Source organism: Papilio machaon, chromosome 1 (assembly GCF_912999745.1).
Source record: "Papilio machaon chromosome 1, ilPapMach1.1, whole genome shotgun sequence".
Taxonomy (NCBI): domain Eukaryota; kingdom Metazoa; phylum Arthropoda; class Insecta; order Lepidoptera; family Papilionidae; genus Papilio; species Papilio machaon.
In genome coordinates, this window is record NC_059986.1 from 7,001,509 (window position 1) to 7,118,011 (window position 116,503).

A 116,503-nucleotide genomic window follows, 5' to 3' on the forward strand; every position below is an offset into this window, starting at 1 on the left:
ATTAATATTATTAAATATAATTTAATAATATAATATGTGGAATGTGTTTTTCATATAAATTATGCAATTTCTTATTGCAATACTTAATGATTATACAATTAGTTGTAGGTTCACTCATCTAAAGCAACGTAAGCTTCAAGTTTCACTCATATTTCTCTTAGTAATGATAACTATTCGATTCTAGATGAAGTAGTAAGCTTGGAACAATGATAAAATAATGTATTCAAAAGGGTGAACTTAATTTTAGAGTTTTCTAGTATCCCATTTGGTTAGTCGCGGATTTCCATGCACAGTGTCTTTACTTCGTATTATCAATTAAAATTAAAACATAACCTAACTTATAGAATAATATTCGGAGCGTAACTATATTTTAACTAACAATATACAAATTGAACAACCACGAGTACCGTACCATGAGGTACCTTAATAGAAATATCACAATACGAATGTACTTTATTTGTTATTTTGTTCATTGTTCCGAACTTCTAAATAGATACTGTATGGAATCTTCGTGCAGAGCAATCAAGAGCATAATTATACCGCCCGTGAGTATGCCGAGTACCGCAAACAATAAGTTTAAAGTTTTTCCATGATTATTTTCGTTAATTTCAGGAACTAAGTCGGCAAGGGCTATATAGAAGAACGTTCCCGCTGTAGCCGCATATATCCATTGCGATGCTGATTCGTGGTCTTCTGCTAGCCAGATCCCGGCAGCCATTCCCATAAAACTCAACACCGAAGATAAAAGATTATAATAAAGAGCGCGTCTAATACTCATGCCCGAACGCAACAGAACTGCGAAATCTCCTAATTCGTGAGGCAGTTCATGACAAAACACGGCAAGGGCCGTTGCGAAACCTGTCACTGGATCTCCACTAAAGGCGGCGCCTATCGCGAGACCGTCAGTCAAGTTGTGCAGGCCATCGCCGACGATCACCATGAGGGCTGTAGACGTCATGGGCCTCTCTACCGGCGGTGGAGGTGACCCAGGCATCATAGCCCCGAGCTCGATCGGTTCCGTCTGTTTGCCAGAATCCACCTTAACTTCTTCGACAGTCTTTCCTTGCGGGGCATCATGCGAATGCGCGTGCCCACCGTTAAGAGTTTGCATGATAGCTTCAACCGAATAGAAAAACAGTATTGTCAAAAAGGTGACGCTGCATTTGAGTATGACTTCTGTTTCTTCTTGAGGTTCGGAGGCCGGCCCATGGGACTTTAGAGCATGAGGCAGCAAATGTAGCAAAGCATCACCGCATAAAGTTCCCACGGCTACCGCGATTAGAAAATGTAACACGTGACTGAATATAGCTGACTTTAATAAAGGTACTATTGCGACTCCAAAAAGACCGGTTGCGCTGATCACTAAGATGCTTAAACTTGCGTAAATCCAGGCTGAAACAGACAGAAATAGAACGATTAATACAATGAAAGTCAAAACTGCGCTAATATTGGTATTATATTATAAATAAGTTCATCTGCTGCTCAGTAAAGTAATTAAATACTTAAATTTAAATATTCTCGAACTCCAACCTCCTCACGTATTTAAATATTTGACAACTTCAAACTTTAGTATATATAAAAATGCCACAAGTGTCGTTATGATGAAGGTGAAAAAGTAAGAAACAAAAGTTTCAGTTCTTGTTTTTTTCATATTAGATGGAGGCGTAGCCATCGACGACAACCAAAGTACTGCTGGCTAAGTTCAAAACAAAGTAACTTACTCAAATATCTTTCTTGTTTGGGCGGCGGCGCTTCAGTCTTGTAACAGGAGCGTTGGTCGAGCTGGTATACCAGGGCGGGACACATTTCGAGGAAAGTCTTCGGATTGATAGTAATGACTCCGGGCTCGTTCTCCATCCCGTACACTTCGAGTATTTCTTTCGGCGATAGGCATGATTTCTTTAAAATCGGTTCCGCTGAAAGTAATTTACATTATAACTTGACGATGGTGATTGTTATCCTATCACAAGGACAGATTATAACGATGCATAAATTTTTCTTGTTTTTAAGCTTTGGTTGTAATTACAGTTGGTTTCCACTGCAGAAACATCTATATAAAAACATTTTGTTATTTTTTTTAATATTAAAAGAATGAGAGAAAAACAATAATGTTTTTGTAGAGTTGTTTTGGCAGCTAACAATTCACGGTTAGCTGCAATTTAGATAAAGCTTAGATTACGAAAAATTCTTAGAAATGTTAAGAAACAAAATTCCTTTTTTTATTTAAGTAGAAAGTTTATTTATATTTTCATGGCCAGAAATCGTTTTTCTTTTAATTCCGTGACATCCAGTTGAGGCCGGCCGATTGGAGTTACAAGTACGAAGTGGACTGCTCATTCGGTGTGAGGTCGGGCCTCTAGGGTCGATGAATGTTTAATGGAGCGTCCGTCTCACCCACGGGACAATAATAGGATAATCGGTTTACAACAACACAGACCATCCGTCTGGAGTTTTGCTTGCATTACTACGGTATATTATAACTGATCGTAGTTAACTTACGCGCGTTTTTACACTTATAAGCAAAGTTTTGTCCACTTTTTACGGCCTCGTCTATTAGAGATAGCATCGGTTGTGCAAGTGGTTAAGCAATAGACTTGTAATCTACAGGTCCTGGTTAGATCCCCGTCATGTAACACTGTATTTTGATCTTTCGCATTTTATAATAAGGAAAATTTCATAATGCAACCTACACATATCTGTAAAGAAATTCACAGATTTCACGATGTGTGTTTGTAGTCAATCAAGTCAATGTAGCCAGGGTAGTTGACTACAGTTTAGACACCCCTAACACGGAACAGGCTCCAGTCCCTCGGTGGAATCGTGTATGAGCCGACTACAATTGTTTTGAAAGTTACCTAAGTTATAAAAATAAAGTTTTAGTGTATGATGAATTACCTTCGTACGCTGTCAAATCTAAACACTTTTACATGACTAATTCGAACTAAACTCAAAACAACATTTTATTACTTTTAAGTCTATTGAGGTTAAAGAATCTATGTGAAATTAATATCCGCCCTTCTTATGTAATATTTAGAGATTTCCCGTTCGGCAAGAAGATAGCATAAAGTTCTCTTAATGTTAACATTATTCAAGATCTGATATCAGAAATGATAACCAAAAAATCAACATAAAGTTAACATAAAGTTAACATAAAGCTCTCTTATGAGCCATCTAGCGCCATCTTTTAGAGATCATTAAAAAGATATCAGAAAGATAACATTTTCTAGAGATCATAAAGTTAACGTTTTTGTGTTAAAATTAAGAGGCTAGTGTAAAATTAAAATTGACATGGAAAATAGGTTTAATTATTGTTTATTTGATAACACAATGAATAGTAACGATATTACATACCAATATAAATAATCTTATTATTAAAATTACAAATACTTTTACGGCTCAAGTAATGATATAGGAGTTTTAAATGTTGGTGGTAGTTGCTGATCCTTTTGGTTCACGTACGTGGCAGGTGGCATTGGTATATTATTTATTCCGCTATCTGAAAATAAAGTGTTTTATTAATAAGGAACAAAATAATCTATATATATAAAAGAAAGTCGTGTTAGTTACACTATTTATAACTCAAGAACGGCTGAATCGATTTGACTGAAAATTGGTGGGCAGGTAGCTTAGAACCAGGAAACGGACATAGGATAATTTTTATCCCGTTTTCTATTTTTTATTACGCGCGGACGGAGTCGCGGGTAAAAGCTAGTTATATATAATTGAACAACTTTATTTGTTACATACCTTCATTATCAGAAGAACTTGACGATGATATTATCTTCTTTCTACTTTTAGTTTCTATAAAATAAATAAAATTAATATTAGAATTATTATATAAAAAATTTTAGGTAAAGGTAAAACAAATACTATTCATTTTTCTTTTCAATTTTCATGCAATTTTAAATTTTACAATTTAATTCAAACTAATGATCCTTACTTTTTTGTATAGGCGTCGATTCATCTTCTGTATCACAAGAGCGTAAATGTTTATTGCAGTTTCTTTTTCCTTTATCTACCATTTCTAATTTTTTATTTGTTTTAATAGCAGCAAAACCTTCATCATCATTTGTAGACAGATTTAGGGCATCTAATTCGAATTCACGCGCTTCGTCATATGCCTGTTATAAAAAAATAATGATAGTTTAATTAATTATTATCTCACTATTGATATAAGGGTGAGATACTGCAAATATTTGCATATCCATATTTGAAAGTTAAAGTACAGAAATACATGAAGAGATTATAACCACAATTATTCCTGATCAACGAACTACATATTTTACTGTATAGTATAAATAATTTTACCAAATGGACCGCAGAGTTGAACATAATTATAAGTGATCCAATTATCTTTAGGGTTATCAGCTCGAATAATTAGTAAGGTAGGATTTTTTGTTTTCGGCCACTTGAAAGTTCGAGATTCTGAATCTACCCATGATGCAGGTACGATTGCAGACGTTTTATCCCAAAAAACTACGAAATACATCTTGTGTTGAATCCTAAAAAAAATATCAAATCAGAAATTGAAAATATTCATTAAATTTTAGGGCATTCTAAATTTTATCAGACACTTTTACAAAGACGATGCTGATAAGTTTTTTTTTTTATTATGTATGAATTAAATGAACAAAATTGTATACAAATGTTTAAAGTTAGAAATATTTTAAAAAGTAAAATATTTAAACTGCATTTAATTAAAATAGCGACGAGCATCGTCTTACAACAATTTTAAATAATTTAATTAGTTATAAAATATGAAAAAATGTGTTTATAACCTATATTCATACTTACAAGTTTATTTGTTCGGCAATTAAATTCTTGATAACTAACTGAATAATAAGAATCACAAATACTATTAATTATATTTTCAACCAGTATGTTAAGTCAAAAATATTACGTTTATGTTGTAATAATTGAATAAAAACACTTAGCAATGCCGAACGAATTACGATGCAATTCACGCTTGTCAACAATCACTCTTTAATGGATGAGTGAGAGGTCCGTATAAAACAAAATGGCCGCTGTTGGTTTTTAAAAGTTTTATTAACAATAAGCCCAGAAAGCAAATTTGTGCTATTCATTGTAACGCGATGTAGCATTTTTCGTTTCCGCGTAATTTTATTCTTACGATATCTCCTAAACTATTAGACAGAATGATATAGTTTCAACGGCAAATATAATCTACATTAAATTCTCTTGATAATGAACATATTTATTTACATAAGGGTTAATACTGAACTTGAATAATAGCGTCGGAAATAGGGCATGAATTTAATTAATGTTTCGTAAAGAAAAAAATGGTTATTGTGAGAAAACTATAAAAGATAGATATATGCTATCGCGGACTTTTATTTAGCACATTTAAAGAGCTACAATTCGCCATACATTATTTTGATGTAGGTCTTATAGTTTAGCCTACGTAAGCGCTGAAAGCAAAAATGTCCCTAATTTTCGCAACAAATTTTGAAGCTTATTCAAAATCTACTAGTCTTCTAGTTATTTAAAAAAAAAAACAAAAAAATGGGACCCACCTGCAAGCACTTCCTTTCGATTAAAATAATTTTTATCAAAATCGGACCACCAGGGGCGGAGATTCGCGGTAACACACATAAAAAAAAATATTCAGTCGAATTGATAACCTCCTTCTTTTTGAAGTCGGCTAAAAAAATATGTCCTCGAAAAGTCATCATTTAGTTATCATTGAGATTGCTTTAAAATGACATCGACAAAAAGTTATCGAAAAGACAACATTTTGCTGAGCTCTAAAAGTCAACATGTTTCAGACAACATTATGTCATCTTTCTGACTTTTATGCCGAACGGGTTAGAACGTGTCACATCAATTATTTAACCATGAACAATTCTTGGTATTTACCATAACACGTGTCATGACGAGAAAGCAGTTAAAATGACACGAATGCCGCTTTCTATTAAGTTCTGAGACACCTTGCACCACATTTACTTTCTATCCGATATAATTACTTTCCATGTCTAACGCATAGGGATTTGAAATTTAAACCTTGTTAATAAATAGTTGTTCGTAATTTATACTTCTAATTCCATATAAGCTAATGAAATTAACACTTATACACAAACATTTCTTATTATTAAATGATTCATTCTAATACTTTTAATAATTGAAAGATGAAAAATGGTTCTCTCATAAAAGTGACAAAAAAGTAACTTTCATTATATAAATGCGAATGTTTCGATGTATGGATGCATGGAAGTTAGAAGGTACCTTATCTCTAGAACGGTAGCATAGATCTGGATGAAATTTGTTATAGATGTAGACGGTCTGGAAGAACACAGGCTATGATTCCCATGGGATACGTTTGTTTCATATATTTACTTGATAAATCCGCAACGGTACAACACATCTTATTGAAATTTGGCAACGATATAGAAGAATATAGTCTCGACTAACACATTTTACGTTTTTTTTATTATGCGCAGACGAAGATGGAGGCAAAATCTGTTGGACAATATTAGAGAAATTGCGTGTTCTATTGACATTTATGGAAAAAGACGGAAAAGTAGAGAGATTGCACTGGTAGTTAGTACTTGGTATTGAAATGGTACGTAACAGAATTTTCCTAGCTTTCAATAAAAGACGTTATTTTTTTGTTGTTTTACCGGTTAGACACGGTCTAGTCATGTAACGCCAATAATCTTTATCTAGAGTATCGCGGTTAAATAAACAGCAAAAACTGACGATTATGGACGTTAAAGACGACGACATTTTTAGTGAATACTAGCTGTCGCCCACGACTCCGCCCGCGCAAATCAAAAAAAACTTAATAGCGGTATGAATTTTTTCGCGCCTTTTAAACCTTCCCTAGACCTCCACGAACATTTCAAGACTAAGATAAGATAAATCCGTTCAGCCGTTCTCGAGTTTTAATGAGACTAACGAACAGCAATTCATTTTTTTATATATATATAGATAGAATAGCGCGTGCAAGTGTAAAGAAAAATTGAAATATCGACCGCTATTTGGTAAAAAAAAAAAATTGACTTTTTAAGTAAATTTTCCTTTCCACTGCTGAAAGATGTGTACCTTATTTGAGTTTTATTAATGAGAATGACAGGTATGACAACATCGTTTTGCACATATGTCTATCGGTAGTAGGAATCCACGAAGAACACCACCACAAATACTTAGAATATTGTTTTACTTAAACATTTTCATTTTGATTGTACCCCGTGTAAAAAAAAAACGTGTGGAAAACTAATTTGCCAAGTCCTTTGTCAATGGAAACGACAAATACAGGTATTTGTATACTGTGAAGAGATAATGTGGAACGTTTTTGCTCGACTACCCGGAAGCCAGCTGTCAAAATACTTCTATTGTGTACATTGCTGGAGTTATTTGTACTTACTTAATGATGTTGTACACACCATTATAAATAACGTATGGTTAACATATTCAATGTTTAGTGTTATTTATATTAGGTATACAACAGGCAAAAACTCATTTAGTAATACTTTATAATATTACATTATTATTTAACATTAATAAGATGTGTTGTAACACTAGATGACGAATGAAAACGCAGGATTAAGTGTTTCAAAATAATATTTAACATTGTATTGACATAGGCAGGTGCCCATTTATCAACAGATTCCCATTCTTTCGATTGTATAATAATAAAAATTATTTGAGATCTCTCTTGCTCATCGATGTGGAGATAAAAGTTATATAAGTTATTATGTAAGCTCTATTATTATTAGTCACTATTGTGTTTTATATTAGGTGTTTGTATTTGACTAAAGGTGTCGCTGCCCATGCGCCATCGGACATAATTTTTTAATGAACATTCTATGCATTCAGTTCGTTCATTTTTACAGTAACAAGGCGATAACGAGCTTTAAATCCACACGAAATTATTATGTATCGTTACCCTCAAAATATCACTATCATAAATTATAAAAATACAAAACGTGCTTTCCTACCACTGGTGAAAAATACGGAAACGTGTAACAGAAAAACCGTGCTATTTATTTTGGAAAAACGACGTCAAAAACGTCATGTGTCGGATTATTATGTTTGTCTAGCTGTCGCTATTATTCAGTTCTTATTATGATATTGACGATTAACTTGTTTATTATCACTAGCGAAACAAAAAGCTGTACTCATTCAAGGTGAATAACGCCTTATTTGTTGGTGTTATATACCTAACGAATAATAAATATACCGCATCTGTCAGTTTTAGTCAAGATAGCGTGCTTTACTCCTATTTATAACCTCAAAGATACAATGGATGTGTAATATAAGTTTCCATCGAAACACTTGTATAAAACATATTCAGAGATAGCACTAAATAAAGATAGAAATCTACCCCAAAGGCCTACTTCAGTAAGCGTTTTGTGTGCAATTTAAAAAGAGAAAACAAAATAAAGCAACGTTCAATCAATCTTTACTTATGAGGCATACAATTATAGAGAACTAACTGTCGCCCAACTCCGTCTGCGACACGAAAAAAAATCTTAATAAGTAGCCTATGTGTTCTTCCAGACTATGTTCTACATCTGCGCCAAATTTCATCCAGATCCGTTGAACAGATCTAAATATTCGCGTTTATAACGTTAGTAAGGTTGATGAAACTAATTGCTGTGTATCGAATCACCATAGTTCCTCCTCTATGGTTAGTGTAACTAAATAACATAAAGGCTAGCGGATATGCAGTGCGGTGATCATTTACAAGGACAGTCAGTGTCCAATCACGTGTCTGTTTATATTTGTTGCCAATTCTAAAATGTTTTGTTTTAAATTTCCGCATTTCACTTAAGCAGTTGCACGTTTATTGAAGGACGAAGCTTCTATTGCTTGGAAAACTTAACAAGAAATAGGTACGTATGTTTTAATTACTTTATTTATTTATTTTAATGTTTTGGGTACGATTGCTTAGTTGTTAGAAGGTCCGTGTTAACGTGGGTTACAAGTTTCAAGCGCCAAAAACATATGTTCAAATACATTATGGTTCTGTTTTCTTTTCAAGAGAATATCATGTTTTTGTGCAGTTGTAACTTGAGCAATGGAAACTAACTGCTACTCTTACTCGACATTCACATTGTTAATTTGCAACACTTTAGTGTAATAACGTATGTAGACAGACTTACAGAAAATTAAATACCGATGAAAAGGCAAGACGTATGGAGCTTAGGTCTTCGTATAAGCTTTCATAGTATAATATGAGGTGACTAACCAATTGCAGGTGATCGTTTGTGCCGATGCTGTGTATCGTGCAGCTGCCGAAATGTGCCATTCACGCGGTGGATGGCCAGGTCATGCGGCGACGTGAACACCCGCCCGCCGAGACCAAGACTGTCCAGCAAATGCTCGAAACCCTGGAAGAGAATATATTGCTAATGTTATAAGTTAGGCGCAATGGTTAAGATGTTATCGACGCCATTCCGACAAACTAAGCTAACAAAGTATGGTCTACGGAAAATCATAAAACGCATTAAATCATAAAAATGTGATAAAATTATTAACTAGTAAGTTTAAATTTCTGAAAGCGTCTATAAAATTAGCGCTGTAAATAAGAGCTCCTAGTTTATTTGTGCAAGCTATTGACTTTCGTTTAAAATAATAATAATTACTTATTATAATAATTTTATAGGAAGTAACTTAATTTTTTTAAATCAAAACTAGTAATAAATTGTTACATAATAAGTACGAATAGTAATTGCGTTTTCATTAATAGCTTATCACTAATTCTCTAGTGATATTTTTGGCGACAGATAAATAACGATTTTGTAATAGAGATTACAAATAAGTACTTTATCATTTAAATGTTTCTGTTGCAAATTATTATGTGCGTTTGTTGGATTATTATTATCAAAAACATTTCTTTTCGTTTCAGCTTGACCACGGAGATTATTTCAAAGTACATACATCTCTGTGTTTGGTGTCTAAATTAATTTTTAACATTTATCAATGTTTTAGTGTTGGTAAGCACATGTAGCAGTATAACTGCTTGGTAGGAAATTACAGAAAATTAGCTGTCGCCCGCAACTCCGTCCACGCGCAGTTAAAATAGCTTAACAGATATTAGCCGATTCTCAGATCTACTAGCCGTTTCAAAGGAGTGTGATAACATTGTGTCACGAGAATTTTATATATAAGATGTTATCTGAAAAAAATTAGGCGCAACAATATTGCACGCATCACGAGATCTCGATAAACATTCGATTACTGTCGTAAATCATATATTAGCAAACATAGTACAAGGAATCGTACCAGAAATTTGAGTAAATTAACAAAAATCTCCTAGAAATTTGAGTAAAAGAACATACATAGTCTGGAACATACTACTAATTAAATTTTTTTTAATTCTGCACGGACTGAGTTGCGGGCGAGAGTAACCTAATAAATTTTCATCGCCATAACCTTAGGTATCCCTAAATTACTTATTACTGTGAATGACAGATCTACTTTAAATACCGGAAGCGATAAATGTATTTGTAATGATAAGGATTACCTACTCAAATATTATAAAATGCAAAAGAAGCTAAAGAAGGAATAATACTTATCATTTTTTTATACTCATATTGCGTAGTTAATATAAATTACATTTACGAAGGAAAGAGAGGTCGAAAAACATGTTTATTTTGTATTTTAAGGAACATACTTCAGAACATCTAAAGTCAATTTAAATTCAGTCCAGCGGTAGCAATTTCTAAGAGTAGGTATAATACAATTCCAATTTATTGATAATTTTCCTCAGTAACATTATCACGTCAATCATTTCTTGATAAGTCATTCATGAATCAGAACATTTCTCTTTCCTCAACAATTTGTGTACACATAAGACGTAACCGTGACAATGTTTACAAACTCCTTCAACACTTTGTTGTATTGTAGCCCTGAATTACTTTGTACGACCATGTTTAGAATTACCAACTGTGATCAATACCGAGTCTTACATTACATTTTTAGTTATGGTATTGCAATAAAAGAAATTATTTAAAAATATTTGATAGTAATGACCTTAAAAAATCTGGATAACTGTCCCCGCAACGTTTTATGTTTCGTTGATACATTAAGTTGAGGTATTCGTGTCGTCTCGTACGAGCGAGCGGCTGTAAAGTTTGGATGACAGCGTAACATGAAATTCCCAGGCGGTAATGAACAAGAATAGAATAGTCGCTGATATTAACGAAAATGACTTTCGTCTCGTTATAGCGGCGCGGCTTCTGGCAACGGCAACGGCGTTTCAAAAATATTTGTAATGTGTATTTTTAAGTTTTCATGAGTGTGGGTGGAAGTGATACGTCCGATTCTATATTTTATATAATGTTGTAATTTAACTGTAAGACTTTTTAAATCCTTTACATTACCAGATGTCCCTGTAAGCGGCTTGTTAGGGCCTTTCCGTTCTGGTCTGGAATTCAAATCTCAGCGCAAAACAATTGTATTTACAAATCTTCTGTTCTTTATTCTAGTGCATGTAGAGTATGCAGTTTTGGGGAAGATTCAGATCTTAAAAATAAAAGGCTGAAATATATAGTACTAATTGTATAATTTAACTGATGAGTGAGAAGACGCACATTATTTTACGATTCAAAAGAAATAAAAATTCCTATGCTTTCAGAATCCGACCCAAAGTTTATATAACCGCTAGGCACTTTATTTTTACATCTAGACTACGATATCTTAACGCGTAAACAGTAGCTAAAACTAACAAGTGGGCATTACGAGACCTAATCCATGACTGCAAACAGTTCAGAACAATGCCCATTATCTAGGCTTGATTTTAGAGTTTTTTTCTTTCAAGCTAATAGAAATTTTAAAAATAAATAAAAACGTAAACCTGAACGCACCTGTTACGTATATAAACAGTACCATGATGTTCGCAAGAAATACATGTATCGGCGACAAGAACAATTAAAAAATTGCCAATCAAAATATGATTACGAAAACCTATTAATAATCTAAGTTTTATGTTTACGCATAAATTTTAGTATACTTACAAAAATAATTAGTAATAATTAATTATGAATACCATCTTAAAGTTGTTTTTTTTATTATTCTTAATACCGTAATTAATTAATAAGTTATACGGACAAAGGGATAATCAATTTAACATTATAGTTAGTAGTCAAAACAACATAAAAACAGTTATTATAACTTAATATAACTATAACTATAACTTATAGCATTAAGAGTGACAAAAAAACTAGAAAATATTCAACAAAATAAAAATGTGGATAAGAGGAAATAGACGCTTAGAAATATATTACTCTTTTGCATTAGATAATAAGAATAATATGAGTAGTAAAATATTTTAAAATTAACAAATTTTGTGTCGCGTCTTCTATTATATTTGTCCAAAAAAAAGAGTTAAGCGAGTTCGCGACTCGCCTAATGATAATTAATTATTGATATTCATCATTAGCCAATAAATATAACATTAATTATAGATAACAGATGAAAATTAATTAAGTATATAATTAAGTTAAAGTAACGCCCCGAAACAAATATTTTATTTCATGTTATAGTGACTTGACACATCTGTCAATAAAAATGTAGTCCTAATAATCGACTCATGTAAAAACTATTCTAATTTAGCTACGACAATAGTAATTATATTACGGAGAGTAAACTTAAATATAGGTAAACATTAGTAATCATCGATTGTTTCGATTCATTTGAAATCTATCGCACTTCTGCCTCGCGACACGATTTAGTCGTATTTTATAGAATTTTTAAGACAAAATAATTACACGTTGTTGTCATGTGTCAAAATAACTTAAATATATAGTAGAAAAACATTTGTAGCATTTTCAGTCAACTATATACCAAAGAATGCAAATTGTTCGCTTGAAGATTCCTTAATGACATCTGAATTATTTAAGTCCGATAAACCGCTTCTTCTTTGATGTTATGGAAGTTCGAGGGCGGCTTTTATTTGAGATGATATTCACTTCGTTCACTTTAAATACCTATTCATTTAAAATAATCTGACGCAATGAACTATTAACGTATAGCTTCGCTCAAAAAATTGGTCTTAAAAAAGTGAAAATGCAATAAACACTAATAATTTTCAAAAAATAGACAAAGTAACAGATAGTGTAGGCTAGTTCTCTAAACAAACTTCATAGCAAACGCTGGTCGTTCTTATAAAGTCGCTATGTCCGCTGTCGAGAATTAAATTTGCGACTTCCTTTTCCGCAATCTGCGCTTAGACGACCGTATACAATTTTAAATATAACTCTACCGATATACATGTCGAATTGCTTTGTATTGTTTTAAAATATTTGACACGGCTGCCAGTTAGTAATGCGGCATTCTGCGCGGTGTCCTAACACGCTATCGTGAATGCATTTTTAAAAACAAATCAAGGATTGAATGAAACGGACAATGGTCAATCGCTCGACGTATGAAAATGTAATCAAATTAACACACATCGATTTATTAATTTCTATAACTTAGCTCTAAATTTTATATCGGCAGCTTTAACCAAATAGAGATAAGAAAATATATTTTTTGATGCCGATAAGTGTTCGATTAAAATACACTTTGCTTAGAGACGATTAAGTTCGATGAACTTCTGTTCAGCAAAACGGAAATGGTGTTATAGAAAAATAGTTTTACTTTTTCGTCGGACATTATGCCTGAAATGGCGCGAAAAACAGAAAACTACTTAATTTCATCTATTTAAATTTTATTCTTAAATTTTTTTGTTAACTAAGAATAATTTGTACTTAGTTGATATTTTTCTCTAGGAATATAAATAAAATATAATTGAAACTTACCTCGAATGTGATGACACCTTTATATCCATATTTATCGAAGATCTTATCAATGAAATATTGTTCGGCGGGCAGCGTATTGTTGACATCTGGTAGAGGCGTGATGGCCTGCAAATCCGGTGCCGCGAGGGCCAGCGAGGACAGCATCACGATGGAGCTCGCCGTCAGCATGGTGCCAACTGGCGACAGGTAACCGACGACTGGCAGTGGCGAGCGAGCTAGAATCTAGCTAGAACAGGAGTGCGCACCACCCACTATCGGCTGAGTGTCGAGATATCACGCCGCGTTGTTTACGCGCACCGTGTTTGTTTGTTTGTTCCCCTTCACAACATTATCACCATTAGATCGCGAATCACTGCGCCCGCGCCGACGTCCTCATCGATCGAAGTTCGGCGTGCGTCTGAGACTTTCACCGGCTGCCGGCTGATGTATCCGAGGCCGACTCGAACACCGTTATTGATAAAAAGGTGGCATTTACGCGCTGACTGGCTGTCTGGCGACTGGAAAATTAAATCTATTATGCGAAAGTGTCTATTTTTTCCAAGGACTGATCTGAGGGCGTTACGTTCTCTATTATTGAGATTTCCTCGTTAAAAAAGATTCTCCTATTTAAATTTCGATGACATTGCTTTGCGTTGTTTGAAGTGTCATTTGTGATCATTGAGATCGTTCACAGGGTTAGGTAGGGTAAACAGATAAGTGTACAGTTACGTTATTGATTCATGATAATAAATATATTATTAGTAAACGTAATGAGTCAATAACGCGGGCTTCCAACATCTACCGTATAAAATCCTGAAATACAAAGTTACAGAAAAATAGAAATAATTGAGCATATACATTTTTCTTTTACACAGATGTAACAAATTTTATTCAGCTAACTTTGCTGTGAGATGGATGATTTGAGGTATTGTGAATAACATAGTTGTTGATAACAGGAACAGCTTTGATATGGTATCAACCAGATCGTGAGTGAACAGCGAGTCATTTAAAATAGTACGACATCCCGTTTAAAGAAAAACTATATATTAATTGATGGTGTAGTGTTTTGACAATAAGATAATCAATTCGTGGGATAAGCGATGCGCGTACAATGCGCTGTGCTATTCGTTTTTTGTTTCGTGCCAAAGTACTTGTCACTCGTCAGTCCCGGCACGTACAGCACACATGCAATTATAATTCTCGCAGACATACCGATGGTACACTTTGTCGCCTTATTGTATGAGCAAATTAATAACTAGTTGATTTTTAGAATCGAAGTTTTTTACTGCCACTTACGCACGCAAAGTGGATATCTTATACTAAGTTTATATGAGATTCCCAAACTTTTTCTCATAGCCCTTTCCAAAATTTTGTTAGATTTTGGAGAAATCCCTGCTTCTACATTTTCTTCAATTGTCAATTCCCAACTGTACTTCCTACAATCGTACAATCCCGTGCTGGGTCTCGGTCCTGGACTTGAAGACCCAACGAAGACCATTGGACCACTTTGAGAATCACTGGTCTACACTATGTTGAACACCTATCGATTCCGATTGCTGCAGTATCACAGTTAAGGTTTTAATATTCTTTTTATGGTAGAGGCCTTAGTTTCCTAATTGATTTCTTTACTCTACTACCAACTATTATTGATAGAGTTCAGGGTTTATTCGTGTAGCATTCTAACAATACAAAGAAAACTTACCAATGTTTTCTATTGAGATTATAAACTAGTCAATGAAAAGAAATTCCAATGAAACATGATACGTGACGTATCGCATACAAAGACAGAAACGTAAACACAGAAACTTTCTTTTTCGTTATATTTTGTCTTCAAATTTATTTAAAACTAGCTTTTACCCGCGACTCCGTCCGCGCGGAATAAAAAAAATGCACACAAGATAAAAAAAACAGTTCCTATGTCCGTCTCCTAGTTCTAAGCTACCTCCTCATCAATTTTCATCTCAATCAGTTCGACCGATCTTGAGTTATAAATAGTGTAACTAACACGACTTTCTTTTATGTATATAGATTTGAATGGTATTGAGAAATGAATGGTATTGAGAAACGGACATACAAACGTTCCCGCGAAAAACGTAAACTAGTCATCTGTCAATAGACAAGATCAATACTGATAAAATGTAAAAATTGTCTATTAAATGTTAGGTTTGGACTTTTGTGATCTTCATTCATTAGATTCAGATTCGTAAATCTTTGTAATTTTATGTAATTCTAATAAATAGTTGTAATTTACTGCTGTATGCTATGGCCTCGTGGCGTGTAAGTGTACTAGTACAAATAAGTGTTCGATTGTAATTACGTTTCAAACGAGTGTAAAAGTGTAAATCGCAATTTAATTGCCAATTATTTACGTGCTTGACAACTGAGCGAAAAACCGTGATATAATCTGTATTTGTATTAAAAATATAACAATTTGACGAAATATAAGTTACGGATAACACTCCGATGTACATAGCAAATATAATCAATTTGACTCAATTTTCATGTAAATTTGAATTTCTGACGTCACATTTTACATTAAAAAATTATGTTTGTTGAGCAAATGCCTGAATTTGATTTGCAAAACGGCAGTTTTTGGTTCGATATTGAAGATAAAGGTCTTTGTCATCTTTTCAAAATGTTATACGTTATCTAAGTATACCTTAAAATAATACCTTTCTACTTGAATCATAATAACAGACGTAGCTTGTTGGTTCAAACGTAAAACTGAGAAATAATAATCCAAATTTAAAACATTATTCAAGGTACATAATTTTTTTTAAATACTAAAATAGGTTAAAGTAACTACAATAGATGGCTTAAATTTAATCTTTGTCAGTAAATTTTGCAATATAAATGCAACAAGGACGCAAAACATCTGAAATAAATAAAAAAAACAATAATGAAATCACAAAATAAAACATTTTAAGGAATCACTACCAGTTACCTCAATAAAGGATGAGAGAGGGAGGGACAATCATCTCATCATCTCTTTACCCTTCTCCTTATTGAGGATATTTGAATTAACTCCCTTTTTAAATAAGCTACATTACTATCATATGAGTTGACTATAAAACTGTACTACACTTTCTTTACATATTAGGTGGCAAATGAACAAACGCCCAATTGGTTTCGCAGTAACAGCGAAGCGACCGCTGCCCGTAGACGTCCGGAATTGCAGATGCGTTGCCTACCTTTAATCGGCCGAGGAAAAGGACGCACAGGAGGAGAATTTTCCCAAATACTCCGTCATTAACTACCCATAAAAAAATCTGTTAGGTTAATATTAAAGATTAGATTACAGTTTTATTTGCGCGCTTGGAATAAGTGGGTACAACCTTATATAAATCAAACTCGATAAATATTTGCAAAAAATACAACGCATTATAATCTCCGAGTAAGGGTTTTTCCATTTGCAATAAATAGGTCCTTATTATTTTTAATAATAAGAAAATGATTTAATTTATTTCTTCAAACAATTTTAACAGAGTGAGCGACGGGCCGCGTCCGCGAAATAATACCAATCCCACTCACCCTGATGAAGAGCCCCCGAAGGGCTCGAAACTAGTCGGTGACAACACCGGACATATATACGTGAGTGTTTTAGCCGTTTCTATATAAGTTAGTAATAATGTCTCACGAAAGTTTGAATAATTTAATAACAATTTTAACTAATTAATTATCGATTTAATATTCTTTCTTCACAAAACATATTCTCTTATAGTAAAATCCTTTGCTAGTTAACTTCAATGTGAGTTACATAACTTCCCATGTCTATATCATATTTTGTAATAATTTTCAAACATAACATTTTCTCCCACAATATTTTTTTTCACATCGCCGGCATGCAATCGGTTAATCTGCAATTAAGTATAACAAATATGAAAAATTGAGCTGACAATCGACTTTTGTACTTCATGCGCCTCTCGATACACAATCTAAAAAGCCTATGGTTAGATTTACAATAAACAATTATATGAGCTACGAATGCGGATGAATTTTTACTGTTTACAGTGTTGTGTGTATGTTTTTTAACACTTGTATAAACATATCGACGCTGGAAAGCGTAAACGCTGTAACCCCGAAAGTATGAACTTTACAGGAGAGCCAAAAAATGATAACTCGTGAGCTGATACGCCTACAAGCATGCGGTATTTAGCAATGTTGTGTAGTTTGTGCTAACCTATAATAAAATCATTATCGTTTAATAATGGTTGAAATTATTAACGTGTGAAAAACATATTCGCGATTTCAAGGGTTACAGCGTTTATGCTTTCCAGCGTCGATATTTTCATCCCGCTCACTCGTTTTGAAAAATAGAGATAACAATTTGTGTTGATATAAATTTTGGTAGTGGAATTTTACGGGTAAACTATGGCTCCCTAAATTTATATCCGGTATACTTTGATAGGCTTATCAATACTACGTTTCAGATGTAGTTAAAAAATAAGTTCGAATGGATCAAGTGCAGATAGCGATTATTCTATCTATCTCTTGTAACAAATGCTATAATATTTTACTTTAATTTATAGCATTTTAAAATTATCAACAGTAAATCTCTAATCAACTTTATTTTATAGATATTAAGGTATACATATCTAACCATGGCCCTGACTTACATAATTTCGTGCAATGTCAATGCTTTGTATGTAATGCTTTGTGTATAAATTATTTGATTATAAGGTAGTTCCGTAACATCCCAAAGTTGATTTTTACATGTACTAATGAAAATTATCATTTGCTTGCCACGTGAATGGCAATAAAAAACAACATTGGCAGAAGAACTCGCACATCTTTTGTGACCCACCTCAACTGACATATCTGTCTTCGCATTCAATCTTCAAACATCATAGAAAGAATGAGTCGTACCTATCATCTCAATGATGAACGACGCCTTGTTCTCTCTAACTTGGTCAAATTGAACAAATACTTCAGTCAGTGAGTTTCTGAAAAAAGAATCAGGTAGTAAGCATACTCAAAGTTTAAAAACTTAGTGTTAAATTTAATAAAATAAATCTACTAAATTCGACATTTATAAAAGACAGAAGGAGTTGTATTCTTTATGGTTTTCTACCGTTTCAGTTCTTCATTTTTCCTTTGGGAGGGTATAAAACAGTTTTATGGTTTTTAAGAACTTACCTAAAACCCCTAATGAGATAATATTTCATTAACACGTTTTTATATCAATCAGCTTAAAAAGTAATACGCAACAAGGTCATTTATACATTTTCATTTTTAAATATTAACGGCTATTATTTAATGTGCTGTTTGTTTGATAGAATTTCAGAAATATGGGGAAAGAACTAGAACTGTTGACTCAAAACATTTAAATGAAATAATTTTACAATGTAACATACTGTATGGGATGGGAGTGGCCATATTGCTACAAAATTGTCATTGTTTGTTATGTGAATGTTAAGAGAAAATATCCACTCCGGCTTCTTTCAGTTAACAGTGAGCCTAGTACGTATATTTGTGAATCGCCATCATATCATTACCGACAAAATTTGTATTAATATTTGTGTCGCGCCCCTATCAGGCGTAGAGTACACCAAAAATATCGATACGAAGGCGCTTGTCGCAAATATTCGTACTATGCCCACGGTTTACTTACTTTTCTACAAGTATGATTTGTAGTGTTTTTACTGTTAACTAGCTGCCTTCAGTAATAGGATTGTCTCATTAGAACCTTTAGAAAAGTCCTTAGAAAATCCGTAATATTGTCTGTTGAAACATGTACAGAAAAACATTTTATGTTATTTTTAATTAGAGAGGTTGGAAAAGCCGACTGTAGGTGTATATTTTTTTTTACAGATCCTCCAAAGTCTGCATTGGAATATGACTATAGTCCAATTCGATGGAAATTATTATTTATTTCCTATAATTTGTATTTCCTATTTCCATTGAATTCGACTATATTATATAGTTGTACTATTCGCCGGACAGACAGACACGGCGGTGTGTCTTATAATGTAGTGATAATGATAGAGCCACATATAATTGGTAAGTTAGTACCGCAGTCGTACAGCAAATTGTTTGCTCTACAATCAGTTTACTCGATCAGTTGCGCGAGACGGTACATTATTGACTGATTACAACTGAACACAAATATTCCCAGCCCTCATCGTCCACTGATAACTAGTGTCAATATAAAGCCACGTAAATATGTTTTTACGTTCGCCAATACATATTGATCGTTGTTTTTTTAATGTATAAAAACGGATTTTACAACTGAAAACAATCATGAAGTATATGGGGTTATATTTGATCCTGGAACCATAGGTTTCTGAGACCGAAATCCCCGTATAAAAAATATTTATTATTATTACCGTTTTTTCAAATATAATAACAGAAATGACTATATTTTGTACAGAGATTTGGTCTCAGAAACCAACGGTAAAGTTCTCTACTATTGTGTAAGCACAATTTATTGTACTAAAAACTTAAAGTACTTTCATCGAGTAATAACATTCTTTTTTTATATTAAGACATCTTTTCGATTGACCGAAGACTAAACTTTTTAGTTCTTTACATAGAGCGTTGATGTCGGTGATTATTTTTATATTTTATACTAGTTTGTTTAAATTTAAATTACAATATAATAGATAATTTGTGGCAAGACTATTTATAGTTATTTATTTTTATAATTACCAATAATTGTTTTTTTAATTCCAAACTTCCTTCATTTTTTTCTGTATATTTATTTTTTATTAAAAACCTAAATTATTTATGAAATAAAGCACGTTTAAGACTTCCGTTACAATGGATGAACTGTTTGTTCATGATTTCCTTAGAAAATAGAATATAAAAAAATGTATCGTGCCTGGCACGTAATACTTTAAATACGTGACGATTGTACCAGCTTCGATCCGGATACGCTTCAGCGATTCAAATATACTTGAAATTATATTTCAATTATATAACAACCTAGAGATAAGTTCTGTTTCGAATTAGCAGTTCCAACAAGTGAATTTATAAAGCTAAAATATTTAAGAAGCAATTTTTCCTGACGGAATATGATTGGTGCTTCTTTTACTCGATCTTTAAAATTGCCACCATGCTTTTAGGTTACGGAAAATAGAGGTTAAAATAGAGTTATTAAAAATATTGTAATAAAGAGTTATTGAATCTATATTCAATTTAGCGTCTGAACTAAGTCAAATGGTGGACAAATCCTGCTTCTAACAGCAAGAAGTGTGTAGCGTATTGGTCTGGAGGTAACCTTTTGAAAAAAAAATGTAAATTTAAATTCCGATAAAATTGCTAATGTTCAGCTGTTACACGGTTTTGCTATAATAAAAGTAATAGGTGCACTGACATACGATCTTCTTTCTTAATTTATTCGTCTATTAATATATTCGCAATAATTTAGAGAAAAAGACTTCTGAGTTGAGGATTTTAAGTAACTTTATTTCAAACTATGCGAATGTCAGGGTGAAAAAAGTATTAAGGTTGAGAAAAACGCCATCTAGTTAAATCTTTGTAAAATTTATCAGTGTCATCGCTCCGCTACCAATATAACCAAAAAATTTCAGCCGGAGGGAGATCGGGTTTACGGAATCATACGCGTAAGACAAAACGCAGACAAAAAAATAAAATAATTTAAACCAAAATCTTGTATAATTGTTAAGGTATTTAACAAATGGATAATTATTTAAATAAAAGAAATTGAATCATTAGGAATGTTCAAATACGAAATTTATTACAATTACAATAATCTAAGTCAATAATAAACTTAACCTAAGCATGAATAGGAATCAAAATCGAACACTAACATTATGCAACGCAGATCAAATGTATCACGCTTATAAAACACAGCGCAAATAATTAACAAAAATATCAGATCATTTCTCACTCGTTCACGATCATAATTCCTTAGAATCTTCTGGAAGGCAGAGGAACACCTTGGAACAAGTAAGATTGAAAGAATTACAAGCTGATTGCATCCACGTCAATTTATCTTTCCAAACAATAAATACGTAAAAGAAAGGTACTCCAATAGCGATGAACGCGACTCCAATGCCGACTTCCATTGGGTTATTAAAACAGGAGAAGACGACAAGGAATGTGCAGACTACGAGAAAGATCATCGGAAAGACGAGGCTGACTCGAATAGGCCGATCTAACTCCGGCCGCGTGTACCGCATCCAAAGCAGACCGGCGACTGAGCAAAGTATAAAGATGGCCTCCACCGCCGTCACGTAGATCATCAGCGATTCCACGTTGTTGTACATTAGTAGCACCAGAGTTACCAAACACTGGAACAAAATAATATAAACAATCAATTACATCATCATCTACTTGATATTATATTATATTCTATGTGGGGTTGGCTCAATAGGTTTTTGTCTTCAGATATATCATTTCAATTATTTCATTTATCATTCTTCTAAATGTTTGATTTAAAATTATATGAGATACAGAACAGATACATTTAGATCGTTTTACTACATATTGGGTCTATAAGAAGTTTACGTCATTGAAATAATTTTAAATTCGCGTACATCTATATTCGTCGCATTATCGCCTTTTTTGTTCATCTAGATTCTAGAATCTAGCTAGGACAATGAGTCGACTTAGCGATGACTTAGCTATGTCACATCTTTGCTATTTCGATATTAAAAACTTCCACAAAACAAGTGATGTTTTCAAGCTTATTATTTTAATTAAATAGCAAATAAAGTTTACCATTTATTCAAACTACTGTAACATTCACATCAAAAATCTTACTACTTTTTTTTCTGAACAAACAAAGAAAAACATAACGTTATCTTACCATAAATATTAACGACGGCACTGGGGTCAGCCTCCTAACATCTATCAGAGATATAACTAGTGGTAGATGACCGTTCCGAGCACCGACGAAGAACAATCGCGAGGACGCGTAGATAGCGCCGTTCAGTGAACCGAACGTACACAGGGCAACGAAAAGTGGCATTATCCAGGATACGACGCCGAGGATCTTCTCGCTAAAGGTGACTGCGACGGCTTCGGAGGCGTGTATTTCTGCGTTTGTGAGCACCGCGAAGTACGCCACGTTTGTGAGCGCATACACCACGGTAACTACTGGCATCGATATACAGATAGCTCGTGGTAAATTTCTGTAATATAAACATTAGTTAAGAAGTATACTGTGAGGAGAATTGTAAGAAAAAAAAAACATTCAGAGAAGGAACAATATAAAACAAAATGTAATTCAAGACTTAGGTAAATAAGTCGCATCAAAAGTTCACTTACTTATATGGTTCCTTAAGTTCTTCAGTAACGAAATTTAGATAATTCCAGCCAGAATACGAGAAAAGGCCAGTGTAAAACGCGATAGCTATGTCCCCTGGTGCCGTTTTCGTGCCTTGCATCATATTCTCAAGGTTCTCCGTGTGGCCAGAAAATAGATACCAGAGACTGGCGAAAAATGTGACGAGCAATGCGAGGATTTTGGCAGCTGTGAAGGTATCTTGTACCCTGGTTACCCATTTCACGTTGTAACAATTTATTGCTGTGAGAAAACCTGAAAAATTGTAACGGGGATGTTAAAAATGAGAAAATTAAGACATTACCTTGTAAAATACGATAAAGGTTTAAAACTGTGGTTTGAATAAAACGCAAAAAATATTTCCCAATCAAAATAAATCTCCCCTCAATAGGATGCATGAAGTTACAAAAAAGTTATTATATTTCTCCCAATATTTTTTATTGACAAAGAATAGACTGCTAATATCTGAGTTTGTTTAGACTCATTTATAAACAAAACAAGTATCGTTTTAATATTTAAAATGCATTAAGATTCTTAACTTTTTTGTGTATTCAATGCCTTATACAATGTTTTTCTAATAAGAAACTGAAGTAAAGGAATGTACTGTGTTTATGATAAAAATAAAACCGTTTAACTAAACAAGTCATGTTGGTAAGTCCCGTGTTTGAAGCACACATCAAATTCAATTCGAGACGGCACAAAAAGACTATAAATAATTTTTGGAATTTAATCTCCGGCTGCATCGTAGTCAGTTTGTTATTTTTAAACTTGTACGATGAAGAGATTACTAATAAAAGATATTTTTAGTACTCGTAATTTACGAGCGATTTACTGTCATCATAGAGCTTTTTAGCATCTAGTAGATTAACGCTAGATGTGATGTTTTATCTTCAATTCTAGTCAATTCATGGCAAATACATACAATCAACAGCTATTTTATTCAGAATCATATTGCTGTGTGTACTGTGACATAAAATTTTAGTATTTTTCTTTCTTTATTTCTAGTGGACTTAAGATGTGCAAAAAATTATTGTAGGGAGTGGCCCTCATTTTAACATCTGCCTTCTTGACGGACATATTTTACTTCACCCTATATAAACTCAAGGTCATCGAGTCTTAAGCATTTTAGTCTATAGAGGACACAAAGGCCTAAAGCCCTAGCGAATTGCGCATGACTCAATAACAAACGCTCTATTCAAACGCTAACAAAGCCAAGAATTGTTAAGATTCAATTTTAAACTGAAGTATCAGTGGGTTTCCGGTCCGACATCTATTGAGACTTATTGGGTGGTATTCTAATATTCTAAACGTGTATGCTTAATGATGCAAGAATTTATTTACAGAGTAGATAATTTAATTTGAAAAGCTTATTTTTAAATAGAGTAAGTGCTTCAGCACCTCACAACTTACATCAAGACAGAACGCATGAAATAATTTTTAATCTGTCTTTTAGGTTTGAGAGGTTTAATTTGAACAACCGAGCCCGACTATACATGCATATACAGGTATGCTGACTCTATCACTATTTTTTGTAATTCTTCTTATTTACGCAATTTATTTTTTATGACAAGATTTCATAGAAGATTTGAACGAAGTGGTCGTTTAATCTGAACGGACAAATCAGCGGCAGGCAATGTGGCCCGATCTTAAGTGCCCTTACGCCGTAGAATCGAATAATTCCTCTTAAGAGTGTAACAGTTAACAGCTCTCAACACGGTGCGGGAGGAAGCCCTCATTATCCTGTCAGCGGCAATCGACCGCGATGCCTCGTGTCGCGGTAAGGCGACACAGTCCAGATTGGACTGTGTAGCGCCTTGAATGGCTCAAATATACACGCACAAGTGACGCTGGAAGCAAATAAACAGCAATATTGTATCTGTCTATCTGTAATATTGTATTCATCCATTATCCAAAGATCCAGCAGCAAAGTTTCAAAATTGCACATAGAAGCCATGTCTTTAGTTTACTGAAACTGTTTACGGAATAGCAGAAAGATGTACCAATATTTAAACTAAAGAATTTCTTACGATAACGATGAAGAATATATATTTTCACTTAATAAGAACCAGTATGTCTGGCAAAGGTTTACATGAGGCTTTATGACTATGATAAGGCTAAGTAAAATATAAAAAAAAACTTTGTTCATATTGAACTTATATTACAGATAAGACTTCCATTTCTCGCTAATGAAAATCTTGAGGAGACAGTTCAGGTATCTCAGCTATTTTCCCACCCAAATATTTTACTACGATATTTATTTTATAGATTGTTATCGCGAATTCTTTTGATTTTGATTTGATTAAACTAATTTATATATGATAAAAGAACCTTGTTATTTATCTGAACGAGCTCGACATCAGGCCTTTTTATCGAAAGTTAGTATGCACTAGTTTATTAAGCGCTCATTCGAACAGGCGCATTTTAAAGCCACGTTAAAACTCGCCGTTGGGGCGGCGGCCCTCTTGCGATGAACGCCAAATATTAAAATCCTTTTGTTCCAACTGTTTGAGAATATATTTGTTCTATTTGAGCGCTTTTTTAACGCACACGTATGAATGGGGGCTAAAAGCTTTTTTAAAGGTGGACTAAAACACATGCGCCAATAATTGAAATCACTTCATAATGTCTCAGAAGACAATTAATAACCTTAAGAAATTGCTTGATGTACCCTTTTTCATTTCGGATGCTGTGCGTGATTAATAACTTTCTTAATTTAGCAACATTGAGTGTAGGTACTTTGCAACAAGACGAACTTTTTGAACCAGTCGGTTGTATGATTGCATAAAACATAAATCAAAGATCGTTTTTTGATTGCCGAAATACTTAAGAAACTGTTCTGGGAAGTCGTGCTGTAGGAAATAAATAACCGAAACTCGATTCCTGGAAAAGAAACCGGTCTCCCGCGTGGGGTAACGCATTTCAATGCGGCTTGTCCAGAAAAGCAATGCACCGAACTTTTAATTTACCAAAGTAAAAAATAAATAATTACGCTCCTTATATGAGCAGGGCCAAAGAAAATTAAGTAAGTAGAATAATAAGTTGTACAATTTGTTTATTTTAAAAATCGAAAATATTTAAACAAATAAGTTCATTATAGGAAATGTTTATAAATGTCTTTCTGTGAATTTCAAATTTCTCTAACTCTTTAAATGCTAAAGAGTGGGTTACCAATTTTGTTGCAATACGAGTGTCATAACAATGGAGACTCTTCGTTAAAAATACAAGTGTAGAGTAAATAATAAATATGTTACATTTTGATATGAGCGTGCGGCGAAATATAATACACGTCAAACTATCTCCTTGTGCAAATAACGTGGGCCTGAACACCTGTCTAATTCCGAAGGTGAACATTATTGCGGTTGGCACAATGTCCACATTTATCGTTTAAACAAAAATAAAATAATGTAGAAATGTCAGTTTATAACGTGTCAAGCCAGCGTGATATCTCTCACTACGAGTATCAAAGTTCACTTTTTTAAGTCACACTTTTAAGGTACAGCCACTCAATTCAATACGTTGTTATGTACTTAGTTAATAAAGACCCGTCTCACCTTGACTTACTTACCACTAGCTTAAGTTACTAAGGTGTATTTAGTTTGTTATTTATTACTTTCACTCTCTTTAGTAAATAAAAAGACAAGCTTGTAAAAATTACTTTGTAAAATTACTTCGGTGAAAGGTTTAAAAAGGTACTCACAAGTGACAACGGCTGCTATTAAACTGACAGCGTCTGTGGGTGGTTGGCAGGCAGGCCACAGCGGCTGCAGGATGTTCTGCGCGAAGGTCAATGCCGTGATCGCGTTGCCGGTGGGCACCAGGATGAACAGCGCTACCCAAAGATACAGAAATGCGGGTAGTGGTCCGAACGCTTCCCCTATGTACGCGTAATCTCCACCAGACTTCGGAATCATTGTACCTGAAAGTTATTAAGCAAATGTTTTAGATAATCTCTATCCTTTTTTGATTTGAAGTAGGCAACGCATCTGCAACTTTTGAAGTTATTGCAGATGGGCAGCGGTTACTACCATTAAACAGATAAACTTTTAAGGAAGAGAAAGGATTTATCGCATGTGTGTATAGAGTATAACATCCTTTGGTGAACTACACAGTTAAAGAAATCCGTGATACGGCACTAAATTGTTGCAGACGAAAAACGGAGTCGTACATAATAAATTGCAGCATTTTGCAAATCAAATTCGGTCATTTGCATGTCAATTTGAAGGGTAAACGCCCAAATTTTATTTTTAACATAAAATAAATTTAAATTTAACATAATTATTAAAATGCTGAAATTGCTTTGTAGCAACATTCAAAATAATAGAGTCCTTTCACTTTCAAGTGAGAACTCGGCTAAAAGCTCATACCTATCGACAAAATTAATATGTCCTATTTATATTGAGTATGGCTTAAGCTAGTCATAAATAGATAGGCAAAATATTAATAACGCCGTCTCATCAAAACATTAACCTGTCGTTCGGTTTTACTTACTGATAAGACTTTATTGCTACGTCTAGATTATTTACAGTAGTATTATTTTTCTAACAAAACATTAACATACATTTTAACACAACTTACATACGTTAATTTTAATTTTAATATTATTAAATCTAGACTTTAAGTTCCAAAAAGTTTGAAGTTAAATTCTCATCTTTATATTTCCACAATAATTGCAAAATAACCGCATTATTTTCGAATAGTATAAATTAAAAAATGAGTGAAATAAATAAATAAAACTAGGCTAAAAAAATAAAAGGTGTAAAAACTCTACATTATGTAAAACGTCGCATGTAATAATTCTATCAATGGATACCTAACCGCTACATGAACCTCACTGTTTTAAATAAACAATTTAAATATACATCAAGGTTCTACATCATTGACGCATATTTAAACTCTACGCTATCACGATGAAAATGTTAAGAATTAACAAGTGACGTTATTTCAGTAATCATATTATACTTCATACTTCTTATCTCTATATATATAAAGGAAAGTCGTGTTAGTTACACTATTTATGATTCAAGATCGGTCGAACTGATTTAGCTGAAAATTGATGGGGAGCTAGCTTAGAACTAGGAGACGGACATAGGAACTTTTTTATCTTGTGTGCATTTTTTTTATTCCGCGCGGACGAAGTCGCAGGTAAAAGCTAGTTACTAATAAAAATGCGAAAGTTTTAATGGATGAATGGATGTTTGTTAGAAGGTACTAGAACTGGTGCATGGATATGGATTTTGGTATAGATTTTACACATTGTCTGGATGAACACACAAGCTTCTAAGTTTTTTTTATTACGCGTGGACGGAATGTGTGGTAAAAGCTAGTTCAAATATAAAATCTTAGCAATTTCATGTTCTTATACCAGTTTTAGTGTTTCCGTACAGAAAATCTATGGTTAAACATTTCATAGCATGTATGTGATAAACAAGTGGGTGTCTGGTAGATAAGGATAATTTTTTTTTAATAACGAATATGCCAGTTCTTAACCACGATCCCACCTGATGTTAAGGCAGGATGTGAATCACATAAAAAAAAACATAACGTTTTTCCAGTAGTAATTCCATAAAAGGAAAGAGGTTAAATAATAGTCAAAGGTTAAAGGGTTATAACTCACTAGCTGTCGCACGCGACTCCGTCCGCGCGAAATTAAAAAAAAAACAACTTTATTAGTAGCCTATGTGTTCTTATAGACTATGCTCTATATCTGTGCCAAATTTCAACAAGATCCGTTGAGCCGTTACAGAGATACCTTCAAATGAAAATCCGTCCAAAAATTCGCATTTATAATATTAGTAAGATTGTCATCATCATCATCAGCTCACTATACGTCCCCACCGAGGGGCTCGGAGCCTACCCCAAGTTAGGGGTGACTAGGCCATAGTCAACCACGCTGGCCCAGTGCGGGTTGGTTGACTTCACACATATCATTGAATTTCTTCTCAGATATGTGCAGGTTGCATCACGATGTTTTCCTTCACCGTAAGAACGTCGGATAAGTAAGATTGTGCGATAATGCAATCGGCGGTGGAAGATGCATTAGGTGTGGTATTTTAAGTAAAAAAACATTTGTCTACGTTCTTTTTAACATAATGACCGGAAATTAGCAATAGTGATAATATTAAATAGTAATTAAATGTTTTTCATTATTATCTAAATCAATTATCGTGTAGTAAACAATAACAAACATTATAATAAGAAAATAATAAGTTATGATATAAGCTTATCACTTATGAAGTTACAGGATGATTTAAAAACGTTTCTTAATATTTTTAATTAAAGAACTTTTTCAGCTTCTATTCCTTGTACCATTACGAATTATGAGCGCATAACTCGAAGCGAGAAAAGAAAGTTATCAATGTTGCATAGCGGTTGCTAACGTAACATATTTTTTATTTACAAATCATAGATTGGGCATTATTGTTCATGGAAAATTAGGTCTCAATATTATTAAAAAACTCAATATTATTATAAAAAATTAAATTCTTACTGCTTTTAAATTTATGTAAACGATATGAAAATGTAAAATATTGCAGTATTTCATCATCCCATCTAAAATTTAGATACCGAATCGAATTTTGGCGGCAAAAACCGAAGTGGTTAATTAACATCGTTAATTATAAGTAAGAATGGCGTTAATTGTTGCACTTACCTAGTTCAGCGTAGCACAGAGCTCCAATCATTGATAGGAATCCTGACAGTACCCAGATGATGAGAGCCATGCCCTTTGAGCCCGCGTTCTTTAGAGCCAAGCTGGGAGATACGAAGATACCAGAGCCTACTATCACTCCTACTATAATAGCTACCCCATTCAATAAACTCAACTCCTTCTTCAAACGAACCCGTTCACTCGATCCCTTCTCATCGTTTACATCATCCCCAACATCGATCTCCTTCGGTTGCAAACCTTCGCTCGCTGATACTTTTGCCATTTTTATTACTTGATTATTATTATAAATTAAATTAATAAATTAGTGTATACTTAAAATTGAATAATAATTTAAATTTTTAGCTCGAAAATACAATATCAGTCATATTAAAATTCAACAGCCGAAATTCTGAGCCTCCGCTATGCGGACATTGCATCATATCGCTCAGTATGCCACTGAAAACACCACGTGCGAGGTGGAACAACATAAAATAACCATAGGATACTGATAATAATGTCTAATAATGGTTAACCGCCACACATTTGCCGATAACACGCAACTTAAATAAACGCACTATGAATATGGTCACATAACTTTATCAGGTTAAATTATTCAAACATATGTTTCGATTAAATTACTAGTGTTCGATTAAAATTATAAAAAAATCCGATTAGAATGCAGTACTATACAAAAAATATTATAAGGAAAGTGGTGAATACGATCGGAACTTGGTTGATACACAGCACGTTGTGGACACGTTCAACGTGACGCGACCCCACTTTACAATTCACTATACTTCACCAAGTTAACCACGACTGTCTACCGCCATCACATGCTTGCATCTCTGAAACGTCGTCAATGTGAACATCACGCCATTAGATACTAGACTTTATCCCAATGGAACAAAGTATACTATACATTCGACATTGACCATGTGAATTCACTGCCAAGTTTGAATAACCGGTTTATAGATATCCGTCTCGTTCTTTTAAAGCACGTGTGTATTTGGCATACTTTTCCTCCGAAACTAATTATATGCAGTCAACATACACGCGGTGATAATACTCAGTTAAGCTACTGATAACCGCTAGATCATTGATAGTCTGACCAGATGAAGTTTCTTGACACAGGATATGAGTAATTCATTTATAACAATGGCCGCTCTCTTTGGGTCAATGACAGTATTTGTAAAGTTTGAAGCAATACAATATTGTTTTATTTCTGGATAAAAAAGGTATGACCATGAGTAAATAAATACAGGATCAGTTTAATCGCCAATCATAGCCAATACAGTAATAAAAACGTCAATTTAAATAAAGAAAATCTAAAAACGTAAGTGTAGGTTTTTCATCAGAAAACACGGTTACAGCATCCTCTTACATCATTTAACAGGACATTTAACAAAACAGGAAAATTAAGAACGAAACGTGTGTCCTTTAGTTCATTATTAGTTTTCATTCAAATTAGAAACTTATCAGTAAAACTCAAGTAAGATTTGAGGAACAACTCTCGTTAATTTGATTTTTTTAACACCGTTTCAATATTTAAGGTAGAACGCAACCAATAATATGTTATTCTAAGTACCACAAATTTAGAGTTAGGGCATTTTTATAGTACTTTCTACTTATGATGAGTCTCCATTGTCGCAACACATGTATTACAACAATATCCCGCTTTCTTCTATAGAAAAAAAGAGATAAAAATTATGTTTGCATACGAGTACCACAACATTTGACAATCATGGTTACATCAACATTTAATTTAATGTATTGTGAACATGATATAGCTTGCGCGCCATCTATCGCCGGTGTTCCGGAGGCCTGATTTTAATCTTCTTTCCCATTCCGCGCCTTTGGAAAGGATTTGATGGAGGAGGGGACGCGTAAGAATGGAAAATATTTTCTTTCTATGCTTTAATCTTAATCGAAGGGGGAGGAGACCTCCTTCGTCGATTAAAGGTGAAGATGTCTATTAGCAGTGGTCACTTCACCATTTCGTCGAATTTAGGTGCCCACTTCCTCGTTTGTCACTTTATAATATAACAAAAAAAACGTGATGTCATTTCTTTTCGTATCAACGATTCCATAAAAGAATTATCGTAAATATAAAAAATACCTCAAATAAACATTCTTAGTATGAAAAAATATTTATTAATATCATAGATAACATGGAAATCTCAGGCCTGTATCAACATTTTAAATTTCAACAAGATTAAATAACAAAGTAATTTATTGAACTTTTTCACTTCTTGTTTCATATTTAAATATTCTTGCTGTTCCATCATCTGATGTGGATAATAAAATATTTTGCTTTTCATTGTAACATATATCAAATATTTCCAGCCAGTGGCCTGTTAGCATTAGACTTCTTTCTCCAGATCTTCCGTCATATATTCTGATTGATCCATCGAGGCAGCCGGTGACGAGTTGGTCATTTATCCAAAATATTTTTGTCACCCCAGCGGCAACACCGTCTTCTTTCTTTGAACAATAATGACGTATCATTTGTCTCCCAGCATCCCAAATTGTTACTGAACCATTTAATGTTCCTAGAATTAAAGAAAAATTTATAATTATAGTAAATACATGATAGTTACTTTTTTTCATTCACTTCATGATGAAATCTATTTTAGTAGTAGGCATCATTTATCAAGATTTTTTTTAAATTAAAAGTTACTTTACCTAATGCCAAATATCCCAATTGTGGGTTTGAAAATGCCACAGCTTCCAAATCATTATCAGTTTCCAATTGGGCAACAACTTTTCCATTCACTGATGTTGTTAATACAGCTTTTCCTGTAAAGTAAAACTTTTTTTTCATATCTCATTTTTTTTTAGTATTTACACATGTTTATACAGTCAAAATCTGTTATAACGACATCGAAGGGACTACTCATATTGAGTCGTAAAAACCGATAGTTGTAACAACCGGTGACAGGTATTAATAGGAAAGATATGTAATAACATTCAGCCAGGACCTTTGATTTTGGTCAATTTAACCGGTATGTTGTCCTAAACGATGTCGCTATAAACGGTTTTGACTGTATACATAAACAACATTTGCATTGTAACAGTTAGTTTTTGCTAAAAGTGTTGTCCACCGTGATATTTTTTGTGTGCAAAATATTACTTGTGGCAACAACTTCCATCTTAGAACTAATAGAAGTTCCATTAATGCACTATACAAATGTCAATAGTAGAAAAACTTTTTTTTACTGAAAGAAAATAAATAATTACCATCTGTAGATATAGAGGCCATAACATTATTTTCAGGGTGCGTATCTACATCTGTAACCCTTATCTGGTGAACATTTTGCGGTACTTGATGCAGAACAGAATTTGTCTTTAGATCCCAAACTTTTACTGTACCATCTTCATATCCAGATACTAAACGAACACCATCTGAGAAAAGCTGAAAAACATTTTCACATTATGAGCATAATTTTTTTATTTTTACAAATTTAAATTCTATTTAATAACATATTCTATAAGCCATTCCAACTGGAGTCTGAATCAAAGATAAAAAGTTATGAGATTACTAGTTAACTACAAGTTTTTGTATTGTAAATTAATTGTGTATTAATATCTTGCCCATAATTATTCTTTCAATATTCCTTCTACAACCATAAACATATATCATAGAGGTGGGTAAGCCTTTAATATTAATCTATATTGTTGTGCCTATAAATAACATTTTTAGTGTTCTATCTATAGTTATTTAAATATGAAAACAAAAAATTACCTTGCCACACTCCGTTTTTACATTATGACCAGGTAATATTTTTGTATCTCCCGAAGGTATTTTAAACACAAAAATATCACCAGAGGCGGCACCACAGATGAGAACTCTTGCACCAAAGTGCCATAGACCCCAAATCAAATCCCCAGCCTCATATTCAAATGCCACCGGCCACTCTTGTGTACTCTCAAAGTTACATTTCCAAACTTTAATCACTCCACTCATGTCAACCGAGGCTAAAAATGCCCCGTCAAAACTGAACCCAACAAATATGACGGAATCTTTATGACCCGTACACTCGGTTATAATTTGACCTGTTTCCGTCGACCATACATACGCTTTATCGTCTTCGCCTCCAGTTACAGCAAATTTACCATCAGGATGTAGATTACAGCAGAACACTGATCCTTGGTGTTTATTAAATACTACAATTGATTGATCCTCGGGAACTTCCATATCCGCATCTTCTTCCTCTTGGTCTGAAAGTTCTTCCATGTTCTCTAGGTTTCCTTCAAACTCTTCCATTTCCTCCAGATACATTACGTCTTCGCCTTCCATTCCATTGATCTCATCTCCGTTGATCGACGATGGTGGAGTATCTTCCTCACGCGATTTCATTTTTGCAACAAAAAGAAAATGTGGACTAACTCTAACCTGAATGTTCTTAGCCAAGCCCAGTAAATCTACTACTTTAACTAGTTGTATCTTTGACTTTCAAGTTAACATAAGTTACTTTTATAATATTTTCCAATTTAATCAGAAATACAACACAATGTGATGAAATAATATGAAATTAAATTACTAAGTGTAAAAATGTCAATAATAATCAAAATAACATTTGAAATTAGCAAAAATTCAGTGTTGTAAGTATTTAAGAACTATTTTTTAAATAAATACCTATATATACGATCGGTCGAGTTAAATTCATGTTTTCCATTGCTTTTTAGATATTTTAACACCGGATTTAGATTTACTTTATGTATACTACTTTTACAAAATAGTAGCTTGTGCAGGGCATACTCTTTGTTAAAAAAAGGATTGTTATACACAGAGTAGTCCAGGTTTCTTGTGCAAGCGAGAGAAAATATAGTAATTCCTACGAGAGTGAGTGATACAGCGATAAAATTTTTCAGGTTCCAGCTCTCAACAGACATTTGACACAATTAACTGTCAAACTGTCGAATTAGGTTAGAATTAACTATAATATTTTTAATGATTTAATTATAATTGAATTGCGAAAAAAAGTATTTCTGAAATTATATAGTTAGACGAGTAGTAATAAAGCAAATAATTAAATTCCAAATATGGCCTCCATCAAAAATGGTACAGATAATTTCTGTTCTAAATTCTTTTGAACTTTATGAAAACATACTATACCTTTTTTTTTTCATTTGCAGCACTATTAAAAGCTCCTAGCACCTTTTTAATTGTTCGAAGATTTCGTGGTAAGATAAATATACAAAAACCGCGCAAACCCCATTTTGAAAGACAACTCTTGATTGACCTAACAAAGCCTTATTTTGGACCACCTAAATACACATTACCCGATGTTGTTCTTTGTGATAAGGCTACCACTGAGCATAAGAAAGAAATCGACAATCCTTTTGAACGTATTCTGGCAAAAGAGTGCCTTGACTGGTTTAACACTTCAAAAATGGTTGTTTTTTTGCATTTAAATTCAATAAGCATGGAAGATAAAACGCCAATTTTTGCTGCTCTCAGAAAAAATAAAATGCATTTGAGAACATATGGTAAGAAAATTGTAAAAATGGCAACAACTGGGACCCGCTATGAAGCTGTCAATTGTTTATTTAATTCTCATCAAAATATTATATTTGGTCAACCGGAAAGTGCTGACAAAATGTTTAAAATTTTGAAGAAAGCACCACAGCTTGTTGTAATGGGTAGGTACAAAAAAGTCTTACATGCTTTCTATTTACAAACTTTTTAATATTTAAGAATCCTTTTTACATTCTTTGAGAATATAGAAATGTTTCTGAACTCAATCTTTAAACAATGCTGTTGTTGATGAATATGTGAACCTTCAGTAAAATATTCTAACTATAATCAACTTCTTAGACTTTACCTGGAATCAACCTTGAAAAATGAAATCCGAATGAAGATGAAATTTTAATGGATTCTTCAAGTACTTGATATATATCATCTAGAGGTATAAAAGGAAAACATTTACTAAACTAAAATTGTTTGCTTTTCAGCGGGCATAATTGAAGATCGTTTGATGTCGAAAAATGAACTGGTTGAATTTAGTAAACTGCCCAATATTGATATGGCAAGAAGTCAACTATGTGGTGTTTTACAAAGTGCAGCATCTTGTCTTGTGGGTCAGCTCAATCAGAGCCAACAAACCTTGGTGTCTCATCTTGAAAAACATGTAGAAATTAAAAATAGTGAAACATAATGTTTTTATAAAAAATAATTAAAAATTCTTAGTAGCTTACAATTCTTTAACCTAATAAACTTTACTTAATTATTTTCTGCTATTCTAAGATCAACATGTTCTTTTGCCTTTAAATAATTTTATAAATGACATTGTATTTTAAAGATGGAAATTATATCTATATATATAAAAGAAAGTTGTGTTAGTTACACCATTTATAACTCAAGAACGGCTGAATCGATTTGACTGAAAATTGGTGGGCAGGTAGCTTAGAACCAGGAATAGGACATAGGATAATTTTTACCCCGTTTTCTATTTTTTTTTTATTCCGCGCGGACGGAGTCGCGGGTAAAAGCTAGTAGAAAATAAAAGACGGATATGCTTAAAATTATTATAATTTGCATGTAACACAATCTTTGGTATATATGATTTAAACTTATGACCAGTCTATAAGAGATCAAAACATTATGGCTACCTTAAAACAATATTATATTTGTTTTAAACTTGAGCAATGTAAAAAAAATGCAAAAATGTATCATCTCAAACAATGTCTGTGAAAAACTTTACGAAACCGGCGCCTGAGTTAGCACGTCGGTTAGACGAGTAGACTACTTCGCCATGTGTCAAATAAGATTTTTGACATGATACTTTTGATTTCTGTTGGATAGAAAAATTAAGGTGCTGTCACACGAGTAGTGGCGGACGCTAGAGCTGTCAGTGCCACTGCTGCTTCAACTTCATCTCGATCGTGACGCAAACTGTTCACCAACGTCTGAGACTTTGAATCAATCTTCCGTCGTCTACCCTCACCCCACCATGAATAGTTAGTCTCACTAGGTTGAAACCGCGCAGCGCTTTCTAACCATTTGCTTAATAGAAGGGGACTCGTAATGTTCTTAGAGTTTTCTATTTTTCCACTCATGTGATCGATTTCATTAGAGTTATTATTAAAGCTTTCGCATTTCTCAGTGGACAGCGATGAATCGGTGTCTGGATGATTATAATCTTCATTAGATTCCGGGCTACTTTCGAGTCGAGCATCGATGTCCAGGTTATCATCAGGATGCGCTTCGGGTTCGCTCCAAATGCTGTCGTCTGAGCAGATACTGAATTGTTCGACATTGCCTTGGGCGCGATCATTGTAGGTACGAATCAGATGGCCCCATGTTTGTTGGTTACGATCTGCGTTCACGTTCTTTAATTTTCTTCTCCAATTGGCAAACCAGTTGCAAATCTGAAATCAAAACAAGAGTTAGGTAGAAACTATTCATTTCTTTCCTTTAAAATATTTTTTTATGACCGTCGTTCGTTGTTTACAGAACTTTCATGAAAACTAAGTCTAACGAGCTAACGACGTTGTGGCGTTTAAGCCTATCGCCCACAAGAGGCGGGCAAATATTTTAACGTAAGTTATAATTGCCCGTCCAAAAACATGTTAACTACTTTTCCTATGATAATGAAAGAGATAACCGCATGTTTTTGTACATGACTTGGTTGTGGAAACTCATAATTATGTAATAAAATACTGTTCCAATAAAATATTAAACATCATACCTTTTCATCGGTTAAATCTCGCCCGAAAATAAAATGTTCCTTTTAAATAAATCAACGTAATATAACTTAGTAAAATTATTCGTTTTCTTATTTTACATGTAATTTGGTTTGTATTATTTGCAGTGTAAGCTATGCCATAATGTTCAAGTGCGCGCTAACTTATTATTTGCAAATCAAGATCGCATCTTCGGTTGTGTCTAACCAAGCAGTGACAAAAATAGTGCCTATTTATGTACAAACGGTAATTCTTGGCATTAATCCAATTAGGTTGCATGTAGGCACAAACATGCCTACTTGAAAACATGTATCGTTAAAAACTTAAAGTGTCTTGCTGAATATATAAATCTATAATACCTGTATGTAAGTGAGTCCTGTTTCTCTCGAGAGATATTTTTTCTCTTCTCGGTTTGGGTAAGGATTGTCTCTCCGACGAACGAGCCAATCTTTCAAATATCGTTTTATTTCTGGTGTGAAAAGTCTCTTCTGTGGCCGCTGACCTGCTACTAAGCTTCTCCTATAAACATGAAACTAAAATGTACTTTTCGCTGAAAAAAAAAATTAAAGCAACAAGTGTTCGTATTGTTTGTGACGATAACGACTGAAAGGTCAGTTAAATGTACTTACATACTTAATTCGAGTGTGACGCACAAAGAAAATAATACATCAGTACTAGAATATGAAAGTAATGAGTCATCGACTAACCGAGTATATCTCCTGTTTCGCACCGGCCTCAAGGACTTTCCGCTGTCTTCTTTGGAAGGCGATCCATCCATGTTTGCCTCTTTCGCTTCCTGATCTCTTTGGATAAGTGTCATCGGATTACAATTTTCCCGTCTTCTTCTTCACAAAATAAAATAAAGGTTTCGAAAAAAACAATAATTAGTTGTCAGCTGAGTGCGATGCGAGCACGTGCGATGGGCCCGTAGCTTGCGACACGACTCGTAGCCCAAGATGTTGTCGCCGTGGGGGATGCTTACTGATCTATTAAAAAATAAAGACATCAAGACACAAATAGAATCTGTTTAAGGCATGCGTTTAATCGAATCGAACGTGAAATGTAATCGATTGTTGATCTAATATCTATGTACCGATGTAATAAAACACGATGGTCACATTCCACAGAACATTTTTGGGTGTTATTAGTCAATGCATGTTTTACCGCGTTTTAATTGAATATATTTGTAACTTTTTTTACAGAGCACATAATGGACTTTAATCAAATACCTTTGTTTCGAGCAATTGTATTCAGTAATCATCATTAAAAACAAAAAACATGCTAACTGTTACGTGTACTATCGAGGTCAATGTTCTGGCTTGTTCACGTTTAATATTTTCACTCGATAGCTACATTAGGAGCAAGTTCACAACGAGAAAACGTATTAAAGGTATTAATATAAGACTTTGTTATTAATTATTATTATTCAGATGTACGTACCTGTTTGCGGGAAAGCTTGCGGGTTGTGTGAAAATGGCGTCGGATAAACGGGCGAGAGCGACGGCAGCGCCGCGGCGCGGGCGCTACATTTTGCTGCAAATTCATGTTATTTCAGGATGTCTCCCGCGATGTCTTCAAACATCGTTCAAACAAAAACAGTGTACATGTTTTTTATTTAACTAGTACAAACGATACACAATTGTGGCCAATTGATACAAAATAATACAAAATAATGATTACTTATTTACATAGATATTTATTTAATACCGTGCTTCTTTTAGATCAAACGTGTAAACAGTTCGATGTTTGTAATTTGATACCGTTGTAGGAACTGATTTGTGACTAGTTTTTAAAGAATTAAAAGAGAAGGGAGAGTACCCAGTTATTTTTATCAACAGCGTTATAATAGCAACAGAGTTAAAACTATATTTTTATTTTCTAGCTGTGACTGAGTGTTGTTAAACACAAAATACTCAATTAATCATTCAATTAATAATTGCATTCTGGACTATAACTGCACGATGAAATTAAAAATGCGCTTCGTAGAGGTATATCTTACTATTAATACTATAATTATAAATGCGAATGTTAAGACCTTCAAACAAACATCCATCCAACCATACGATAGATATTTGTTTGGAGGTATCGCCGGAACGGCTCGACGGGTCTTGATGAAATTTAGCATAGATGTAGAACATAGTCTGGTAGAACTCATAAGTTTTTTTTAATCCGTGGATTTACGGAACCGGTATTTCTGTTTTAATTTTTTTATAGAGGACCCCTGCTAAGTTTACCTGCTCCAGTTGCCTTTTTCGACATTATCTATAATTAGTTACAGAAAAAAAGTTTTTTTTTATTTGAATTTTGATTATTTGAAAAAGGTTATATGATTTTAAATTTATCAGCCGATAATTTAGTTATGTAGTTGTTATTAATAGTATGTAATTGTAGAAAAATGTTAAGTCGTCATATGAATCAGATTAATGAATAATAATGCGGTGTCAGTAAACACGTGTTGAAAACATCACATCGCAAGTTCTATTGCAGTTGTACACACGTTCCATTTTATTGCTGTATCAGTAAAAAAATGTTTTAATTGTAAGCGATTAATTACGCAAATCATACTTTTTTATATTTAAATTTAATATAAGTTGTTTGCTATGGAATAGTGCTCCAATTATCCTAGTAATGTAAACTTTGGTGTCAGTTTTAAACAGCATTCAAATCTTAGCATGGTTCGCAAGTGGTGAACATTAATGTCTTTAAAAGTACACTAACGCACACGCTACAGTTACGTACATTTTTCTTGTTTGCAGAAAAAATCGTATTTGAAGCCTATATAATGATAATTTAGGTCTGTCTTGTTGTTGACACTTTTGTATCATATTTTTTGCACGTTTAGACATTTTTATGCCTACGTTAAAATATGTATTAAGAATAAACTACATCAAGGTTTCCTCTCTAGAAAACAGTATCTACTGTTGAGGAACCGCATTACCGCTAGTTACCACAAATGACGCAACAAAAGTTGTGTGTGTCATCATTACACTTCGCCATCGAACAAGTAGAGTAGTCTAATACTTTCAATTAGTGATGCAACGGAAGTGTCTTACCGGAACCAGAAACGGAAACAGATGTCAAAAATAAATTTTAGCAGAAACGGAAACAGAAACGGAAGCGGAAACAGAAGTGTAAATATTAAAAAAAAAAACATATTTACAAATTTTTTTTTTTTTTTTGGTAAGAACAGTTTGTATTCGTTTTTAATTTATTAAGGCATTGGATATCCGTGTCCTTTAGTCTTCAATATATGTATTTTTACTGTGCTGCAATAAGTTAAAATACGTTTTTTTTATTTATTTTCAGGAAACAAAATTACACTATTTACAAATTAATGTTCGCCAAACCACTCGTGTTGATAAACGACAAATATATTTCTTTATTAATACATTCACTGCTGACCACTCGGATCCGAGTGGGCAGAGCTATTAGTAGCGGCGCCTCCCCCTCGGATCCGAGCGAGGGGCCCGTTCACTTTGTAGTAGCCAGTAAGCCGCCGGCGTTTGAAACAAGTCCATGTTGCTTTGTGTGGCCACTCTGGCAATATAGTCAACTAACGAAAAAGAGTATTAGTTTCATTCTTACAATGTTGTAGTGATTAGTACCACGTTCGTACGGCAGCAAACATACAAATATCTTGTATCACATAAAGCTGAGAGCGTCGGTGGCTCAGGGGTTAAGCACTTGACTTGCAATCTGCACGTCTTGGGTTCGAATCCCGCCATGTACCAATGTGTTTTTCGATTTTCGATTTACATATGTACATTTATCCGACGTTCTTACGGTGAAGGAAAACATCGTGATGCAACCTGCACATATCTGAGAAGTAATTTAATGATATGTGTGAAGTCAACCAACCCGCACTTGGCCAGCGTGGTTGACTATGGCCTAGTCACCCCTAAATTGGGGTAGGCTCCGAGCCCCTCGGTGGGGACGTAAAGCGAGCTGATGATGATGATGATGACATAAAGCTAAGGCTGAACTTTATGTTATGTATGTATATTTTTTAAATATATGTATGTCCTGTATGTGTGTGTACGTGTGTGTGTATGCGTTTATGTTTATGTGCGTGTGTGTGTGTGTATACGTGTGTGTATGTGTAGGTGTGTATGAAATGTTACAAGATCTTGAACCGAGAAGATAAAAGTTGGTTTTGATTAGTATCCTTACATGTTTTACTCAATATTCTGGAATTTGATGAAAAACTTGACTTTGTCAAAATCTTGTAACATATTAGTACACAGAAATGCAATCGTGGAACAAATATCTACATACGAGTATTAGTGAACTAAACCATTGCCATCCCTAGCGCTCAAAATGATGATCCCTAGCGCTCAAATACAAAAAACATTATTAATTTATCTATATGTTCAAACACTCCCTAGACATACTAAATAAAAATTCACCATAAAAAGTTTTGGCTCCCAGCTGTTACCTTTTTTTTTTTTTGTAAACAGTGAATGTGTTAAGTATCAAAAACACCAAATCTAGATTAGAAAAATATATAATTATTAGGCACTTGGCTTGCAATCTGCAGGGCCTGGGTTCGAATCCCGCTATGTACCAATGTGTTTTTCTATTTACATATGTACATTTATCCGACGTTCTTACGGTGAAGGAAAACATAGTGATTATGCCTGCACATATCTGAGAAAAAATTCAATGATATGTGTGAAGTCAACCCGCTCTGGGCCAGTGTGGTTGACTATGGCCTAGTCACCCCTAATCTGGGGTAGGCTCCGAGCCCCTCAATGGGGATGTTTAGTGACCTGATGATAATAATGATGATGATATATTACATGGTTATCACTTATTCAAAAGTACATTTAATAACTCGTAAGTATGAAATAGTCACATGTTGCCAGTTGTCAAATTTTATATGGACAACAACTAGACAGTTTACTCCAGCAAGAAAAACTGATTGTTTCAAACAGCGCGTCTCGCGCCGCGCATTTGGATCTCTCAGCCGTCGTAAAGTTCCGTTTTATCTCCGTTATAAAAGTTGCGGAAACAGAAGCAGAAACGGATGTTGAAAAGCGTGCGGAACTTCCGCACTTGCGGAAACGGAAACAGACATCCGTTGCATCACTACTTTCAATGAATGTAACTGTAAAATGTACAAAAAGTATTTAAATAAATGTAATTTTAAATTGAAACAAAAATAGGGGCCAAAATATTGTTCAAGTTGAAGTGGATTTAATTTTCCCGGGCGATAAATGTTGAGACAGAACATCAGAATAACAGGTATATTGTCACTTATAGAACCGTCTCTTTTGCTCCTGTTGTAGATGCTATCTGTTTCTTTTTCTAACCGCGCACAGCTGGCCAGACGGCATCGCGTGCACGCTACATAAATTCACACTAGCACACATGCGCCACGGTCGTCCCTCGGTTCGTTTGTATGACCTGCGACGAGCGCTCGCGTGTTTCACAGTTTGACGTGAACTTGGTTACTGTTTTACCTTTACAACCACTGTTAAATATAAAAATGTTCACCCAAAGTGTGTTAGTTAAATAGAAAATATCATAGTGGTCGGTGCAAGTCAAGCACGGCAGTCACGTTACTTGGTAGTAAAACACATTTCTCGTAAAATCCACGTGCGTTGTGTTTACCGGTGTTTTGCTGATTGATTTTTTACGTTATGGGTGAAGAAATACCAAACGGGGACACGAAAGTAGTATTAAAGCGAAAAATTACCCTATTCAATGGTGTCGGCATTATAATTGGGACAATTATCGGCTCTGGAATTTTTATATCGCCGACTGGAGTGTTCATATACACAGAGTAAGTATAACTCATATTTTCCCGCCTTTTTTGTTTTACGGCCTGATATGAGTTCTCGGCGTAAAAAATGTAAAGAAAATATATTGCTTGATAAATTATAACAATGTTAATTTAAAATGTAATATCGTTATATCCGACCCATTTTTACAAAAATCATGTTATAAGTTTACAGCCCTTAAGGTCACATGTTTATATCGAACCTCTTAAAACTCAACTACAACTGTAACCACTTCAAAATATTATGACGACACAGACAGTAACAGGAAGTTCAATAACAGATTTCAATTTACATCCTTGTGTTTCTCGAACAGTACGCTAAATTAGTCTGTCATGTCGCTTGTTTGATTTATCTATATATATTTAACTAATATTATAGAGAAAATATTTGATTGTTTGTTTGCATTGAATAGGCTCCGAAACTCCTGAACCGATTTGAACATTTCTTTCACTGTTTGGAAGTTACACTCTTTTATTTAATACGCGCCGTCGAAGTCCCTGGCAATTGCTAGTTGGCTAATAAAGTAGTTCTTGTTGTCATGACTTAAGAATCATTATGGTAGAATCATTGTTTAAGGATGCTCGAGGGGCTCAGTGCCTACCCAAGTTAGGGCCATGTCTGAGCCATTGTCAACCACGCTGGTTCAGTGCGGTTTGGTTGACTACACACATATCTTTGATTTTTTTTTGTAGATATAAGTAGTACTACAATGTTTTCCTTCTCAACATCGGAAACATGTAAGTGCTTAACCCTAGAACCGTACCCATATCAGAATTTCATTAACAGTACCCTGGGGTACAGATGCACCCCAAAAAAAAACGCATGTACTAAAGGATAATAAACTTTTATTACAAAAATCGACATACATATGCTTTTATACATTAATTGAGTCTTTTTTACCAAAATTGAGGTAAACTAATTAGGAACCGTTAAACAAATTTGGCATATTTTGCTTTGGTGCTCATTATAAATGAAAGTTTTGCACGTAGCACATTGTGTGCGCGATTTCCGGTCCTTGGACCTTGGATAAAAGGAACACCTTCTGAATTTTGAATTTGAAGGAGTTGCCACAGCTACTGGTCGTTTTTTTCCTAAAAAACCTCCAATACTTATTTGCAGGGACGTTGGCAAAGTTTGGTACTGAAATCTTTCTTCCAGGTGAGGTTTGATGAGATTAAAAGCGAGAGTCTTCGGGTAAGTGCGCCTATTTCTGAAATCTTGCTTATTAGTGGCCATTGAAGAATGTAGCAATATCATGGAATTAATCCCCACAGTATTAAGAATTCCATAGAATACACAAAGGCTCCAACGGCGAGTTTTGTGGGATACGCTGTATGTATGACAAAGCTGGTCAATGGATCAACGCCACCCTTTGTTTGATTATAAAAACTTATGATTTCTGGCAAATTCACAGCCTTGTCTTTATCTTCCTCGAAGTACATGGTGGAAAGCATGAGGACGTTTTTCTTTTTACCTTTGCTAAGCTTTGGAGGAATATATGAAAGCAGAGTGAGTTCATTATGAAAAGCAAACGAAAATCTTCAATAGTTTCATCTGGTTCATCTTCTAGCTCCTCGCCTAGAACAACACCTTCCCCATCTTCCGTCGCCAATAAGATATTTTCAATTTCGTTTTCATTTAGAATACGCCGTGACGCCATCTGAAAAAATAATAATAACAGCTATGCGAAAAAAAATTGTAACTAAGAAAGAAAATATCTATGTAAAACAAGAAAAACACCAACTTTTAGCATATATAAAGTATCTATATTACGTTGTGATTTTTTTACACTAATTCATATCCAAAACATTACAAAAAACATAATAATAAACAAAATTATAAAAATATATATCTAATAAAATACTTACGTTGATAGTACTCTGGGGTACTGGTGTACCCCACAAGCAGCGTCCGAAGTCTTGTCCCTAGCTGAACCGCTGTCCAATTGAAGCATCCACGCTTCCCCCCGCCCCGCGTAAATACCCCGGCGCGCGAAGCAAACAGTCGAATAGAAAAAAAGTTATAAACGATTTTTTTTTAAAAATTCGATTTGTACCCCAGGGTACGGTTCTAGGGTTAACACCTTCGAAACCGAAGCTCAAATCATTCACCCTAGTTTATTTGAAAAGGTCGGGAAAAACATATTCTAAGAGTATTTTTCTTTACTTATAATAATAATTCTATTACAATAATTCAATTTTTCAAATCGCTCTATCTTTTTTATTATATGTTTTGCCCATTTAATCAATAATTTTCTTCATTTTTATGGAATAACCTATCAAAATATAAAGGTTTATGCTTAGGGCGAAGTGAGAATACGGGAAAGCAAGTCCGAAACATAACTGAATTTTAAAGGATGCCAGCAATCATAAGTTTATCTTTTTAGTACCTTTTTATTCGTTCAATGACTATAATACTTCTTGTCATCTGAAAAATAGCGTGTCTATTTATAATTTATTACATTGATCACTATTAATTCACGGTATAAACTTTTTGTGATATTTAACGTCTAATAGTGTTTGTTTTAACTTTCCATGAAGTAATGAAACTTTTTGTCTTGCAATTGATTACGTCTATAAATATTAATCAGTTAGACCTAAGTGATAATCATCGTTAAGTTAGCGTGCTCCTTTTAAGTTGAACGGCAGTTGTACTACGAACAAGTTACTAATAAGGCCAAGGTTGATATTGATACAAATCAAACTTATATCTACACATATAAATTTAATTATATTCGCAACTCTTTTAAGTTTACTTTGTTGGAACTAATGTATATAGTATTTTCATTCAATGCTACTTCAAGTGGAATATTTTGCACACATTTTTTGTGTCAGAAAATTATCTTCTTCTCAAATATGTATGTCGCCATAAACACACTATATCAATGAATATACTGCGATTATCCCGTTTAAGAATACGTACATAAAGCATTAAAGTTCACGTTATTTACAGGCAAAACTTAAAGATTTCCTATTCGCAAGTACGAACGATGATTGTAGATTCCATAATTTCAAGTTGAAATTTAAGACTCCGCCTGAGCTAAGAATGGGTGTGCTTTCACAATTTCATTCATAATAAGTTGAGAAACTAAATTAATAAAAATTGTTTCAGATCGGTAGCAGCATCATTGATAATATGGCTAGCCTGTGGTCTACTATCGACGTTAGGAGCTCTGTGTTACGCCGAACTTGGGACTTCAATCACGAGGTCTGGTGGTGACTATGCTTACATTTACACAGCATTCGGTCCTCTGCCGGCGTTCCTGAGGATCTGGATAGCACTACTTATCATCAGACCAACGACACAGGCGATAGTGGCACTGACCTTCGGACATTATGTGGTGAAGCCCTTTTTCCCAGAATGCGATCCGCCACAAGATGCCGTTAAGCTGCTTGCTGCTGTTTGTTTGTGTAAGTTTTTCATAATACTCATATATTGCTGATGTTATTCAAGATAAAGAGTCGCATCAGTTGATAGTTAAGTAAATTGGAATGTTTTATATCTCGGTCCATAATAAATCTTCACATTGATCGCATACCGATAGCAGCAAATTTTTGAGTAGGTTGGCATGTCATTTGACCCCAATTATTAGCATGAGGCGACACAACGTACTGATTTGTTACCATAAATAAAGTGAGAAATAACACGGAAACCAAAGAAAATAAATTTCAATTAAAATAGATTTCTAGTTAAGGGTTAAAAAATGTGAATATGATTATTATCCGTGCTTGGAAGGACCTTATTTCAGAATTTTATGAAATTCATTTAAGAAAAAACCTAACACAAGAGCCAGCTATAATGACTAGACATAGACTAATAAGTATTAAACTAATTTATCACTACATAATTCACTTTCTAGAACAATTTAAATAAGCGTCTTGAAGAGCAGAATCATGATTTCGGCGCCGAGTAGGCGCTGTAAAAGTTCTCGTGTGCGAGGCACGTCTGTTCCGAGTCGTTAAGATATCATTAGACGGCCATCTCATTACCAGCATAGCTTTCTTATCCACTGTATGTTTATATTAAATCCCCTTACAATATGCGCTATATCTCAATCTCTCTGAAGCACTTATGACTTAACAATTATACTTATCAGCTTTAATATTTATGGTGTGATTTGGCTTTGAAAACTTTAAACTGTTTGTATAGACTTATTAAAAGCTTTTGTATTTATACACTATCTAGCATTTAAAGTTTGTATTTAGCTAGTTAGCATTTAAACACTTAAACAATACAAAATAAATCCATAGCCAATAATTGACATTATCAGCTAGTGGTATGCGTTAATATAATTTCTCATTTCGTTTGAATTCCGTACACACAAGTACATACATGTTAGGTTAATAAAAACTTGAGAGGTGTCAAGGGACACCCGGATGGAACGAAGTTCCTTTCAATTAATTAGTGAAGGAACCAATGTTTATTCTATGAATAAAAAACTTAAGTCTTCACAAGAAGTACATTTTATTTCTATGAATTTTCGTTATATATTGTCACGTCGTTGCCATGGTGATATAGCAAAAAATGTCGTGACAACTTTTCGAAAGGATTTTTTCCGTTTAGCCCCCTTTCACAACGCGCGATAAGGAACTTCGTTCCAAAAAGTATTAAAATATTGTTAGTTGCAATGTATAATAAATATATTTTTATCTCTGTTTTTGAAGGATAGTGAAAGCTATGAGAATATTTTTTTGTACAGATGTTTCTGCAGTGCAAACTATAAATTTATCTGTTGCCACATTTAGACACTCATTCACTTTTGTGTTGTAAATGTTTCTTATAAAATCAGCGGAGGCGATTGACGATTAAGCATTTCCTTTGCCATAGGTAAACATAATAAAAAGAAAACAGAAGTTGTTCTGTCTATCAAATTTTAATAAATATTGTACTAAAATTCGAGTAAATCCACCTCGAACAAAATTACTATTGTTTACCAATAATAGATTCCATAGTTGTAATACATCATAGGATCTCAGTTTCAACGTTGAAAATATTTTCTTTTATATGTAATTTAATTTAATTTTAATCTGTGTAACTTTACTGAGCATTTATGTACATTGTTCCTCTAGATATTTTTTAAAACCTATCAAAAATATGAAAGACTTGTGTTATTGTTTTTATTTGATTGAATTCCTTACAACTATAAAGTAGTAGCGATGATTCAATAGTTTATTTCAGTCACTTATTTTGATGTCCTAACGAACGGAAAGTTTTCGTCACTGGAATTTTAACGATTCAAATTATACGTAATTCAAATTATTAGCAATTCGTAGCGTTTAAAATTTAACTCAGTTGGGTCTTGAACTTTTATATGGAAATACTAGAGGCGACAGAATACTACTTTTAGGTTCTGATGGGGAATTTTATGTAGCTATCTGATCAGGTTTATCTCAATAATCAGGCCATATAAATTCATAGTTTCCTTAAAACACGCTAAATACTCCTATATTATACTGTTTACTGTGTAGGTTTCACTTCGTTGTAAAAGATCTTTCGTAGTTTATTTAATTAAATTGTTTAAGCTTTCGTGAGATATTCTAAGAAATTAATTAGGAGTAAACTAGTCGGTGATGTCACCGGAGGATCATACGTGAGTTAAGCGGTTCCAAATTAATTTAGTATATTTTAAGTTTATTTTTTTATAAGAGAAGGGGGAAACGTGCGGCGGAAACACTTTGGTGATCAACGACGCCCATGGACATTCGCTACACAAGAGGAATTGCAGATGCGTTGCCGGCCTTTAATTGTTCGTTCGTTTGTTTGTTCGCTCTCCTTTGAGGGTTGTGTCGTGTAAAGCTATGCCTCTATTATTAAATAAACTATTCGTTTTATTGACGTTATTACTTGCGACTTAAGAATCCTATTTAAAATGTCATTCGGAGGCAGACATTTGATATGGAAGCATTTTGTCGACCACGATAATACAATGGCAGCTAAATAGACTTGTTTACAGTTTATTCGGAATGATTGCCATTTTCTTACCGGTCTGTAACAATGTTGTTTTGAAAGTATAAATGGAACATGTTCCGATTGGGATACACTTACAAATTATTTTTTTTATTTTTTTTTTTAACAAAATTGGACATATTGGAGTCGTATCTGTAATATACCTCAATTGCTACCTAATATTATGATATTTATGAAGTCTTAATACGTCATACTGACTGAATGGATTGATTGCACATCTTAAGGAAGTTTTGCATATATTTCAGTGGACAAAGTTATAAAGGAAATATTTAATGAACCTACAATACCATTTATTATTACGTACTAAGGGAATACCCATTTACATGTACTACTTTGCTCTCTATGGTGATTTAACCTCAGTAACATGACAGAACGATGTTCTTAAAAAGCGTATTTAATACGCCATTAAATAATATTAGTTATCGACTTAAATTAATTGTTATTTCATTTTTTACTTATTTGTGGCGCGAAAGTCTGTAGCGGTGTTGATCGGTACTATTCCAGACTTATGCTGTTCAGATAGTTGTAATACTCAAGAAGAATACTCAAGGACGGTAAGGGGTACGGGGTAAGGGGGGTACCCAAAGCCGAACTGTATGTATGAATGTATGAGCGAGAGAGGTGTGTCAGGACCACGCCAAATAAAAGTTCGTGGTCTCTGTCTACCCTTTTGGGTTACGGGCGTTAGTTATACTGTATGTTGCTATTATTTATTCGGTATTATTTACATACATACGTAAGAACAAAGCTTTGTCACATAATATCATTTATCTTTACCTTTTATTAATCTTTTACTTGCAATATTAAAATCCAATCAAGATATGATTGGATGTATTGTTTATATGTTTTGTTTACATAAAGAATTGCTGTAATATATTGTATTTATAATGAATGTCATTTTAAATCATTTTACAATAATAATATTCCTTTTATAACATCTTTAATGAGCACGCAACTTTGTTATTATAATAATAATAATAACATGAAATAAGATGACATATTTTAAATCAGTCAGTATTGTGATTGAATGCTTTGTACGTATTTTTATACCTAGTTTTTACCAGCGGTTTCACTCGAGCTGACATACTTAAATTTTTAGGGGCCCCCGCCAAGTCGAGCAAAACAAAAAAAAAGCGGCACGGCCGTACAGTAGCAGGTCAGACCGTTTTCGATGTAGTTTTTTCTGAAATAAATACCGACTCTGAGCATCTGACAACATAATGATGTAGAATTGTTTGGTATAATTTCTGCCGCCGAGCTCACGACAGACCGGCAGGTACTCACTACTCACCATCTCGATGATTGGCAATCTTCAAACGTGCGGTTTTCGCGAAACTTTCAATGGTCTGTCCTCGGCGGTATTTCCAAACTGCTACGATTTAGGGATTTTCAAGAAGTGAGCATATAACATACGCATCACGTGCTCATAACCTATAGGGATAGGCCTAGATTATATTTCCATTTGGCGAGCCCCCATGTTAGGAATGCATTACAGGCATAAATGAGGACCATACTGCAGTAGTAGTTAGGGTTATTAAACGTATAGTCCAATGTAATATATACATAATACAATATATCCATGCCAATATAATCGAAGCCCACTACAAGATGTATCACTTTGTGGACAAATTGAAGCAAATTGACATAGAAGCCCAATTATTTGATTGACCTGCCTCCACTTACCTCAATAGCGGAACTTCCTCCTAACCTTATTATTGATCATCTTACCAATGCCCTCAATAAATACTAGTTTACGGTTTATTAGTATAACTAATTTTATATCATACTTAACTTTCTAGGTAACAAGGGATAAACAATCTAGTTATCTATCAAAAGCGTGTTATTTAATTTCTTTAATATTAAATCTGGGAACTTACTAATATTATAAAAGCGAATGTTTTGATGGATGGATGGATGGATGTTTGTTACAAGATATCTCCAGAACTGCTGCATGGATCTCGATGAAATTTGGTTTAGATGTAGACCACACTCAACAGGGTAATAATTCAGTTTTTTTTAATTCCGCGCGGACGGAGTTACGGGTGACAGCTAGTCATGTAATAAATTAGAGAAATTTTTGTTATCATCGATTCTTAATGAATGTGCAAAATTTCAAATTTCGAATAACAGAATTGTGCACACGTTTAGGTCACGTAATTATTATTTATATGCGTATAGATTTCTATAAAACCTTGAACATTAAAACAGCATCTAAACTCGTCGAATACAGTTACGCTTTTCGAAACTCCTAGCCACGGTACTTGAATACCAATTAAGCCTTTCATTTAGCGTACGAATAGTCTAATCTGCGAACGTTCAATACGTTCAGTGTAGGAGATATTGCTCCATGTTTATCACAGTTGTACGTACTATAACTTTAGTTATGAAAAGCTCAGGTCGATTAAACGAACAGATTAATAATGAGTAAATGATTACTCTAGCATCATGTACTCTTCGCAGTTCTCATTAATCTTACTAATATTATAAATGCGAATGTTTGGGTGGATGGATGAATGTTTGTTTAAAGGTATCTCCGGAAGGACTCATCGGTTCTTGATGAAATTTGTCACGTATGTAGAACATAGGCTGTAAGAACATATAGGCTATTCATTATGTTTTTTAATTCCTAAGGAGTCGCGGGCGACAGCTAGTAATACATAATCATTAATGCAACCTCTTCCTTGTACATGGTGACATTATTTTGTAGACACTTTCTTAACTTCAATCACGGAACTTATTACCTTTGTTACATAACCTTACAGCAATCAAATAATGATTTAGAATGCATTCTGTTGATGGATAATATTTGTAATATACTTCCTATTTATTACGTATACATAATACATAGCCGGAGTAGAATAGTGATATAACATAAATCATTTAAAACTAGTTAAGTACATTGTTTTTGCTTCACAATCTATAAGATTATAAATATCCCTCAACCTATTTAGTTACTTTCATAGTTTGAATTTTATTATATTCGGCCACATAGTTGACAAAGGAGTCGATACTTGGAACAAATTTTGATACATAAGTAAGCACTAACGATCTTAATTCAAAGAGATGGCAGAGATTAAAAACCGAAGAAAGTGTTTTATAATGATCATCTCAAGAGTATTACTATATCAAGAATTTTCTTTGAAGGTGTCCTGACTGCGATCAACTGCATCAGCGTGAGGTGGACTATGCGCATCCAGGATGTGTTCACCTCTTCTAAGCTGTTAGCTTTAGTCATCATCATCATTGCCGGCTTGTACTATATTTTCATCGGTAAGTGGTAATTCATCAACATCGGCGTATATGTCTTTTTACATACTATACTCGTACAATATGCCACCTTTTACGTACTACCTTTCAAGCGGTACTCGTAGCCTTGAGGACATGAGTTCCTATTTTTAGATGATACGCGTTTGATAACTTATAATAAAAAAACAAAGTTCAATGTCAATTATTATCTATATATTATTCGAATAAAAGTATTCCTTATTAAATAACGACAAGTTGTTATGTTGATATAAACCAATTATCGAATTTGTTATTAAAACAATCGGTACGTTTTATGTTGATAACTGCGTGTAGTTAAAAGTGAGTGATTTCGAATGCCAACTTGTTTCGATGTGTTCCTGTTTCTTTTGTGCATATTTATATAAGCTAGTGTTGTATAAAGAAATGTGCATTCATTTAAATTCGACTCGAAGGACCAAATTCCTTAAGTGGAATAAATCGGTAATGCTGTTGATTCCTACGGTATTTTAATTTAAAAAGTCTGAGATTATTTGTTAATTATTAAATGTTAGTGTTGTTATTATAATTATTTACCTGTTAAGACTTTTATTACTGTTTGTTTTAGGTCACACAGAAAACTTCCAAAAGCCATTCGAAGGTAAATACGATGCAGGAAGTATTGCGCTGGCATTTTACTCCGGTCTCTTCGCATTCGGCGGTTGGAATTACCTTAATTTTGTTACTGAAGAACTGCAGGATCCTTACAAGTGAGTTTGTATAACTTTTCTAAACTTTGACGGGAAGTAACTAGGTTTCAAACATTGGACGCAGATTGGATTTAAGTGTGTAAAACTGCGAAGACAGTTCTTTGTAGTGTTTTAAGATGTCTTATGCAAACTATACGATATTTTATAGGAATTAAGATTAACGGATCATGTTACAGTGCGACCTAGTTAGTTTTAATTAACAACACGCATGTTTAAAAATTATGTTCACATCTATCGGGTTAAAATACGTGACAATTTCTTAGCTGCAGTATTTTTTCACTTAACCTTATTGAGGTTTTACTCGCCCGTTCATTTTCCTAGTAAATTACGTGTGAGTAATTTCCGTATTACGCACAGAGCGACAGACATCTCGAGGCCGGGGATCTGTCGGTGCAGAATTCGGTCAAGTGCAATCGTATCTACCGGCACTTACTCTCTTATCGCAACATCAAAAATTATTTTGTCAAAGGCTTAACGTTAATGATAGAGCTCGCAATAATATAGGTCCCTGTCTATGACAAGATAAGACAAGCCACCTCATTATGAAAATGCAGTTACCATGGTTATTGAATTTAAAAATATTGCTTTTAAATAACGTTGATATTGTCATGTTCACTGGGAGAAAGGAAGAAGAAATGATAATTCATAATTTACTTGCAATCGCCCGTGACTCCGTTCGTCTGACTTCTACATCTATGTCAAATTTCATCGAGATCCATGCAGCTATTTTGGGGATACAACCTAACAAACATCCATCCATCCGTCCATCCATACATCCAAACATTCGCATTTACAATATTAGTAAGATACTATAAAAACTATTGAAATAACAAATCTCCTTGTTAACTTCAACTTTAGTTTATAGCCATAAATAGTTTATGATGGTATGACATATTAATATTACCTTATAAGTGCATAACCATAGCATACCATAAAGGTTTTTTTGCGTTAGTTGCTTCATTCATGTTACCTTACTTCTCACTAATATTATAAATGCGATTTTTTTACATGGATGGATGTTTGTTTGAAGGGGAAATATTGGCACAGATATAGTAGTAATTTGGAAGAACACATGAGCTACTTATTACTTTTTTAATTCCGCGCAGACGGAGTCGTGGGCAACATCTAGCTGATAATAAATGTTTAAAATACTTATTCTATGTCAAAGAACGTAAAAGAGATCGTTTCAAAGCTGATACTGAGTTTGTTCTGTTAACAAGCCTCATTATATTAACGGCACGTATCTTGAGATACTGTTAAAAGATACTTATTTCAAATTATATAACTCTTAACTGTTATATTTTATGAATACGGACTAGAAAAAGTTAGCAATCATTAACGGAATTTTTATAAACTATAATGGGACATGACTTGAATGTCATTGCATTGTTACGTTCGATAGTTATTTATGTACATTATTTTAACGTGTGTTTTTTTGTAATATTTTATTTTGCTAACTTATTTTGGTTGATGTTAGTCGAACTTCTAATACATAGATGAAATTTTGAACTTCTGTCACTGAGATATTGTGTACCTACATTTTTTTTATACGCGCGTATATTATATATAGAAAAAATGACAACATTATTATCTCTATATCCTACTACTTTGTAGATAATTGATATAAATTGTGTAGATAAATGTGTTACTCTTAACACGTGTTTAATGACAATGTAGACATTTTGGCGATAGACAGGAATTAGCTGTGAAATTACATTACACGTTTTATTTAATGTCTCTAAATCTATATATATAATAATAATAACTCAAGAACGGCTGAATCGATTTGACTGAAAATTGATGGGGAGGTAGCTTAGAACCAGGAATAGGACATAGGATAATTTTTACCCCGTTTTCTATTTTTTATTCCGCGCGGACGGAGTCGCGGTTAAAAGCTAGTTAGAGATAAATGTCTAATGGATTAGAAATAGTGACAATTTGAAACGTTCCATGCCACTTTGATTTCTTTGTATGAAAGTGAACATTGAACGTGTTTTATTATTGAGAAAGCGTGTGCAATGCAAATCGTGGCTTGAATCGCAATTTGATCTGTCTCAATGCCATGGTTTGGTTAAGATGTTGACTACGATCTTGCGTAGTCGCACAAAACTGAACTAAAACAACAAAAAAACAATAATTATAGACGGCGTCTGAAATGAATTTACTTGAAAATCAACTGTTGGTATACGTAATTATGGTATGATGAACATGTTTAGAAACAGAATATATTCCATTTTCATTTTAACACTGTCAACTTGTCAGTTCTATGTTTATAGAGATAAGTTCAGCAGGCTTGTTGAGTTAACTAAGTTTTGCTCTTAAACCGCTGTTCCTTATTAAAGACAAGCCGGTATAATGAGTTCCCAGTAAGGCTGGGAATTGGATTAACCCGGTCGCTCCCGGTTAATCCAATACAAGCTTCATAGATTTACTCTCCATCCTTGTAGAATGTTCGTTAAAATCGACTAAACTTTGTTTAATTACATTTGTACAGTACAGTTGTCTGTCCTACATCATTTTTATTTAATTGTATACGAAGGATCAGCAGAAAACTTTTATCTTTAATACCAACTTTAATACCACGTTGTGTATTATTAAACTAATAGATAGTAGGTACTTAAGACTAGAGACAAAAAGTGTGAACATTACATTAAGGTCAGTGAAAGCGAGATGCGATTGAAACTGATAGTCAGCAGTGGTTGTAGCCCTTCAATAGAAAGCAATTTATGGCACGAACACTTGTCGAGATTGTTTAGATTGTTGAGATTGTACTCAAACTTTTTAAAATTTCTACTAGCGGAATAGTAAAGTTTGCATTTGCTTTGTCTTGCATGCACGTGAAACATGACTCAATTTTCGACAGATGGAGGAAATAACGCCAAATTCTATTCGAACTCACTGTTATTCATGTGTTTTCTGTTTAGTTTTAATTTTTTATTTAATAATCTTTTTTAGTAATATATTGTCGGAACTAGTTTATGAAAGAAAAGGAAGTTTATTTTTTAAAAGACAGTGACGGGAAATATGTATTAGGTAAATATAACAATAGTATTAATGCAATTGTTGGTGATATAATAAAGTATATAATGTTCGTAAAACAATCTGATTTTTTTGGTGATTGAATCCACCTTCTTTTTTTAATAGTACAACTATGAGTAACAAAGCATTACTAACCCTATACTAAGCTACATAGCTGCAAAACAACATAAGTCAAGGTCGTAACAATGGATAGGCAGAGTTTACGGTTTTCAATTTGAAGAGATTTTTGCACCTCTTCCACGTTCATACATCTACATGTTACATGTGCTAATATAACTGTCATTTAAATTTACTTCAATTAATTATTTTTATATAACAACACACACCTAGAAGAGATTTTCAGTTTTACGATTGATATTATACGTAGTTATGTTCAATTTGAAATCTAACCAAGGCGTCGACTTTTACTGCTTCATTGTGTTTTTAAAATAGATATTTTATAGCATCATTAACTTTTAATGAGATACAGCGTATATAAATTGTACCAAATCTAAAGACAAACAGGAAATTTGTAAAAGGCTTCAAAAAAAAGAGTAATAAAAATACATTTTTTTCTTTTGTAACTAGCATTAGTCCAATAAAATTAAACGGACAATGTTAATTAACAATATTATTTTTAATGTAAAAAGATCAAATGTAGCTGTGTGATGCTTGTGTATTCTTTAGAAGCAAAGTAATGGAAATCTTTCGATCGAGTCTTTTAATTTTCCACAAGAGCCCTCTTGAGACTTTCAAACACTCATCGTATTAAAGCTTTTTATTTGCTCTAAGTATAAGAAAGTAGGTTGATCAGTGTTTTATTTAGAAGTCCTTATTGAATTCCCTTGCGAGAATATCAATATTTAAAAATAAAAAATGGCTTTGTTTGCTGTTTAGAATAAGGCTGATACTTCGTTAATAATATTAACTTCATGTTTTATTAGTTTGCCATTATAAGTATCTTTGAGTGACCTTTTTCAGTTAAATAGCAAAATAGCAATCAAGAAATATTATATTCACTCAATCGAAGTTTATTACAGAGCATTGAAGTATTGCGCATACGTGTCCTGATCGTTGTTCTAACCATTACAAAACCATTCTATTCCATCCTATAATATAGGAAAAAAGGGTGGTTCATTTCACATACTTAAAGCAGTTGCGTTAGAGAGATATATGGGATGTTTTATCTCTGACTCCATTACGACTATTGCATGAATTATTTATCTGCTCTCGAAACGCTATCGAGTTTTACTTTTGCTCTACAAGAACCTTAGAATAAGGGTATTATACCCGTATAATAAAAAGAAATACATTATTTATATCGTTGTGTGATGTAGAGTGCTGCTAAAACATATTGTTTTCTATAAACTCAATTGGGATCGATTCTATAACATTTCATTGTGAAAAAATGCCATTAATTTCATCTCTACTTCTAATAGTAAAGCAGTTGCCAATTACAAGTTAGGATCTGTAACTACTTGTCAGATTTAACTTAACCTAACTTAATTTGTAATTAGAAGGGTTGATGCGTTTCAGAAATCTGCCGCGTGCGATTTGGATTGCAATGCCGATGGTGACTATCATCTATGTTATGGCGAATCTCGCGTACTTCGCAGTCGTATCTAAGATGGAGATGATGTCTAATCCCGCAGTTGCCGCTGTAAGTAAATTTTTTCCTATATTGTTTCTATTTCAAATTTTGTTTACATTTTGGATATATTACATTGACCTGTTTGTTAATAAAGTATTAGTTTAATCAGCAACTGTTATTGTGAGTTGGCCTAACCTGTGACCTAGAAGTATTAGATATCTTGTAATCGTATGTTTTTGGGCAATACCAATTATTAACTTTAACAAAATATCTTCATTATCTCGTTGAATTATAGCAGTAACATTGAAATAAACGATTGTTTGTATCAAATTATATTCAGATTCAGCCTAATTTGATAAAGGGGCAAGGTTAGAAAAGTTATGATGAACGAAGAGTTATGTATACGTTTATAATTTTTTTTCTGAGCTGCAGGGATTAATGCTAAGTGGTGATGTCACTAAAGCATCAGGTGGGATGGTCCAAAAATGTTTAGTGCTAATTTAGTACACCTTTACATCGTATTTAAACGGAAATAACATCTGTTTTTTACGTTTAAAGAGCGTCGGTGGATCTTGACTTGCAATCTGCAGGTCCTGGGTTCGAATCCCGCTATGTACCAATGTGTTTTTCTACTTTCGATTTACATATGTACATTTATCCGGCGTTCTTACGGTGAAGGAAAACATCGTGATGCAACCTGCACATATCTGAGAAGAAATACAAATGATATGTGTGAAGGCAATACGCACTGGGCCAGCATGGTTGAGTATGGCCTAGTCACCCCTAACTTGCGGTAGGCTCCGAGCTCCTCAGTGGGGACGTATAGTGAGCTGATGATGAAATGATGAACATCTGTTGACTGATTATCTTTTAATTCTTCCAGGTGTTCGGCGACCGTTTATTCGGGAGCTGGAGCTGGGTGATCCCAGTGTTTGTGGCTCTGTCCACCTTTGGAGGGGTGAACGGTGTGCTCTTTACCTCCGCCAGACTGTTCGCGACAGGCGCACAGGAAGGACACATGCCTGCTTTCTTCTCCTTGTTTCATATAGAAAGACAGACGCCGATACCCTCCTTGTTCTTCACAGTTAGTATTTTTATTATTACTTAGGTTGTATAATTTTCGCTACTAAATAGCGCTTATTTTGTTGTTGTGTTCAAGTATGGCAGATCATATTTGTTTATTTATGTAAAAAGTTGTAGGAAAAGACACATTTTAAACTGAATTTAGACAATCTAATAATTTGCATGCATCATCAATCTTTATGTCCGATAGAGGTGAGAAAAAGAAAGGATATAAGGAAGTAAGAAAAAGATAGAAATAGAAAGAAAAGGACTAGTCCTTTGGTATCATCACACGAAATACAGAAATAAAAGCTTTCGTATCTTAATTTGATAGACCACTTTATTGTGTTTATTTTTTTTTATTTCCAGTGTGTAATCTCTCTTCTGATGCTGACAACAAGCAACGTGTTCGATTTAATAAATTACTTCTCTCAAACTCTATGGTTGTCTGTCGGAGTGTCTGTTGTTGGAATGCTTTGGTTAAGACGAGCGAAGCCGAATATACCACGACCGATTAAAGTCAACATCATCATACCCTATGTTTTTCTTATAGCTATTGGATGTCTCGTTATAATTCCTGCTATAACTAATCCTAGGGATACAGGAATAGGCATAGCTATAATGTTATCTGGTATTCCTGTATATTATTTGTGCGTAAAATGGAAAAACAAACCGGAGAGTTACCATATTTTCTCCGGATGTATACTGAGATTTATGCAGAGGCTGTGCTCGTGCGTCTACGTGGAAGCTGCAGAAAAGATGACCAGCTAAATACATTGAGTATAATATGGACCAATAATTACTACGGACTAGATAAAGTATTTATTTTTTAAAAATCACTGAGAATGTATGTGTTTTATTCCATTATATTATGGATTTTTAATATATTAAATTATTTATCTAATATTTGTAAACAACATATTTATATGTTAAGGGAGCAAATTAACGCATATATGTATAGTAGTTTTCTGTTATGTTGCCTTCTCACAATGTTAGTTGTGGTAACACTTTAAGCCGGTAAGATATTTGAAAAGAACTATACCTAAATGGTACATTAAAATGTTAAAAGGCGCTTCTTACACTTCATAGACAAATTAAAAAAATTGCATAGACAATATTATGTAAATTATATTAAAATTTTCTGAGCATTTTGTTACACAACAGACTGAGTGATTTGTTGCCTTTTTCTATACTTATAATAAGACTATCTATTTTTTTATATCTGATAGTAATTTACTTTTACTTTAATATTTTTTTCGTTCAGTAATATTTATAAAATTAGTTTCTAGTAAATTTAATTTTAATTTGAAATAAACTTAACATAATTTAGAATTAAAGTTATTATTTTTACAAACCATAACCTATAACACAACTATATAGTTACTAAGAATTTTAGTATTAACTTTACTGATTTAAATTATTAACTATCAATAGTTGAGATTTAAAGAGATTTCAAGTATTTGTTTTTAACAGTGTTAGAGCCAACAACATCTGTTACGAATTGGCCGCTCAGAGATTTTAAGCGGGAAGCTTAAAACGTTTAATTCCTTATGGCTGAAAAATTAAATTGTTTACATGCCTACAATATTATAATATTATCAATAGGATTTTATCAAGCCAGCTAAAAGATGTATTAATATAATATACGACCAAATTGCGTTTAATTTATTATTTTATCCTAAAATGACATTTACCTAATCGTTTTTAGGATTGCAACACTACGATTTTTAGGTAGAAGATCCGCCAAAAGGATTAGTATCCAGGCCAGAAAATATTTAAAAAAAAAATAGGTAGAAGAAAATAACCCAACATGTTATTCTTCTGATGTTATAGCCTATCAAAAACCTTATCAAGGTTATTAGTAAATATTTAGCCGTCCTTATGACAACAATGAGACAGATAGCAATGATGCGGATGTCCATGGGCGTCGGATCAAATAACTTTCGGTCCGTTGCTCGTTTGCCCCCTTCTCCAAAAAAAAAAGATAAAGAAAATAAAATTAAAATGGAAGTAAAAGGGAATTGGAAATTAAATTAAACACACACAGTTTTCCGAGTTCCCTCGTATGCATCCAAACGTAGATGTTCTGGTTTAGTCGTTGTACGAGTATGCCTGTATGCATGTACGGATCTAGTAACGATGTTCTAGTGGTGGTAGTTGTCACGAATAAAATTTTACTAAAACACCACTGTCTTATTTTGTACTGTAAATAAACAGTAACATAATTCCTTATTATAAAAAAAAACATAGTATTTGGTTGGATGTAACAGGATATTGCATAGAATACTGGCAGTTAATGAAATAATAAATACGAAAAAGAATATTAAATAATGTCATATTTGACATATCGATTTTAAAATGTTGTGAATGTTATTGGGAATTTAAGTTCGTTTAATATTGGTAAATATGCGATTACTTAAATTATTTTCAGCTTACAATTTACAACATGTCAGACATATAAAATTGTATACACCATCATATGGGCACCGTTGGTATCCCGACGTGGATTACTTGAAAGAATTATCCGGGCCAACTATATTCAGAAACGAAGCCTCAGACAAATACTATAATGTAATTTACAATTCAGTAGTACGACCGGTGGAAAGAAAACTTCAAAATATGTGGATAAATTTTGGTCCACAACATCCCGCTGCCCACGGAGTGTTACGGCTCATTTTGGAGTTGGACGGTGAAACTGTCGTTCGTGCAGACCCTCACATTGGTTTCTTGCATCGAGCTACAGAAAAATTAATGGAAAGCAAACATTATAATCAAAGCTTACCTTTCATGGATCGTTTAGATTACGTATCCACGATGGCGAATGAACAAGGATTCGTCCTAGCAGTTGAAAAGTTACTAAATATTGAAGCTCCTCCGAGAGCAAAAGCCATTCGGGTTATGTGCGCCGAATTATCACGTATAGCAAATCATTTGTTGAACGTATCGGGCACGGTGCTAGATGCTGGAGGTATAACTCCATTTTTCTGGATGTGCGAGGAGCGAGAAAAAATATACGAACTATTCGAAAGAGTGTGTGGCGCTCGAGTGCACAACGCTTATTTCAAACCAGGAGGTGTTACCATGGACATACCCGTAGGCTTTTTAGACGACGTCTACGAGTTCTGCAGCAAGCTTGGGGAGCGGTGCGACGAAACCGAGGATCTCGTCACTGGCAACAGGTTGTACTACGCCCGCACCGCTGGCATAGGCGCTGTGAATGCCCACGATGCAATCAATTTAGGCTTTACGGGCCCAATGTTACGTTGTACTGGAGTAAAGTGGGATTTACGAATCGCTCATCCTTACGATGGATATGATCTATACGATTTTGATGTACCCGTTGGTACCTTTGGAGATAGCTACGATAGACACCTTCTGAGATTATATGAAATGCGCCAGTCACTGAGAATAATAAACCAAGTCATCGATACTATTCCAGAGGGGGAAGTGCGAACCGACGATTCAAAAATATCACTACCTCTAAGACAGGAAATGAAAACCTCGATGGAAGCACTGATCCATCATTTCAAGCTGTGCACTGAGGGATATGTAGTTCCTCCCGGAGCTACTTATACGTCCGTTGAATGTCCTAAAGGAGAATTAGGATTATATATGGTATCTGATGGCACTTCTAAGCCGTATCGTGTACATTTACGACCATGTTCTTATAATCATTTGGCAGGTTTGGCTATAATGGGTAAGAAGATGATGCTTGCTGACATAGCTATTCTTATTGCTACTATAGACATAGTGTTTGGTGACATAGATCGCTAAGTAGTGGACGTCAATATTTCCATTTAGTAAAGGGTTAAAAGGTATTCGTAGCTATCGAAAAGTAAAAGGCCATACGAAAAATACTTATTGTTAATTTTCTGTGAATGTTCCTAATGTTTATTACATTCTCAAAGATAACATGAAGTTTTATTCTTATTAAAGAGTTTTTTATGACATTTAGAGCGGATTTAATCAAACTGGATATACTCGCAACGAACTACTAAGATTAAAGGTAATTTTACATTATACCAACCACTAATTCTACTACTGGCGAGTAAATATCTACACGGGCAATTTTCGCGGCATAAAATATACAAAGTTGTCAGAGCAAATATGTTACTTTTCAGTCCATATTTGACATTTAACGATTACGCTATAAAATTTAATTGCCATTCCATTTCATGTTAGAAGAAACAATAGAACTTTTGTAGTAATACCAAGATATTAACTTACTCCGCAAGTATGATGAAAACACGGAAACAAATAATGACCAAGGGATAAATTCAAGGAGTAGAATTATCCTCATATTATAGTTATCCTCGTCCTTGTGTAACATCGTGTTTGGTCGAATGCGCCCTAAAAGTAATAAGAAACTGTTAATAAATCATAATCAAATTTTATCGAACGGCAATAATTTTTATTTTAGCTGTCAGTGTTACGTGTCACTGTCATTATCACTCAATGTCATTACTTCAAAAACTTCAAATCACATTCAATAACTTTACTTTTTATTTATCATTGTTATATGTACAATGCTACATGTTGAATGTTCTAATTAAGTGCTAATTACTGTAATCGAATCACCACAATTTTTGTGACTTAGATCTTTCATAAGATTTATAAAACATGTTGAGATTTGAAATTGTCTCATCAAGAACAGTGGAAGGCGAAGATAAAGACAAAAAGTTTGTAGCTTATATGTTACAAGTGCGACAAGATGTTACAGATTCAATGGCATTTGATCCTGATCCTGCTAATGTGGAGAGACGATATACAGACTTTTTGTGTCTTTATAATGGATTAAAAAAGGATTTTCCAGCTTTATTGAACAATGTAACATTTCCAAGAAAGGTTTGTCGATTCTTGTTTATTAATCCTTTGTTTATAAGAATCAATGTATCATCGCTATTTTATCTTTTTATCATTAATTAGATTTTTTCATTGTAAGTCTTAAGTCTGTAGCTGTTCTTATGTACAGATGTAGCATGAAGTATTGGTTGTTTGTTATGTTAGAGAGAAAATCAACACTGCGCCGGGGTATCGGCGCAATACAAGATATAGCGAAATATCAACGCTTACGTCCCCTTACTACATCTATCTAACATTTGGTTTTGGTAACTTTAGCGTGCAATTCGATCGAGATGATCTTAACTGATAATGTCTAAAAGTTAATAGATTAATAATGTCTATTAAATTAAAGCTTTTATAATTTTTTATTTACAGATTTTAATGGGAAACTTTGACCCAAATTTAATATCAACCAGATGTACGGCATTTGAGTCATTGTTGAGTTTAATAGCCAATGAGTCACGGCTCAGGGATTCACCTGCGTCAATTGCATTTTTCCAAGAAGTGGAGCTAAAGGAAGCTAAGAGACTGATAGATGAAGGCAAGTTTGATCAGGCACTGTCCGTTTTGGAGAGCAGCTTTAAATTATTGAATAAGGTAACTTTGTTTTATCATTTTAATACCATGTTTAGTCTAGTATATACCATGTATATAAGGTATGAATGGTATGTAGCATCAAATGTATAATTATATACTTTTTTTAGAATAAGCATTTCTTTTAGTATATTTTAGATTGGCAAAGCCCATAGAGTAATAGAATAATTGTCCAATTTGAACTAGTTTCATGACACAATGGATAAATGTTTTTAATTGTTACTTTTACATTATTTGTGGTTGATATGACAATGTATAGATATATTTTGCTTAATAATTGATAAATAATGTGGTAATTTAGAGCATTACAAATGTTAGTGTTGGTCACATGAGTAGATAAAGCATGCTTTACTTGCTGGGTGTATTTATTGTGATAACAAACATGTTTTTCCAATGAATAACAGGATATGTTTAATATGATTGGAAAGTAATTTAAATTCAACCCACATACCAATACAATAAAATGTTACGATTTGTTAGTATTTTTTTAAAGTACAAGATGGCAAACTAGAATGTGCACATTTGTTTTGTTAAAAATTTCCATCAACATATTCAACTATTAATTCAAAAATTAGTTTGTTTTTGATGTTGTTTTCTTTATTATAATCAGGTGTATACTGACAGATCTCGCGTGGTTTTGAGCGTGTTATGTCGTATAGTAGCATGTGCAGGGGCGAGCGGCGGCGCGCTGGCTGGCCCGGTGGAACGCTGGGCTCAGCTTGCTCTAAAACGTTATGAAGCTGTCAGTGACTCGGACCTGTTGCTCATTTATGTACCACTGTTACATACTTGTATATCTATTTGGTAAGTATTATTATTTAATTTAAGATATTTTGAATTTAACTAAATTATTATTCTATTTACTGGCACTTTGGACTCTAGTGATAAAGTTAATATTGGAATAACTTTCTTTGTGAGACAACATAAGAGGAAAGTAAGAGATTGAAGGTACAATTTTGTGTTGTAAACTGGTGTTGATTGGCGTATTTCTTAACAAATAAAATGCTTTTCTTTCCCGGTAACATGATGGAATGTACATTTTTAATATAAAAACTAATTATATGTTTATTTAATTTTTTTGCCTATAGGAAAAAACATTTGACTTATGAATTTGTTTTAGTAATTTTTTACGTTAAATTATAGAAATTACTTATAATATTTTATATTCAATTTCAGGGAAACACTGGGAAAAGATAAATCTAAACTAATTGATGAGTTAAATGGTCTTCGCAAACGAGGTATGAAAGTGGACTCTGTTCCGAGTCTCATGGAGGCAGTTGACAATCTAATTATTATTTAATATGATCATTTGTAAGTCAAATCGCTTTTATGTATATAAAATCAAATAATTATAAATTGATATGATGTGATATTTAGGAACTGCTTATATTTATTAAGTGAAACATTCTATTTCTAACCTCAAATATGAGTCAATTAATGTAATCCAACATTTTTGGGTTTTATTTTTAATGCTTTAATATTTAATTATTTTTATTTTAATTTCTATTTATATTTTTTGAGCATCTTAATTAAAAAAAAGTTGACACTTATAGTTTTTTTATAGGCAGCCATGTTATCTTTTAAAAATAAGCCATTTTTAGTCTATGTAACCTTTGATATGCAACTAAAGATATTCTCAATGCTTATTATGTGTGCCTAAACTTAATATCTAAGATTAGTGTTATTATTTAATATATAAGGAGAAATATGATTAAAACCATTTGATACATGATATTATAGGTACATTTCTTATTAAAAGAATCTTTATTTGTGTGTTGCCAGTAGTTCGAATCCAAAAAAAAAAAAAAAATTAAAATTTGTGCTTTTGCTTATTTTATTAATGATATCTAGTCGTCAACACATACTATCTTCTCAGATATAATTATTTTTTTTAATTAATGTTATATTAATTTGACTATTAAATAAACTGTAATAATGAGATGAAATAGGAGTATGAAATACTGTATTCATAATTATGTTGTTTTCAATATAGTTTTAATGGTTCTTTACCTCAGAATTAAATAAAAGTAAGTCGTAAAGAACACGCTATGGGCTATCCAAGTATTTTGGAAACATGAATGACTAAAAAGAGTCATTAATCGAAAATCTTTAAATAATTTCTTGATAAAATGATTCACTTCTGTATGTAAAAGCTGAGATTTATTTATACAATTTTATTTGAATGTATATTAGTTGAAATTTTGTTTGACATATGTGTATAGGTAAATTATGTATTATTTGAGGATCTCTTAGACTCAGTAAAAACGACAGAAGTTTATTTTGTATATTTTTATAGTAATTTTATTTTTTTGTACCGATCGCAAAATATAATTTAAAAAAAACTTAAAATTTGGCAAATTAGATCTGATTTCTTGTGCTTTAGTGTTAACATACAAAAATATTTAACACGTAAACGTATAAGTAAAGTGATTAATCAAATAGTACCAATAAAAGGCAACAAAATAGACTTGAAACATAGAAATCAAAGTACACATTAAATGCATAATATTTTTAATACACTCATTTAAAAAATAGCAAATTATTGCTAAATTTTATTAAAAAGGTGCATTTTTTGATGCAAGCAAAGAGTATAAGCTATTCCACTTGTATACATAAAAGTCAAATTGGCAGTGATTGTATAATTGGGGAATCTGGCGGTGTACCACCTTAATAGCTACAGTCGTTTGAACACGACGACGCGGAACAAAAACCAATAGGACGCGACTTTTAAATGTACGAAAAGAGATCGGTCAGTTGTACACAGCTTTTTGCTTTTTTATTATTTTTACTATTACCTTGTCGTTTGCGCAACTCATTACCGCCTTATTGGTTATTTGTAAGGGGCTCTTGTTACAGCAAAAAAGGCAATTTATCTATAAGTGAAACACCTCGGATTTCCGCGACTGTACAAGGAAAATTTGTTACACTTAAAACTGTAAAAATTATTTATTATTATTTTAATGCGCTTTTATTCAAATATTTAATAAAAATCGTGATATCATGAAAATAAAAAAAATCATGTTCAGAACAAAGATTATTTTGCAATGTTATTAATTTAGTCGGACGGTCGTAACAAGTTAGATTGAATTTAATCAGACTGTGTAATGATCACAAAAATTCTATAAAATTATAGATTTTTGTATAATTTGACAGCTACGTAATATTTGACGCTGCTAACGTTACAATATAACATGTGTATTTTTTAATACGTCAATTGTATGTTATTGTGAAATCCCACCGGCGAAATATATTTACAATCGAATTCAATGGAAGTGGGAAATTATGTGAAACCTATTTTAACATTACCTTCAATAAGTAATATCTCCATATTTATTAATTTAATGTCGTTGCTTTTAGACTTTTGTAGCCTCTATGATATTATTTATCAGCGAATATATTATGGTGACTGATTTATAAATTTATAGATTATACTAGAAAATAAATATATTTATAACTTTAATTGTTGTTTCATTTTCCTTTAATTATGCGTAAAGGATTAATTTACTTTACCTTCGATTTATTCACCTTTCTAATCTTTGGTAGTAACCTAATTTAAACAAGAGCTTTTAAATTTTTTAAAATTTCTACCACAGATAATATAAAGCTACAAATCTTTAATCGAAATATCAATCATCATTAAACAAATATTAACGTATTTGAGTACACGAACACAATCTCATAATAGTATCATGTCGATAACATAAAAGCAATCTATTAAGTAAATTGATATGTGATTCACCGAAACAATTTGTCCGTCATAAACGTAATGAATTCGGCGCCAATTACTACAACAATGGAATCGAAACTATTGCGTTTTCTTAATACGGCAACTGTTTCGGTTTGATTGCGTTTTATTATCGGCATATGGTTAATAAAGGTTTCCTAATTAATTTCGTTGCTACTTAACGCGGTAATCGATTGGCTTGGTTATGTTATGAGAAGTTATGAATCGTTTATTATATATATTATGGCAGGAAAATTTCCTGATACATTTTTATATTGTAGTATCCAAATTCACATAACGGCAGTAATGTAAGTGGCCAAAGTAATTAATCAGATAGTGCTAATAATGTACGTGTCTTCTAAAGAAAATAAAATATATCACTACGGGCTACTCTCTTGGCACATCATCTCTACATGCGACTAGAGTTGACCCTAATCTTTTACTTACTGCCACTGGTCACTAAGTTACAAGACGTGTCTTTGCTTTATTATTATTTAAATGCAAACGACTCTTAATGATATTAAAAAGGTCTAGACAAGGGTAATAACATGATTTGATTGTTCAAATTATCTAAAGTGATTGATACTTAAGAGTTGCGAACAACGGACAACGAACCTCGACACGCAATGTCGCGGCCCTCGAATCACCTACATGGGTGCTCTTTTATAACTTTTACAATCCTTAGGGCATCGTTTTACGTTGAGTTACCATAGTTTTTTATTAAGTTATTAACTAAGCCATACATAGAACTATGAAAAGTCATTTTATGCTCGTCTATCGTTTTTCTATAGGTTGTGGAAATCAACCGTTAGGGTCGTAAAGTAAGTACATAAGGTGTGAGCCCTTGTAACGACGGGATTTTATATATGGGAACGTACCTTTCAAGCGACACTAAAGCAGCAAAAGTGACTACGATGACAAGTTTTAAGGAGAGGCGCGGTTGTTACAGCGCGTCTTGCGCTGGTCATAAATCGAGCGCGGACTTTACGAGGTCGCTCCGCAAATCGCTTTATATTTTCGATAAATAAAATTGGCGCGGCTTTTGCGAGGTAAGCAGAGGCCGTTAGGAGCGCGTCGCTCGTACCGCCATCTGGCGCGCGCACATAAACCCGGACTACCCTCGCGTTTTCTTGCTGACAATTTTTTCCTGCTTCGGCCATTACGCAGCTGGGGCCGAGACAAAACGGCGAATCGTTTAAGCCCTCTCCGGAGACCGTATGATTTTATTGTGTGTACCGGAGTCGAAATTGATATGCCGCGCGAGTGGCCGTGCTTACGTCACATGTGACGGACACTCGGCCGCTTACACCCACGCCCCCCTCCTATGGGTGATAATCTTACTAATATTATAAATGCGAATGTTTAGATGGATGTTTGTTTGAAGGTTCTCCGGAACGGCTCCACGGATCTTGATGAAATTTGGCACAGATGTAGAACATAGTCTGGAAGAACACATAGGTTACTTATTTTTTTTTTAATTCCGCGCGGACGGAGTCGCGGGCGACAGCTAGTATCATATATGGTAGGAACAAAACCTTTTGAAAAGAGTAATTAGTAGTTGTTTAATTTCTTTTAGCAATTTCCCGATCCTTAATATTCTTCACCACTTGTCGTTGTCCATCAAGATCTTCAATACTTTAGGTTCTTTCATAATTTGCGTCGACCTTTCCGAGTTTTTAACTTAAATTTACATTATCTATTGCATTTCACAGAAGAATTATTTAAGCAATTTGACTGACGCAAGTCAATTCTCAACTCTGTGACATTTGTCGTGTGACGTGTGTCGTGTCGTTGGTTCAAAATTTATACAATGTGATAAAAACATCAAAGAATGTCGAACAGCAGTTCCGAGTTCGACTACACGGTGATCCTGTGCACCGCGGTGGTGTTCGGTTTGCCCCTGGCGCTGCTCGTCCCCGGCTTCTCGATATGGGACGTGGTACCCAAGGTTCGGGTGCAACGCTTTCACTTGCTGAGCCAACATCTGACTTGGTCCGTTCTCAATGGCGCTGTGATTATCACTGTAGTTGTCCTGTTCTGTCTGTATTTGGAGTTTCGTAAACGAATGTAAGCAATTCAACATTCTTATTAAAATTATAACTTGAATGAATGTCACAGTAGTGTAATGTTTGCGTCATGAACTTCTTTCATCTAATAATAATAGGCATGTTAGATCTTTGTAGAGATGGGAGGTAGGGATTATGAATGTATAGCGAACTATAACCTCGCTATTTTTACTAATATACCTACTGTTCGTAAGAAATGGGTTTGAGATCCCGATATTTTGGCACAGTTGCTTGCGTCATGACCACGGGTTGACTGGTGTTGCGCGGTAGTGTGAAAAAATGTTAAAGGTAGCCGTATAGGTCAACCTTCTTTCTGATTTGGCAACCACTGTCCTCGTTCTCATTGCACATTAAGACCGCACTCGATGTTACTTTTTGTTGTCGAAAAACTACTGCCTACGGGCCGCAAAATATTGGGAGCTCAAACAGCTTAATCGTGGTAAGAATCCCGTTTCTTACGAACAGTATATTATATAGCGAACTACTTTATCTTATGTATTCAAATTCAGAACACGTTAGTTTTACAACTCTTGGTAGATAATTATATTATGGTGGTTTTACATAATTTTCTACATTTAAAAGGCAACATCGTCATTTACAGACACCCATCTTATAATACCTAATAAAGACCATAGCATAGAAAGACTTTGTAGACTCAAGTACGTACTTTCTTATAACAACGTGAATTCTACTTTTTGTCATCAGATTAGACACCATGACTGAAGAAGTGTTCGCAGTGCGTCAAGCAACCATCCGGACGATGGAAGCGGAGAACGATCGGCAGGCGGCCACCATAAGGGCCTGCGCTGAGCTGCTCGACGCCTCTAGTGATCACTACGAAAATCTCGTACTCCTCTATGACGAGCTGAGGCAGAGAGACAGGAGACGGGATCACCCACCCATCATAGAACTCGAATCCAGTGAAATTAATTTTTAAAAATATAATAATATTATTTATTAAACTTATTTCATTTGTAGCTAAAATTGTGTCGATTTGAATCGAAATTCAAATTGCATTTTAATTCTCCGTATTATTCCTTTAAGTTTTATTTGATACTCGTAACTTTTTATCTACCTATTTTCTCTTGCCGTTATGATCATAGAATTGGATCAAAATCTTTCGAATAAACCATGTGCTTTCATTTGTTTCGACAATTTAATGGTGACATTGTTGCGACCCTCTGGTTAATTACGCCTGGTGTATTAGTGTAAAAAGGCACAAAAGGTAATTAAGAGGTCTGCGAGGGCGCGCGTGAAGAGCGGGCCGCAAAATTTTTATTTCAACCTCGAGCCAGACGTGTTCATTAGACCAAACGTCTCCGTTGCCTCATGGGACGTTGTTGACGCGAAAAAACCAATCTAGAGCCGGCAATTACGCCAAATGACCTAATTAGATGTCGCTGCAGTGCGCTCGAGTCGTTTCCACTTGACAGTCTTACAAAATTTTGTGCGGCGTTAGACGTTGAACGCTATCGCACTTTTTTTATATTTGAACTCACAAGAATTGAACCATAAATAAGGTTGCACCAATTTATCTTTTAATTACTGCAACTTTTAACTGTATTTATTTCAGGATTTTCATAGTTTTCGATATACTACCGAATCTTTTTTTGTTTAAGCTGGCATTTCAAGTTATATAAGTTGACACGTGCATCGCGCTCAACCGGCGCTCGCGTTCGCCGCGCTTCTTCCTCCATTCTCATCTCGCAGCGAGAGAGGATCAGGCGGTCGCAAAAATAAATAAAACTGTTATTGAGATAAGCATCTGCGCGGGGCTTCTGTTAAGTCCCGCCGCGGCGCGCTAGCGATGTACCGAGATATGTCCGGATTAGGTGCTCACCCGCCCCGTCGCACGCCACCCGCCCGCCGCCCGTTGCTTCTCAGACGCTTCTACGGGCTTTCACAGCTGAAACCGCTTTACATAAACAAGATGACAATTTTAAATTGTCTCAATGAACAATACGGAACCTTCCTAGATAAGTACAAAGGCTAACAGCATTTAATGTGCCTCATATATTTCTTTCAAGTAACATCTGAGTCAAATGAAAAAAATATTCTTACTAAGTATGTAATTTATAAATGATTCCTACCGGAATAAGACTGTTACGCTTAAGTTTACGTCTATATCTACGCTTGCGTCTACGTTAAAAGTGGCTTACTTCATTTAGAGAAAATTAAGATATAGTTTGTGTATTTGCTTTTCTCATAAAGAAAGTCGTGAGCAATAGCTAGTATATAACAAAGTTGTCACTTATAGACATTTAAAGACATATCTTTTGTCACCTGTGTACTAGGGGTTGGATTAGACGATGTCGATCGTTTCGAGATCGGAGCGCCACCTGCGCTAGCACCTGCCCACCCCGGATTAATTTCTCATCACGACGCTCCGGAAGCTAATGGAGGTGACATCCTTCGAGAAAAAGAAGGAATATACCCGATTAATAAACTCCGCTGCTCCGCCTACAATCCCCAGTTAAAACGCCTACAATCTGTAAAGAAATTGGACTCAGTGATTGTTTTGAAACTGAAAAACAAGGCATCAGCTGTTTCTTATACAGACCGTGTAATAAATGAACAACATTTCTTTTAATAAGTGAACAATCCGCATAATAATGAGATGGTATTTTTAAAATGTAAATAACATTGTGCAAGATATGTTTACAATTTAGTATGAAATTAATAGAATGACGATTATGTTTTTCAAGATTGAACGTGTACACAGAATATTGATTGTGTGGAGTATATTGATTCTCAGATAGAGTCAAGTGAAAAATTATGATATATTGCGATTTTCTTTTTAAAAAGGTTACTATATCTTCTATGATGAAATCTTCATCCTAGCTATTGTTAAAAAACTAATAAACAATTGGTTTTTATATACAACTAACTAACAATACAATCCAATAATAAATACTATAATGGATGAAAGTTACGGGATAAATTATATGGCTTTTTTAACCACAAGAACGCAAGAGCCGTTGTTATACCGCCCTTATTAATCCGTTGGCACCTTTGTGCTACGTAAGGTATACCTTTCAGAACTTGTACTCTGTAATTTCATGTATGACATTCTCAACCGAAATTTGATTTTAAGAGGTACTGCAACCGCAGAAAGACGAAAGCGTCACGGAAGCGTCACGAAAGCGTCACACGCGACGCTCCTCGCCGCAAGATGCCGCGAGCATCTGTCGGTTTGTCGCTCTTTCCTTCCAAATAACCCTACTTTGATACAATTATTTGCATTATTGTTGCGGTCGGGGTTTGTCCGGGGATCACTTTCGTTCTGAAAGAAGACGCCTCGAGTTATGTAAATTGTTGGAAATGATTGCGACATGTTTATACTTATTTAATTTAATACTACAGAGAACTTTTTTTTCTTCACGGAAATGTTTGAAATTCTAAGAATTGTTGTTCAGATAAAATGCAATGTTGTAACATGTACCTAATTGTAAATACGTTATGCCGGATACTGAGTACGTACGTATATCAAAGTTGTCCAAAGAGCTCTTTACATTACCTTCTAAGATAGTACTATTATCAACATAAATTTTAACCTTCCGCTATGCCTTCACTCAGAATTATTTATGTGTCTATTTATTATATTAACATAAATTGGACATGAGTTATTTTATTGGACCGAATGCGTCGAGAATGCGCTGGACAAAGGTTATGATTGTAATTCGGATTTGTCATAGCTCGTAAAATCAATGTTTGCTTGTGATTTATCACTCGAGTGATTCCACCAAGAACTTGATTGATTGATTAAATAATAAAATGATTTGTATTGGTAAAGGTGACTTAGATAGTGGTACTTAAAATACAAACGTTTTGTTACATTACTATTTGAAAAAAGAATTAGAATTCTTGAAGAACAGAAGCAAATACTTAATGTACGTTTTAATTTTTTATTTACTATACTTAATTCTAATAGGCATAAATTAAATTAAACTGCGTATTGTGGGCCTTACCATAAAAGACTTAGACAGTGTTTCAAATACATTTTAGCTTAAACATAAGTCAACCCTTTTATACCGTGCGCGGATTTTGAAAAATCATGGTTATTAAAACATTAATATGCGAAGGCTTGCATAATGCGATTTTTACCAATAAAAAAGGAAGTACATATACCGAAAGAATTGTGGTGATACATATTTATGGTGAAACATATAATATATATATATAATATATAGTCATAGTACGATGTTTTCACACTAAGTAATATCGTAAATAAATCATTCGCAGAGCTTACTACTTCGTAGCTCTAATGTTCATGTATTAACGGTTGCAAAGAAAAATGGCGGCAAGAAAGCTGAAGATCGTATTAGAGTGCAATTTGCAGTCCAATTCGCATATCGCAGCTCAGTCGCACTCGCTACGTCGGGCTTCATGTAAATCTGTTAAGGTTACGGTATATATGTACGTTTGCTCCCATTTCTCATTGTACTATGATTTCTTCCTTGTAACTGTTGTCAAGTATAATCACCGACAATGTATATATGTGTTACTAGATTATATACTTGTCACTAACGATTTCGGTAAATATATAAGATACCCAGTAAATGAAGATTTGGATTTTACTCCATTCTCTTATATTCAATGATTTGATATACATTTTATTTACACAATATAAACGTCTTCTTAGGGAACTAAAATATTGGTAGAGTAAGATTACGATTTAAACAATAGAAAGAATAAAAAAAGTTTTTATTTGCATACTCAGATGAATAAGAAAGTAAAGGCTCATATACATTGTGACGCACTGTTTGACCACTGGCATTGCCCGTTGTTGTTAAACATTTTTTCTATTACCTTAATATACAAGGACCGACGTATCTTGATCTATAGTTATTTTTATATGGTTCTTATAATTCCTTTTAAAACTATATTCACTACTAATTAGTTTAATTTAATTAAAACGTCTTCAGGACTTGAATTTTTTCATTAGTTTAACTTAGCTTGATCTGTTAGTTGTAACTCTTTTATGTCAATATTTCTCCTAATTTTCATAATTAATGTTTGAAAAGTATTTTTAGACCATAGTCTTTAATTTTGTAGGCTCTGTACTTAAAAATATGATAATTCTATCCGGAATTTTGTTGCTAAATCGTCAACAATTTCACGGTGTGAACGGTATTTAAATTTGATTAATCTTCCATGTAGTGACACAAGGTTTTAAATATCAAAACTATTGACGTCACAAAGGCTGTGGGTAGAGAATGGCCGCGACGGGGGGTCGGCGCGCGACAACCCGCAACAGCTTTAAATTTTATAATCGTCATTTAAACGGACTAGATAAATATTTAGAATGCGATTTAAAGTCAAAAGTATGGTTAATATTTGTCAACAGAAGCTTTCGAAATCTTAATGCAAATTAAAGAAAGATAAGTGTGTTTAAAACTATAAGTTCGATGGTACAGTTAGTTTTTGCTATTGAGCATCCTTTACTAATGATGCCGAATTTTAAGTGGTCTAAGCAATTTTTAATGGAGTTGTTGAGAACATAAATAAGTAAGTTGTCTGAAGCAAATCTCATAAGAGGTTTTTTATTTAACTTTTTATTTGATTTAAATGACATTTAGGTTCAAATAAAGTCATTGTGACTTTTTCTCTAGAAATTTCTGAATTTTCGTATCCTTACTTGTCTTTATTTTCTCTAGAAATATTGAAATTTCCGTCAATTTAAAATATCGCAATAGGGAAAACGACACAGTTATAACCAATCAGATAAACATGTATGTTTGTATGTCATATACGTAATGATTTATGAAGCTTATTAAATTTTATAATTCTCCTTTGAAATATTTATATTAGTTAATAGTAAAGCAATGTCAAACGTTCGAATGTTCTCATATTAAGTGGGTTTCATTTATAAATATCATTAACGACATGCGCTCTATATCCTCTCGAAACCTTTTCATGTCAAGTTGTAACATCCACGGAATTGGGTTATAATTTACGATATTATCTCGCGACACCCCGCATGAGGGCCGGCCGGTACTGACCGATGAAAAAAAGACCAGGGGCGTAATAGAAGTATAATGGTCACCACTGACCGCCCGGAACGATCACACCCGCCTCGTTATGACTTGCCAAAATAGAGTCGTAATAATGAAAGATGGCCGATTGTCGTTAGGCATTTAGAGCGATCTCGTAACGGACAAACTGGCTATCGGTCACCGAATGATATCGTTATGTACAAACTCGAGGGGTGGCCGTTTTGTTTACGTGTGGTCAATTTATGGTCCGAATGTTATTGTGCCTTTATTACAGATGTATGGACCGGTCGTAATATGAGGAGAATAATTGTTACGATAAAGGAGGCACGATGTATGAGATGTGTAATGGATGGCCGGTCGGGAGTGGCGGTCGATGCGCGCTAAGCTTGGCCGGAGATTGATACCGGCTCGTGCGCTGCCGGCTGACAAATAGACAGTCCGGCGCGGCGTCGTCGTCGTGAGGCGTCTTACCATAAATAAGGATTACGTCGGTGACCACGTCCTTAGAAGCCAGTCGAAGGACGTCAATCCTTCAAACACTGATCGTGATATCCCTCGAACTTACAGTTTCAAAATTGCCTTCGAAAAGTTTCACGAATAAATACATATGTATGTTTGAATACCTCCTTGATTTCTATTCGAGTCGCGAATTTGCCTTATTTCGGCGCCTAAGTCTTAAATTACAAGTTAGAGACAGAGTTTTCGAGCGATACGCGAAGCGCTAAGCCAATGTTTTAGAGTCGGCTTCGTTTCAATTGCGAGTACGCCGACGGATTACCGTCACGAGTGAAGCGCGAGGAAACGCGTCGAAATACGCGTCAAATCCCCATTTCACTTATCCTCAGATCTATAGGTATATCCGAGCGTTCAACCTTTAACTCGAAGATCGTCACAGACTAATTCAATCCGAAGAATCCAGCTTATCTACTGTTGAACTGGTGTAACGTTTGTATACGTCGAGAGCGATCTGTGGCACTAAGTTTGTTCGGCAAGAGTCATTCAAGTCTCTCGGGTAGGATAGTCGACGGATGTTGCCTTAGTATATTTGTTAAGTTGGTTGTAAATTCACACGCTCGATGGATCCAAATGGGCCGAGTTTGGAGAACGAGCCTAAGTTAGCCACGATAATCCCTTATTCGATTAGCAATAAGAGATAATGTGGCTTACTAACTTAGACGTTACTTGCTTTGTTATACTTATGTACGAGTTGGTACATTAGTCCCTGATATACTGATGTGATAAACACGATTTATCGCTGGTAATATTAATGTAAAAAAAATTCTTTTGTTTTTAAAAACCACTGATACAAAATACAGTTAGTGAATTCAATTTTTTCGCTTACTTTTTGATAATTATTCTACCCTAGGCGTGACAGAAGTTATCGTACCGAGTGCTGCCTATGTTTACATGTCATTCCAACATGATTTCCTTAATCATCTATTTAAGGAAACATGAAATGAGTAGTATAAATCTATTCGTATAATAATTGAATCATGTTCCCGTATTGATTGTAGATTTATGTGGGTCTTTGTTTTACATGGTCGTCTTTAATTGGTTAGTGTTATCTCGTGAAACATCGGATTGTATGCGGGCGAGGCGAGGTCCGAAGATTAGCAGATGTCCAGTCTTCTCACGTCGTCCCGCGCAGGGTTCAATTATAACGCACCGATACATGTTATTGCTATATGGCCTGTCATGAATACATAAGTGAACACGTTGTTTGACAACCCTAGCGATATAGGGATGTTCAAATATCGATATATTAACAGCTCTTCTATTTAAGATTTTAACTGTATTACTACAAAAAATACTATTAGACACAATTTAGTTAAATACGTGTTTTTTTAATTACAAGATGGCAAACGAGCAAGCGGCCACATGAATTCGGCGAAATGGCGAAGCGACCGCTGCCCATAGACATCCGCAATTGCAGATGTGTTGCCTACCCCCAATCGACGAAAGAGGAGACGCACAAAAAGAGAATATTTAATCTTCCTATGCATCTCCTCCTTCATCAAGTCCACCTCCCCTTCCCATCCTTTCCTTATAAGAAAAGGGTGGGAAGGGAAAGAGGACTAAAATTAGGCCTCCGGCACCACACTCATCAGACGAAATGCGGAATTGCTTCCACTTCACGAATACTATACTAGGTATAAGTACTTCATAATTTATAGGTAAAGATCGCATTTCTCAAACATACGCATAATAATGTTTTAATGGTGAAGATTTGTCAAAACTCCCCAACAGGCGCAAGAGTACACGGTATACAAGGCATGATGTATGTTTAAACTAAAATGTATTTCCAACATTGTGTAAGTTTTTTTATGGTAAGGCCCTTAATGTTATCTAAGACTAGATTAAACATTAATGAGTTTACTCTCTACTGCAGCTTTCTGAACAGATGGTTTTTTTTACAAATTTTACAAATAGAATAAATCTCTTTGGTAAAAATTAGGGGTGTATAAATAAGAATAAAATATCGATATAACGTCCGTTAAAAAAGGGGACATGTTAACCCCGAGTAGGAGTCAAATAGACCGTCCTGTTAATATTAAAGCCGCGAGCCGCGTGTGTTACTTTTTAAACAGCTTTAATCAGGGATCTACATAATAACACGACGCGGGACTTCCGTCCGTCCGACAACCTGATTGATGCGCCTTCCTAGATTTATTTGCCTGAAACGGTATAGCAATACGTCCGCGGACTTTTTACGCGCAGAAATGTACTTTTGTTTCATTTTTAATACGGCCTTTCCGTAATTAACGTAATAAATTATAAAATGATAATGCTGTTAAGGCCATCTTGCGGCGTCATGGGGAGGTGGGGCCGCCGGCGACCGCGTGTCAATCACTCTCTCGAATGTAGAACAATTCTTATTTCGAATAAAAATAAAAAATACGTATCACTTTTATTTTCCGTCCCTTTTGGTGTTACATTTGTAACGTGTGTGACAAGGACGCTGTACAAAATCGGTCTTATGGCAACATCTGTGCGTTATAATAGACGCTTACGTAGGCTTCTTTTCGGGGATCGCTCGAGCCCGGTGGGATCGCTTTAACATGATTGATCTGTTTATTTTACATTTTAAAGGAACATTTTTACGGTTGCTTGTCAACTTAATAACAAAGTGTTTTATTTCGGGACACGTTAAGTTCGGTTTTATTGATAGGCTTCCTTTTAATATTATTCTGGAGACGGGTCGAGGTGTTCTGAGGGAATACGTAATGATTCATCTGAATGTGATTGGCGTGTTGGCATGTCAGCCTTCTTTGTGCAACGCCTGAGAATTATACGTAATCATTTCGAACATTGGCTTTATTTTATACGGGAAAAAAATCAACATTTCTCACGATGGTTTAGATTAAAAGGGTTGTACGAAGTCAAATACACTCTCAAGAGATTACTTACCTGTTATGTCCATGCAGATATTTATTATTTTTGCGATAGGTATTTGTTTCGAAATCGTATACCTACCAAATGGTATCACTGGCTGATTGCATGCATGGCGCTGTTTTCTTTTTCATCGCGTATTTCTCAATTCGATCTCCAATATAGAGGTTCTAATGGTGATTTTAATAAGTTTTTCTTTACTGGCAATAGCAGTTTGAAAAACAACCCTTGAGTTCCATAATGTTTGTCATTCTTAGAACTTTAATTTTCATTAATTTTTAAGTAACAATACACCTACACTTGTTTAAACAATGTTTTTAAACTGATAAAGTTCTAATAATAGATAGAGGAGCTGGTGCGGTGAGAGTGGCGCCAGGCTAAGTGAGAGCGATGCTTAACTAAGTAAGGTAGCTAAGAGTGGGCGCAACTTTAATGTTACCGCCGACTTGAGTTGCGCTGTACACTGCCAGATAACGCTATCGGATATCGACAGGTGGCGCTTCATATTGCTTTGAGTTCTTAATTGAAACTATTTAGACATAGCATATAAGAGCTACTGAGATTTTACAGTAGCTTAATGTATTTATCTATATATTATAAGTATATTCAGAGTGGAGTATTACTTAATCTGGTTGTACATTCATAACTAGCTATGTGTTCTATTGTACTATTTAGTAAAAAAAAAAAAAAACGCCTACCTTGTCGCGGTTGCAGGCCCTTAAATTCCTCCCACCGAAAAGCTGATTCACTGATCAATGCTTCATTTTCGCATCAATATATTATATGGGTATGTACTTTAGCAGGACTTACATGCCCTATTTCTGTGACAGGAAAAATTGTTTAAGGGTTGACTTTTAAATAATATTAAATGCGGTTAGATAAGCATTATAAGATGTTTTCAATGAGTCCTTAAAAGAGGAGCAACAATCTAAACTAACAGGGCTCTTGGTTCCTGTTAAATCTTAAATGTTTTTGACAAAAAAGCGTGTGCTGCCGCGCTGTGCGTAACATCTTATCGGAAGCAATTACACGTTGCTTTATTAATTTTCATAACTACCCTCGTGACATCAAAGGAGACCGCCATGCGCGTGCGCCTCTCTAACAGCGTGGTACAAGTTATGAGCTTTAATTTTATTTTCACGAATTTGTTAATTTTTGACCTATCTACACAAAGTTTGATATACTTAGATTGTGAAAATGGTTATGTCAATTTAGAGTATTATAATTCGTAGACGCAGCATTTGTGAAACAAAAAATACGTACGATAGTTGAAATGCCTTCATTTTATCGCCACTCCCCGCAAAGGCTTCTCTAAGTATTCAGTTCAGACTCCATGATATGTTTTATTTATATTTGGTATTATTCGTATAATGTAAAATAGTATTGTAATAGTATAATATTGGCTGTTAAAGTCATTTTTTAGTAATCTCTTTAAGAATTGTTTCCCGCTTACGTGTTACGCTTTACTCCACACATGTGGCTACTGTTTACCGCGCTGAAACCCTTGAAGACGTTTGAACAGCACTCCGGCGCAGGCGCACATCTTTGATGTTGAGCGACACTTCATATATTCAGTTTATGTTTCTTTGAACTGGGACCCGTCGTAGTGTATTGCTTTTCATAAAAAATTAAGATACTTGTTTTAATGAAAAATTTATTTACATAGACCACTTGAAGTACCTATACTTGTCCTATTTTTATTGTTTAATGATTTTTGTGGATATTTTTTTAATAAAGTTGTCATTTTTGCATTCTCACATCTGAATAAGTTAAAAAGTTGAGCGATGAAGGAAAAAATAGAAAATATGTGATATTTCTTCAGTTTGTTGAAAGATATGTGAAAGAGGTTATGAAAGAAAAATAGTCGGGAGATAAATAGGAAAAAATAAATCAAAACAAAAAGAGAAAGCTACACCCGATACAATATATAAACGTGACCGTCGGTACGGGAGAAAGACTTATCTCGCTAAAACGATTCCCACATAAATAAAGCTCATCGGATATGAGAACGTATTTACATAAGAAAAATATAAAAAGCCTAAACGATAGGTACATGAGGGCGGCATACGGCTACAGCGTATCGGGTGGGCGCGAGGCGAAGGCGCTTGGCAGGCGGCGCACGTCCGGCCGAGGCGCGCCTTTAATAACAATACCAAATATCAGTTCGTTGCTACGATCGCAAATCTACGTCAATAACATATCCAATAGTAGCGCTCAATTCATTTCAACATAATCTAATATGGCGGGGCACGTTTCCCGCCTAAATCTCCCGCCACATGTCGCCAAGATGGCTGCTCGCTCCCAACTCGAAACTAAAGAAAAAGGAGATCACGAATCGGTAATATCTTTCGAGTCCATAAAGTTAAATGTTTATTTGCAGCGATATTTTGTCCTTTTGCGGATATTGCTTTAGGTCAGATATAAGTGGTGGAATATAAATGCAGTTTGGTGAAGAATGATAGGAACAAACCCTACTCTAAGTAAGGGTACCTTGTTTTTATATCAGTCTCTATAAGGGCAGTTTGGTTCTATATATCTATAAATGTACTGGATAGTATCCGTGACTTTAGTTACTTAGAATTGTTATTTTGACCAGCCTGTTTCGATATCGTTTGCACTAGATGTATGAAACCACCAAAAACGTTTTCGTTAATTTATAAAATAGATCAGTAAGAATAGTTTCACTACAACTTGAAGAAACTATTTCCTAAAATATATAAACATAAAATATGTTTATAATTATGTTAGAATTAAAAGTAAAAAGTCTACAAAATCACTATGATACAGTTATTGCTAATGAATTATCAGTTTCACTTATTTAAGACTGCTGTCCTGTGACCAGTTCAAATAAATGTAGCAAATTGCTACAATTAAGGTCGCCTTTCTAATGCAATGACTGATCAATCATCGAGCACCGACAATCGAAGGAAGTGCCGGTCTCTGTTAGGGCTGCCAACCACTTCGGGTTCGACCTAAATTCTTGTGGTTCTTGTGGTCCATATGTGGTTTGAGATCGATATTTTCGGGTCATAGTAACAGATTTACAAGAACCCTGGTAGTCCTGTTTTTCAACGATAGTGTTTGGATCTAAGTTAATTGAAAATTGTCAGCCCTATTTGCGTCTGAGACGGGGGCGCATTGTCTGTGGACGTGTGCGGTGGGCCCCAGCACTCAGCTACTGCCTCAAAGACTACATAATGCAGAAGCGACTTTATCCATGTGTTCTGCGACTAATTCTTCCTTTTTTATCAAGATTTAATAAAACAGATAATGTACAGTGAATCATTATGTGCTTATACGTAAATTTTTAGAAATTGTCTAGACCTCCATTAATGGATCAGTTTCTTTTTACAAGATAAACTTTAATACGATGACAAATAAATTCCACCTACTTAAAGTTCACCTAATAGCTATATGTCAACTACTATGTACATAGTAAATAGCAATGATAAGTATCTACTTAAAAATATTTAATTTAAAGGTCAATTGTGTCAGTCTAAACCTAAAAGAACGGAAAATTGCACGTCTGATCACTCTATTAGCATAATCTATGACAAAAAAGTAATCGCCGGTGATTTGGATTGATTCCGTCATTGTGATGGAGAGTGGTGATTTCAACAGGAATTGTTTCTATGTTCGGACTCCTGTAGGTACTCACCGCTCGCCGCGCGGACGACTTAATGCGCACATAGTAATTTAAACCCAACAACTGTACGGAATAACATTTTATTTATCTGTAATTTGTACAAGAAACAATATGGAACCGACAATCAATGTTCCGTTGCGGAGTTTTGTAATTTTAAATGTTATACAATGTTGTTGGTAGATATAATATTTTTAAATTAATTTCATTTCTTGCTTTACATTATTGAGCTTTTTGATTGGAATGAGATATAGTTGGTCTCTTTATTGATGAATGTAAGTGGTTAATACATCTGGGACTGGCGTAGGGGTCGAGGGCTCGTGGGTCACGCGCTTCATTCCTATCGATTTCCATTTAAACCGGCGCGTGCTGTCGACAACAGATCTCTGTTGCCGTCCAATCTGCTTCCGCCGCCATCTTTGTTTTTTAAGACTAGGAAAAGATGCCGTATAAAGGCGAAGCGAAAAAGTCCTTTTCGTTACAACAGATATGTCGGGTTATTAAAATTAACAATTATACTTGTATTGTTTCTCATACATACATACATCAAAGTATGTTTTAAAAAATGCAGTCTGACCTTTACATATTAATTTATAGAAACTAAATGACAAAAAATCTAGATTGTGTAGACATAATCATAAGGTAATAATAAGCAGTTATTGTTTTATAACTACTGAAAATAAGACGTAAGATTGAAACAGTAGTAATATGAATAACCATTAGTTATTGTCTTCGTGCTTAAGAATTGTAATAGAAGGCGAGTGCTTGGACGCGGAGACAATGCGGCGCGTGACTCTATCACAATGGAGCAGTGTCCGTCCCGAGCGCCCTCGAGCCCCGCCAGCGCCCGCGAGCCCAGCCAGCACCGCCACCGCTACCCACAACTTAACGGACCTAATACAATTCAATTTTGTTCAGAAGAAGCCATTATCTCGCAGTTACATCGGCGTTACGAAACTTTAGTTTAATTTGATTATCAAATTACAGATTTAATACTCCTATTTCAAGTCAAAGGGCTACCTGAAAGTGGCGTAAACTTTTTTCAATCAATTACCCTAACCGATTCTTTTTGAAGTACATCGTTTTATTCGGCCAGTAAATTCCGGAACGGCTTACGCCGCCCAAAAAATTAATTGATTGGATCTCGTTTCCCGGAGGAAACAGCGCGGAAGAGTTTTAATTAGCGAGAAAAAAGGCACCACAAAAGTTTCGACGTAAAAAAGCGGGAGACAAGGGTGGGCGCGGTGCGGAATAAAAATCTACCGCTCGTAATGCGGGCAACATTTGTGTGAGGAAGGCGCTCGGTAATGGAAGACAAATTTCAATATAATTTGCAATACATAAGCGTGTTACTTTAATAGCCCAGAACCACCCTTCAAATTAAACGGGGCTTAAGTTTTATTTTATTTTTTCCCCGTCGGTCGGCGCGAGAGAGCTAGCGGCCGCGCGACCCCGCGACGCAGCCCTGAAAAAATATAATCCGACCGAATTAATTGCTCCTACTGGCAATAGTGGCGCGCGCGATGCCGCCAAATCAAATTAAGGACTCGCTATAAAAACCAAATTAGTGCTCGCTTTAACCGTGAGAGGGTATTTAGTTACAAGACGTTAGTTCAAATCCCGCCATTTTCATTAACAATAAATATCCCCCCGCGGCCGCGCGGAATCCTTATTGTTTTACTTTTTACACCCTTGTGTCTCGCGTAGCCGCGTCTTGCGCTCGCCACTCCCGAGGCTCCGGCTAATTTGTTCCTTTTGTTTACTTACTCATAGGGCGTAGGTAATAAAAATTTGTGTAGCGCGAATTGTGTGGACTTTAAATTTTTATATAATCGCCGGGCGGTGCGTCGCTTCGGCCAGAGTTTTGCATTTAATTGCGGAAAAATTTAGGGTCGAAGAAGAGCGCTTCTGTGTAGATTCTTAAACTAATTGGACGGTCGTTACGAAGTTTTTTTCCCTCTGACCGTTTACGCAACGTCGATAAAGAAAAAGAAATTTTAATTCAAGTCACATCTGTGAAGTTACTAGGACCTGTGCGCGAACAAATTAGAGTGGCTCTTAATTTGTATTCAGAAAACCGTTATTTGATCCGTCCATCAGCCGCAGATGAAGCACGAAGGGGTGAATTTGATGTTTTTTTTTTCATCGGCACGTTAGACCTTAATTACAAACGATGCACAGAATTAGAGGGCGGCAACGATTTAAAACAATAAGTTGATACCGTCATTAGGCAACGTCGGCGCGGCGGTTGCATATTACCGGTTTTACCTTCTTAATGTGACGATATTACGATGTTTATTACTACACAGATTGAGCGTCCAGATAACGTACAATTAGAGCTAGGTAACACGTACGGCGGTTAACATTAAATATGTAATTCATTTTTATAGCCGCTTGTATAAAAATATTGTCGTAGTATGCAAGATACAATACTTAGCAGCTGGATATGAAAAAGCTGGGCAAGACAAAGTTTTAAAATTGCATATTGCATATTTAACCACCAAGATATTGTTGCATTAAACTAAGTTGCTGTTAATGATCATAAGATGTATATTAAAGTATTCTTCATTTTTGATTTCGAATATTGTCAAAGAGTGTACACTGAATAAAACGTTTTACAATAGACTACTAATATACCTACTTAAACTCTTTTATACCAAGACATAATCTTACTTATATTATAAATGCGAATGTTTAGATGGTTGGATGGATATTTATTTGAAGGTATCTCCGGAACAGCACAACGGATTTTGATTAAATTTGACATAGATGTAGAACATAGTCTTGAAGAACACATAGGCAACTTATTTTTTTTTAATGCCGCGCGAACATATTCGCAGGCTACAGCTAGTCCTATAATAGTAATTTTTTTCTTACAGTTATATTCCTAATGAGTAACGTCGAAATTAAAAAAAGATATATAATTACCAATTTCGTGGATTCAACATTATGTATAATAAAAATTAACGATAGAATTTACCACGGAGCTTAATCACTATAACACCATGTGCAAGAACGTTTAAAAAAAATTAAGCCGGCAATCAAATAGTTAATTAATAATTTTCAAGTTAGTAATGTGCTCAGTTGCCGTCACTAACGCGTCCAGATAATATTGTTTCCATTTATTATTTTTTTTGTTCTTAGAACAGATTTATTTTAAAAGCACTTTATATTATATAAATATGAAGTAAATTAAGTCAGTGGTTTTCATTACCTGGGAGTCGAGTGTGTGAATCAATGATTTTTAAAAAAATAAAGAAAAAAATAATGTAAAAAGTTATTAAAATGCAAAAATTCTATTTAAATACAAGAGCAAAAATAATACTTTTCTGTGTTTTGTTTTCAATTTCGAACAAAGTATGTTATCAAGAGACATACATATAAACGGACTGGTTCGTTTTAAAGACTCCCACGTGTAAGCTTGCATGTTAACAAAGAACCAAATGGTAAGCAATACAATTATCATTAGTTACAGCTTATAGTCTTAATTGTTGGTCTGTTTGCGTCGGCGTACATTATTACAGGCGCTGAAAAGCCGACGCACGAAAATAGTGATTATAATATTAAAATGACCGCGTTGATTGCAGGAAACATGTTATTTAATGTCGGGGCGATACGATCTTATCGCACCGATCCTAATTCCCGATGTGTGGATATTATCGTGCTACCTGCCGAAATCGGCCGGATACGCGGATAGCCGACATATGGCCGCCTTTACTATTCTCTTATACAGTGTGTTCTTATTTAAAAAAACTGATTAATTACTAATTAAAACAAAAAAAATTCTTTAAATATTCGATTAGTTTAAAGGCTTTTATTATTATATATTATAATTGCTGATGAAAGTTATTTTGTTACGATTGATCATGAAAACGAAAAGAAAGATTGTATTTGTAAACAGTTGTCGGCCTTGTAACTTGTCATTAGTGAGACCAGTATCCAAAGGTGTAGGTGGAAGCACCCTGTAGCTGTGGTTATTATCGAGACAAAGCGGTCTGTTTGTCTGTCTATCAGGATAATCTGTAGCTACGCCGCCGCGCCGCGCGGCCGCCCGCTCGGTTTCAATTCCGTTGTGTAAACGGCCTAATGGCCGCGGGGTAATGTGACACGCTTGACGATTCCGCTCACAAATCGTTGTACGAAACTCTATTACGTTCTAATGACGGCCACCGTCTAATTGCAACATTATTACGTTTTGTTGTGCTCGCTTAATGATAGTGCTGAGTAATTATTGGGCGAGGTGAAACCCCGAAGATGTGTCGAATTGAATTGTCGGTGTCGTAATGAGTGAGTTCGGTCGCGGCGGATGCGAGCTCTTGAATTATCCACATATCAATGAAAGCGTACGATTAATTTTTAATAGCCCCCGCTACCCCGCCCGCCCCCGCTGCCTCCAAGCTACTGTAATTGCTCCGTAACTTTGTAGACACAAATCTATAGGCGTTCGTGTAATAACAGTTTTTTTGATTGTTGATCGTACATTTGAATAATTACTACAACTGAGACTCGTCTTTAATGTATGCTCTGAATCGCAGATGTCCGCACACTGTTTATAATGAAAATTATCTGTTATTATTGACCATAATTACGGTATTCGTTAATATGTAACTACTTTGTCTATTCGTATTACACCACGAGTAGATTCCAAACTCAGCCGTATAATTTTCGCTCTACTAATAGAAAAATTTGCAAATATAGAATGATAAAATTTACATATTAATAGTTCGACAGTTTTCATTGACTTTAAGACCTTTCGTACACAAGGCTACATAAATATACAAAACCCGGCGATTTTAGTCGCTAAGCGACTTATGCAATACAGGTTCCTACGCAGGCATACGTCGCTGATATTTTGTTCTTTCGTCGCCGAAGTCAGTTTTTCAAGATCGTGGTGAGAAAAGACGCTGCGATATTCAAAATGGCGTAGCAAATCTATGCAGTGTACATTTTGTAAATTCGTGTTAGCAGTGTAGTCGCTATATCTGAACTGACTCGCTTCGAAGATTGAACGTTGTATGCACGAAGCACGCCACGCGATATTCGCGACACAAGTATAGCTTCGAAGATTTACGTTTCTTTGTGTACGAAGGGCTTTTATACTTAGACATGTCACTTTAAGACAATGAAATTACTGAGCTAAAGGTATCTTTGATGGAAATAAAAACAGAATATAATTTTTTTTAAATTTGCTTTCATATTTATATTGGTGTCATTAAAGTTAAATAAAGTACAATGTGGTCACGATTGTCATCGGAGTGATTTCACTCGCCATGAAAAATGTAACCGTTGATTTATACTGCCAAAATACTCATAGAAAATTATATCGTTTGCTCTATTTTTTCTAAAAGAATGTAAGGGATGGCAATGTGTTTTTGTATAAGCTTAGCAGCAGTGGAAAACGACGGTAAGTGGCGCGTAATGCCCCATATCGCACGATCTCATCGTAGATGTGGAGCAGACTAGTGATATTCGTGAATAATTTAACGGACAATGGACTGACAACTATTTTATTCTATTACACTATAGCTGCCATGACAGGGCGTTGTTTGGCCAACCTAATTGCTTTTAGATTGTTGTTTAAATGCTTCGTTTTTCAAACAAGACGAAATGAATTCTTATTGACATTTTTCGATGTAATATAGTTTTATTATTTGAGTTTATCCGAAATTATGAGGCAATATATTTCAAATGCTTCAATTTTTCCTTTGCAGATTAATTTTATATGTGGTTATAAAATAGGTTTGTTTGTTTGTTATCGAGATTATGTTATGCAATTAGAGTACAAGAGAGTAAATATTTTAAGGACGCAATATTTTCCTTTTAGTAATTACGGTTTTAAAAATAATAAAAGCACGAGAATTTGATCTATTTTAACATTTAGGTCAGGTGTAGTCGTAAGTAAAACTAACAATGAGTAACAAGTAATAACTTGGTCTCTGGTACCCAACATTAATTATAAAAGTTATTGATTATAGAAATAAAAATAATTCCTTTACTTTTGACGTGTAATTAAATAAATATTTTTATAAAGGGCAAGTAGTTCGTTGGATTAATATTCAAGACAAATATGAGGAGTCGAGTAATAGACAACAGAGGCTTAGTTATATGAAGGATAGTTATCATAAAAAATAGGAATTGAATATGAAACACAGAAGAGCAGAGCATGTAATTAATTTTTTTTTAAATATTTTTTTTTGATTGTCACTGCACCTTGTTTGGATCTCTTTAGATGTGTATAAGTATAATGTTATTTATAGTTTTATTTTTGTGGTATTCTCTTTGATTACATGAATGCTGTGTTTGCCTGTAATTGAAATATGTTTAAGATTACGCTTAGATAAAACTTATGTTTTAGATTATGTATAACTGTGTGTAACATATTTTGTTGGCAACCCTAAATAAATAAATAAATAAATAAAAAATAAATAAATAAATACCTACACCATAAAACTTGACCCTCTACTCCTAATTGAAGTGATAAAACGAATATATATTTTAAGTGAAGTTTATGTTTTTCTTTAGTGTTGATCGATTTAGGAAATACATTCATTCAAATACATTGTTCAAGTTTGGATTTTTTGACGCCATATTTGTCGTAACTAAATGTTTATCGATGCTATAATTCGTACTATTTTACAACTCATTAGTTTTTAAGTAAAATAAAGAAACGATAACGCCCATTATATTCGTTGCGAACGATTTGAGGAGACCGAGATAATCTGAGATAAATTTCGCCTTAATTCCTTTTTCGACCAGTCACGGATACGAAACGAGCCCGACTTTAATTTGAGATCTTAGTTTTTTGCCTAAGTTATTACACCTATTAAACGGAAAGTAAGAAGACACGTTCGGCCATTAAAGGAGCACGGTAGCGGGCGCGGGATATTATCGCGCCGCTTGTTTCCCGCGTCAAATAATAATGGCGGAACTTCCGGTGCCGGAGGCGCGGAAACTTTGAGAAAAAATCTCCGCTCACCCGCCGCCCGCAGCCCGCAGTTCACTTCGTTTAACCTGCGGGATGTGACGTCACTTAATTTATTAACACCTCCCAGACATCGCTGAGAGAACAATTTCACCTCTAAACGACACTTTTTCAGTTTACTCACTGCTTAACTTACATTTTTGTACATAATTGATTTTAGTCTTAATCTTTACTTATCCAAAATGCAAACTAAAAAAGTTTTAATTTATGCCATATTATTGTCAATCTTAGTGGTCTTACAGACGAATGAAATTGTAACTGTTGATCTGACAACACATTATTGTTTTCCATAGTAGTATTTTTCAAATATAAAATCTGCAATAATACGATTGTCCATACAGAGATACGCACACAATATGCCATTGTAAAATCAATAAAGGAAACCGCACCGAATGCGGCCGCTCGAATAAATACTGGCAGCCGACTATCCAATAAAACACGTGAATCGTATACAATTAAAGCTTTAAATCTGCAATAGGTGTTGCCATAAATCGGACGAGAAAACAATCAGCGAGAGCGCGTCGCTCGCAATTAGCGCTGCGCGGCTCGATAAATTTGCATTAATGCTTTCGAAAAATCCGAACGGCAATAATTTTCAAGTGCCATGCGCCGTACTGCGCTATGGGCGCGAGGGCGCGAGAGATGCGATATTCGCGTGGGTGCCGGTTCTCGCCCGCGGTGTTCTTTACGTTGTGTCCGTACTACGGCACTTTTTCACGCCGGCCAGTGCCAAATGCAGTAGCTCCATTTTTAGTTTTCTTTTTCTATTATCCTAAAGGTTTATTCGGTACTCCTTGGAATATCGCAAAAGTTACCTGAAATATTCGATACTGTATTTACGAGTAGTGTGCCGTAAAATTCCTTTGAACGAAATCCTCTGTTTTCTCGGCGAGTTCAATGTAGGTTACATAAAAGTTTATTTACTGCAGTGATTTTTAATGCAATAAACTAATGCGTGAACTCATGATGTTAATTGTTGCTAAGCAACGGACTAGTCCAACCTTCCTTTGTTTAATAATCTTGTAAAGGTACTCTAGGTCTAAGGTACACGAGTCTGTGTGCTATCGTCAGAATTGGAATAAAGTTGTGCCTATCGATGTGTATGATAAAAGCGCGATGCACTATCGAAAGCGCGGGCGCGGTCGCCAGTTGATTTACATAACGCCTGCCGCCTCACTGCACTTTACACTTTTACAGCGCATCGCGCTCCGCTGCCTATTAATTGATATTCGCCGCGACACGCGCACACCCATTCATATAACCCTTTGGGCGAATAAAATCATACGACACATTCGCGCTTTATACTGTTAGCGAGTCTATCAGACGTACGTAGGCGCCGGAATCAATTAGGCATGCTAACTACCTCGTCTCCTGTGGCGATAATGATTCCGAAGTACCTACAATTTAGCTTTATGGAGCCTATTCGCCCGATACCCGCTAGACGTTGCCTTATAAATGTCTGCAATTAACTGTTCTATCAATTTGTGATTCCTTTTTCACACGGCCATGCTGCGCCGGTAACTCGTTGCACGACTTTTACAACGTAATAAACGCGAACTTTGAGTTTTTACCCATTTTTGGATACTTAAATTACGAGATGACGTAATTAACATTCAGCTGTAATTGGAAATTGATGTAGTGAGTTCTTGTTTAATTATTATACTAATCGTTGGTTTGTGATACCAAATTCCTCATATAAAACGTATTGTCATCCCTCTCATTATCTTACATTAAAACAGAGATAACAATATTTTTTTAATACAGGAAGTTTAGTCTGAGAAACCCACGATAAGTAGTTTTATTTTTATTTTACCTGGATTTGTTTTTATCAAAAGATTCTTAAAATTACTAAAGACTATACTTTTTATCATATCCTGAATAATAACATACTGTACACGAATAAAACATAATTTTATGAATTAAAAACAGATTTAAGAAAGTCCTTAAATTCGAAAATCTAACACCTTAATAATTTGTGAATTTATAAAATGTTCTTTTATTCTTACAGCTTCAAGACATTTATATTTATAACATCCCATCAGATATTTAACAGTGTGTTTAGACGTTGTTGTTTATTTACATTGTGATGCATTGCAGTATTGAAGTCTAAAAAGTATACAAATATTGATAACTATAATTGTATTTAGGTTTTTCACTCGTTTTTTTTAAGAATAACAAAGTAAAGTCAACATTGTTCTATTTAAAAAAATGTATTACGATTTAAAAACTTTACAACATTAATAGCTAAGTAACCTATTATAATATTTGTATCTATATACCTATATACTCATAATATTTGTACATAAAAATGTACACGTTATTTAGTTAGTGACAAAATTTTACATCCGAAGAACTGTTGGTAAAATGTCACATGAAAATAAGGTATCACTATTATTTGTGTAAATAGTTCTAGTATTGAATTTTACGGTAACGAATTTTAACGAGTTATTTGAAAATTTATGATTGTCCACGGCCCTGGGCAGCGTAACCGCAGGCTGCGATATAAAATAGTGATGCACCGTGTTATGTTTTTCTTATTGTTCACTATTTATAGTGGCTCATAAACTCGCACAAGGTAAACGTACTCAGCAAAAAATATAAACCTGTTCGAGTTTCTTAGGAACGTTAACAGCGATATTAAATAACATCTCTATTCATAATAAAAATGTGTCATAAAATGTTCGGTTTAGGCGCGTCCGCGACGGAAACACCAACAGTTTGATGTACTTAACGTATATGAAAATATTCAATTTTATAACATTTTCGTTGAGATAACATCTCGGCCTGTCGATTTGATATTTTCGGCGGCCGGTAATGTTATCCGCTGCAGTCAATGGGCCGTCCGGAGCCACGCTGCGCGGGCGCACACACTCTCGTAACTTAGCACTTAATCATTTTCCCGGACATTTTATAGTGTCCTACGGGGTAGGCCTTACGATTCCCTGTCGCTCATAATGTCTCCCTGAATAATATATAGACTGTAAATGGAAATCGCTGCCAGCTCTATAATTTTGGTCGTATTTTCAGGCAGATGCAATGAAAGCCATGGTAAACTCAAAAATGGTAGTGAATGACGGTAAAATTTTACTATTTATTATTGCTTTATCTGCTAGACATATTTTAACCTAGTTTGGAAATCTGACTGTGACATGAATAATCAATGCAACCTTTAGTATAATTACTTCTGCACTATTTTTTAAGCAAAATATCTTAAACTTAAATTAATGAATAAGTACGTAAACTAGTATGAACTTGATTAATTAATATTTCACATTTCACATACCAATGCAGTTTTACTTTATTTTAAGAAATAAAAAAATCATTTTAAATAAAGAACCTAATATTTATGTTTAAGTCCTTACACGAAATGATATAGGGTTAACATTGAAATGTAAATACATAAATGGGCAAAGGACAGTGGCAGTGCGGGAGTGGGCATAAGTCAGGCAGCTGACGGAGGTGCCGTAATAAATTGCAGAGTAGTCAGGCTGGTCGCGACCGCCTCGTGTAGCCCGGGAGCCGGACACCCGACAATATACCAACACACAGGAAAGATCACAGGTTCCCAAAGTGAAAAAAAAATCGAAAAGCAAAAAATCTATTGAGCTTACAATAAATTTATTTATGTCACGTGCTTGTCACTATATAATTTGGCTGATTTTGACGATTACTAGAGCCTATATAGGTTCGATCTCCACCATTTTCGAATTTCATATATTTATCCGACGTTATTACGAAGAATGAAGGAAAAAAATTGTGATTGTGATGTGATCCAGAACATATCTGCGAAGAAATTCAAAGTTTTGTTTGAAGTCACTAGGCTTTTATCACGCACTGGGCCAGGTGGGTTGACGAAAGCCTAGTCACCCCTAAATTGGGAAGGCTCTGAGCCTCTCTGTGGAGACACATACGATCTGAATTTTTTTTAATGAGGTCTACGAGATAAAAGTTTGAGAACTTCTGATCTAGACTTTTCTCGCTCCTGTATTGCGTTACATCTCGCGTGTTGTAAATCTGTCGAAAAGATCCTTTTAAATACACATATTCTTTCAAGTCCATTTTGAATGACATGTGTCCAAATTTGTTTTGGTTTATGTCAAATTTAATTTCATGGTTTGTTAGTGGTAACATATTTCTAGAAATATAATTATGTTAACGATCACATGTTATAAATAAACACGTGACTAACTAAAGATTTTTATGTCACCTTAATTAGTCACTAATCGTATTTTATTGCCCCAATACAATCTTCAATTGTTTAACTTAATTAAACTTCCTCTTCCCAAGTTAACCTCTTCTGAACTGTTCAGAATCTGATTGTAGAAGAGTTATTTTTGTATAATAGTTGTTTATTATTTATTGTCGTTTGTTGTTTTTTATTAAATGTTTTATTTAAGCTTTAATTGCACTTGACCTTTCATTAGAAAAGTCAAGTTCCGTTCGAATGGTATCAATTATACTGAGAAATAATTCCACACGTTAGTTGTATGATAAATAATAACCATTAATATTATCAATTATGCTTTATGACGTGTTTTAACTGTAATAGTAAAAGTATAAACGCACATATGTAGTACATACAGAAGGCAAAATTTATCTTAATTAAGAAGGTATGTTTAAATGTTATTTTATACCTTCAGTAAATATCATTTGGGTAAATCAAAATAAAAAAGAAAATTTTGATGAATTTTAATTTGGCTTAAAAAAATTATTGAGCGCAGTATTACTTTTAAGGATTTTGATATGTGATATGTTATCTTCAAGGCATCGAGATTTATCAGCGTTATGAGTGAGGGGGAATGCGGATAATCCGCGCACGGAGCGTCTCCGTAGTCCGAACGTCTCGGAGTCAGACTGGGGCACAATGGCGGGACCACATTATGAGCGCCAACAAAAAGCCAGTTAGTCAACGGACGACGTAGGTAGTCCGCTCGTAAGGCAGTTCATTATTTATATTAACAGTTTAGCAGTCAGTGGCCACTTCGCCCGATCCAGAGTTATGGGCGCGTGAATACGCGTGGGCATTATTTGTACCCTTGTTAAGCGCCGAGGGCATTATAAAAATGATTCCTTTATCCGCGCTGTGACACTCGCTGGAAATTGGTCGTTTAATTTATGATCATAATAAAAAAGGATTCGAAGGCGCGCAGGTTGGTATTTCATTCATAAGAGGGCAGAGGCGTTCGGCTGTTTATGGATGGATGTTTTCATTAATTTAACTCGGATTCGGTGATGCCACCGTGGTGTCGGTTGCGGTAGTGGCATCGCACCCGCTAGATCTCCCGATAGCGACGCGCGTGTATCGCTACTACCTTTTACATTTCTTGACAAACTTTTTATTGTGTTTTATGATATTTTTCTACTTTTCAAATTAATGAATGCATTGTCGGATACATTTTGACATTTAGGAATTATGTGCAACGTTTTGGAATATGGATACGTCATGAGGATTTCCATATTAGATCTAAAACGATTTCTTGGAAGTCAAACGCGTGACTTAATTTATTGCAGCGATCAGCGGGGAATATTTCTGTGAGGTTTCTCATGAGTAGCTATCCGTCATACTGAGACGACTCGTGACGCGGCCTTCGCGTCCCGATGACCACAAAGCGTGCGAGAGGAGACTCATCATCTGATAAGCGACAATAAGTCGATACGCGCTCCAAATAAGCCAGAAGGTGCATCAGTCACTGCGGCGGGCGCAGTGTCGGGCGCGGTACCGGGCGCTGCGGCGGACCGCCTAATCCACTCAAAACATACGGGGACACATTTTTTGGCCGTGACCGCGCCGCGTGATCGATAGCGTTACTCGCCACAAAACGATAGATAAAAGCCGATAAGTCGGAAGAAATATGACGCGAACAAAATCGGGAGAGATACGTAATAAGATAAAAGTCAAACAATGATTCGGGCGCGGATTCGCCGCGGCATAATTTATGTGACAACGCGTGATGGACGAGCGGCGACTTTCGGTAAACTATTTACATACGCCGGCGGCCGCGCGGTCGGATTGGGTTCGGTGCCGCAGAGGGTGGGGCTTGCTACCCAAAACAAATGTCGCCGTTATTTATTAGGTTACACTACTATTAAGCCTAAGACGAGAATTATGGTCTGGCGTATAGATCAAAGTTGAAATGGAAAACAAATTGTATTTTTTATCCATTTTCCACGGCTTGCATTTTCGAGCGCAATGGTTAACTCGTTGTTATAAGGAGATAGTAGCGGCCTCAGCGCAGACGGATTCCCGTGACGATCGTTCTAATTGAATCGGAAGCTCGCACGCCGCCGCTCCCACTCTACGAGTAGCTCGCGGTTGGTAATTCCCTTAGCACCTCGACTTAGATTGCTTTTCGCAGTCATTTGAAAATTGTATCTCTGTTATCTTGTAACGGAGATAATAATGTTCTGCTGTAGCGAAATAATTATAACCGCGAGTTTATTTGACGCCAATCATTACATAAAGCAGCCAAACAGGTTTTCTGCACTAACTAGATTAGTAGACGCCATTGACCCGACAAGCTACATGATGTTCCAAATTAATATGATTAGAATTAATATGGTAAAAAGAGAATAGTTGAAATGAAAATAAATATAATGACGAAGAAAACGTGTGACTGTAAAGACAATCATAAAAAACTTGAGAGGTGTCATGGGACACCCGGATGGAACGAAGTTCCTTTCGATTAATTAGTAAAGGAACCAATGTTTATTCTATGAATAAAAAACTTAAGTCTTCACAAGAAGTACATTTTATTTCTATGATTTTTTGTTATATATTGTCACGGTTACTTGCCATGGTTACTATAGCAAAAAGTGTCGTGACACCTTTTCGTAAGAATTTTTTCCGTCTAGCCCCCTTTCACAACGCGCGATAAGGAACTTCGTTCCAAAAATCAAGTTTGAAAACAATGCTCATCCATTCCTAAAAATCCAAGGCAATGTAACTAAAGTCCAAGGTTATAACACAAAAGTGAGTTACTGTATACGTGTGAATTAAAATATAGGTACACAACTTTGGGAAGGTTATTTTCTATAATGTGTAATAGTCATTCATTTAAGTAGTCATTTCAACTTTGTAATAAAAAGTCGAAAGGGAAAGCAGCATGATGTAGCCGAGGGGTTCGTAGGTGAAAATGTTAGGCGAGCGACAATCCCGGCGGAGACAGCAAGGCGAGTTCGCTTTTTATCTGCGCGCCGTGGCGCTCGCTCGACCGTGTAATTGGATGAGAACGATGCGATCCCAATAGCGCGCCCTTATCTGTTCGCGGGAAATCCGCCACCCCGCGACCCCCCGCGCGCACCCCGCATGGCCCGACGAGCTCAGGCAATAAGTTTTTAGTGAGTAATTCAAGATAACCCCTTGATGTTGTTCATTTTCACACTTCCTTTCGCGAGAACAGCTCTTTATTGCGTAATATGTAACTGTCTCAGCCGCGGCGGCTGTCCCCGGGGCGCAGACAACTTCGCCCCCTTTTATGATGTTAACGCGATCGCCTCCAACTCCGACCCTTCTATCTGGGTAATGATAATTGCTTTTCTCTAAATTATTGTTTGATGTTGTCGTTACGCAAAGTTGGTTAATGCACTTTTGGTATCAGTTTGTTACATCGTTTTCGTAAATTTGAAACATACTGTATGTTTGATTTTAATTTGAATTATAAGGCGACTTTACAAAGACAGTATTTTTACTTTTGCTTTTCGTTTGAAGAATTGGGTGAAAATCATTCCCGTAAGTCCTACTAATCCGTTGCCTAACATTTTAGTGTACCACTTCTTCATATATTGGTTGTTATTAATACACTTACTTGTTAGCCAGCTACTACAAAATGCTGCTTTAACAAAACAGATTGTAACTACCAGGGAGCGGTTGTACTCGTATTCGTTTTGTATCAGTGAAGCGGGAGGTTGCGAATTGTCGTCGTAGTGCTCACTATCAGATGGGCGCGAGGCTCTCGGGCAACGCTATCTCACCCCCTACGCCCGGCCACCCCGCACACCCGCCTCTCACCCCCGCCCGCCTTTACTTAAATCCGTCTGTTTTGGTTTCGCTGTGACAGCGTTCTTTTTATTGTATTTGTATTGATACCTTAGCGATATAGTATATGCGATTGGATATTTCTTTGACTCTACTATTACTAAATTTGATACGCTTAAATAGAGAAGGACATCTACTGGTTCTTAAATGTTTATTTTGATCGCAATGATGGAGAATGTGAAGCATTATTCATATAATTGATTATAAAGATTTTAACATTATTGCAAATGGAGTTTTTGTTAAAATTGGTCATTTAACATTTAAGACTATAAAAAAAAACCGGTAAGAATGATACCGGACGGGTTATTACCCAGGTAACATGAGCCTGCGTCCCGCGAGGCCATCGAATGATTAAAATTGAATCAATTTACGTCGATACGTAATTTAAAAGTTAATAGGTACAAATCATATCAAAAACGAGATTGGATCGTACCGAGGGATCAATACGGTGCTTTGCGAAACTGTAAGTCGTCAGATCTCATTTAAGGATGCGCCGAAAACGTTTGTTTTTTTATTGCATTCATTATTTTGGGAGAATTGCGAGAGCATTAAGCTGAGTATAGGGTGGGCAGCGGCGGGCATTAGCTGCCGCCCTGTGATCAGCGCCGGTCCCACTCACCTCGCTACAAACACACGTATTAACATCATATTAATTTGTTAGCGATGTTTCGCTTTCGGATCACGGAATTTTGTGAAAGTTGCAAGTGAGCTTTCGACCTTAGCATTGTTATTTTTATTTTTAAACATTTTTTTTTTAATTTTGTGAATAAGATTAATGAATGCGTTGGATGTTAACATGGTAAAGTTATATCCAAAAACAATTTATATTTATCGCTTAATAGTGTTAATCTTATATATATAAAAGAAAGTCGTGTTAGTTACACTATTTATAACTCAAGAACGGCTGAATCGATTTGACTGAAAATTGGTGGGCAGGTAGCTTAGAACCAGGAAACGGACATAGGATAATTTTTATCCCGTTTTCTATTTTTTATTCCGCGCGGACGGAGTCGCGGGTAAAAGCTAGTCTATATATAAAAGAAAGTCGTGTTAGTTCCACTATTTATAACTCAAGAACGACTGAATCGATTTGACTGAAAATTGGTGGGCAGGTAGCTTAGAACCAGGAAACGGACATAGGATAATTTTTACCCCGTTTTCTATTTTTTATTCCGCGCGGACGGAGTCGCGGGTAAAAGCTAGTTTATTTATAAATAAGAAAAGAATAGTTTAATTATTATTATAGTAATTAAATTTTACAACAATAAAACATATTAGGTACTTTGTACTTATATAATTTTATTCAAACAGTTCACAAGTTCGTGTACAAACACAAGGGAACGTAAATCGTCAAAGCTAATAAATGTAGGTATGGTTGCGTCGCGAGAATCGCGTTGCGCAAAACATACACACAAAGTTGAATCGTTGACGCAAGTCGTCTATTCGGTCAGTACAGGTACATATAGCAACATAGGAAGGACTTTTCATATCACTTTGACAAATAGGTTGCGAGCGAATGATGATGGCGACAAAAGAATAAAATGTACGAACCTCTTTGTAGTTATACTTACGCAAGTCGTTTACCGATTAAAATCGCCAGGTTTGGAATATTTATATTGCATGGTGTACGATTGGGCTAACAGTTATGTTGTCGGAAACTCAAAATATATTCACAATTCTTCGATACTATAATTTGCAAGACTCCATCCTTTGATTTGCTTCCAAATTTGCATTGATTTAGTAATGACCGGGTACAAATTTCATACACCGCATGCCTCTTTCATTTTACCCAAACCATATCGTCTAAAATCTTTTCGCATATTAACACAAAAGTTTAACATCTTGTCTGATGTAATACGGATAATACTTTGGGAAGAAGTATATACCAATATTATACAGATCCTTAATTTTTTCCTTTTTCATTTAAACCTCTGAAACTGTTAACTAAATCGATACAAATTAATTGATTTTTCACCATTGTAATGCTACGGTACAAAAAGTTATGAACAAAAGTTTTTAGTTGCTACTAATATTAACTGCCAAAACAATTTCTCTATTTGGGTGGCAATATTAGTGGCTAACGTTTTTTTATTATTGTTTAAATGAGTGTTGTAAGTAAGAGTACGGCCGCTGGGGTGTCGCTGGCGGCGGCGGCCTGTAATCACCCGCCGGCCCCCAATCACGCATTTCTCACCCGACCGCGTTGAAAAAATAATACCTCATCGAGATTTGTCTATAATTTGCTCACCGCCGCCGCCGAGCAGCGTGCGTGCAGCCGCGATACTGCAAGTGCTACACGGTTGTGTCTTTTTTTATATATATTTTTTAATTTTGTCAGTAGCCATTAAACATAATTTTCGGACATTTGCTCACCGCCGCCGCCGAGCAGCGTGCGTGCAGCCGCGATACTGCAAGTGCTACACGCTTGTCTTTTTTTAGATATATTTTTTAATTTTGTCAGTAGCCATTAAACATAATTTTCGGACAGTGTCTCTGAAAGCGATGGTAACTTTATTTTTTTTATATGTTAATGAAGTGTATACTGTGTTTTAACTCATGGGATTTGAAACATTTGTAGTTTGTTTTACTGGGAGACGAAGACTTTATCAACAAATAGTTGTGGGTAGATTTAAATAAGTAACTAGTCCTTTGTTATAATTTTTTTAATCTTCATGTTACAACTATTCTAAAATGTACACAGGAAAAAACGCGGCAAAAAATGTACAATTTTGTTGATCCACAATTTACCATTCAGTCGACATCGATATGGTCGTATTAAAAATTAACAATATCTGCGAAATTAGGCGCGTTTGCTGAATTGGGAAATGTTATGACAGTTGAGTGACAGATGCTTTCAATGAAGAATTATGCGTAACTAACAACAACGCATCGAGCGTCAAAACGAGAGTAGGTCCTTTTATATTCCGTAAACTGACTTGCAGACAATGGTTATATTATGAATAGTGTTAAAGCGTAGAAATGTGAAAATACACTACACATGCTCAGTTTTATATAGCTTTTAGTTTTTAATTTTTTTTCTGTTAAAATTTCGTCTTTTCAAGACAGTAAAGACGAAAATAGTAAGAGCTTAGTGGTACAACATAAGATAATTTAATAAAGTACTACTGTCGACAGCGCGGAATAAAAAAAACGTAATAAGAAGCCTATGTGTTCTTCCAGACTACATTCTACATCTGTGCCAAATTTCATCAGGATCTGTTGACCCGTTCGAAAATAACTTCAAACAAACATCCATCCATCCATCTAATCATTCGCATTTATAATATTAATATGATTTCACATTTGTATAAATTTAAACCTTGGATGATTTTTATTGCAATGAGAAGTAAGGAAATAGGTGCAAGATCTGTGTAAGTCGTAAAGGATTATAAGATTTAAGTTTCGGTTCTTTTTTTTGTATTATATAAAAATGCAAATTAAGCATTTTATAAAAAGAATCCTAGATATTTTAACAGCAAGTAAACCGTGTTGACACATGTCAAAAATATGAGCGATTGCCTTGAGAACTATTTGGGAGTCAACCAACGAAGTAGTTCGAAAATGTTTGCTGAAGTATGTACCACCAATCTAGCAATAAAATCGTGTTATTGATTTTTATTAACACTTTGCCACACGCACAATCTTACAAAAGAAATTAACTTTAAAAAAGTCGAATTTTAGAAGTCCACAAATCCACTGTTGAAATCTTTAAAAAGCAGCACCTAAGTAAAATTTTGATAAGGTATATACTTAAAAAGTCAGTTAGTGTCGATTTCCTATACTAATCCTACAATAATGGACTCTTATTAAACAATTAAAATTACTTTCGCATTTGAACATAGACCAACTGTCTTATAGTAAACAACAATAATTGCGCAGAATAATATTTGAATGAACCGACAATATACGTGTATGTAAGTCAATAGTGCATTGTGTCGGCTGCGGCATTTGGTCCTTTTGAGTACGTCATGAGGCATGGTGTAGCGGTGTCGCGGTTGACGCGGGTGACGGATTACCGCAGTTCATCCGCTTATTGATACTTGTCTCCTTTGTAGCCTTTGACTGACACCGACTGATATCTATGACTTAGAAATATCAACATCATTCTCCAAAACTGTTTTTTTTTAATATAAGTCAAAGGTAGAGGCAACATAAGAACCACTACGGAGTTTTTATTTAAAGTGATTTTTTTTTTTAATTTCACACCTAATGCTGTAATGATTGTAAATGTTGTGCTAAAATACACGTCTTCGTCGGAAATCGTAATGTTGTTTTAAGAAATAAATTGTTGCCTGTTAATTTCAATAAATATGTCGTTTTACGTATTTCAATTTATTATTAAAAAATAAAGTAATGCATGTAGATGGCTACAAAGGTAACGAAAGATCGATTTTTTGCAAACAATATGTGCTGGAATTGCGTAAATTCATTTATGATGGTAATGGTACACGTTGATTGAAAAGCAGTACATATAGTGACCCTTTGTATGGAAAAGGACAGGGACATGATTTAAATCGTAGCAAATTGAAATTGTTATAATTAAAACAATGATACAAAATAAACAATTATAAATCGAGTCACGTGTGAGCATCGTAGTTTATAGGTATAGTGGTATGACCGCGGCAGATTAGAAACAGAAGTCGGTTCGCGCTCAGCATTGGGACGTAAAGCCGACGGTAATTGCGGCTTTGGCGCTGTCCCGGCAATCTCTCACTAGCCCTCGGGATGTTTGTTAGCAATACCTCACTAAAACTTGTATTCCTTTATAGTAAATCTAGGATTGTTTAGATTAAGGTAAATTCATAGATGAAAGGAGACAGAGTTTTTATGTTGTATTCTACGATCAGAAAATGCTATGAAATCACATTAGTAATTATTAGAACGGAACTAACTAACTAGAATAGTGTTAATTCACACAATCTTAATGTCTATTATTGTAAACGCATCTCATAATTTAAAAATAAGATGCCAGGGCAGTCTATTCCTTGTACTCAAATTGGACCTACATACAATTTCCAGTATAAGGCTTTTAATTTTTTAAATTAACTTTATCTTTACACAGCTAATACAATAATTGATCAGTTAGTTTACTTCTTGTTAATGTTCACTCAACGAAAGCACATTTTTCACGGCCCAAGGGAACAGTACAAAAACGATAATTGATAATCAGCCGAGTTGTAGCAGAGATCAGCGTAGACGTTCAGTGGTTCTGCCGCCCACAGACTACCGATAGGGTTACCACAAATCAAAACATAATAAATGCATATCATGATTGTTTTATATAAAATCATCAGATTATTTTCTTATTTATAACTAAGACGTCTATCATATATAAGTATTATCTTATTTATTCGTTTATGGGACCAGTATTGAAATAATTATTAAAATAATGTCCCATGTTTTGAAATTAATAGTTTATATTTTGCTTAAATATCCAGGAAATTTAATCATTCATGGTTTACCTAATCGTTACGCAAGTCATTCAGGCATCTCGGCGGCGATTACAAATTACAAACAAAAAGGTTGGAAGCGTTCTAATCTGACGTCGCATCGGGACCGATCATCGGCCGACCATGATTTACGAACACATCGCACGCTGATAGCTGATCTGGCCTCCGACAATTCCGATCACAGATATCTTCGCCTGCGAAGCGCGTAACTGCACAATGCCCGTAGTTTACTTTATCACAGAAACGTCCGCTCCGTGCTACGTTTTGTCCGACAAAACTTTTCAGGTTAGTATTCCGATAAAGTCATGTCATCTGGATCTCGTGTGTTTAGTCGTACGTAAAATTTTCTGCTAAATTTTTATGACTATTTACTTTACTTTTTATTCTACTAAATGATCTATATTAAATGACCAATATCCCTGATCTGTTTGTTACATCTATAACAAATATGTTGACCCTTTCTTTAATTTATAAGCCTCCGTTGTGCGACTAAACCTCGTGGCGTGTAACACATCCTCATCCCGGCTTCTGACGGCGACAGGATCAGACCTCAAGCCTGCCCGCGTCAACCCACCTGTCCGATTACCATTGTCTATTCCGTAGGGTCATGCGGAACGAACTGAATCTACTCCTTTATACGTCTTTGAAAGAGGTATGGTACAAGATTAGATGACTAATATGTTACGGTATTTAAATTGTTCTGCTAAAACTGCGTTTTTTATTTTTATTACATGAAATAGAGAAAAAGGAAACCTGTTTTAACATAGGTACAATATATATAAAAAATTAAGTAAAATTATTATTTAAGACATTTAAAAGGACAGGTATGGTCTCTACTTTAATAGTTTTCATACAAGTAAATAATATCAAGTAGCAGGATTTCATTTTGTACCAGCAAGTATGTTACAAAATATGTAATTACTTATGTATATTACCACAACTAAATATTTAGATAACAATGAAATACAATATCAAAATACACAATCACGTCGATTTCCTAGGAAGTAAAATTATTTCTTTTTGAGAACATTGATAAACAATTAACCTTTTAATAGATTACAAAATCAAATGGCGGCGGGCGGGCAACGGGTGCCGGGTGGCGAGCAGGGCATCGCGTGGACATAAGAGCTTCACTTCCTGGCTTCTTGAATGTATTAATCCGTTTTAAAAGCGGCCGCGGCCCGAGCGGGGAGCATTAACCGGGTGGCCCTAGAGACTACATTACGGCCAATAAAATGCCTATTATTATCGAGGGCCGAAAAGCTGATGCACGCGATGCAATTACTTGATTGGCGGTGTTCTGGCTCCCGCGGTGATTGATGGTGGACGTAATTAGAAAACACTTCAGCGAGTGTCTTCGGCGGTATCTTAATTGCGGCCAGCACTTACGGCGCCGACTCCGATGCCCGCGCCTTATCCGCACCAGTAAGGATAGCAAAGCATTGACGGTGAAGTCGAAACTAATGTATTATACATAATACTAACACGCACGAGCTTTGAATTTACCGAAATAACTTTTTAGGCATTACTAAATTATTTTGTCGTATAGACCCTTTAGATTTAAGAATAACAATGTCTACCCACTATGAGAATAAGGATAGAAGCAAAGAAAGAACCGAACGCGAAAATACTCATACGTAACTAATAATTGTTTAAATTAGTTTTAATACATCTCATAAGGAAGAGAATGTCTGATGCTTACTTCTACTTGGTGGTCAATTTATTAATTGTGGTTAAACCTGTTCACTGTACATTTTGTAAATCACAAACACAACAAATTGAAACGTTTAAATTTCCATTCAGTGATTTTATTTTCGTCGATACGTAGCCGCGTAAGTACTTCAAATACTTTGTGCGCCGCTTCGCGAATGATACAAACCATCGTCCGGAGAAGGCACGTGCGATACCACCGACCGACACCTCGCAGATTTATGCCGCAGCTCAGATAGCGCCGCTATTTTCGGACAATATTGATATTTCCAGCCGCTATCAACTTCGAAAGCGCTAAAGTACTTCTTAAAACGAAATAAACGGCACGAATAACAATCAAAACGCTCGATGGGCATTTATAAAAGTCGATAAGCGGGTAATACGGCCGTGGCTGGTTTCTTTGAAGTTCTTTATTGGTGGATTAGTGGTACTGGCAACCGTTTTGCAGCGCAGCTTTTCTTAATGTCGCCTCGCAAGACGTGCACTACGCCGTCGGCCGGAGCCGGCATGCGCTCGCCGCCGCCGCCTGCGGGTCCGCAAGTAATCAACCTATTAATAAGGGGCTCTGTTCTAATACGGCCAATTAAAACGGCGACTCTCGTCTTAAGACGCACACAGTTTTTGGGTTCGTTCCAGCCGGATTAGGATCAGTTTGGCGACACCGCCACCAAATGGTAAACATAAAAGTCATTCATTCGCTGTTTAGCGGAAACTTATCATTAAAGGATTTTTTTTTAAATTTTACACATATACGTTTATGAATAATTTCTTCAATTATCATACTATTGTTTATTGCTACAATCATTGACTCGACCTTCGTATTCTTACTTAACTTCAGACATCATATTTTATGAACCCGTTCCGTCATACATTGAAGAGACTTCGTTAATATCGAATTATATAGCGTCGGTGAATATTTCGTGATTTCGTCTGGAAAGTTCGATATACCGTTTAATTCGCGTATCCCATTAGTCGGGCGCGATGTGATTTTTATGCAAATGTTGCGTTTAATATTCAATTGTCGATAGCTCTCATCGTTCATAATTTGAGGCCGGGGGCGAGCCGCGGGCCGCGACCGTGTTGACAGCGCGGCGTCTTTGTCGGCGCGTCGCTTTGATGCGCGGGCGCCGGGGCCGAGGCCGGTAGCGAAGCTGCGAGCGCGAGTTTACGACCACCGACGCGTTTTATTACCAGCCAGCTTCGATCGATAAGCGTGAACGGCCATTAGCCGGTACCCGCACTGCTACGACCCAATTTCGCGTACGTAATTATGATGCTAGTGTACACCACACCGACTTATCTATACGTCGATCGATTGATTTTCGATCGATGTCTTAAATTTCAATGTGTGAAGACTGCCTTATTCGTCACTGAATTATGTGTGTAATCTGTAGACTGAAACTGTATTCATGTGGTCCTTCATCACTGTTTACAAGTTTCATGGAATTTTAAAAATAAGTTCAAAAAGAATGGTATTATATTAAATATTAACTATTAAATTCGATCTTTAAAATTTTCATCATTAAAGTCAAGATGACTCGCAGTCGTTAATGCATCAGAAGTAGCGCACATGGATATTCAGACACAATGCTCGCTGGATATAAACACACATTAAAAATGAATACATAACGATAAAGCTTGTGTTATAACGAAACTAAGCATGACATCATGTTTATTTGTAGAATATTTGAATCGTAAACAATTAAGCTGCGATCCGCCCTCGCGACTCGGTAGCGATATGTTTAGCGTGATTACGAAGCGAGCTTTTACGCGCCGAAGCTTGAGCAAAAAGCTCACGCAATCAACACGGCGCAGGCTCAGCCGGATGCGATGCCAATTAGCTTCATTGTATACGCGCAACGCGTTACTAAACATTTACCTTATCATAAATTGATGAACAAAGAAAAAAGTAGGAAACTTATTGCATACTTACATCTTTATGATCGGAGTAATCACTATCAGCTGAAATGGGTACACTTATTAGTTGAGGCTTTTGAAACTCGAAGCTTTTTTATGAACGAAAACAATTAACAGAAAGGACAAGGATGAGGTATATCCTTATAATGAGGATGAGTGGGTTGCAATTTGCAAACAGGCTCTATCAGCAACTTCACTTTTAACTTTTTTATAATTTCTCCACTCCTTTAGTTAACTTAGCATAGCAGTCCATCTGTTTAGGAAACATCTCTCTTCACTATAATGGTCGACGAGCACAATTGTCATCAATTAAAATCTTGTAGAGCTAAAAAAACGGACCACCATGATACAAACACCTTGGCTAATGTGCCAGTTGACAAACCGATGCAAGGCGTGTATAAAAACTTGGACAGTTTTGCGAAGCCGCAGGGTGCGGGCCGCTAATAGCGGGCAACGTGTCCAAACACAGACCTCCGTAGACGAGAGGGACACGTGGTTGACGAAACAGCATTCCTTTAAGTATGTTTATTAACGATTATTTGTAATAATATCCTTGTTGTATAGATTGAGTATTATTTGTTTTGTTTTTTTATAATAATTTAGAGTGAATCTAATGCCTAAGTGTATACGAGTGTATAAATAGAATAGTGTTTATGGAAAAAAATGTTTTGAATATCCCTTTTCCCATACACATTGCCCTTCCTACTTCATCTGATATTATTAATAGAATCTTTGAAATGATTTTTTACTTAGTATGAAAATAATATGCATCGTCATACGTCATCATTAAGCCGGGTACAACGATATATCACATCCAAACGTCTCCGAACTAAACCGCAAATAGAAATTCACAAATCAATCTTACCTATATTGAGTCACAAACAGTTGTCACAACATAACAATAAGATAGTGTACAAAGGTACTTTAAAATCATTGTGGGTTGGTAATTGACAATGTATTGCGAGATATACCACTATAATAGTAAACAATGGCTATTCGAATTATATTAAGTGGAAGAGGCGTGCGACACCTGGCGAATCATGCTGAGAACTCTCTAAAGTCAATTTAATAGCACAGCAAGATATTTCGTATAAATATTTACAAACCAATCCTGGATTTTTTCTTAAGTTTTAGTGTAGTTAAAAGATCTAATAGAATATTATAACGTATATGTATGTTTCTTAAACAACTTAATACTAGTCTATAAAATGTTAAACAAAATGTTTTTTTAAATGCTTTTTGAAGCGTTTGTATTAATTCTTCTGCAACAATAATGAAAAATGTTTTTATGCATCGTGAAAAAATATTCAAAAAATTTTGGAACCATTAAGGAAATCTGTAACATTATTGCAATTGCGGTAACCAAATTTTGCTTTGTTCAAATTGGACGTGAATGTTTAAAAAAACAGCACGGTGATTACAAACAAGCTAGTTTTATCCTATGATCAAAACAAGTCCATAACGAGTACTAACTCTCGTGAATTTATTAACAAAAGCGGAACGTGGTATGCGAGCCGCACGAGTCGTGTGGAGTGAAGTCGAGCGAGCGGGCTAGATATGTCTTCGTCATAATTTACATAAATGATATATATGATCCGCCTAATGCTGCGTTTTGGTCATTTATTAACGGGCTATGGTGCGGTCTTGGCGCATAGCGCGCGTGCCGACCCCGCGCGGACAGCCGACCGGAGGACCACACGTAGTTCAGTTCGGGTCAACCTTGACGACGTATGTTGATCGTTATCTACCGATACCGCTCCGGTCTGACGGCTGTCAGAACATGATTTGTATTGGACAAACAGGTGGTAAATGGTAAGGTTTTAAAAGAACGTCTAAGTCAGGAACAGTCATAAAAGTTCCTAGAAGTCTAATTTGCGACAGTAAATATAGGCTCTACTTATAATCAAAATGTGAAAGGGATCTTGTGTCTTACAGTAAAGCTACTAAACAACTAAAGAGCGTTTATTTTTATGAGTAAAAAAGTTTTCTCTCAACCTACATTTTTAATTTTCTACCTTTTTTCACATAAGCCCACTATGCATCACAGATTTCTCGTGATTTTTACACTAGATATTTTTGGAACAAAAATATACCTGATGTGTAAAGTTCTAGTTAGGACAGCGCAACTGTAAACTGGTCTCTAAGCAGTGCAACTGCGCTATTTTTCAGTTCCTACGCCAGCATGGGTCTGACGGGAGCTATTTGCGAAGTATCGGACAGCATTGAAACAGGAACGATTTATAATAGCATACCATTTCCTTGATTAATGGCAAAGCGTAAAGCACCTCGCTGTTAGGTCGCCTATACAAGTGTATGCTCAGGGTCGGACTCATTATACTACAAATGTATATCTTGCAGTGTCCAAGGTAACTGAATGTGTTTAAATCATTTTTTATGATAATCTTAGTGCTAAATTATACCTGAGTCCAAGGTTTAATTACTTCTGAGTTGACAGTGCGGGTTATAGATCTGATTTCATATCATGGTTTAATAAGTTTAGTAAAATTTACTAAAAAATGTACAGTGTACTAGACCTAGTTCGTCCCTGGCTAAGCTTTACATTTGTTCGTGTAACTGCGCACGGGTGGTCTGAAGTCGCATCAGAGGCGTAAGTTACATCTACTTTAACATTTCGAATCAAATTAAATACATCTTTATAGAACAGTTTTAAAGACTTATAGTTGTTTGACTGGCATATGTCATATTTTTTTTTCTTTCCATTCAACCCATTATAGTGGAAAGTACAGATTAGTAGTGGCAGATGGGTGCTAATTATTATCACAAGGCGGCAATAATTAGTTTTCGGCTACTATAATACGAGTTCCGGGCTCTCGGTGTTTTTGCTGGCTACAATCAAGACGTAATCATAGGTTCGGTTACAGAGTGCGGGTACGCTTCAATAGTAGGGAATTACGTGGTAATTTCTCGTACAATAGCGTGTTTGTGTAGTGAGAAAATAAAAACATTAAAAAAGTAATTACTAGTCTATGGAAGAGGCTAGAAAAGTCTATGATCTAAACTGGGGTTAGAAGTCAAAGCTGGACCACCAACACTCTGTCATTCTGTGATAAGTTTATGAAATATGCAAATAAAAACGTTAACAACCAAATTTGTACGGATAAAGTAAACCTAATCATCGAACCGTAGGAATTTCTTTAGAGACAACAAAGAAAAACAATTCATAAGCAAATTTTCGAAGGCAATTTGTTATACTTTAAGTCGTGTAATAAATCATGCAGGGGCCTTCGGTTTCAGGGCTCGCATCGCCGAAATATTTGGAATCGTATCTGTCATCTCGTGCCCGTTTTTGCGGCGGCCATATTTTTTGTGGGTTCTGCTACCGCTCGTGCTAATGAGATGACGCTTGGAAAGGAAATTATAAGGAAACGATGCTTTGACGGGAATAGTAACACAGGAAACATACTTTAAAATTTTATTCAGTAGTTTATTAAACGCGTACTTGAAGTCTTGAAAAGTTTACATTAGTAAAGTCAGTTATATTAGTCTAAAAGAAGTCAGTTGTATACACATCTATAGGCAAAATATGTATGTTATGATACATTTTAATCAAATTATTGAATACTATATTGTAAGTTTGTAACAAAGTTATATGGTAGAAGTGAAACGGTCGTGGTGTTTGCGCCACCCACGCTGCGCCACGTCCGAGTCTCCGTGTCACGTCACGCCGCGGGACCACGACGTGCCACTACGTATGTTCTCATTGTTACCTCAATTTACCTCCTTACTACTGTTAAGGTACTCATATTCAATCTTTCTTTATTGAAGTAATTTAAAAGAATGCAAATAAATATGTGAGTACTAACGTTCCTGATTATAAACTTACAACAGCTAAAAGATGACGTTTTAACGTCTTAGGAAACACGACTCTAATCCAATTGAATGAAAAACAAACAACACATATAAATCGCGACGGAAAAGAAATAGACGATCTTATAAATAAAAATTTCCGTCGAGTAAGCGCGGGTCGGGAGTTGGAGAGATAGAATCGGAAAAGCCACTATTTTCCATCAGGCTTGCTCATATTTTTGTCAATTTTTCGTCTGACATATCCTATTTCCCATTCAGAAAAACACGGAGCAGACATCGAGTTACAAAACAAGGGAATGGAAAAAAGGAGGCAGTCGGTGGGAACGAGGGATAATCGTGTTAGCCCGCCGCCGCCGCGGAGAATAACTGATGCGAGGTCGCCTGCACCAGCCAATGAGATCGCTTTGATTTTTTCCTACCGGAGCACCAGAGACAAACAAGGGATGCAAATTCGTGTTGACACCGCGATCCATCTTGTTCGACTCTCCGGAGACTCACTCCCGAACAAATAGAGTCGTGATTGAAACATCTTCCCCGCTTTATTTGAGGCTCAAATGAAATCTCTTGTTTTTCGCGGTTGATACACACATGCGGGTTGTAATAAAGTTATTTTGCTTCATTGTGATGTTAAATTGTAAATGGATCAGACATAACAAGATTTAATAATGTCATATATTAAAAAAGGAAGGGGTTGGTGCCTTTTTCTAATCTGAAGGTTCAAATTTAATCTTAAATTGTTACACGCCTGATCCATACTAATATATTGTCAATATTTTAAGATTTAATTTCTTAAGAACCGGCTTTGGTGATGATGCGGATCATCACAACGAAGAAAGAATCTTAAGATATTAAATCTTCTAACACTTTGAAGTGGAGAATATAAAAAAAATAAAAGTAAAACTACAGCAAAAGACACAAAACAACCAAGATTAGTCTGCATTGCAGCCGGGTCATACCGTCCCTCATCCGAGGAGGTCACAGTTTGCACAGGGAGGTGTACAGGGGATGCGGCGGGAGGGGGCGGGAACGGTACCGTCACGATGTGTTTCACAAAACACCTTTTCGTTTAAAGATTAAGCGAAACTAAACTGCTGGCACAAGCAGCTCACTGCCAGGCTCAGTTATTTATCGTGATCGGTCGTGAAAAGTTTTGTAAAATTTTCAACATTTAACTATAATGATAATTGGCGGCAAGTAAATATAATAGGTATTTACTTAAATGCTCGAAGGCATACCTAATTTATAAATTAGATAAGTTCAGCAAGATGTAGAAAATTCCAACTTCTTGACTGTTTAATGTAAACTTAAGGTTTCATTGTGTTTAAACTGTCGTCCTCTTGCTGCACCCATGTATACCACCTCTAAGCATGACAGTAGTCCGGCACGAGTGCGCGGGAATAGCTCATCCCGCGGGATGTCGCGCCCCACTGTCCAATAAATATATTGTTTCGCGCCGAGCCAGCGCAGATAAAGCTCGCGCGGCACCGCTCCGCTGAATCTACGTAAGTCCCTACTACAAGCGGGCTTGAGCTTCTTTTGATACTTGCTTCAGTAAATTAATTACAGTAGAAACTGCTTAACACATTTATGTTAAAATGACACAAAGGTTTTCGTCGTCATAAAAAATTTCGGCTGAGCGCCATATTAAAATAATACGGTATCAGTTATACCCATCGGTTAATATAAGTAAATATTTCCGGACCATTAAAGCCATTTTAGGATACGGAAATCTGTTGAGAATATTCCCAGATACGCATTATAAAAAATATATTTAAGCAGACATCCTCGCTGTAAGTGTGGCTCCAAGTCACGCGCTGAGCAGTGGGCAGTGGCAAAGTCAGCTGAAAACGGCGAGCGCGACGTTTGCACATTATGACCATGTGGTCTGTGGACGTTGCGCTATTAGATACCAGCTTTTTGTCTACCCTCTACTAGCTTGCGTTATTCTTAAATCAAATTAATTTTGCTATGTAATTGTTAGTATTTAAATTGTCTTTTTATGTTTTGTAACATTTATGTGTGTTTTTAGTTCAATTTTTAAACTCGCAAACTTTTACATAGATATAGCATCAGCAGATAAACATCTAAAGTTACATATTTAAGGTTCATTTTATAGAACGCTTCAGTAATCTATAATTTGTTCTATGGATAAACTGATCGGTCAACAGGAAGATATTTTTATTTCAGTATTATTATTCGACTATTACTATAACAATCGTCCTAATTAAGATATTTAGATATTGAATATAAATTACATATAATTTAGTATCAAACACAAATATATTAAATAAATCGTCCCCACATTCAGTTGGGATCAAATAAATCTTAACCTCGATCTAATGCCTAAACTTGTAACTCAGGTGACATTGGATTTTCGTTTGGAATTTACGCTTCTAAAAAGAAAAAGGTCGAACAAACGAAAAGGCAGGGAAACCGATGCGATTTAGCGAGTCCCGGGAGGCGGCGCTGTCTAACGAACAACGTATTGTCACCCTCCCAGGGACGGACTCTAAACAAATATATGCTACAAAGAAATGTATGCTGCATGTTATTTATTTTCGATACGTACGTTGAGTAAATCTTTCCGAATCCCATAGGTGGTTTAGGGAATACTTTATTATTGTTCAATCTTATTTTTTAACCTTAAAGTATGTACCTATATTTCAATTTTGTAGTGATTTTATCGCTATTTACATTTAATGAATGCCACGTCATGTGTATTTTATACGTTTTACATCAATCCAAGAATTAAAAATTGAAGTAGTGCATGGTCTTATGGTACCGAATCATTCATGCCATATATTGGCAACTTCGTGGATTATAAAAAGTAATTCAGAAATAAATCTCATGCAACAATCTCACCAGTAAATTTCAATAGTGTTCCCAATGTTTGCTAGTGTAAAAACACTCGTTCAAAATGCGAAATACAATTGAATAAAAGGTGATTGTTAATTGAATAGGCGACACGACGGTATATATGTGTGTGTGTGTGTGAGTGAGTGCATGCGGACTCAGTAAATCACGGGAAAAGTAATAGTGGCCGCGGGGTCCATTCATTAAGATCGGCCCTTCCTAATTTATTCAGGTGACGGGACGAGGTCATCTCTACGAACACACTTCCGTTAAAGGTTACAACATACATTTCTAAGATATGTTGAGTACTTCTTGTTGTGACATGATAATATGTTATCCGAGTAAATATTTATGATCCGTAACTCTTGTTATCTTGAATATAAATTGGTTTTTGACCATGTGTCATTTTACCATAAAAATTGTGATTTCTCTTTGTTTCCTTTCGTTACGTAAAGCTAGAACCATAGTATTTCTTCTATTAGTCTACATTTATGTTTCCTTTCCTGTCATCCGGGCTGCTGCGAGGATTTAGCGAACTCAATATCATGCCGCACTAAAATTTAATGTGTTCACCGAAAACAATTTTAGTTGGAGGCACGTGTTGCGATTGACTTTGTAACATTAAGTTATGTGGACGTTATGAGTACCTAGAGTTAAGTTATGTTTTCCTTATTGTGCTTGTTCTACCCTCAGATATTGTGCTGTAACCAGAAACTGAAATCGGAGATTTTTGCGTGCACTTTAATTAAGGCCTGATTTACATTATGCTAGTACAGAAAGACAATAAAACACTGGCATGCAACTAGTATAATAAAAACACTAACTGGCACCAGTGAGCTCAATCAGTACTTGCCAGGCCAGCGATAATATCCTACTTTACTGGCATAATGTAAACCAGGCGTAAAGTGGTTACGTGTACTCATAAGTTCTAGTGATGATATTAGTCTATGAAAATTTTAATGTTAACATAAACAAGTATATTATTTTTGGAGTTTATTTTTGATTTTGAGTAGATAAATAATAATATAATTATTATATTAAAGAGATATAGGAAGTGTATATACCTAGTACCTTATTAAAAATTCCAACCTTAAAATTTTAATGGAACTTAATTATTATTATTTTTTAAACTATATTTTGTGCATCAAATTGAATTTAAAGAAGTTTTGACATTGTAAAGACGTACGACGAAAAACTCTGAGCTGGTTTCATACTCAAATTCTTATTGTGCTACTTACCAAGGAGCTGTCCCTCACTTCTACATGCGCCTGCATTCTTGCAACATATTTCTAAAATATAAAGTCAACTTTATTCCGAAACATAATAAGGTTTAAAATAGCACATGTTATCCGTGGCCCGCCTACTAGGGGCGTCGCTCCCCCCTCCGTCAACGCGGGTGCGTTCACACGACTTGCTTATACTTTTTAAATAATCACAAGTTGGCCGCTGATAGTGGCCGATGCGCTCAAGCAAAAAGTACAGCGCACACCACACGACTACACTGACAAGATAAGCGGCCGCAAGTCTGATACGCCTTTTAATTTGTCAATCGATTTACGGTATTCCCCTCAATAACTTTTTATCCACCTTCTTTTGGTTTTGTTTTGCTTGAACATTGATAAGATTTTTTGAAGGCAAATATTTAACATGTAGAGTCGAAGACAAGATATTATTAGGTATCGTAACGTATAATAACGGGGGGAACAACTCTTTCAAATTTCATTAATTGGATTAGTAAAACAACAAGTGTAAAAAATTAAGGATGTTAAGGAAAAATTGTATGTTATGACGACATCGATTATTAATACACAACTTAAGAGACTTTATCAAGGTAAATTTGCTAGATGCTGGTGTATTCTGTTTTTTTTCAAGCCAAGCATTCTACATAAATTGTAGCAAAATATTAAAAGATAAAGCTAACCTCGATCCACAGAGACTACTTTACTAACATCGACCAGGTTGGTAAAATATTAAAGAAGTCAATATTATGATTTACTGCAAGGGTTAAATAACTTGACTGCTATCCAAGACGATTGAATTTGTAGTAAAGCCTAACATCAGACTGAGGATATCCAAGTATATAGGTACGATCCTGGTAATTCAAACTAACGTTTATTACCTTGATACTAAATGGTTACGAATTTGAATATTTTAAGATTCATTGGAAACCAATGATTAAAAGAAATATAAAAGTACGTTATTAAATTCCACCGTCAGCAATAAATGGGCAAATAATTAATAGTATTGGTGACATTTCGCGTATCGGCGGCCATTCGTGCGGCCATTACCGACTCGCTCGATAAGGTATATTGCACCGCGACATGGTTAGTTTGAACTCCTCGCACGTTATAAATTATTATAAATACGAAACAACGAAGTCTGCAAGTCCAATTTTACGCAAATTTGAACATAGCAATAATTGAAGCTGTATTGCTGGCTGAGACTGACGTCTTGTGTTTATGAAATACCAGTAATTGACCGATCAGTGTTGCTTTGAGTACTGGTAAGGTTTGTTTAATTGTTTACCTGTACGTAACATGAAATTAAGTTGCTAAGAACATTGTGATGTTTAATTACTTCAACATAATAATTTTATTAGAATTTGCTACTTTTGAGGCACCATAATGTAATAAAAAGTATTGATGAATTTTCGATGAAGTTGAAAAATCGGTGACAAAACGAAGTAGTCATGCCTTTCAGTTAATACTAGCTGTCGCCTGCAAATTTGTCCGC

At 35.0% G+C, this 116,503-nt stretch overlaps 10 protein-coding genes across 10 annotated transcripts; 5 read left to right on the forward strand and 5 right to left on the reverse strand.

Annotated features, from left to right (window-relative positions):
* Window positions 1-416: 416 nt before the first annotated feature.
* On the reverse strand, window positions 417-14,212 carry LOC106720067 (zinc transporter ZIP10). Its single transcript, XM_014514647.2, has 4 exons — window positions 13,767-14,212; window positions 9,212-9,353; window positions 1,722-1,916; window positions 417-1,392 (listed from the first exon to the last, which is right to left on the reverse strand). Exons 1-4 carry the CDS (start codon window positions 13,932-13,934, stop codon window positions 470-472), a joined length of 1,428 nt encoding a protein of 475 aa, XP_014370133.2. The 5' UTR covers window positions 13,935-14,212; the 3' UTR covers window positions 417-469.
* Window positions 3,279-4,828, reverse strand: LOC123721376. The gene is made up of 5 exons (XM_045679956.1): window positions 4,795-4,828; window positions 4,309-4,502; window positions 3,941-4,121; window positions 3,748-3,801; window positions 3,279-3,496 (listed from the first exon to the last, which is right to left on the reverse strand). Exons 2-5 carry the CDS (start codon window positions 4,330-4,332, stop codon window positions 3,390-3,392), a joined length of 366 nt encoding a protein of 121 aa, XP_045535912.1. The 5' UTR covers window positions 4,333-4,502; window positions 4,795-4,828; the 3' UTR covers window positions 3,279-3,389.
* Window positions 14,213-21,503: 7,291 nt separating the features above from the next.
* On the reverse strand, window positions 21,504-30,437 carry LOC106719850 (large neutral amino acids transporter small subunit 1). Its single transcript, XM_014514310.2, has 5 exons — window positions 29,645-30,437; window positions 26,693-26,911; window positions 22,980-23,250; window positions 22,519-22,843; window positions 21,504-22,000 (listed from the first exon to the last, which is right to left on the reverse strand). Exons 1-5 carry the CDS (start codon window positions 29,922-29,924, stop codon window positions 21,608-21,610), a joined length of 1,488 nt encoding a protein of 495 aa, XP_014369796.2. The 5' UTR covers window positions 29,925-30,437; the 3' UTR covers window positions 21,504-21,607.
* Window positions 30,438-31,851: 1,414 nt separating this feature from the next.
* LOC106719828 (angio-associated migratory cell protein) lies at window positions 31,852-34,405 on the reverse strand. The gene is made up of 5 exons (XM_014514278.2): window positions 34,278-34,405; window positions 33,384-33,979; window positions 32,879-33,053; window positions 32,324-32,437; window positions 31,852-32,190 (listed from the first exon to the last, which is right to left on the reverse strand). The coding sequence occupies exons 1-5, from the start codon at window positions 34,315-34,317 to the stop codon at window positions 31,871-31,873; spliced, it is 1,245 nt and encodes a 414-aa protein (XP_014369764.2). The 5' UTR covers window positions 34,318-34,405; the 3' UTR covers window positions 31,852-31,870.
* A 210-nt stretch (window positions 34,406-34,615) lies between these two features.
* On the forward strand, window positions 34,616-35,842 carry LOC106719829 (39S ribosomal protein L10, mitochondrial). The gene is made up of 3 exons (XM_014514279.2): window positions 34,616-34,703; window positions 34,778-35,284; window positions 35,597-35,842. The coding sequence occupies exons 1-3, from the start codon at window positions 34,685-34,687 to the stop codon at window positions 35,797-35,799; spliced, it is 729 nt and encodes a 242-aa protein (XP_014369765.2). The 5' UTR covers window positions 34,616-34,684; the 3' UTR covers window positions 35,800-35,842.
* Window positions 35,843-36,184: 342 nt separating this feature from the next.
* Window positions 36,185-38,937, reverse strand: LOC106719898 (homeobox protein Mohawk). Its single transcript, XM_014514374.2, has 4 exons — window positions 38,768-38,937; window positions 38,035-38,313; window positions 37,687-37,846; window positions 36,185-37,012 (listed from the first exon to the last, which is right to left on the reverse strand). Exons 2-4 carry the CDS (start codon window positions 38,145-38,147, stop codon window positions 36,452-36,454), a joined length of 834 nt encoding a protein of 277 aa, XP_014369860.2. The 5' UTR covers window positions 38,148-38,313; window positions 38,768-38,937; the 3' UTR covers window positions 36,185-36,451.
* Window positions 38,938-42,706: 3,769 nt separating this feature from the next.
* LOC106719864 (large neutral amino acids transporter small subunit 2) lies at window positions 42,707-59,577 on the forward strand. The gene is made up of 7 exons (XM_045686407.1): window positions 42,707-43,112; window positions 46,222-46,520; window positions 52,222-52,347; window positions 52,928-53,069; window positions 57,624-57,747; window positions 58,562-58,762; window positions 59,110-59,577. Exons 1-7 carry the CDS (start codon window positions 42,970-42,972, stop codon window positions 59,509-59,511), a joined length of 1,437 nt encoding a protein of 478 aa, XP_045542363.1. The 5' UTR covers window positions 42,707-42,969; the 3' UTR covers window positions 59,512-59,577.
* A 1,518-nt stretch (window positions 59,578-61,095) lies between these two features.
* On the forward strand, window positions 61,096-62,579 carry LOC106719953 (NADH-ubiquinone oxidoreductase 49 kDa subunit). Its single transcript, XM_014514446.2, has one exon. The coding sequence runs from the start codon at window positions 61,147-61,149 to the stop codon at window positions 62,512-62,514; it is 1,368 nt and encodes a 455-aa protein (XP_014369932.2). The 5' UTR covers window positions 61,096-61,146; the 3' UTR covers window positions 62,515-62,579.
* Window positions 62,580-63,210: 631 nt separating this feature from the next.
* LOC106719940 (sorting nexin-20) lies at window positions 63,211-65,598 on the forward strand. The gene is made up of 4 exons (XM_014514430.2): window positions 63,211-63,585; window positions 63,958-64,179; window positions 64,787-64,980; window positions 65,353-65,598. The coding sequence occupies exons 1-4, from the start codon at window positions 63,361-63,363 to the stop codon at window positions 65,474-65,476; spliced, it is 765 nt and encodes a 254-aa protein (XP_014369916.2). The 5' UTR covers window positions 63,211-63,360; the 3' UTR covers window positions 65,477-65,598.
* Window positions 65,599-69,731: 4,133 nt separating this feature from the next.
* Window positions 69,732-70,903, forward strand: LOC106719779. Its single transcript, XM_014514221.2, has 2 exons — window positions 69,732-69,967; window positions 70,672-70,903. The coding sequence occupies exons 1-2, from the start codon at window positions 69,732-69,734 to the stop codon at window positions 70,901-70,903; spliced, it is 468 nt and encodes a 155-aa protein (XP_014369707.1).
* The last annotated feature ends 45,600 nt before the right edge of the window (window positions 70,904-116,503 follow it).

What these genes read in the sequence shown, in the direction of transcription:
- LOC123721376 (XM_045679956.1), bottom strand. Translation starts at nt 4,332, where the DNA reads ATGTTCAACTCTGCGGTCCATTTG. An exon ending in TCAACTCTGCGGTCCATTTG is followed by an intron (nt 4,122 to 4,308) that starts GTAAAATTATTT and finishes TTTTTATAACAG; the next exon opens with GCATATGACGAAGCGCGTGA. An exon ending in AAGTTCTTCTGATAATGAAG is followed by an intron (nt 3,497 to 3,747) that starts GTATGTAACAAA and finishes CTTTATTTTCAG; the next exon opens with ATAGCGGAATAAATAATATA.
- LOC106720067 (XM_014514647.2), bottom strand. Translation starts at nt 13,934, where the DNA reads ATGCTGACGGCGAGCTCCATCGTGATGCTGTCCTCGCTGGCCCTCGCG. An exon ending in AAGGTGTCATCACATTCGAG is followed by an intron (nt 9,354 to 13,766) that starts GTAAGTTTCAAT and finishes ATTCTCTTCCAG; the next exon opens with GGTTTCGAGCATTTGCTGGA. An exon ending in CAAACAAGAAAGATATTTGA is followed by an intron (nt 1,393 to 1,721) that starts GTAAGTTACTTT and finishes TGTCTGTTTCAG; the next exon opens with CCTGGATTTACGCAAGTTTA.
- LOC106719850 (XM_014514310.2), bottom strand. Translation starts at nt 29,924, where the DNA reads ATGGCAAAAGTATCAGCGAGCGAAGGTTTGCAACCGAAGGAGATCGAT. An exon ending in TCTGTGCTACGCTGAACTAG is followed by an intron (nt 26,912 to 29,644) that starts GTAAGTGCAACA and finishes AATAACTTTCAG; the next exon opens with GTACAATGATTCCGAAGTCT. An exon ending in GAACTTAAGGAACCATATAA is followed by an intron (nt 22,844 to 22,979) that starts GTAAGTGAACTT and finishes TTTATATTACAG; the next exon opens with AAATTTACCACGAGCTATCT.
- LOC106719828 (XM_014514278.2), bottom strand. Translation starts at nt 34,317, where the DNA reads ATGGAAAACATGAATTTAACTCGACCGATCGTATATATAG. An exon ending in GGCCTCTATATCTACAGATG is followed by an intron (nt 32,438 to 32,878) that starts GTAATTATTTAT and finishes TTTACTTTACAG; the next exon opens with GAAAAGCTGTATTAACAACA. An exon ending in ATTGGGATATTTGGCATTAG is followed by an intron (nt 32,191 to 32,323) that starts GTAAAGTAACTT and finishes CTTTAATTCTAG; the next exon opens with GAACATTAAATGGTTCAGTA.
- LOC106719829 (XM_014514279.2), top strand. An exon ending in ACCACAGCTTGTTGTAATGG is followed by an intron (nt 35,285 to 35,596) that starts GTAGGTACAAAA and finishes TTTGCTTTTCAG; the next exon opens with CGGGCATAATTGAAGATCGT.
- LOC106719898 (XM_014514374.2), bottom strand. Translation starts at nt 38,147, where the DNA reads ATGACACTTATCCAAAGAGATCAGGAAGCGAAAGAGGCAAACATGGAT. An exon ending in CGAAACAGGAGATATACTCG is followed by an intron (nt 37,847 to 38,034) that starts GTTAGTCGATGA and finishes TCATGTTTATAG; the next exon opens with GAGAAGCTTAGTAGCAGGTC. An exon ending in CAGGACTCACTTACATACAG is followed by an intron (nt 37,013 to 37,686) that starts GTATTATAGATT and finishes TTTTGATTTCAG; the next exon opens with ATTTGCAACTGGTTTGCCAA.
- LOC106719864 (XM_045686407.1), top strand. Translation starts at nt 42,970, where the DNA reads ATGGGTGAAGAAATACCAAACGGGGACACGAAAGTAGTATTAAAGCGA. An exon ending in CTTGTACTATATTTTCATCG is followed by an intron (nt 52,348 to 52,927) that starts GTAAGTGGTAAT and finishes TGTTTGTTTTAG; the next exon opens with GTCACACAGAAAACTTCCAA. An exon ending in CTAATCCCGCAGTTGCCGCT is followed by an intron (nt 57,748 to 58,561) that starts GTAAGTAAATTT and finishes TAATTCTTCCAG; the next exon opens with GTGTTCGGCGACCGTTTATT.
- LOC106719953 (XM_014514446.2), top strand. Translation starts at nt 61,147, where the DNA reads ATGCGATTACTTAAATTATTTTCAGCTTACAATTTACAACATGTCAGA.
- LOC106719940 (XM_014514430.2), top strand. Translation starts at nt 63,361, where the DNA reads ATGTTGAGATTTGAAATTGTCTCATCAAGAACAGTGGAAGGCGAAGAT. An exon ending in ATGTAACATTTCCAAGAAAG is followed by an intron (nt 63,586 to 63,957) that starts GTTTGTCGATTC and finishes TTTTATTTACAG; the next exon opens with ATTTTAATGGGAAACTTTGA. An exon ending in GCTTTAAATTATTGAATAAG is followed by an intron (nt 64,180 to 64,786) that starts GTAACTTTGTTT and finishes TATTATAATCAG; the next exon opens with GTGTATACTGACAGATCTCG.
- LOC106719779 (XM_014514221.2), top strand. Translation starts at nt 69,732, where the DNA reads ATGTCGAACAGCAGTTCCGAGTTCGACTACACGGTGATCCTGTGCACC. An exon ending in TTGGAGTTTCGTAAACGAAT is followed by an intron (nt 69,968 to 70,671) that starts GTAAGCAATTCA and finishes TTTTGTCATCAG; the next exon opens with ATTAGACACCATGACTGAAG.